The 121,896-nt window shown below is 43.0% G+C and overlaps 5 protein-coding genes and 1 pseudogene across 7 annotated transcripts; 2 read left to right on the top strand and 4 right to left on the bottom strand.

Annotated features, from left to right (window-relative positions):
* Nucleotides 1-17,909: 17,909 nt before the first annotated feature.
* ZDHHC19 (zDHHC palmitoyltransferase 19) lies at nucleotides 17,910-27,990 on the bottom strand (the record flags this gene model as incomplete). Its single annotated transcript, XM_082839258.1, has 8 exons — nucleotides 17,910-18,029; nucleotides 18,664-18,868; nucleotides 19,212-19,297; nucleotides 25,225-25,330; nucleotides 25,723-25,895; nucleotides 26,726-26,865; nucleotides 27,395-27,516; nucleotides 27,866-27,990. The coding sequence occupies 8 exons, from the start codon at nucleotides 27,988-27,990 to the stop codon at nucleotides 17,910-17,912; spliced, it is 1,077 nt and encodes a 358-aa protein (XP_082695384.1).
* Nucleotides 27,991-29,524: 1,534 nt separating this feature from the next.
* LOC309962658 (cyclin-dependent kinases regulatory subunit 2-like) lies at nucleotides 29,525-29,755 on the top strand (annotated as a pseudogene). Its single transcript has one exon. The product of its transcript is annotated as a cyclin-dependent kinases regulatory subunit 2-like (transcript).
* A 5,608-nt stretch (nucleotides 29,756-35,363) lies between these two features.
* SLC51A (solute carrier family 51 member A) lies at nucleotides 35,364-53,107 on the top strand. The gene is made up of 9 exons (XM_082839118.1): nucleotides 35,364-35,601; nucleotides 36,225-36,319; nucleotides 47,380-47,534; nucleotides 48,318-48,391; nucleotides 48,802-48,960; nucleotides 49,510-49,621; nucleotides 49,908-50,054; nucleotides 51,567-51,672; nucleotides 52,235-53,107. Exons 1-9 carry the CDS (start codon nucleotides 35,564-35,566, stop codon nucleotides 52,390-52,392), a joined length of 1,044 nt encoding a protein of 347 aa, XP_082695244.1. The 5' UTR covers nucleotides 35,364-35,563; the 3' UTR covers nucleotides 52,393-53,107.
* Nucleotides 53,108-53,184: 77 nt separating this feature from the next.
* On the bottom strand, nucleotides 53,185-97,499 carry PCYT1A (phosphate cytidylyltransferase 1A, choline). Its single transcript, XM_082840145.1, has 9 exons — nucleotides 97,406-97,499; nucleotides 80,352-80,472; nucleotides 69,476-69,575; nucleotides 63,988-64,104; nucleotides 63,099-63,250; nucleotides 60,792-60,870; nucleotides 60,175-60,317; nucleotides 58,536-58,724; nucleotides 53,185-57,640 (listed from the first exon to the last, which is right to left on the bottom strand). Exons 2-9 carry the CDS (start codon nucleotides 80,460-80,462, stop codon nucleotides 57,434-57,436), a joined length of 1,098 nt encoding a protein of 365 aa, XP_082696271.1. The 5' UTR covers nucleotides 80,463-80,472; nucleotides 97,406-97,499; the 3' UTR covers nucleotides 53,185-57,433.
* LOC309961959 (translation machinery-associated protein 7-like) lies at nucleotides 82,191-83,287 on the bottom strand (the record flags this gene model as incomplete). The annotated part of the gene is made up of 1 exon (XM_082839475.1): nucleotides 82,191-83,287. One exon carries the CDS (start codon nucleotides 83,285-83,287, stop codon nucleotides 83,096-83,098), a length of 192 nt encoding a protein of 63 aa, XP_082695601.1. The 3' UTR covers nucleotides 82,191-83,095.
* Nucleotides 97,500-99,689: 2,190 nt separating the features above from the next.
* Nucleotides 99,690-120,894, bottom strand: DYNLT2B (dynein light chain Tctex-type 2B). Of its 2 annotated transcripts, XM_082839442.1 has the most exons (6): nucleotides 120,715-120,894; nucleotides 117,789-117,922; nucleotides 112,055-112,124; nucleotides 106,389-106,446; nucleotides 103,257-103,320; nucleotides 99,690-100,205 (listed from the first exon to the last, which is right to left on the bottom strand). In XM_082839442.1, exons 1-5 carry the CDS (start codon nucleotides 120,837-120,839, stop codon nucleotides 103,291-103,293), a joined length of 417 nt encoding a protein of 138 aa, XP_082695568.1. In that variant the 5' UTR covers nucleotides 120,840-120,894; the 3' UTR covers nucleotides 99,690-100,205; nucleotides 103,257-103,290. The 2 variants fall into 2 exon arrangements, with proteins under 2 accessions (XP_082695568.1, XP_082695567.1); XM_082839441.1 differs by lacking the exon at nucleotides 106,389-106,446.
* Nucleotides 120,895-121,896: the final 1,002 nt, after the last annotated feature.

Genomic DNA, 121,896 nt, shown 5'->3' on the forward strand with positions numbered 1-121,896 from the left:
ATACGTATAAAAAGGGGAAAATTCAGATGCAGAGCCACACACACAGGGAGGACATCATGTGAAGACTGGAGTTATGTTGCCACCAGTCAAAGAACAACCAGATGCTCAGAGAAAGCCCTGGGACAGATCCTTCCCAGCAGCTTCAGAGGGAGCATGACCCTTCCGACAGCTTGATCTTGGACTTCTGGCCTCCAGAACAGTGAAAGAATATACTTGTTGTTTAAGCCACCCAGTCTGTGGTACTTTGTTATGGCAGTCCCAGGAAATGAATACATCATTCAATAATATATTCTTGAAATTCACTTGTTAATGAATGAAGCTGAGGTTTATTCATTTTCTCTGCCATGCTCCGTGACGTGACATAACACCATTTATCCATTTTACTCTGCAAAGCTATATGGCTCACTTACAGATTTTTTGACATGGCAAATGGTGCTGACCTGAACCTCCTGCATGGTGGACGCTATAGGGAACTGTCGTTTGGGTCTAGAAGGCAGATGCAAGCCTTGACTGGGTAGCAACAATCAGAGCACTAACATACTCGGCAAGATAACCCTGATTGCTACCCCTGTGCCAATACGGTGGGTGTAAAATGGTATTTCCTAGTGTCTTCAATTTGCCTTTTCCCGATTCCTAATGAAGTTAGGCATTTTTCCATGTTTACTGACAATGTAGGTTTTCTCTTTTGCAAAACACCTGGTTGTACTTTCCTTGTCTTTTTTCTTATTTATTTCCAGGAGTTCTTTATGTACTCTGGACTCTAATCCTACATTGGCTGTGTGCTGCAAGTATCTTCTTCTGTTTTGCACCTTTTTGCCTTATTTATAGCATCCTTTGAGGAACAGAAATTTTCTTTTCTTTCTTTTTTTTTTTTCTGCGGTACGCGGGCCTCTCACTGTTGCGACCTCTCCCGTTGCGGAGCACAGGCTCCGGACGCGTAGGCTCAGCAGCCATGGCTCACAGGCCCAGCCGCCCCGCGGCATGTGGGATCCTCCTGGACCGGGGCACGAACCCGTGTACCCTGCCTCGGCAGGCGGACTCTCAACCACTGCACCACCAGGGAAGCCCTCTTTTTTTTTCTTTTAAATGGACTTATTGGGGGGGGGCAGTTTTAGGTTCATGGCAAAATTACGAAGCAGAAAGTACAGAGAGTTTCTCATATACTGCCAGCCTCCCACACGGGCACAGCTCCCCCACTGCCAACGTCCTCCACCAAAATGGTATATTTGTTACCATTGATTTACCTACGCTGACACATCATTATCAGCTTTCATTCTAATGTAGTGGAATTTATTCATCTTTTTCTTAACAGTTAGTGCTCTCAAGAAATTCTTTGCACCCCAAGGTCACAGAGATATACTCCTATATACCCTTCTTAAGGGTTTATATTCTGCCTGTTAATGGACCTGGAATCGATTTTTGAGACTGCTGTGTAGCAGGAATCTAAAATGGGCAAGAGAACCTGCCCTGCTATTCTCACAGGGTTATTGTGAAGATCAGAAGAGAAAATGTGTGGGAAAGGGCACTGAGAACTGTCACTGTACAAATGCTGGGCCTATGATGTTAATTTGATGCGGGATGAGAAAGCCATTTGAGAGATGGCTGTCTCAGCTCTTGGTTAGCTAATAAGTTGGTTGCATGTTAGGCTGCCAATAGGCCAGGCAGAAACAAAACTACCTCCCCCCTTCTGAGGCAAAAGGACATGTGTGGCCTTTGCAAGAAAGCAGGTTCCAGTAAAACCACTGGGGTTTTTCTCCCCTCCACCCACACTGCACACTCCATCAGCCATCTGACATGAGCAAATGTGGTTGCCAAGAGAGCCCTGAGTCATAAAGAAAAGATTAAATTACGCTCAGGAAATCTGCTCACCAAAGTGCGTGAGTAACGAGATTCAGAAAGATGTCTGTCAAAAGCAGCAAAAAGCAAGTATGGGTACTTCTCAGAGAACCTGCTGCACCCCCTCAAAGACGGATGAATCCACCCCAGCTCCTACTCCACCTGGAGAGGCAACAAAAGCCAAGGACGCGCCTGTGACATCTGAGACTGGGGACCCCAGCAACCTTCCCGTATGGAAGAGATAACAGCTCTAGGGGGAGGTGGGGCCGACTTCAGGGAACTGGGAGATTCAGATCCAAGGAGGCAGGTCTGCAGGGCTGGTTAGAGGTAGAGGGCTGAGAGCCCAGGGAGGAGGGCAGCAGGTCCATTGGGAGGTCACACTGCTGGAGGAGGCTGACAAAATCAAAAGCACCCTTTGACCTCAGAAGGTGGCATTGTTCGTGCTCCTTGAAGCACACCATGGCTGAGAGCCAGGGCTTAGGCAAGCCCTTGCCAGATGCCTGCTACCAGGCCTGTGACACTGACCTTGTAATTGCAAAGAATAAATCCAACTCCATATTGGATCTTTTACTTTAACATTTGTATGCTATTGCTTTTGCTACAAGTTAATAACTAAAAGAATGTTGCCTACAGCCTGAAAGATATAGAATAGCCCATTCTCAAGGCTCTGATCTTGAAAGGTATAACACTTTTCCATTCATATAGAGATAAAAAGTTGCAGAACAGAGAATATCTTTTGCCTTGTTGGAGGTTTATAGGAACACTGTGGCCAGACCTACCTGGACAACTGCGAGAACAAAGGATACCTTCACCAAGAAGTTTGCAGCAACCAATCACACCCCCTCCCTTTTTAGTATAAAAGAGGCCTGAATTCTAACTCAGGGAAGATGGTTCTTTGAGACACTAGTCCACCATCTTCTCCGTCTGCTGACTCTCCGAATAAGGTTGCTATTCCTTGCCCCAGCAACTCGTCTATTTATTGGCCTGTGGTGAGCTTGCACTCAGTAACAGCCTCACTGGGAGGGGACTGGAGGGAAGGAGGGATATAAAAGAGCCTCAAGGAATTGTTTGGGGATGGCAGGTGTGTTCAGTATCTTGACTGTGGTGGCATTTCACAGATGTACACGTGTCAAAATTCATCAAATTGTACACTTTAAATATGTCCAGTTTAGTCATTTATATCTCCATAAAGCTGTTAAAAATTACCACAGAGTGTGGTGGTAATTTTTACTACATTTGCATGTAGATAGACAGAAGAAAGACTGGAAGGATGTTCCCCCAAATGTTAACAGTGGTTAGTTTGGGGTTGTGGGATTAGAGAGAATTTTCATTTTCCTCTTTGTGTTTTTCTACACATTAAAAAATTTCCAAAATAGATATGTTTTACTTTTGTAGTGAGGGGAAAAAATGTGTTTACTTCAGAATAAGAGCAATCTCTAAGTCACAGGGATCTTGTGAAGATGGGCAACAGTGGAGGCAAGGCGGCAGATGCGCCATGTGTTGGAGCTGCAGTATCGGAGGCAACCAGCTTCGGACAAAACAAGCCAGCCCTGGGTCACATCTCAGCTCTGCCCCTTGCTTGCTGAGTGGCCTTGAGCTAGGTACTTGAATGTTTCGTGCCTCAGTTTCCCCAATTATAACATGGGGGGTGACTGTAGAAGCCTCTGAAGGTGGCTGAGAGGTTCAGTGAGGTCATAGCAGTGTTCCCACAGCATGGTAGGGACTGGGTGACTAGTAGTTGCAATTCCCTTCCTGTCTTAACTTCAAGGTATTAAAAAGAATAGAACTGACTTAAGAAAAGCTTTATTAAAAAAAAAAAAAAAGATAAAACTAAAGAGAGTTGAATGATCTCTGAAAAAGAAAGTCAGTTCTCGAATTGAAAATTTTTGGTTTCTCTTACCCGGTACTGGAAATCTTTCTCTCTCAACCAGCGGTAACCACCATTTGTGCCCCCCTCCCTCCCATCCCTGCCAGCAAGTGTGTCCCCTCCCACTCCCCCTGCATATCCGCCTTCCCGGCCTCCCTCTCCTTCTCTGATACTCTGCTGTGAATTACCTGAGCTTGCCTCTCCTGCAGCTGCTTTTGGGGGGCAGAGACCATACTTTACCCTTCCCTTCTTTTATTTGTCCCTTTTCTGCAGACCCAGGAGTAACCACCTGTGCCCTCCCCATCCCCCATGCCCAGCCCAATCTTTGGCTTGGCCTTGCCTTCAGGGGTCTGGATGCATCCTTTACTGACTTAGTCTGGTGTCTTGGGCAGCTTACCATGCTTCCCTGAGCCTCAGCTTCCTCATCTGTCTACTGGCACCGATAACTCCTGCCTTACCTGGCTCATCAGGGAATGTGTTTTGTGACTTGTGCATTAAGCCTCACATGACACAGGTGAGACCAAACTTTCTTCAGTTGGCACCAGTTCCGGGAAGAGGAAACCCTCTCTGACACTCTACCCTTCACCCAAGGATGGGCTCCAGCCCCTGAGGACGTCATGTACTTCACTGTGACCACCCTTCTATGGTCAGTCATCTTCAAGTTGCTGACAAAAAGTGTTATCTTCCATTTCAGTAAAGAACTAATGTTTTTGGATTGGGTTGTTTGTTTTTTTGATATTGAGCTGCATGAGGTGCTTGTAAACTTTGGAGATTAATTCTTTGTCAGTTGCTTCATTGGCAAATATTTTCTCCCATTCAGAGGGTTGTCTTTTCATCTTGTTTATGGTTTCTTTTGCTGTACAAAAGCTTTTGAGTTTCATTAGGTCCCATTTGTTTATTTTTGTTTTTATTTCCATTTCTCTAGGAGGTGGGTCAAAAAGGATCTTGCTGCGATTTACGTCATAGAGTGTTCTGCCTATGTTTTCCTCTAAGAGTTTTATAGTGTCTGGCCTTACATTTAGACATTTCTCCAAAGAAGATATACAGATTACCAACAAACACATGAAAGAATGTTCAACATCATTAATCATTAGAGAAATGCAAATCAAAACTACAATGAGGCATCACCTCACACCAGTCAGAATGGCCATCATCAAAAAATCTACAAACAATAAATGCTGGAGAGGGTGTGGAGAAAAGGGAACCCTCTTGCACTGTTGGTGGGAATGTAAATTGATACAGCCACCGTGGAGAACAGTATGGACGTTTCTTAAAAAACTAAAAATAGAACTACCATACGACCCAGCAATCCCACTACTGGGCATATACCCTGAGAAAACCATAATTCAAAAAGAGTCATGTACCACAATGTTCATTTACAATAGCCAGGACATGGAAGCAACCTAAGTGTCCATGGACAGATGAATGGATAAAGAAGTTGTGACCCATATATACAATGGAATGTTACTCAGCCGTAAAAGAAACGAAATTGAGTTATCTGAGGTGGATGGACCTAGAGTCTGTCATACAGAGTGAAGTAAGTCAGAAAGAGAAAAACAAATACCATATGCTAATGCGTATATATGGAATTTAAAAAAAAAAAATGGTCATGAAGAACCTAGGGGCAGGAGGGGAATAAAGACGCAGACTTTATACTAGTATTCTCCATACTAGAGAATGGACTTGAGGACACGGGGAGGGGGAAGGGTAAGCTGGGACGAAGTGAGAGAGTGGCATGGACATATAAACACTACCAAACGTAAGGTAGATAGCTAGTGGGAAGCAGCCACGTAGCACAGGGAGATCAGCTTGGTGCTTTGTGACCACCTAGAGGGGTAGGATAGGGAGGGTGGGAGGGAGGGAGACGCAAGAGGGAAGAGATATGGCGATATATGTATATGTACAGCTGATTCACTTTGTTATAAAGCAGAAACTAACACACCATTTTAAAGCAATTATACTCCAATAAAGATGTTGAAAAAAAAAAGAACTAATGTTGCCCACCATCAAGCCATCAGATACTGTAGCCTCCCCAACAGTGTGCCCTGAGGAAAATTCAGGATGAAGAAAAAAGGATACTCTGGCCCTGGACAGATAAGATACATGTCAAAGGAATAATTTCAATGAGCGCAGACTCTTGCATCTTCCCACACATAGAAAAGCACTAAAATCATTAACTTGAGGTGTCTGTTTTTTATGATTAGCAGTAATCTTTTGATGTTTGACTACAATTTTTTTTTCTCGAGGGAAACTCCTATATATCCTGGCACCTCCCTTACCTCTTGGGAGCATTTCCTCAGAGTCATCTGAGAGGCTGTCTCTCAGGCTATAGTCTTTAGTAAGGTCCCTGAATAAAACACAACACGCGACTTTTAGGTTGTGTGTTCTTCTTCAGTTGACAAATCTTACTGAAATCTTCTGCTGGCTGGTCATTTAAGCTTCAAGCAAGCTCCCTTCTCTTCCCCCTCAGGGTGCTCCAAGTCCCTTGAGGCCAAGGCCACCTCATTCATCTTTCTCTCCCTCCCTTTGCTTTTCACCCAGCAAATCCACCCCTTGCAGAGAGCTAGCTCATCCGGTGCCTCCTTACTTGTTTGTTCTATTTGAACCACTCTGGCAAGTCTCAGCCAGGGACTTTTAAACCATTAAACTTTATGGTGACAATAGAACAAAGGCAGAGAGACAGATCAGCAACTAGTCATTCCAAAGGTGAAAGCACACCCTAAGGGTTTTACAAAAGGCACCAGAACAAAAGGTGTTCAAATAGGAAGGGCCCTGACCCCACGTCATTCATGCTGTGTGTGTGTGTGTGTGTGTGTGTGTGTGCGCGCGTGCGTGTGTGTGTACGTGTGTGTGTGTGCGCGTGCGTGTGTGTGTGTGTGTGTGTCAGAGGAGAGGGGCAGCTGTGGCAGGGACAGTGTCTGTGGGTCTGGGCAGGTGGGGGGATCCGTTTGCAAAGTTTACAGCTTTCCTTTGACTTGAATCCTCACCTATCGCCAGATTGTGTGTTACAGGCCTGCTGGAGGCCAATTCTAGGCCAGACCAGTGCTTCAAAGAACCTCAGGGGGTGAGTTACTTAGTTCCCCCTCCAGGTCCTAGATCCCTGTGTGGCCCAGCCTGGCAGGCCTCTGCCTGCCTTTTGTATCTGCCTGCTTCTCCTTCCCACCATCCCCTCCCCCCAGTCCCCAGTCAGTCTCGCTATCTGCCCTGCCACAGGCGTGACATCAGCCAGTCTGATGCAACCGTTTCTGGTCGGAGGACCAGTCCCTGCCTGGCACAGTTCCCCAGTGGAGAGCAGACGTGAGCTCTGAATCGGCCCCACTGCCCCCCCTTTCAGTGGTCCTGCAGGGACCACCCTACCACCCTCCTGAAGATCGGTCGCGGCCACTGTTTAGCTCCTCCACCCCCTCACCGAGTGACCTTGGGCAACTCGCCTCACCTCTCTGCGCCTGTTTCTGCCTCTGGAAAACAAGACAATAACACCTACTCACGGGATTGTTGTGAGCATTAAATGGGAAAACAGTGTTTCCCAAACTTCAGTCATTCAATTTCCCAACACAAATTTTACCATATCTGCACATCACCTGCTCTATTCTTTACTTGGTGTTTGTCACTGAATCAACTTTAAATCATCTCTTTGTAAAAAATACACTTTGCGGGCTCCCCTGGTGGCGCAGTGGTTGAGAGTCCGCCTGCCGATGCAGGGGACGCGGGTTCGTGCCCCAGTCTGGGAGGATCCCACGTGCCGCGGAGCGGCTGGGCCCGTGAGCCATGGCCGCTGAGCCTGTGTGTCCGGAGCCTGTGCTCTGCAACGGGAGAGGCCACAACAGAGAGAGGCCCGCGTACCGCAAAAAAAAAAAAAAAAAATACACTTTGCTAAAGAACACTGAGCCCACGCAATTATTCCTTTCAATTGACCCATTTAAAAAACTCCTGTCCCCAAATCCTTCAATTCTTGGTCAGGACAGGCCTCTTTTGAGACACCTATATTCTTTTCTAATACTCATTGCCATAAATGCTTAACTACTGATATACAAAGTCCCCTGGGGAAGGGACATGCGGGCTGCTGCAACATGCTTTGAGAGACCCCAAGGTAACAGATAGGCAGCCTGGAGCCCGTGCCCAAGGCAGGGTGCAGCGGCTGTGGGTCATGGGAAACCTCTGCCTGGGGGAGTTGCCGGCCACCTGGACCAGCGCCCTCCGCCCCCAAGCAGGGCGACGGGGGGCACAGGGGACAAGGGAGCGCTAGGGCCTGGCTGCAACGAGACGTCAGCTCATCCTGGGAGTCCCACTTCAGGCCACTGTCAGACTGCATTCCTCCTGCCAGTCGGTGCCTGAGGACCAAGTGCCAGGATGGCTGAGACCGGGCAAGGGGGCGAGGGCAGATCTGGCCTTTGTTAAGCTCAGGTCTCTCGAGCTGTGTGGGCCGGCAGGGCCTGACTCCGTGAGCTCAGAGCAGCCTGGCCCAGCGAGGGTTTAAGGGTGTGGAGCTTCATCGCTTCAAAAACAAGTCAATTAAGTGGCGCACAGGGCCTGCATATAACAACCCTGTAACTGTGCTCTGCACGGTCAGTTTAGACAGCACTTTCACACGCTCTGCTTCCCTGTGAGGTAGTCAGGGCAACTCCAGGACTGTTACCCCAGTTCACAGATGAGGAAACTGGGCTTCGGAGAGGCTGAGATGTGTATGGAGGGGGAGGAACGAGGGATACTTGCTGGCCCCTATTAGGAGCAGGCATGTTCCCATGTCTGACCTCATCTAATACTTGGGACAGTGCTGGGAAGTATGGACTATAAGCCAAATAAACAAAGTTAAGAACCTACCCAAGATGTAGCCGATTTGAATTTGTTAATTACTAGCAGCCCCCAACTTCCAACTAGGGCATAACCCAAGATACGGTCAAAAGGTATTTTCCCACTGAAATAGGGTTGTTATGGTATTTAGGTACCCAGGCTGGTCCAAGGAGGGCCAGTTAACCCACAACACTCCAGAATTCTTGAACATGTGTAGTGAACACTAGAAAAACATTGTTGTAACACCAGTAATTGAAACAGAAAAGCAATAGCACTTGATAAGAAATTACTTTTCATCTTCAATGCTTGCCTGAAAATCTGAGGCCAGATAGAAGAGTGGACATAATTTCCCCTGCACTCCTATTTTAGAATTTAAAGAAAAAGAAGAAAAAACGGGTGGGGCGGGGGGCACAGAGCAGCCAGTGGGGAGCAGGCTGGAGAAAAAAGGACAGACAGTTGACCAAGTCGGGATGTTGTGTAAGGAAGAAGCAGGTCCCCGGGAGCCAGCTCCTTGTGAAGGGGCCGGCAGGATGGCCAGGGACCCTAAATTCTCTCCCGCTCAAGAGGCTGCTTCCCATTGGAACAAGAGTTCCGGCCTCCACAGAAAGATGACAGAAGGTACTGGACCTGCCGACTCCTGGGGAGTCAGAGGCCTGAGAACAAGGAGGGAAAGGCATTTTCTCAGGAAGAGAAGTGTGTTTCCAATGGGTAGAACCAGAAGTGGATTTAAACCCCTGCCACCATGTACAAAATTCTGGAAGCGGGGGCAGGTGCAGCATCTGAAAGCAGCTAGAAAACCCCCTCAGTCCTGGAAAGAGCAGCCTAGCGCTCTGGCTGCTTTCAGCTCTGATGCTGAGACAGCCGGTTCCAGTCCTGGAGCCCCACTTACCAGCTGTGCAACCCAGCAGGTGCATCACCTCTCTGAGCCTCATCTGCTACTGAAGAGGCGGTACACTTCCCACCCAGGGCTACTGCGGAGAATAACGTCCACAGAACAACTCAGGCACAGAGTCGGGCACACGGCTGGGGGGACACGACAGGTAATCAACACATGTCACCTCCCGGCCTGGCTGGCTCCCTCACTTCCTTCAGAGCCATCGAGGCTGCTGCCATAGCCCCCTTCGATCCAGGTCATAAGGCTGCAGCTGAAGGGTGGAAGAGGTCTCGCATGATTCAAAGTGGATATAAAGAGGCGAGAGGAGTGATTCTAACTTGAGATCAGAGCCCCACAGCTGGTCAGGCTGCGGGGGGCCATTACCTCCCATTCGTGGAGCCCTGCAGGAGAGGGGCCTGCAGTGAGGGCAGGCAAAGCAGAGCAGCTGGCCGTGCCGATGAAAGTGTCTCTAACCCCCTCGTCCCCATTGTTCTCAGGTAATGTCAGAGCTGGAAAGAGCCACTGATCTTCTGGTTCCACACTCTCACTGCACAGATGAGGCAACAGGCCCAGAGAGGGGAAGGGCTTTTCCCAGTTCCACAGCCTGGCGGAGAAAGCGCTGGGCCTAGAAATCAGGTGTCCAAACACCCAGCCTGGCAGCCAGAGTCCCTTTCATTAGGAAACACTCGCTCATCCACCAAGAGTATCTGATGAATTTGCTTCCAGTCTTTTAAAACTACATAAATATAATTTTAAATTATATTGAAATATAGTATGATTTAAATAATATAGTATAAATTTAAATTAAATTATACATGAGCACATTCTTTTAAAAATTAATTTCATTACCTCCTGGGTATGTTGTGGTTATTCAGTGTTTATTGAATGAATGAATGAATGAATGAATGGATTTGTATTCCCACTATCCCAGTTCAGGTCTCAGTCTTTTTATAAGCTTCTCCATGAGTGACAGGAACAAGTGTTTGATAGGTACCCTCCTCTGGATATCCCTTCACCGAGTGCCCTTCCTCCCCATACCCACCCAGTCCTACCATGGGCCCCACAGAAGGGACCCAGGGGCAAGGAGGGCAAACAGGGCTGCTCAGAGAATCCCTCTAATCCTGCTCCTCTCGAGGTCAAGGCTGGCCTTGGGCCACTCTTTGGACTAGACTTAGGACAGATCTGGGGCATCCAGATGCCATCTCCCCTGGATCCATGCCCCAGCGCCCTGCTCAGAGGCCCCCTCACACTAAGCGCCTCTTTCATTCAACGGCTGGTTTTGCCCTCGCTAGTTCTCTCTCTTCCCCGTGGTGCTGGGGCTTGGAAAGCCCCTGAGCCCCCGGTGGGACTCCAAGGGAATAATTCAATCATACAAAATTGAGGCTAGTCTCACGATGTATACAGATCGCAAATCATCATGTTGTACACTTGAAATACCTTAGGATTTTACTTGTCAGTTATGCCCGATTAAAAAAAGTAAAAGAATATTAAGGCCAGAGCCTGGGAAACGGGCAGGGCTTGAGAGCCTGAAGACGGAGGCTCGGCCAGGCCCAGCACTGCTGAAAGCAAGGGAATGAGTGAGTTCTCCGAGATGGGGCACACCCCAAGGATGGGACCTGGGAGAGATCCCGGCAGGAAGTGAGAGGAAGAGTCATAGACAGAGTATCCTTATCTCGGGGGGAGAGTCAGGAGTGTGTCAGATACCCGAGATCAAGGGTAAAGAGAGAGTTCAGGAAAGAGGGTGTGGCCAGCAGCGGGAATGCAGCTGAGGATGGACGGACAGTGGCCTTCCCTCCTTGAGATGCATGTGCACCAGCGTCCCCTGGGAGCAAGCTTGGGGCCTGGCTGTGACCAGAGGCCCTCAGGCTGGATCTGGTGCTGAGGAACCTCCCGGTGAGGCTGGACCCTCCGTCAACCCCCAGGGATGAGCGCCCAAGACCCCACCGAGCAGAATCAGGGTGGGACAGAAACCAAACAAAGTCCTCCTTTAAAGCCACCTGAAATTCACGTTTCGGGAATGTTTGACTTGGGGCTTCTCTTTCCTGCAGCAGGATCCTTAAAGAAAACAACCCTTTAAAAGCCTCAACTCCAAAGCACAGAGCCCTCTGTGTGCCTACTTCTGGTCTCTGCTTCAGGAACAAACCTCCCTTACTCTTTGGTCTGGAGTAAAAACCAAAGGGTAGATGGAGCCCCTGGGCCAAGGTAGGTGCAGCCCACGTCCCTGCCGAGGGTTCAGAGTCGAGCCATCACAACCAGACCTTGAGGCCTTCCAGAGGCTTCCACCCCAGGGGCTCAGGGTGGCTGGCAGATGGGGGCGTCATCTGGGAGCAGAAAGGGCCATATCCCTGCCCCAAACCAGCCAGCTCTTCCCCTCGGGACAGATACTTGGTGGGGAAGAGAGGGAGCTGAGAAGTCACCCGAGGAAGGTGACCCAGGCCGGGAGTTACAGTGAGGCGGCCCATCCTTGGCCACTTCCAGATGATCCAAATCCAGAGCCTGCCAAACGGCAGGGGAGACGGAGACAGAGACAGAGGGCCAGGGAGCTACTCCTGCCAGGCTCCCCAGGCCCAATCTGGCCCTCCCGCTGCTCCCTTTCCAGAAGCCCCGTGCCCGTGGGGCTGTGGCTGGTGTGAAGAAGTGAAAGTCCAGAGCACCTTCCCATGGTACACTGTGTCACCCCCAAGTGCCAGAGGTAGCCGGGCCTGGGCTCGAGTTTCCCTTCTGCAGATGTGGTAACAGCGGCTCTGAGAGGCTAGGGGCTTTCCCGGGCCACACCACCGGGAAGCACAGACCCTGCTTTCCAACCCAGGTCTCCTGATGCCCCATCTTGGCATCCCACTGCCCGGCCAGGCAAAGGGCAAGAAGGAGAGTGTCTTTCCGTGTTGTGTTTGTCAGGAGCTGAAGAACAGCTACCTCGGAACAACTGGTCAGGGGACTTTCCCAGCCCAGATCGGCACTGCCCAGGGATCGGTACTCTTGCTTGGTGACCTAATGCTCTCCCCACCCCGGCTACTAGGGGACAGATGAAGTTCAGGCACAAGACCCTAATAGGTCCTCGGATAAGCTCCGCCCGGGGCCCCATCCACCTCAGGGCTTGTGCCCAGACCAAGGACCCTCCTCCCTGGCCACTAAGCCATGGACTCCCAGGAGGGCAGGGCAGGAAGAGCCCCAAGGATCCTCCAGAAACCTCTGTCCTTACAGATGGGGAGATGGAGGCCCGAGGACTGTCCAAGGTCATGCCCACAAAAGTCATAGCATCTTCCCCACAAATCATTTTGAGGATTAAATGAGATAATACGAGCCAAACACTTAGCCCACAGTTTGCATCAAAACGATTGTTACGATTGTTGTCACTTTTGTGAGTTTGCCTATGGGAGCCAAGTTACCAGGCCTCCAGGAGAAGAAAGAGTGCCCTTCCTGTTTACAGTCCAGGCCTCTGACCCACAGCGGGTGGTGGAAAGGGCTGAGAAGCAGGAGATGGGGACCCAGCCCCGCCTGGCCTCTACTTAGCTGCGTGACCCCAGGGCAAACCCTGCTGAACCTCTCCCTGAGTGCCGGTGCCTTGGTTTTCTTCTCACTGAGAAATAAGCTAGATGTTCAATGCGGGAATACTCCTTCCAGTGTGGGAAGCTCCAATGTCAGCAGCAAAACGGCCCCGACCAGAAGCAGCTGAGAAAGCGTGTGCCTGGCTTGGAGGAGGCCCCGGCCAGAGACAGACAAAGGCGCCCTGTGCAGGCCCTGCCTCTGGCCTGGCCCAGAGTTCTGGAGGTGTCCATGCCCAGGCCCAAGGGCTTCCAAGAATCACAGTTGAAAGTTATTACTTGAAAATTGTCAGACCGTTTACTTTGTGTTCCTGGAAGCTGTTGTCCAGGAAAGGTGGTGACGGGTCGGGAGAGAGACAGAGTGAACACAGGAAGAGCGTGGAAGACAGTGAAAGGAGGAAGAGGGGGAGGAGAGAGAGGAGATGGAGTGGAAAGGTGAGAAGAGGTGAGGCAAAGACAGACACGGACAGACAGACTGGGAGACTACAGAGAGAGGGCAGAGCTGGCAGAAGCGGCAGCGGTGGCTCTGAGCGAGGCCCGGACACAGGGTTCAGATGACCACAGCTTTGGCTTCCTTCAGCCCGGGCACTGCCCGGCCTCGAAACAGATGCAACAGGGTGCTTTCTTAAGCGGAAACCTCCTCTGCCATGAAGGGGGGCAGAGCCGTTGGGTGGTTATCTTGCTGTTCCCTTGAACACACTCAGCCCACACCTCCATTCCCCGTTGGCCGGGGGGACACGAACATTGCTTGATTTTCTGTAAAACACCACAAACCTCCCCTCCGAAGCAGCCCTTCTCCTTTGCTCCCTGGCCACCAGGAAACCCATACCAAACGGCAGCCACCGTGACTGGCATCGCAAAGGCCCTAGCAGGTCACAGAGTCCCGACCCAGGCATCACCTGGTTCCTAGCGCGGCGACAATCACTACCATCGAGCAAGCACGTACCACGTGCCCACGCTGGGGCCAAGCTCTCCACGTGCGCGGCACACCGAATCCTCATAGAGGCACAGTAGAGGCAATGATTCATCCCATTACACAGCAGGAAAGCAGGCCGTCCGGCCGGCTTCGGAGCCCATGCCTTAGCCACTACTCTAAGTTGAAATAAAATATAACTGCCTGTGAAGCACAGTGTCGTGACAAAGGCTAAAGGAGCTTGGCTCTGCCGCTTAGAAGCAGTGCCACCGCGGAGAAGTGGCTTGTTTGCTCAGTTCGGTTTCCGCAACTCTAAGACAAGAATAACAACTTCGGGGGTTGCTGTGAGGATTAAAGGAGATCATGTGAATCACTGAGCCCAAGCCCTAGCCCGGTGGGGCTCAGTAAAGTTTTGTTATTCAGGACAGGCCTGGCACACCTTCAGCCCAGCCTCTTCCCTCCACCGCGCTCGGCCTGCGGGAACTGGAGGAGGATGTGGGCGTCGCTGGAGCATCACCTGGGTGTCAGGCACGGTGCCCGGGTGCCCAGGAGGGTCAGCCAGCGAGGGGCCTGTACTCTGGGAGGTATTAGGATTCTGGCCCCCCGATCCCGTGCTGCACCCACCTCCTCTGTCCTATCTGTCCCACCCTCAGCCACTGGCAGGGTCCCCTTGGGTGGGGTGGGCAAGGCAGGGCAGGGCAGGGCTGAACACAAGGCAGCAGGGCGTCATTATCGCTCCCAGCAGAGCTGGGGTCAGGGTTAAGCCTGCCTTCTTATCAGGTCCCCAGGCCCTGAGCTAACACGTGCTGCCTGGCTCTCTGGGGGCTGGTAGGGGGGCCTTGAGGACGCTGCTCAAGGCCTTCCTCCTCTGAAATGGTCCCTGGAGCAGGAGTGGGAGAGGCAGCCCGGAAACAGAGAGAGCGCGCCTGGCTTGGACACCGTGTCACCCTAGGCAATCCCTTCCCTCTCTAGTGAAAATCTGTGAAATTGAGGATGGAGGGGCAGCTGGATGACGTGACCCCTAAGTCCCTTCCAGCTCTAAAGAGTTAGGATCCTGTAGCCACCTGTGAGCTAGCCACCATGGTCATCCTGTTTACAGACGAGGGAGCTGAGGCCAAGCAGGGGGAAGAGACTCGCTCCCATAACATACTAGTTGGTAGCAAAGCTGAGTGACACTCAGGCCTCCCAACTCCTGGCCCAACGCTCTTCCCACCCCACATACACTCTGACCTTCTAGAAGGTCATGGAGGAAAGGTATAGAGATGAGAAGGGGGTGGCTGCTTCCAGTAACGATTGTTACTATTGTTGTCACTTTTGTGAGTTTGCCTATGGGAGCCAAGTTACCAGGCCTCCAGGAGAAGAAAGAGTGCCCTTCCTGTTTACAGTCCAGGCCTCTGACCCATCCGACCCTCCTTTCTTCAGGTTCCAGGAGTGGCCTGGGGACCTCTCAGAGGGGCTCCAGACATGTGGGCACCTGGCAGCCCTGCAGGGTTGGGGCCCAAACCACTCCTTGGTTCCTGTCCAAGGGAACGCAGGGACGGCAGGGCTTCCAGGCTGTGTGTGGAGAGCTGGCCCCATTTTCGGGCCCTGATAACACCCCTCCCCGTATCAGTGGGCCAAGGACTGCGAGGGGTGTGTCTGGGCATCAAGGGCAGGTTCGGCAGAAACGTGGAGGTAGAAAGGGAAGGTGGTGCAGCTCAACTGAGGCCTCCAGCCTGGCCGGAAAGAATCTCTGAGGGCGCCCAAGGCTTAGGGGAGACGGTGTGGGGAGTCACAGGAAAGGGTGAGCTAGGTCTGCTTACACCTTCAGGAGCAGAAGAGCCTGATCCAGGGGGCTTTCCTAAAGAAATCCTAGAAATCTCAGGTTGGGAGGGCCCAGAGACCCAGCATCTACACCCCAGAGCAGGAGGGGACATGGCCACCTCTGAGAATCTGAGGAAGGTTACGTCCTTGCCCAGTGAGAAAATGAGGCCCAGGCTGTGGGGGGAGGTGACTCACGTATGACTGAGGACTTGCGAGGCCCTGCCTGAAACAGAATGAGCCCCCTGTAGAGCTGGAGACGGGGACCCGGTAGGTACAGTCCTGATGAAGCAGCCAGGACCACGGAAGGACGGCAGCAGGTCAGGCAGGACTGGGCCACCCCAGACTCTGTGGCCTGGCCTTCTCAGCGCCCTGTGGAGCTGGGGTTCTGGGCAGGCACCATTTGGGCACCCAGCCAGTTCCATGAATATCCCTCCATCCAGGCTTTGGCCCAGGTTCCTGAATCTTCTTCCTCTCTGGCGGAGGCCCAGACCACCCTGAGGACTCCCATTTGGGAGGAGGACTGAGGGCCTCTCCTCACGGCTGAGCAGCCTGGGCTGAGCTGAACACACACACAGAGGCCACTCACGCAGATCTGTGTAGCACATACACCCTGGGGTCTGGGGCTCAGAAAGTCTCATGCCCTCGTCCCCTCACCCTGTGACCATGGACTGTGGGCTTCCCAGACAGGAAAACCTGCTTCAGCTTTAGTTGTAAACGTGGCCCCAAGGATTTTAAATGTGGCCACTGAGGCCATTTACAACAAAGCTGAAACTGGGCTGCCTTTTTCTACGGCAGTGAGTACCTTGCATCCCTCCCCAGAACCCAAGGTTAACCCTGAGAGAGCTGAGAAAAGGCTTGAACCCCAAGGGGGGCTTGGGACTGGGGAGACCCTGGGACCAAGGCAAAGGAGGCAAGAAAGAACTGGAGTCCCTGGGTTGAATGAAGCTGGCCAGGAGCCGGAGAACCAGAGCCACAGGGGTGGGCGAGGCTGGGCCTGGGGCTGCCAAAGACAGGGCGGGAGGAAGAGGGAAGGGCAGCTTTGAAGGCGTCCCAGCATAGAGAGAAACAGAGCCGAATCCTGCATCGTAGGTCACCCACCTCCCCAGACCGGGCCCTCAACACACAAGCACATGTGCACACACAGACACACACCTTCACAGGCCCCCGGGGTGCTCATCTGACCCTTTGGTGGTGTCCTTCCCTCTCACCTTCACCGCACCCCACTTCACCTGGGTACACGGGGGAGAGGAAGCAGTGTGGTCAGTGTCCATCTTCACCTCCTAAGGCAGCAATTCGGTAACTTCAGGGTGGTAGGATCCCATGGAGCGCTTGACGGTAATTCAGGTTCAGATTCCTGTCCTCCCCCCACCCTGAGATTCTGAGCCCGTGGTCTGGGGCCCAGGTAATTCTGAGAAGGTGGTCCTTGGAGGGATGCTGAGTGGCCTGCTCGCTGTGTGGTGGAGAAAATCATCATAATCCTACTGGCTGCATTCATTGCGTGCCTACTGTGTACCTGGTGTTTCTCACGAACCACCTCGTTTCATCCTCTGACAGCCTTCCTGGAAGGTGCCATTATTTCCATTCCCCAAGTCACACTCTGGCCACTAGAGGAGCCACAGTTTGACTTGGTTCCCTCCATTCACCCCAACCTACCCACACACACAGACTCACAGAGCCTGGGATCCACGCCAGGGACAGGACCAGAACCAGCATCTGACTCCCCACAGCAGGAGGAAATGGCTGGGTGAGACCCACCTGCAGGAAAGTTGCAGGGTTGGTCTGTGACGGAGAATACTCCCACCCACCCACCCCACCCGGGATGAGGCAGGGGGACCAGCCCACCCGCGAGGCTCCAGGGGGCACGTCTGGACCGGGCCAGTCTTGGCGAATTCCCAGGTGGCGGGCGCCCCCTGCAGCCAGACAGGGGTGGTGCAGGGCAGAGGCGGGACTTCGGGCTCACACCCCGGCATTGCTGGGTTTTCTCTTCCATAGTCTCCAGCCGTCGCTGTGGCTGTTATGATTGCCCCATTTTAAGGATGAGAGCAAGGTTGAGTGTCTTGCCCGAGGTCGCAGAGGGCCCTGGCTCTTCCCTCCCAGGGGCTTCGTCCCAGCCCTTCAGAGCCCGCCTCATCCACACTCCCTCGCATCGAGGACAGGCAGTGCAGCAGGGCAGTTGTAGGAGGTTGGCAAAGGGTATTTAATGTGCTTTGGGGGGGGGGGTGGTCTCAGCACTCCCGCCAGGCGAGTGGGCAAGGGCAGGGCACAGAGGTCTCCACAAGGGGCTCAGGAGGTGAGGTTCGGCTGCGGGGGCTCCTGGCATCTCCCAGTGCGAAAGGTCAAGAGGTAGGCGGAGCCTCGTCTGGGGGCCTCTCGCAGCAGGGGCAGCACCGGGCTGGCGTGTAGCTAAACACACAGTGGGGGGGATGGGGGCTCTCCCTAAGCCCCGCCCCGCAGGCCACCCATTGGGGAGCAAGAAACTGTCCAGACTGTCACCCACCAACAGGCAGAGCAAAGGGAGTGGGATGGCACCCCAGAATGTCACTGCAGGGGCTCTGGAGGGGCTGTGGGTTACCCACCCCTACATCACTCTTAACGCTCCACTTCCACGTGGTTCATAGACTGGGCTTCAGAGTAGAAGGTGCCTTTAAGTAAAGGAATTCCCCCTCTCCCACCCCCGCCAATTATAAACCACTGGACTAGTCTCAATCCTCATAAATAGCTGAGGAAACTGAGGCCCAGAAAGCGTAAGTGACTGGTCCAAGGCCACCCAGCAAGTGAGTGGTGCGGCCTTTTCCCTTTGTGTCTCCAGGGACCCCTGGTGTGTTCTGGAGGCCTGTGACTCTACTGTCAACACTCTTCAGGCCTGTAATGCCCCTCTCTCGAGCTCTAAGTGCTCCGGCTTCAGGGCCAGCCCAACACTGGGGGGCTTCTCCCAACACCTGTACAATCTGCAGACGCCCCCTCCCAACACACACAGGCACACATGTATGCTGCACACACACACACACACACGCACACACACGCACACACTCCTCACCTCCTGGAGGGCTGCAGCCTCACCACTCCCTGGGGGCCCCTTGCCTGGTTGGTCGAGACCCAGAGGTTGGGACTGGGGGCCAGACCCAGGCCCAGGGAGGTCTGGGGGACTGTGCGCGGAGGGGCACATCGGGAAGTGAGGGTTCTTCCTGGGCACCCAATCAGGCCCCACCACTCTCTGCAGCCAGACGGCTTCGGCCATGTACCTGGGGAGCAACAAGCCAGATGCGAGTGGTTGTGGCCCTCCTGGCCTGGTCCCCCTCAGCCTGGGAGCACACAACCTGGGCATGGCCCTGCAGGGAGCTGTCACCAATCTCATCCAGGCTGCCATGCCCCTCTAACCCCATTTCTTGGAGCAAGAACCCACAGAGGCAAGGAAGGGGAAGCTCCAGAGACTCCCACAATGCCCTGGAGAAAACTCCAAAAGAAGGAGAATAGTGAGCGTAAGGTGCTGGGAGCTATGCTAAGGGGCCAGCGGAGACGCCCCAGCTTCACCCCGCCCCACCCGCGCCAGGGGCCACCGCTCAGGCCTCTGCTTTGCCAACTCACTTGGGTCCCAGCGGTGCACAAATTGTTAAATACCAGTTGCTGGCACAGCCGTGGTCGAAGGGGTTGTGTCCTTCCAGGTATCGGCACTGGGCGGGGGTGTGGGGGGTCGAGGACAGGAAGAAGAGCTCAGATCCAGCAGGACTGGGCAGGCCACCCCCACCGGCCCTCCCTGCACCGGTCAGCTCAGCCCAGGGCTGCAGCAAGACTCCAAGGACAGAGGAGCCAGGAGAGTCAGGCGCGGCGTCCCCAACCCACTTCTGAGCAGCTCTGGCACTGCACCCACCTCTCCTGCCTGCTCAGGGATCCCTCCCCATCACCTTGTATCCCCTTTCGCACTGTCCTCCCCCACTGTCTCATTTGGCCACACACATCCTCCTGCTACCTCCTTCCAGATCCTTTTGGATCTTCCTTTTGCTGATAAACTACTCCAAAGACAGTTCTCCACCCATGTTCCCTCAACTCCTCTACTTTCCCACATCTCATTCTTCCTCAAATTGTGCCTTCACTGAATTTCACTATCTGGAAGGACAGTTTGTGGTGCCTAATCCTATTTCCCTAAGCAAAATCACATGGCCTTGGAAATCTGGGCTGAAGCTCCTGAGCACCCAATGCTTGACCAATGTCAAGCCCAAAGGTCAAGTCCTCCCCTGGAAACTCTTGACCAGGTTTTCTCCTCCTCCCCTCCTTCTGCCCATCAGCCTCGCCCCCTCCTCCTTCCCAGCACGGGCTGAGTCTCACGGGGACCTCAAGAGCCTTAGCTACAAAGTGTTTGTCACGTCCTAAAGTGGCCCAAGAGCACCTCTGCCCACCACCAGCTCGCCTGTGTCCCATGCCCTTAACCATGGTGATTTTTTGAGTTCTCCCTACTTTAAGGTGTTTCAAGAACTTAAGGGAAACTGGCATTCTACTCTCAATTTTAATTAAATGGTTAGAAGAGTTTGATTAAACTTACAATCAGAATTTTAAATCTAGAGAAATAAATTTTGATTTATTAGATGTACACGAAGAATAGAAAAATGTTGATTGCTCAGTGCTTAAAGGGATGGGAATTGTTTAATGAATTCATAAGAACTGACTAATAAAGTAGAGCCCTTCCTCTCCCCATATGGGACCCTCATCCATGAATGGAATCCAACAGCTCGGAAGTTCCCAGACCGTCCTCTCTCACCGGCTTCAGGCCTGGTCTCCTGCTCCAGTTCTGTATCTCCAACGCCCTCATGCTCCACAGACCAAAACCAAAGTGGGCATCTACTCGCCCCATCTCCTGCCCAATTCCCTGCTGCCTCTGCTCTCTCTCCCCTTCTTCCCCAGGGATCGGGGAGTCAGACTTCTCTCTCTTTCTCTCTTTCCTTCTCTCCCAAAGCATTATGGATTCCTTTGTTTGTAGGTTCACTCATTTGTTCATAAATATTTGGGGACCTCAACACTGTTCCAGGCGTTGCTCTGGGGACTGAGGACACACCACAGACAACAAGGCCAGCCTTAACTTTCAGGGTGCTGAGGGCAGTTGGGGAGTGGTCAGGGCAGCACAGAGAGGGGATTGGTGAGAAGAGCAGGCCGCCCGGCCAACACTCCAAGGTGCAGGCAGGGAAGCAGCAGCCCAGGGCAGCAGAGAGAGCTGGACCCTGAGAGGCTGGGGAAGGGCCACAGCAGGTACGTTCTGTTTCAGATGCTGCTCTGTGCAGCCTGGAAAGATCAGTCTGAGGATTGCCCGCTGGCTTTGGCCACTTGGAGAGTGCAGCATCAGTATGACAGTGAGGACGGAGGCTGGGCTGAAGTGGGCTGAGGAAGGTGAAGAACGACGCTAGTGAGCACAGACAATGCTTTCAGGAAATCTGGTTGCGCTGGAGGGGGGAGTACAACAGGGGAGGCCTGCGATGTTAAGGGATGTTTGCTTTGTTTTTAAGATGTGAGAGACAAGAACATGTGTACTGATGATGGGAAGGAATGGCAATAATGATGACGTATGGGGCACTTACTCACACCAGCCACTGTTCCATGTATCTCACACACATTAACCCATGCTGTCCCCTTTTACGGATGGGGAAACTGAGGTACCAGATGGCTAAGTAACACAGCCAAGATCTCCCTGCTGGTGTGTTGTGAAGCTGTGATTTGAATTTATGTGGTCTGGCTCCAGAGCCCTCGTGATCTAAGCAAGTGGCCCAGCAGAAGTTGTGGTCAAGGGATGGAGGTAAGAAGGAAATAAAGTTGAGGTGTGTGAAGAATGCCTGAAATGGGTTCTGGTAATGGGAAAGAGCCCTGCCTGGTGAATCACAGAGTGCAGATCACATTTAGGTTTCTTAAGGCTGGAGATCCTGGATTAGGACAGCCCCATCTGAGCAGGGGAGGGAGGGCAGGCCTATGGCCTGACCTGGGCTAGAAGAACCACAGGATGTGGGAAGGGAGAATGCTGCCCAGGAGAGGCTGAAATGAGGGACTGAGGCTGGAGAGAGAAGACATGCAGACCACAGGGAGCTGATGAGTCAGGGCTGCACAGAGGAGTCACAGGTGGGCTGGGAACCAAATATGGGTGGGGTGGAGTGATTAAGTGGTGACTGGAAGGATGGGAAATGGTGGGCAAAGAGGGTTCCTCTGTCCTTTCAGCTGTCTCAAGGTCTCGGGCCCCTCCCTCATTGATGTGACCTACGACAGTCTTCCTAAAACATCCTTTAGCCAAGCCATTGCCATGTGGAAGGAATCCCATGGCAAGGGTGTTCACTTTTACCACTCCTAATCAACACAGTACTGAAAGTCCAAGACAGTGCAGTAAGAAAAGAAAAGGAAATAAAGCCATACACGTTGGAAAGGAAGAAATGAAACTGTCCTTTTCACAGATGACATGATTTTCTATGTAGAATCAACAAAAAAACTATTAGAACTAATAAGTGAGCCTAGAAAAATTGCAAGATTCAAGACTAATAAACAAAAATCCATTGTATTTTCTTATAATAAATGGAAATGAAATTTTTAAAAATTATAATAGCACACAAAAATGAAATACTTAGAAAAAATCTAACACAATGTAGTCAAGATCTACATGATGAAAACTGTAAGACATTAATGAAAGAAATCAAAGAAGCCCTAAATAAATGGAGAGTTATACTACTTTCATGGGTTCAAAAACTCAATATTGTTAAAATGTCCATTTTCAAAATTGATCTCTAGGTTCAACACAATCCAAATGAAAATCTCAGCAAACATTTTTTGCAGAAATTGACAAGCCGCTTCTAAAATTTATATGGAAAATCAAGGTAACTAGAATAGCCGACAGAACTTTGAAAAAGAACAAAGTTGAAGAACTCACACTGTATGATTTCAAGACAATATAAAGCTACTAAGCGAGGCAGTATGATACTGGTAAAAGGACAGAGAGTCCAGAAATACACCTACACCTCTATATTCAATTGATTTTTGACAAATGTTCAAAGGCAACTCAATGGAAGGATAGTCTTTTCAAAAAATGGTGAACAACCCATAAGCAAAAAAAAAAAAAACAAAAAAAACCCATAAGCAAAAAAAAAATCTTGACCCATACCTTGCATCATATACAAAATTTAACCCCAAATGAATCATAGTCCTAAATATAAAACCTAAAACTATAAAACTTCTAAAAGAAAACGTATGAGAAAAATCTTTGTGACCTTGGGTTAAGGAAAGATTTCTTAATTACACACCAAAAGCACAATCCATAAAAGATAAAACTGATAGAGGGACTTCCCTGGTGGTCCAGTAGCTAAGACTCTGTGCTCCCAATGCAGGGGGCCCAGGTTCAATACCTGGTCAGGGAACTAGATCACACATGCCGCAAATAAGAGTTCGCATGGTGCAACTAAAGATCCCATGTGCCACAAGTAAAAGATCCCATGTGCTGCAACTAAGATCTGGCAAAGCCAAATAAATAAATAAATAAAAATAATAATAAAAGGAAAATGTATTTAAAAAAGAAAAGAAAAAACTGATAACATACTTCAAAATTTAAAACTTCTGATCTTTGGAAGACACTGTTGAGAAAAATGAGATGACAAACCACAGACACGGAGAAAATATTTGCAAACCACATGTCTGAATCCTGAATAAATAAAGATTTCTTAAAACTCAATATTAAGAAAACTACCCAATTTTTCTAATGGGCAGAAGACTGGAACAGATATTTAATCTAAGACATACTACTGATGGTAAATAAGAACATGAAAAGATGTTCAAAATCATTAGTCATTAGGAAAATGCAAATTAAAACCACAATGAAATGTCACTACACATTTATTAGACTGTCTAAATTTTTTTAAAAACTGACAAAGCCAAATGTTAATGATGCAGAGCAACTGGAATTCTCATATATTCCTTACAGGAATGCAAAATGGTGCAGCCATTTTGGAAGACAATTTGGCAGTTTCTTATAAAGTTAAACATACAGTTACCATATGACCCAGCAATGCCAGCCTTAAGTATATACCCCCCCAAAAATGAAAACTTGTGTTCACATGCCTGTACACCAATGTTTATAGTGGCTTCATTTATAATCACCCCAAATTGGAAGCAACCCAAATATCCTTCAATTGGTGAATGGGTAAACAAGCTGTGGCACAGCTATATGATGGAATACCACACAGCAATAAAAAGGAGGAAACTCCTGATGTGGGCAACAACATGGATGAATCGCAAATGCATTATGCTAAGTGAAAGAAACCAGACTCAAAAAGCTATGATTACATTTATGTGAGATTCTGAAAAAGGAAAAACTATTGGGATAGAAAACAAATCAGTGGGGACTTCCCTGATGGCACAGTGGTTAAGAATCCGCCTGCCAATGCGGAGGACACAGGTTCGAGCCCTGGTCCGGGAGGATCCCACATGCCGCGGAACAACTAAGCCCGTGCGCCACAACTACTGAGCTTGCGCTCTAGAGCCCGCGAGCCACAGCTACTGAGCCCGTGTGCCACAACTACTGAAGTCTGCGCGCCCTAGAGCCCCTTCTCCACAAGAGAAGCCACCGCAATGAAAAGCCTGCGCACCGCACCGAAGAGTAGCCCCCGCTCCCCGCAACTAGAGAAAGTCCGCGGTGCAGCAACAAAGACCCAACGCAGCCAAAAATAAATAAATTTTAAAAAAAGAAAAGAAAACAAATCAGTGGTTGCCAGGGGCTGCAGATAGGGAAAGAAACTGACTCAAAAGGCCATGAGGGAATTTGGGGGTGGGGGGGTTGGGGTTGATGGAACTGTTCTAAATCTTGGTTATGGCGGTGGTTACAGGACTTATGAGTTGGTCAAAATTCACACAACTGTGCACGTAAAAGGGTAAGTTTTACTGTATGTAAAGAAAAAACCCTATCAAGGCTCCCGGGTTTCCACTGCACCAAGATTAAATTATCCACCTGACTTCTTTGCCTTTTAAATCTGGCCAATCCCAGGCAGACCACTTGCCCATGCCACAGCTGCTCCAAATAGAACTGTTTCCTCATCATCCTATCAACATTCCACAGGCCTTCAGGCTTCCCAGCTTTTCTAAAAGCTTTGCCCATCACTGCAATGCCCTTCCCTCGATTTATGCCCGTCCGAAACCACTAAGTGGCACGTCCTACCCTACACTGAAGTCCTCACTGAACTCTCAGTGCTCTCTCCGAGTCTGTGCTACACAACGTAGGCAGGCCCCTCTCCCAGAGTGTTCGCGGGTGTCTGGCGAGGGTTACTCTGATTTCCTGTTCCTTGTCAACGCAAGTGCAGGAGGCAGCCTTACTCACCTTCCCGCCCATAGCTCAAAAATGCGCACGCGCCTAGCACACAGTAGCGCACCTTCGACGCAGCGCACCCAGGAAGGAGAGTGACCACCGACCTCCAGGAGGACGTGAGATCTGAGCTGAATTTGGGTCTGGAAGGACTAATGAGGCACCTTCGAGAGAAGTCAGGCCATCAAGGACCAGGGCGTTGCAGAAAGCGGAAAGTGCGGAAGTCCCGAAGGGGCAAGGTGACCACCCACAGCCCGATATAGTGGAGCCCCGCTCGGCCCCACGTACCTTGCCCTCGTAGGAGCGCTCGGCCGCGCTCACCGACATGGCCTGGATCAGCAGCAGCAGGAAGAGTGGCACCAGGAAGCCGGCGGCGGGTACAGCCACCACGATGCTGCGCACCGGCTAAGGAACAGCGCCTCCGGCCAGTCCTCCTTGGCCCCGCCCTTCACCCACCCCGACCCCAAACTGCCCCGCCCACCCTCTCTCTGAGCTCTATCCCAGTGTAAACCTCACCTCACCCTGCTGTCCAGGCCCCTGTGCCACCTCTAGCACTTCCCCTCCTTGACCCTGCTAGATGCTCACCCCTTCGCAGTTCCTCCTATCCCCACCCACCTGCCCGACTCTACCCACCGTCACCTAGTCCCACACTGGTCCTCCCGAGCGGCTTCGCGGAAAACCCCGCCCACCACTACCTTTGCACCGCCCCCTCCCCGTGACCCCCCTCCTCCGCTGTCTCCGCCCTCCCCACAGCTCCCCTCGTGGGTACCGCAGCCCCTCAGATACGCAATAGCCTTGTCCATGGAGAAGGGCAGGTGGGTCGTGCGCACCAGGAAGATCAGACAGGTGACCAGCATGGCACCTGAGTAGAGGCATAGTGACAGGACGAGCAGCATAAAGAAGCGAAAGTTGCGGTGACCGATGCAGTTATTGACCCACTTGCAGTGGTGATCAAAGTCCTAGGTGAGAGGGAGAGGGGGACCTCGAGGACCCAACCTCTGACTCAGGCTCCATCGCCCCCAAATCTGAGGCCTTACCCCCACCCTCTAAGCCCTTGGCCTCATGCACTGGCTCCCATTCCTAGGGAGACACTGAGCCACAAAGTCCCTAACACTGCTGGCATTTCTGTGGTTAGAGCACCATACGGCTCTGTGGCTCACATAGTTTCATGTCAAGAGGCCTTTAGAGCCGGGGCCTGCTAGTCTTCTCTGGGACACATCCTGGTGTAACTTCAGGCAGGACATAGAATATCTCTGGGCCTCTGTTTTCTTATCCACCGGATGAGCCTAATAATAACATCCTTGCCCAGCCAGTCTCCCAGGGTTGTAAGGACCAGTTAAGACAGCACATTGGTAAACTGTTGCAGGCTGTGCACTTAGAGCCCAGGACACCAGGAGACCCTCTGGCCTGGACAGCCAGAAGAGGACAGGCAAAGTTCCCCTGGCCAGGCCTGCAACCTGCCTGAGGGCCTCAGGCATCTAGTGTCAGTGAGCCCTCGATAAGTCAGGGGTATCTTTCCTTCCCCTGGCCTGACCAGGCCCAGCATAGATGTGGATGCCCCTCTGCATGTCAGCACCAGTGCAAGAAAGGGCCAGCCTCCGAGGAAAGGTGCAGGCACAGTGGCAGTGACTTGTATGAGTGACCAAGAGTGACTGGGAATTACTGCCACCCTTGGTCTTAAGCAGTCCTGGAAGTAGTTTCACACTGACCACAGGCCCCCGTGTGAGTGGGCCTCCTGGTCCCCGGCAGGTGCTGGGAGGGTAGGTGGGCAGGTGAGAGGGGCACTTACCTCCACACAGATGTTGCACCAGGGGCAGTGGTAGGTCCGGGGCGGACGGTGGAAGCAGCACTTAGGGCACCACTGCAGGCGGAAGGCCCTGTGGTTCACCCATACCACATGCACCATCGTGGGGCCCTGTTCATTGGAGCCTGGCATGGGAAAGGGATTGAGCAGCAGCAAGAGGCCCTTCCGTCAGTCTGCTGCAGCAGAAGGGTGTGGGCACGCAGCCCCACAGCATCACTGGGCTCCAAGAAGGGTGGGGACCAGGTGGGCAGGGGAGTCCTTAGTCCCCACTGAGCAAGCTGGCCAAGCTTAGAGAGGCTGGCAGTCAAAGGGAAGGTGGGTTTCCAGCCCGAGGAGTTCTTTGAGAACTCAGGCCTTTGCCACTGTGAGCGATGCTTTAAGGAATCTGTGTGGTAGGAAGGAGGAAGAGAAAACTGAGTGGTTGTGAAGAGCTGGCTTCTCTACCCAGCCGACCCTAGCCCTCCCCTCCAAGGCTACTGGAAAACCTCCAAAGTTCTGTTTTTCCACACCTCCGTGGCTTGAGCACACGAGGACATGGGGTGAAGGGGTCCTGAGGCCCCAGGCGGGGAGATGGAAGGAGCACTTTAGGAGTCATCCCAGCAGGCAGGAGCCCTTCAGGTGCTGCCTCCTTCTCCCAGGGGGCCAATGTCTCACCTTGATGCAAGATGCCAGGGTCTGAGAAGTTGAGTGAAACGAGACTGAAGAAGGTGAGGATAAAGAGGAGGCCTGTGACGATGGGAAAGGCCCATTCCCCGTTCTGGGCCAGCCACCTGCAACTGAGACCAGAGCAGGAGTCAGCCCTGATCTGGGGTGGCCTGAAGCTCCCCCAGGACCCAGTCCACCGGGTCAGGACCCCCAGACCATAAATCCTGGTCTAAATATCCAGGCTAGTGACAGATCCATAGAAACTCCACCAAAGGTCATCGAGTATTACCAGCCACCCGCAGCTCCCAGGTGCACCAAGCACTCTGTACCTCTGTGCCTTCGCACGTTCAGTTCCCTCTGCCTAGAACCTCTTCCTTTCCCTGACCCCTCTTCTATACTCTCCCTGCCTCCATACTATCGTTATGTGTTTTCCTTTCTGTTGCTCTGTAAGAAACCTGTCAGCTTGTGTGGGAGACTTACGGGAATGCGAAGAAGAGGCCACTGAAAACGACCAGCAGCACCACGTTGAAGGCGGCAAATAGGCTCGGGAGGATCCAGGGCGGTGGGGCCTGAGGCGGGCTATGGGGCTCCTTCAAGAGCGGCATGGCTGGACCTCCCATGGCCCCAGGGGAGACTAGGGCCCCCAGGCTCCCTCCCCACTGCTGGCTCCAGGGGCCCCATGGCCACAGCAGCCTCAGAAGCCACAGCCCAGGGTGGAGGGAAAGAAGTCGCAGTGTGACATCACAGAGGCTGAGGAGAGTGGGGGCTAGGGGCCCTTCAGCAGCCCTGTCTGCCATCTGTGACCGTCACTTCCAACAGCAAACCATACCCCTACTTGTGCTGGGGACAGAGAGGTCCTGCCCCTGCGAGGTTCGAGACTATATGAGATTAGAGCAACACGTGGGGAGAAGCTGGGTGATACTACTCACCGTTTCAGGCTCAGTGCTAATCAAAGCAAACGGTGTTCATTGTTCTATCTCCATTTTTTCCTTGTTGTTGTTACAAAATTGCACTTTGGGGGAGGAGGCAGCTAACTCTTCCCTTGTTTCCAGGTTTGGCTTCACAACACAATTCTGGTCAATGAGACATAAGTGGATGTCTGAGCGTTTCTAGAAAGGCTTTTGCTTTCCTGATAAAAGGGGGAAAAGGCACAGTTGGTGCAGCTTTGCCCCTTTCTTCCTGTTTTGAACCTGGACGTGCTGGGCTTGGTCCACCTCGACCCATTAGGCAATAAGTCAACATGGGATACGAACAGAATGACAATAATGACACTGAGTCACTGCCCCAGCCTTGAACCGCCTCCCTCTGAGCTGTTTATTATGTGAGAAAATAACTGGGTTTTCTGTTACATACAACTGATATTTGTCATTTATTTTAGTCACTGAGCATCTGAACCCCTCTGTGTTTGGAGGATCCCTGAACTATAAGTCTTGATGAAGGGCAAAGACTTTCTCCATCCCAACTGAACCTGAAAATGCCAGATACTTGCATTCGAAGCCTCTCTTGCAGCTAACACACAGACCTGTGACTTGGGTGCCACCAATTAGCCTCAGATCTGCTACCACCAACCAACTGAGGAGTCCACTGAGATGCAGCAACTGTCCTTTTAAAACTTAGATCATGGCCTCCGATTAGAACCTTCCAACTGCTTCCCTGCCAACTCAGAGTAAAGTTCAAAGTCCTTACCATGGCCTTCAAGGCCCTCCCTGATCTGGCCCCACTAACTTTCTGACCTCATTTCCCAACATTCAGCCTCATACTCACTCCACACTCGCCAGGCACACTGGCCTCCATGCTGTTCCTCAAACACACGTGGTATAGTCCAGTCCTGGGTTCTTCACACTTGCTCTTCTCTTTCCCTGGAATTCTCTGCCACATATATTCACAGAACTTGTTCCCTCACTTCATTGTATTCTTTGTTCCAGCGGTGCCTTCTGCCGTTATCCACATGCCTGCATCTCCAACTGTTTCCCTACAATAGATTCCTAACAGTTGGATTTAGGGCCAATGAATACGAATATTGAAAACATATTTCAGAGTCGAGTCGTTGCCTTACCTGACTTGGACGTGTCTCTCGCCTGCGTCCACTCTTCGCGTCCTGTCATTCCAGTCTTGTGCTGCCCAGTGCCCGCCTGCAGGATGGCCCATGAGCAGATCTGCTACTCGGACAAATACTTCGATGAGCACCACGAGTGCTGGCGTGTCATGTTACCCGGAGAACTTTCCAAACATGTACCCTAAACCCATCTGATGTCTGAAGAGGAGTGGAGGAGACTTGGGAGTCTAGGCTGGGTTCATTACACGATTCATGAGCCAGAAGCACACTTTCTTCGCTTCATACGACCTCTTCCAAAAGGTCAACAAAAATGAAGTATATCTGGGGATCATCAATTAAATCTTTTTCAAATTTAATGTATATGTGTATATAAGGTAGTATTCAGTGAATACTTGGAAAATGTACAAATGTACAGATCGTTCATCCATGTCTCTGCATGAGCTCTATTCTTCACAGCAACAGAGCTCAGTTAAATGCAACTGCAGGTAGGTTAACTATAAGGTGGTTAAGATGAAATTTCTTCTAGCCAGTTTTTCTCTTAATATAAATGCCTGTTTGACTTTACCTGTTACTTTTGTTAAATTAAGTTTGTATGTCACATTTTAAGAAAATTTAAAATAAAACATATTTTACATAATTTACAAATGCTTTCTAGAGAGTTTGTGCACGTTTATACTATTATGACCATACCCATATCATAATACTAACACTATAATTAGGTATTAATGTAAAATAATTTCTCCAATTTTATAGATGACAAATGATAACTTGATCTTTTAATTTATATCTCCTTAAATTACTTATGAAATTTAATATTTATATATATCTATAGGTCATTTTATTGTAGTTTTGTGAATTGCCTGAACTCTTTTTCTTACTGTGGTAAATATACATAACATAAAACTTATGTTATGTATAAACCATCACTTCTATCCATTCCAGAACTTTTTCATCATCCCAAGTGGAAGCTCTGTACCATTAAACAGTAACTCCTCATTCCCTCTCTCCCCAGTTCCTGGTAACCACTGTTTTACTTCCTATCTCTATGAATTTGACTATTCTAGGCACCTCACGAAAGTGGAATCATACATCTGTCCTTTTGTATCTGCCTTATTCCACTTAGCATAATGTCCTCAAGGTTCATCCTTGAGCTTCAGCAGTCTTGGAAGTTGGTATGTTGTAGCATGTATCAGAATTTCCTGACTTTTTAAGACTGAACAATATTTAATTGTATGTATATGGCACATTTTGTTTATTCATTCATCCTAAATGTTGATGGACGTTTAGGCTGTTTCCACCTTTTGGCCATTGTGAATAATGTTGCTATGAACATGTGTGCACAAATGTTTATTCAGGTTCCTGCTTTCAATCTTTTGGGTCATATGGTAATTCTATGTTTAGTTTTTTGAGGAATTGCCATAGTATTTTCCATAGCAGCTGCATTATTTTACATTCCTGCTAACAATGGACAAGGGCTCCAATTTCTTCTCATTCTTGCTAACACTTTTTGTTTTCTTCTGTTTTTGTTTTTGTTTGTTTTTTTACAATATCTATCCTAATGGGTATGAAATGGTATCTCATTGTGCTTTTGATGGGAGTGTTGGGTTTTTCTTTCTGATTTGCAGGAGCTCTCTTATATTAAAAATTTTGGTTGTGTTTATTGCAAATATGTTCCCAATTATTGTTTGCCTTTTAATTTTGCATGCAATATTTAGTGTATAAAGTTTTTGTTGTTTTTATATAATCAAATCTATGGATCATTTCCTTAGCATCATCTTACCTTATTTCTATGTCTTTCCCCTCCTTCTATCTGATAAATATTTAACTATATTTAACTCCTTCTATCTGATAAATATTTAACTATATTTCTTGTTTTCTTTTTCATTTAACTCTTTAACCTACCTGAAATTAATGTAAGGGTAAGATACAAGGTAAAGGTCTATCTAATCGTGTATTTTCCCCATGTCTTTATAATCAGTTGTTCCAGCATCATTTATCAAATAAGCTTTCCTTTCCCTCTTACGACAGATACTAAGTTCTTCATGTGCACTAAGATCTGCGGGTAGCACTATGAGGTGCCTCCCAGAACCCCCTTCAGGAATGAAGATCTTATCCCCCCAGTGGCTAGAAAACAGCCTCAGCTTTGGGGATTGCCTCCCCTAAAGAAAATTGCCTCACCCAGGGTCCCACCTCCTTCCAGAGGCAGGTTGCATCCAAGGAGTGGTCCAACACGAGGTTATAAAGGCCCAGACACTTTGCCCCAGTGCAGGACAAATCCGAAGGGCCGTCCTAGCCTCCATGTGACCTTGCAGTTGGCTGAGGCTTTTATTAGGCCCTTACCACAAATTGACTTCTCCCTTTGCTCAGCCCTGCTTCCTTCCGTTTCCTTTCTTTCCCTTGCCTTCCACAGGTGTTGGTCCCAAAATCATCCCCTAATAAACACCCTATGTGCTAATCTCTAGAGTTTGTTTGTGGACTTTTTCTTTCATTGATTTATTGAATTTAGCACCCTGTATTTCAATGTTTGTAGTTTTAGAATTCAGGAGCCTTTTTGCGTTCTTAGTTGTCATCCCTAAACTTATGATGTTGTGTAGTAAACAAAAACATCAGAACACAAAAATATTCACTAATGAATGAGAAATGAGGCCCCACTCAAATATCACCTTTCCTTTAATACTAGCATCTTCCTTTTACATCTCAACCGCAATGCAAAATAATGCCAAGTACAGGTACGATGACAACTTATTGCAAAGTGACATTTTAAATCTTGCAAAAGAAGCAGCATCTTATGATGTTGATAGGCATTATATTAGAATGCAATTTAAATTTTTTTAATTTTAAAAAACTGTATTTTTATTGAGTTAACACTGGTTTTAACATTATATACTTTTCATGTGTAGGACGTTATATTTCCAATTCTGTATACACTTACAGCATGTTCACCACTAAAAGTTTCCATCCATCAACATGCAGTTGATCCCCTTTATGCATTTCATCCTCCCTCCCGCCCCTTACCCTCTGGTAACCTCTTGGTTACCAAACCAAAACTGTTTGGTTTTGGTTTGATTTGGTTCGTTTATTTATTCTGGGTTTTTTTTTAAAGAGATAATATTATTTAAATGACCCCAAAAGTAATCAACCAATAAGGGGCTAGTCTAAAACAGCTTAGAATTGAAGAATGGGATATCAATAAGGTTGATAACATGGTAGACTCTTCAAAAAAGAATGCCTAAGGCTTCACTGGTAAATTATACCAAACGTTAAAGAATAATGAACACCAGCCCTTCTCAAGCTCTTCCAAGACATAGAAGAGGAAAGAAGAAAGAACACTTCCTAATTCATTATATGAAGTTAATATTACCATGATACCCAAGCCATATGAAGACATTACACACACACACACTCACAAGATCCCACATGCCACAGGGCAAATAAGCCCACGCGCCACAACTACTGAGCTTGCACACCTCAACGAGAGAGCCCTAGTGCCACAAACTACGGAGCCCATGCTCTCTGGAGCCCGTACGCCACAACTAAGAGAGAAGCCCACACGCCTCAGAGAAGATCCCGTGTGCTGCAACTAAGACCGACACAGCCAAAGAAATAAAGAAAATAAATAAATTTTTTTAAAAAGAAGAAATACGGTATTTAAAAAAATAATAAATAAATATCAAATGATTGAGGAGTACTAGGGAAAACTGATGAAATTTATGGTTGGTTGGTCTTTTTTTTTTCAAAAATTACCCTTACACTGAGAAAGTCAAAACTGAAGTGATAGATGTCTTATCATGTTACCATATGGTTTTGTGGAGAAAATTAAACCCAAAAAAAGAAAAATGAAGTGGAGAATTCGTTCTTTTTCTTTAATAGGTTATCACTTTTTAAAATATTTATTTATTTATTTAGCTGTGCCGCGTCTTAGTTGCAGCACGCAGGATTTTTGTTGCTGCATGCGGGATCTAGTTCGAACCTGGGCCCCTGCACTGGGAGCACGGAGTCTTAACCACTGGACCACCAGGGAAGTCCAAAGAATTTGTTTCTCTTGATTCTAAAAATCAGTGTTTGACAGCTAGCAGTCCTAAATTAGCAAGAGAAGAACCTGATTGGCTGGTCCAGCTCATCTTCCTGATACGCCTTAGCTATGGATGGCTCGGCCTTAACTAACCCATGGGTCCCACTGTATAGAAGATAGGGACTTTGGTTCAGACAGAAGTACCACATCAGCACTAAAGCCCTCCCTCTCACCAACACCCTGCCATTCTTCCTTCCATCATCATCCATCCTGAGGATTAGCCAGTCTCCCCTGGGCCTCCCAGCGCCTGCTGCCCGGCTGCGGAAACATGAGTGTCAGCCCAGCAGCCTTCCCTTTCCAACTCCCTCCTGCTCTTCAAACCTCCTCTCCTGCCTCCACCACCCCCGACCCCCCATTTCTGTCCCAAAGAAGTTTCAGAGAACATCCTCAGCACACTGTGTTCTCCTATAGGGAAGTCTAAAGTTCAGGGCTCTGGGCGGTTAAGCTCAAGGCCTCTCACAGGGCTAGAGATGAATGACCCAGGGAGGATGGAACACTCCTGTGGAAATGGTTGAGGAAGTTGAGTCAGCCTGCGCCTTGCTAGGGTGGGGCCCAGGCGACGGACCCTCCGGAGGTTAGTGCCCTTGTCTTATGTGTTGTGCCCTTCCCTCTACCTTAGGAGGTAACTGGTCCCTGAGACTCCTGGATCACTACATTGTCCTGTCCAGAGAACTGTACTTTAGGAGAAGGGTAAAAGAGGGAGAGGGCTCTTCTTGAAACTCAGGAGATATTTTGAGGTGCTGTGGGACAGGAGGAGGGAGTCTTCTTGGTCCACATCAGTAACTTCTTCCTCTGATTGTATTTACTTACCAGCCCAGAGCGGGGGGATTTCTCTACCTTCCCAGAACTGATTCTCTTGACCCTCTCATGGGCCTTTTTTCTTCTCTCTTCCATTTTTTTACTATCGAAAACTTCATCTGAGCCTCAACACAGCCCCTGATCCAGGTCCCTTCTGCCTCTCTCCACACCTCCATGTCTTTCTATCCAACCTGGTGTCATAACGCCTCTGAGCCTCAGTTTCATTATCTGTAATGTGGGAATAAAGATAGCATTTACCTCGTAAGAGTAATTGTAAGGTTTAAATGAGATAAGGAACATGCAGCAATTCCTACAGCACCTCGTGCATGAATGCTCAATATACATTAGCTACTGTTGCTATGATTTTATTATTTTATCATTCATGCAACCAATTCTTAGTATGTGTGAGGTCCTGTGCTGGGAACTTAGGGGTGCTATGCTTGGCCTTAAACAGGTTTAAATCTACTTGGAGAGAGAAGAGAAATCACCAATCAATAAAATAGTTCAGAAGCATACAATTTGGCGGTTTTTCAGAATCTGTCAAAATGCCCAGAAATCTCACTCAGTAACTCTGCCTCTCAAATACACCCTCCCCCATTCCCCATTTGCTGCATCTTCGGGGGTTGTGGGGGGGCTGCTGTTTGACTGGATGAGCCTGTCATCAGGATGCTGTGGGCTGGGCTTTGGGAAGCCCACATGAGCCTTGTCTGGACTTCCCGGCTAGCCCTCCCTTCCACACTCCAAGCAAACAGCACCAACACAGTCAAGGCCTCAGCCCTGACTTCCATCTTCAGGGGGACAGAGCCAGCGTTCCAGCCAGATTCTGAGGGAGAGGGGGTTGCTGACCAGGGGGTTTTGCCGGGAGGACCAAGGATTTTGTCTCTAAAAGGCTCCTTAGGAGGGATGGAGGGTGAGGGCGGGCTGGGGGCAAGGGGCGGCCAGAGGCATTTGTGGGAGGGAGGAAGGAGGGGCCACACCTACCGACAGGGAGGAGTAGGAACCAGGGAACTCAACCAGCCAGCCGAGGGGATCAAATTCCTCTGCGGTGAACTCTGAGATAGGAGCTTGTGGGCACGGAGGCCTGAGAAGGGAGAGAGCCAGAGGGGAAGACCCAGCCACTCCACCTACCCACAGCCCAGTCCCGCAGGCAGCAGAGCCGGCAGGAGCCACCTTCCCCGGGGCCCACGCCTGCCTGTCCCTCCTGGGTCCTCAGTGCCTGCCGGGAAGGAAAGCCGGAGAGAAAAAGGAGACAATGGAGCCAGACAGGACTCAGATAAAGCTTGATCCCAGGTGAGTGAGGGAGTCAAGCCCCAAGCCAGGAGCCGGTTGCTAAGCAGCAGGGGCCCCTCTCACTCTGACCTGTCCCTACCTCCCTCTCAGGGCCCTTTGGTTCCCAGCACACAGAATGACCCAGGACTAATAATGGTCTGGCCATCCCACAAGGTCCTCAGGGACACTGTGGGGTAGGGCGAGTGTGTGACCCTTCAGAGCCTTGGCTTTGGCCACCAACCAGGGAGAGAAAGATCCCAGAGGTGGGGGCAATGGGGGGCATGCACAGAGCTCTGACCAGCTGGAGATCCATTCCTGGTACTAAGGGTCCACTCTTTCTCTGGGACCCTGCTGTTTCTCCTTAGCTAACCTCTGGGCTTCTGCCCCAACGGAAGTGGAGAAAATGGACTATGGGCTTTTTGAGCACTGCAGCCAGACCTACCCATGGCCTAGGTAGCAGCCTGCCCTACACAGTGACCCAGGCCAATTCTTCATTCCCTCTAAGAGTCAGGGCCTTGAGGGGAGATGGACAAGCTCCCTGAACCCAGGAGTATTTGAGGGAATGTCAGGTTGCTGGTGTTCCTTCTGCTACCCTCCCCGTCCCCAGGTCCCCATATTCTGAACACACGCTGGTGTCTCTCCAGGTACACGGCAGATCTTCTGGAGGTACTGAAAACCAATTACAGCATTCCCTCTGCCTGCTTCTCTCACCCTCCCACAGCAGCCCAACTTCTGAGAGGTGAGTCAGGGACCCTCTGTAGAGGGAACTGAAAGGAGGGAAAAACTGAACATCCCGGGGGAAGTCAGAAAAGCTGAGAGGAGCTGAGGAAAGGTGGTCCTGAGCTAGCCAGCCTGGAGGGCCTGGGAGGATGACTGGCCCAGTGTCTGTCTGTCATGGTAAAAACCTGGGAGAAGAACAACTCCTAGAGGAGACAAAAGACCAAAAGAGAGGCGCGACAACATGGCCCACAGACAAAGCTGCATATTGGGCCTCCCCAGCTCAAATTGGGGACAGTGGTCTGGGGCATTTTTCAGACCCCAGGGCCACCCAGGGACTCAAGCTGGTGCCCAAAGCCCCATAGAATGCCCTTGAGGTGTGCGCAACATCCTCCTCAGGAGAGGGTCTGTACGATTCTAGTGGGATGGTTATTATGAATAATGTTCTGAAAATTTAGGTGAACCTGTAAAAGTATTCTGACAGTGTTGGCCAACTAGATCCTATTACTGAATTGCTTTTGAAAGTGAAAGGCAGATGATGGGACTCTGTTTATTCCTTGGACACGTAAAACAGGACAATCAAATGATCCTAGCATCTTGAAAAGCAAATGTGGCTCCCATCCACATTTTATTTGGTTTCCCTACTGCGTGACAACACACCAGTATTGTCAACCAGAGGCAATTTTGTCCCACTGGAGACTTTTGACAATGTCTGGAGGCAGTTTCAGTTGCCACAGCTAGAGGGTGCTACCGGCATCTAGTGGATAGAGGTCAGGGATGTTGCCCTGGAAACAAAGGAAAGTCCCCAGGACAAGGAATTATCTGGGCCAATGTGTCAATAGTGCTGAGATTGGGAAATCCTTCCTTACACAATGAAAATGGATCTCACATTGCTTTGCTACAAAATGTGCAAATAGAAGCACCAGGGATGTTCAAAGCAGGGAGACCATTCTGAGCCTGGTAGTCTGGACAGCTGCCTTGTCCCCAAGTGGAACTGTTGGAGTGGGTAGCAGTTGGAAAGTGGAGAGCCGGTGGTGGGCACGGCTGGGGTTGGGGTGGAGATAGAAGGTGCAGGCAGGTTCTCCAGACACTGAGGAGCTGGATCTGGCAAGAGTCAAGGTTACAGGTGGGGAAGCAGGGGACAATTGAGAGGGCTGGGCAGGTAAGGTGGGGCCTGATGAGTGTCAGGCAGAGGAGTTGTACTTTATCCCGCAGACAGAAGGAGCGGACAAGGGCTCTGAGATTGGGAGGGGCTTGATAGTGTTTCAGGATCATTAATCAGCAATCAAGATAGACTTTGGGGAAGAAGAGCCTTGAGAATCAGGGGTATAAATTGGAGGTTATTGCCCCAGCCCAGCAGGAAGGGCAAAACCTGAGTCAGATCAGTGTCAGGGAAAGGAAAGGAAGATTGGAAAATACAGGCAATCCAAAGAAAGAGCAGGCAATCTGGTAAATATTTAGACAAGGTAAGTGAAGGAAAAAGAAACTCTGAATGATGACTCCAAGAATCTGGACAGTGGTGATGACACTGACAGAAATAGGAGAGTCAGGAAGAGGTGCCCATTGGAGGATGTGGTGAAACCCCTTCCTCCTTCATTTATAAACTCTGTTATTCCTTAAATTAAATGCCATTTAAGAAAGAACTATTCTGGAAGAACTATTGAAACTTTCAATAATCTGTTTTTGAAATGCCTGTGATATGATTGCAGTTATAATCCCTACACAATTATTTTTTTAATGGACTGATCCAAACATTTATTTGTGGGAGTCAAGGACCAAGAAAAGCCAAGACAATTTTGATAAAGAGTAAGGAAGGTATGTGCCCTACCAGATATTAAGGGTTATATATCAAGACTAGAGTAATTAAAGCAATAATGTAATAACTGCAACCACACAACTCAGATTGGGACTTGAATCCACTGTCTTTTTTTTTTTTTTTCCTTTAAAAAAAAAATTTATTTATTTTTGGCCGCACTGAGCGGCATGTCACATCTTAGTTTCCTGACCAGAGGTCAAACCCATGCACCCTGCAGTGGAAGAGAGGACTCTTAACCACTGGACCTCCAGGGAAGTTCCCCACTGTCTTTTCATTGAAATCACATGCCTGGTCTCAGGACTTACTGAAGCCCAGGTTCTTTATGCTTCTGCACAGAAGAAATTCAGTGAAAGGCAAAGTGATAGGTAAGAAGTAGATTTATTTACAGAGCTACACACTCCATAGACAGAGTGTGACACATCTCAGAAAGCGAGAGGCCCTGAAATATGGGGTGATTAGTTTTTGTGAGCTGGGTAATTTCATAGGCTAACTAGTGGGAGGATTATTCCAACTATTTTGGGGAAGGGGCAGAGATTTCCAGGAATTGGGGCACCGCTCATTTTTTGTCCTTTTATGGTTGGCCTCCAAACTGTCATAGCACCTGTGGATGTGCCATTTAGCATATGCTAATATATTACAATCTGTGTATAATGAGGCTCAAGGTCCACTGGAAGTTGAATCTTCCACTATCCTGGACCTGGTTGTTTCTAACCAGTTTATGTCACATCCTCAAGAGCTATGGTTTTTAGAGGTTGTGTCCTTCCCCCTTCCCTCCTGTTTCACAAGGGGCCTGACAAGCAGAAAAATGAAATAAAAAAGAGGGTCTAGAAATAGACCCATGGCCACTTGGGGACTTGCTATATAAAAGGATGGTATACACATCAGTGGGACAGGATGGACTCTTTGAGGAGTGATGCTGGACAATTGCCTGTCCCTATGGCAAGTAAATAAACATGAAAATAACTCCAATATAGCTTTAATCCAGATAGATTAAGTACCTAAATGTAAATGCAAACATTTTTACAAAAGAAAATATGGCAAGATATCCTTATAGTTGGAAGCAGAGAATAATTTCTAAAATAAAACACAAGAAAGCACAAATGATCTTGAAGATTGACTACATAAAGCAAACAAAATTCTGTACAACTAAAAACACTATAAACAATGTTAAAAGCCAAACCAAAGACTGGGAGAAGATATTTTCAAGCCTTATAACCAACAAAGGATGATTAGTCAGTATAAGAAAAATTACCCAATAAAAATTAGATAGAATAGATGATCATACAATTCATACTAGAAGAGGAAACCCAAATGGTCAATAAAGGTACAAAAAGATTATCTGTTTTGTTAGGAATTAGGGAACCTCAAGTTAAACAATGAAATAAAATTTCACTACTCTCTCAAAGATGAAAATTGAAAGTCTGATAATCCCAAGTGATGGTGAATTTAAGGTGAACTGTGAACTCTCATAGACTGCTGGTGGGAGTACAAATTGGTATAACCACTTTGAAGAGTAATTAGATACCTTTAACACTGAAGATTCTCATCTCCTACAACCCAGCAATTCTAATTCTAAGTGTTTGAATAGAGGAACTCTCCTATACATGCCAAGGAGACACATTTAAGAATGCTTATGGTAGCATTTGTTTGTCACAATGAAAATAATAACAACCATGAAAGCAATGTTGAGTGGAAAAGCATTTCACAGGATAATACCATTTATATAGATTTTTTTAGTGCAAAGCAATATAATATGTTGAGTATGTACATATATTGTAAAAAATTAAAACATACAGGAAAAGATACACCTCAACTTCAGAATAGTAGTTAGCCCTGGGAGATGAGGTAGGGAAGTGAGAAGGATCCAGGAGGTATATAGAGGGGCCTTCAAGTACATCTGTAATGTTTTATTTTTCTAAGAATAACTTTTGAAGCAAAGTTGGCAATATCATAACACTCTTTAAAATGGATTATGGATATATTAATATTTGCTCTATTACTATATTTTTTAAATCTTTATAATTTTAAAAATAATTATAAAAATAATTTTTGACAGGCTGTGATGAAATGTTACATGAAAAAAACAGAATGCAAAATTTTACAGTATGATTGCAGTAATACAATATGTATGAACTTTAACCAGGATGCTTTTTTTTTTTTAACATCTTTATTGGAGTATAATTGCTTTACAATGGTGTGTTAGTTTCTGCTTTATAACAAAGTGAATCAGTTATACATATAACAGGATGCTTTTTTAAACCTAGTTTTTACTGAGCAAATACTACATTCCATGCTAAGAGGTTTAATTGGAGGATAAACAACCTGCCCAAGATTATAGAGCAAGGAGTAAATGGAATATTACTTTGAATTCAGAGCCTATGCTCTTAACTTCCATGGAAATACATTATGCAAAAATGAAAATAATTTTTGGTTAGGAACTAGCTAGGATTATGGTGATACTCTTTTTTCAAAGTTTTAGTGTTCTTATATTGTTTTCATTATTTAAAAAAGTAATCTTCACTGTTACAGATACAGTGGGAAATTTGCTAGTTGCTAAAGGTATAATTGTATTCGAACAGGTGAGTTAGACAAGCATTTCCCAAAACGTGTTCTTTGGAATACTAATGCCAAGGAGTGCTCCATGAAAACAGAGCCTGTAGAAAAATAAGTTTTGCAAAATGTATATTCTGTAACCTCCTTTTGGAAATTAACAATATAAATCAGATTTAAAACTTGGTATACTCCACAGGAAAGAAACATGTTTAACCTTGTTTAAAGTGTTTCCAAAGATCCTTGTGCCACTGGATACTTTTGTTCCATAATATCTGTTAAGATGCAGAAAAAAAAAAAGATAGAGGACAATCTTCCAAGAAGATAGATGAATTTGAAGTAGAGTAGTGGTGTCGGGCTATGTATGCTAAGGAAGTTCTCTCTCTCATACTTTTGTGTTATGGAAGTGGATACAAGAGTCAGTAGATGCTGCAAGTATGAACACCAAAGCCAGCAGATACAAGAAACTGCACAAGCACTTCCATATTGAACAGTTGGAATATGGCTCACCTCCACCTTCATCAACTTAAGCAACCTTAGGGCTGCATTTGATCGTTTATATCACTCCACATTTCCTTCCATAGCTATGTGAACACACACCAAGAGTCAGCATGTGTAATGGTGAAGAATGGACTTAGGGTCAGGAACCCCTGGGTTTAAATCCCAGCTCCATCACTTCCAGGCTGTGTGACCATGGGTGAGGTGCTCAACTCCCTAAGCCTAGTTTCCTGAGTAAAACCTATAAAATGGAGATGACAATAAGAATTCTCATGGGGTCATTTCTTTCATTCAACAAATAGTTACAGTTACTGTTCCATGCACTTGGAGATAGAACAGAAAACAAGCCTGACAAAATCCCTGCCTTCACAGAGTTTATACTACCATCACTCCGATGGGGATAGACAACAAACAAGTAAATAAATATGTAAATAACCTAACTGTTGGGGGCAGCTTTGGGGAGAGGAGGTAACACCACACTGGATGCTCAAGGGAGGCTGGCTGAGGAGGGGGGTTTGAGCAGAGAGCTCAGTGATAGGAAGGAGCCCGCCACAGGGAGCTCAGGGAGGAAAGACGAACAGACAGAAGCCAAGTACCATAAGGTTCTGGAGGTGTAAACAGCTCAGGTGGTTGTTGGGAGGCTGAGGAGTGGTAGGGAAATCCTAAACCTCAATAAACAGAAGAGGCGAGAGGGAGCGATTGAGTTTGGAGAACACAGGGTACGGGAGAGGATGAGGAATCAGTAGAGGAGACCTAGGGTCAGAGACCAGGAGAGGAATCAGGAGAACTGTGGTTCTGGGGGTCAAGGGGAGGGAGATTTTCAAGGAGGGGGAACAGTCAAGGACAGTGAACACTTGTTGGCTTCTGGAAGGGCTGTTTCCACTCTCAGCTCTCAGTGAGCTGATGAGGACAAGAGTCAAGTAGGGGGTGGGGGAATCCCACAAGGAGAAGCCTGCAGCGGTATGCCCCTTCCCAACAATGGATGTTGGTTTTTAGAAATCTACTGAATTAATTTTGGTTTCTGCCTATCTGGACTTTATATTTTATCTGTATTTTTTTTAACTAAACATTTCTATTGTAAAAATAATTCAATGAAGTCAGTACGAAAATAGAGAAAAGTGAAAAGAGGAACAGTCATGTATGGTCCCACCACTCAAGACCAGCACTGCAAATATCGTAGCATAAGTTCTGTTTTCTATGCTTTTATTTAACATTAGTGGAAATCATACTATACTACAATTTTATGTCCTGTTTTTATAAGCATGATATCATATGAATTTTTTCACGTCATTCTATGTTTGGCAAAGTATGTGTTTAAAAAAAACTTTTTGTTATAATATACGTATTCACTATAGAATAATTGGAAAAGAAAGAGGACAAAAGCCACCCACAGTATCATCACTCAAAGACAGCATTGTTAATTAATTTCTAGGCTTTTTTCTAGGCAATGATTTTTTAACGTTTTTATTTTATCAAAGTAACACATGAACATGTGTTAAAAATTTAAATAGTACAAAAAGGCTACTAAAGAAAATCAACTATCCCCTGCCCTATTTATTCTCATTTCTTTTTTCTTTAAAAAAATTTTTTTTTGGCCATGCCACACGGCATGCAGGATCTTAGTTCCCTGACCAGGGATCAAACCCGCACCCTCTGCAGTGGAAGAACAGAGTCTTAACCACTGGACCGCCAGGGAAGTCCTCCTTTTTTAGCTGATGATTCATCCTCCTTTTTTAGATCATGATTATTCTGATAGTTACCTTCAAATTACCATTATTTCCTGTGGTATCAATTTTGGACATTATCTGTAGCTGCCTCTATAATACATGAAAGTTTAATTCACTTAGCACCAAACTTCTTCCACTCTTTCCACATAGTTATGTCAATATTTTTAGTTGGTTATCTGTATAGCTGTATATACTATACCTATATTTTATTTCTTATTCTGCCAACTATGGACAGTACTTCTTCACTTTCCATTTTATATGATAAAGATATTAGGGCCCCACTCTTTCCATCAACTCTTTTCTACCTTTCTCTCCCCAAATCCTTTAAACATGGTTATAATTTTACCATGCTACTTATTTTTATTTTTATTTATTTATTGGCCACACCACGCAGCTTGCAGGATCTTAGTTCCCCTACCAGGGACTGAACCCAGGCCACTGGCAGTGAAAGTACCAGGTCCTAACCTCTGGACTGCCAGGGAAATTCCCTTTGCTAATTTTGCATTCTGCTTTGTTCACATAAAGATTTGTTTGTTTTCGTCATAAATTACATACAGTAAAGGGCAATGATTTTTATTTTTATTATTTATGGCTGCACTGGGTCTTCGTTGCTGCGCGCAGGCTTTCTCTAGTTGCGGTGAGCGGGGGCTACTCTTCGTTGTGGTGTGCAGGCTTCTCATTGCGGTGGCTTGTCTTGTTGCGGAGCACAGGCTCTAGGCGTGCGGGCTTCAGTAGTTGTGGCTTGCGGGCTCTACAGCGCAGGCTCAGTAGTTGTGGCGCACGGGCTTAGTTGCTCCGCGGCAATGTGGGATCTTCCTGGACCAGGGATCAAACCCGTGTCCCCTGATTTGGCAGGCGGATTCTTAACCACTGCACCACCAGGGAAGCTCATATCTGTATTCTTGTTGAAGAACATGTGGACTGTTTCCAGTTTTGGCCATTATGAACAATGCTGCTCTGAACATTCTTTTGGTGATTAAGGCACTCATTTCTATTAAATATGTTTCCGTGAGTGGAATTCTTGTGTCGCAGGGTAGGTGTAGGTTAAGCTTTAATAGATACTACCAAACTGTTTTCTAAAGTGGTGGCACCACTCCCAATAGCAATGTGTGAGAGTTCCAATTGTTTCTCATCCTCACCAGCACTTAGAATCATCGGTCAAAGGATGATTAAAATTAAAAGCAATTCTAGCCCTTTTGGTGGGTATATAATGGCACCTCACATTTGTATTTCCCCAGTGACTATTAATATTTAGCACCTTTTTATGCTTCTTGAACATTTGGATATCTTCTTTAGAAAAGTTACTGTTTAGGTCTTTTTCACTTTTAAAAATTGTGTTCTTTTTCTTTCTGATAGGAATTCTTTATATATTATGGATACGAGTCTTTTGTTGGGTACTTGTATTGCAAATATCTTCTCTCGGTCTGAGCATGCCCTTTCATTGTCTTAATGGTTTTCTTTGTCAAATGGAAATTCTTAATTTTAAGGAAGTCCAGTTTATCAATTTTTTTTCTTTATGATTAGTGCTTTTGTGTCCTATTTTAAAAGGATCTTTGCCTATCTCAAAGTCATTAAGGTATACTTCTCTGTTTTCTTCTAAAAACTTTATCGTTGGGCTTCCCTGGTGGCGCAGTGGTTGAGAGTCCGCCTGCCGAGGCAGGGTACACGGGTTCGTACCCCGGTCCAGGAAGATCCCACATGCTGCGGAGCGGCTGGGCCTGTGAGCCATGGCCGCTGAGCCTGCGCGTCCGGAGCCTGTGCTCTGCAACGGGAGAGGCCACAGCAGTGAGAGGCCCGTGTACCACAAAAAAAACAAAAAACAAAAAAAACTTTATTGTTTTAACTTTCACATTTAGGTATTTTTGTATGATGTGAGGGAGGGGTCAGTGTTCTTTTTTATCACTTTGCATATTAAACGAGATGCAATTAACCCAGCACTTTCTCAAAAAGAATCCTTTCCCCCTGAATTGTAGTGAAGCCTTTGTCATAAATCTGATGACCATAAATGTGTGGATCTGTTAATAAGTTTTTCTGTTTTTTAAAACAGTGTTAACACATTTTTTTAAATATTAGTACATAGTCTTTGCAAAGATTTTTTTATGGTATGCACAAATTTTTCACACCTGCATAATATTCTATTGAGTAGTTTACATAATAATTTCAGTATTGTTGGACATTTACATTTTTTAAAATGTAGGGCTATTACTAATATTAGAAACATTATCTTTAAATAAAACAAAAAATAATATATTACTGTTATTTTGCTCTTCTCTGGCTGCTAGGCAGGTTGACTATTTTCCCACTTCCTGAACTGTGTTAGTATCATTTTCCCATTTGCAAGAGCCTTCTGTTTTTGTTATTTTCTTCATGTAATAAAAATTTTAAACTTGTGTACACATTTATTAAACATGCTTTCCCCCAGTCTGTTTGCTGCCTATATATTTTTTTAACATTCAGAAGTTTAAACTCTTTATGTCAAATTTGACCATCGTTTCACTGTGATTTCTTGGATTACACCTAAGCTTAGGTAGGTCTTCCCTCTCCAAAGTCTTGATGAAGATACAATTCTCTCTTTTCTTTTCCTTCTCTCAATTTTCCCTGTTTGATTTTTAAAGGTTTATCTCTTTAATCTATCTGGAATTATTTTGATATATGGAAGGCTTTATGTGTATCTCATGATAAAACAATCATAATTGTTTTAAATCCACATTTTTATTGTATAAGGGTAAAATTGTGTCAGCCCCCACCCCATGATGTTTATATTTTTAAAGTTTCAAGGAAGGAAGGTAAAGTCTCTTTTTAATAAAGGACTGCAACCAGGTGTTTTTTGGCTTTTGTTTGTTTGTTTTGTTTTGTTTTCTTAATGTTTAAAATTTGCAGAGCCTACTGGAGCAATATCTGTAGAGGTAATTGAGAAAGAGGCAACAGAGTTAAACAGCAACAGCAATGCCAAGCCAGTAATTTGGTCACCCAGAGGGCTGTATCCTAATTAAGTGGAGGCGGGGTGGAGGCAGGAATGGGGAGGAGGGAAGAAAAATAGCACAGTCCTGTCTTTTGAGGCCTGTAATAGAATGGAAAAGCTTACTACTGACTTCAGAAGTACAACTTGGGACCTGGAATCCAAGGGCCACCTTCCCCATGCCAGGTCCTCTGGATTGATCACAGACCTAACTGTGGTCAGAGGTAAAGGGCCTCTTGGCTAAAGTAAACAGAAACAGAGAGAAAAATGTGTGCCCTGAAATAAGAACCACCAGGATCAACATATTTTTTGACAAATTCACCTTTGTCCTGGTTGCTCCTTGTGGTGCCACCTTGTGGTGCCACCAGGTATGACTGACCCAGATGACAACTCAAGTCTTTACTGTGGTATGGTCTCCTTCCTCCCTGTTTTGGTGTCAGCATTAATATCTCGGCCTGAGCTGCCCCCAGTCACCAAAACATAGGGCAGACCAGCCAATGCCTTCCTCATACTTTACTCCCAATGTAATAAGACAGTGGCTTGGACTCTGGCAGTCTTCCCTCACTTCATCTGTCATCTAGCCAGTTAAGTGGCTTAAAGGAAGGAGTCTGCCAACTAGGGAAGAGACTTGGATAAATGAGGGTCCAGGCTTAGTCACTGAGGACACAGAACCCTTTGTTTAAAACTAATTGTTGCATTGGTTAGAAAATGTTCAGAAACAAATATTGTGACTCTATTAATGTTTTCCTGTTAGCAATGGTGAGGCCAGAGGAGCTTCACTGGTGTTTGTTGAAAAATTGTTTGTTATCCTCTGACCATTATCAGGCGAGCTTGTTTAAAATGTGGATTACTGGGTCCATCCCAGATCTGTTCCAGATCTGTTGAAACAGCATCTATGCAGATAGGGCCTGGACAGCTACTTTTTAACAACTCCTCAAATGACTTCAATAAACACTAAAGAGAGCTACTGGGCCACATTTAATGTAAGACTAAGTGTGAGGCCAACGTGGGTCATATGTCCTTGGAGTCTTTACTCATACCCATTTCTTTTGTTAAAGTCCCTTCCTATGTCCCAGTTTTGTGACATAATTTTTGAAATCAAATTTAAACAGTTCTAAAGTAAACCAAGAGTTATATTCTGCTTTAATTATAATGTTAATTGGTCCCTGTTCTGCTAGCAAAACACCTGACACTGAAATAGAAAACTGAATAAACCCTGTTGACCTCCTAATTTAGAATTTTTGCTAATTATGTACAAACTTGTTTGGTGTCTATATCCTGGTTCAGAGAAGCCTTACCATACCTAGAATTATCTGGTCTAGTCTCTCATGAATGCAGAAGAATGACTATTTCTTAGTCACATGTTGGATACTCTAGATCTAAGAAATAGCCCATCTTCTGCCTGAGGGGGCCTAGACCAGGTCATTCTAGATATGGTAAAGCAATTTAGATCCACATGAGGAAGCCCACATCTTCTGCTCCTCAGTCCTGATCTTCAGCTCACTGGAGTCTGCCCTCTCTTTCAACTCTAGCATCGGGCCCTGTGGAAATTTCTCTCACGGTCATCATGACCTTGCTTGCCCTGGGCTCAGTTGCCATTTACCTGGAGGATGCTGTCTACCTATACAAGAACACTTACTGCCCCATCAAGAGGAAGACTCTGCTCTGGAGCAGCTCTGCGCCCACGGTGAGGGCCCCGTAGCTGCCTTTTGAGAGGGACTGGAGGGGAGGCAGGGTCCATCTTGAGGATTCCTTTAAACTCAACAATTCAAGTTGCCTTCCTCTACCACCTTAGGGTGAGGGTTTTAGTCTGATATCTGCAGTCAGGACCCCATGCCTGGAAGGTCAACAGGCAGTGGGATGGAGCGTTTGAAATATCTTAGAGCCACAGAAACAGCTGAAGAACCCTCTCAGCCCACCGGCAGCCTCACTCGCTACTCCCCTGCTACAACATTGCAAGCCTCCTTCTTGGACACACCAACTCCCTGTTCCTCAGAGGGTAGGAGGAAAAGAATCTTCTCCCATGGGGTCATGCTCACTCTACGCTTATGTCATAGGTCTTTTTAACTCGCTCCCACAGCTATCAGATAGGTCTTTGGCATGTTCCCAGGTCATAAAATGGGACTTCTCTTTCCATGTGGTGAGCTCTGTCTGTTTGGGGGGAAGAACAAAGCCCCTGAAGTCCTTTCCTGCCAGATGACATCTGCCTGGGCCATCTCAAGACATCAGATGCTCTAATAACATCTTAAAGATGAACTGACCTACTCTTACCCCAGTGATATAAGTTGAGATAGTCTTCAAAAGAGCCCCCTGACTCAAGGTCACTTTAACTAGTTATTTTTCCAGCTGGTCACTTTGAAGTAATGGTGCCTCGAATGTTTAGGTTTTGCTTCCTTGAGCCCTTGTTGTAAAAGGTGAGCACGAAGCCTCCTTCCTTGCCCTAACCAGCTCCTTGCTCTTCTCCAAGCAGATAGTGTCTGTGTTCTGCTGCTTTGGTCTCTGGATCCCTCGTGCCCTCATGCTCGTGGAAATGGCCATAACCTCGTGAGTGTCCTGCCCTGCCCCCAGCTGAACTGGATATCCTTCTGCGGTCCCCCACTCTGCTCCCCTCAACCCCAGGACTCCAGAGTCCATGTCTTCTTTTATCCCCTATCCCTTCCATAAATCCGTGCAAACCAACTGATCATAAATAGAGCCCTTGAACTTCCAGTTCATCCTCAGGCACCATTTCATTCCCACAGCCTGAAATTGCCCTCTTCCCACCCTGTCCTCTCTCTCACTTCCTCTTGGGTCACACACTCAAAACGCCTAGCCCCTACCTGATCCCCTCAGGAAGCCCCACCTCTCCCTGGCCCCTTTGCAGTCTGTTTTTCTTTGGCAGGAAGGGCTGTCCTATCAGCTGCTGCCACCTCCCCTTCTGTGTACTCTCAGGCCCACCTCTCCCCCAACTCCAGGTTTTATGCGATGTGCTTTTACCTGCTGATGCAGGTCATGGTGGAAGGCTTTGGTGGGAAGGAGGCAGTAGTAAGGACACTGAAGGACACCCCAGTGATGATCCACACAGGCCCCTGCTGCTGCTGCTGCCCCTGCTGCCCACAACTCATGCTCACCAGGTAAGGTGGGAGGGAGAGGCCGCCTGGAAGAACAGGTTAGCCTCTTCCTGCACTCTCCCAAGAGCCTCTGCTGGCTCTCTCAGCCCTGCTTCAAGCCTCATGGAATTAGGCTTTTATGGAACAAACCCAGTGATGAAAGGGTGGGCATCCCGCAGCCAGGGTCCACACATTGGGCACCCACGCAGGGGTAAGGGGAGCAGAGGAAGGAGAACTCCAAAGTTCCCATCACTTAAGCTCACTGTCCCCTACAAACTTTACCACACAGAGCAAACTGGATTTTGGACTATTTACTTTCCCCTTCCGTCTATTTCAGTTAATGAGGTTGGGGTCAACACTCAGTTCTTACTCAAAGGCAGCATTCTGGTCTGAGGGTGAGTGGGAGGCAAGAAGGAGGGTTCCCAACTCTCTCAACATTCTGGCTTCTTCCGAAGTCCCCATCCATTTGACCATGTTGATGTCTATGATGGCGGAGCCTGGTGAGGGAGCTGGAAGGTCTTCTTGGGGTGGGTGGTTTGTGGGTCCATGGTCCTAACCCTCTTCCCACTTCAGGAAAAAGCTTCAGCTGCTGATGTTGGGCCCCTTCCAGTATGCCTTCTTCAAGATAACACTGAGCCTGGTGGGCCTGTTTCTCCTCCCTGATGGCATCTATGACCCAGCAGATGTAAGTCAGGAGTAAGGGGCAGCAGAGGCCAAGATTCATTAAATACCTGTGACTCTAGAAGGAATAGCTGGAGCCAATAGCCCCTAATTCAGAGCCCCAGGAATGGGGTAGCCCCAGGGACAGGGTGGCTGTGGAAAAGTAGAGGCTCAGGGACTCTGATGGGGAGAGAAGAAATGGGAAGGGGCCAAGGCTTTGGGGCTTTTTTACCTTTCCCACCATGGGAGAGGGGAAATAAAAGGAGAAAAGGGCTTGCTTCCTCATTGACTACTTTCTGGCCTGCCACCAGATTTCAGAGAAGAGCACAGCTCTATGGATCAACGTTTTCCTTGGTGTGTCCACCCTGTTAGCTCTGTGGACCCTGGGCATCCTTTTTCGTCAAGCCAAGCTGCACCTGGGCGAGCAGAACATAGGAGCCAAATTTGTTCTGTTCCAGGTAACTATACCCTGGGAGAGAAAAGATGGTTAATAATGAGCCACAAATAATAGGGGTTAGGAGCTGAGACTAATAAAGGATAAAAGTGGGTCCGGGAATCTTCTTAAGCCTTAGGTTTCCTATGAGATTTGGAAAAGAATCCCTGCCCTTTCCCAGTTTTTGCTTTCCTGTGTTTTAATAGCTTCCAAGCATTGCTGTAGCAAAATATCACAAACTGGGTGGTTTAAAGCAACAGAAATGTGTTGTCTCACAGTTCTGGAGGCCAGATGTCAGCGGCCCGTGTTCCCTCTGAAAACTGTGGGAGAACCCTTCCTTGACTATTCCTGGCTTCCAATGGTTTGCAGCAATCCTTGTCATCCCTGGCATTCTACCCTCATGTGTCTGTGTCTTGTGTCTCTTTTCTTATAAGGACATCAGTCATATTGGAATAAGGAAGGACCCACCCTACTCCAGTATGACCGCATCTTAACTAATTATGTCTAATTAGTTAGCAAAATAATGATGCTTTTTCCAAATAAGGTCACATTCTGAGGTACTAAGGGTTAGGACTTCAATGTATCTTTTTGCAGGACACAATGCAACCCATAACACATGTATTATCAAACCTTAATTTCTTATACCTTTGCTTTTCTCTTTTCTTTACTACCCATTACTTCTAAAAACCTGCAATTCATCACCACCAGAAACATCAGCATTATCACAGCTACAACTATGAAGTGTCTATACCACATACTAGGCACTTTTCATACATTAATTACATTTAAATTCACTATAATCCTCAGAGTCATTATTATTTCTGTTTTACAAATGAGGAAACTGAGATGTTATGGGGCTTGTTCAAAGGCTCATAAGGGATGGGACTGGAATTTAAACCTAGATCTGTCGACTCCCAGACCCACATCTCTTCTCATCACACTGCCTCTTCATCTTCACATCTTTTCTGACAATTCTCTAAAACTCACGTTTGTTTACTTTTTACACTTTCCATTCTCTAAGCCCAGAGATAACCTTTCCACCAAATGCAGTGACTTCTAGCCCAATATTGTTTCCCTTCTCACTTCATTCTTTCTGTCTCCTTGCTGGGCCCTTCTCCTATTACCAAGGCACAATGACTCCTTTACAGTTAACAGAGTGATTTCACAGAAATTCTCGTTTGATCTAAGCAGGTGCCGCTTACAGGCACATAGTAGGTAGAACTGGAGGGTCCAGAGGAAGACAGAGGACAGAAGAGCCTAAAATAGAGTAAGGGACTGAAGGGGCACAGAAAGGATCTGGGCCCCAGAAGCACTCAGGGTCAGGCTAGCGGGTAAAAGCCCTGTGATTGCCGAGCCTGCCCATGATTATTGTGGGGAAGCCTAGAAAAGCCAAGTCTGCCCTGAAGAGGCTGTGCTTCACAAAAGTGTACTCAGAGAGGGCAAGTACAAGACACATCTCAAACACAGCAGTGGGCCAGCTGGCCTCAGTGCCGGGGATGCTGAGCCCCTACCCTCACTTCTCTTTTCTCTTCTGCAGGTTCTCCTTATTCTGACTGCCCTGCAGCCATCCATCTTCTCAGTCTTGGCCAACGGTGGGCAGATTGCTTGTTCGCCTCCCTTTTCTTCTAAAATCAGGTCTCAAGGTGAGCACGTAGGAGCTCCTATTCTATTCCAGGATGGACAAAAGGGGGAGGTCAGGGAGGAGAGGAACTTAGAACGGAAGTTGGGCCAGCCAATCTCAGAATACTCAGAATGTTCTGCTCAGAATACTGAGAAAGGAACCTGCAAGAAATCTAGCAGAAGCTCTAAGCAGACTATGACCTCTCTGATCACACAGAGGAGAGCTGCAATCCCACAGCTTGAGGCCAGCCCTGATGGCCAACCCAGGAAGCCATGGGTTCAACCCTCAGCTCCAGGGAGAGCAATGGGTGTGGTTAGGAAGCAGAAGTCATGATGAAACATGCTGATGAAACATGCAAAAGAAATGTTTAGTGCTAGCCTCAAATTGCAGGAGGTAGAGGGCCAAGTTCTGGCTCTGGCTCTACTATTAACCTGCTATGTTACCTGTGACAACTTAATATCTCTAGGTCCTGGTTTGAGGACAAATTGGAGAAAGTGTTGTTCAACTCATATGCCAAGGCTGCTAGTGGTATACCACCTCTGTAAGTTAGTATAACCTACATTATATTTTGCCCCATGCTGCAGTGATGAACTGCCACCTCCTCATCCTGGAGACTTTTCTGATAACCGTGCTCACACGAATATACTACCGAAGGAAAGACGACAAGGTTGGATATGAACCTTTCTCTTCTCCAAACCTGGATTTGAACCTCAAAGCTGGAGGTGGATTGCGTGGACAATGAAAGAGACACTGCACTCATTAGATGGGCACAAGATTTCTTTACTGTTCCTCAGCTTTGACCAAATGGGGATGGATTCCATTGTCAGAGCAAGCTGGCTAATGGTATACACTTGACTGTAGACACGAATGTGAACTATGCAATAGGATGAAATTGTTTTGGATCTTGCCTGAGGAAGGTATTTTAAGTTTTATAATAAACAAACAGGATGGAGTTTGATGTTCTACAACTGGGCACACTGCCTCTGTGTGTGCCACTACTAGCCCATAAAGCTTGTATATTAAAAGGTTACTCTGAGGTTTCCCAAAGCAAATGAAAGGGGGAAGAGTATGTGATAGTTTTACTGGTATAATAACAGGAATAGAACTCAGCCAGGCAAAATAGTATCAGCCCAAACTCTCGAAGAAATCAGGCTTCTGAAGAACAGATGAAAGGTGTTCTTTCCCTTACAGATGTGTCAGTAGGGCACTGATGACATTAAACCTGGGAGATCTGGATCAGCCTCCCTTTGTGAGACAATGGCTTTTTTAGTCTTCTGTACCAAGCAGCAAAAGGAATCCCGATAATATGGTCATGGAGTTATTATGGAGAGACAAATTAAGATGCAAAAGCAAAGGAAATGATCATACAGGTAAAACCCCCAAATTAGGATGCAAAAGCAAAGGAATTGATAGTACAGGTAAAAGCCCCAAATACATAAAACACATCATACACATGTATACAAGGTCAAAAACACAGAAAATGGAACATTACATAAAATCACTTTTCCTTTATTTGGCTAATGACAAAAGCCAAAATAACTGAACAATTTAATAACACTCAGACAGGAGAGCAATATACTGAACACCAATTGAGGAAAACGTCCTTGTGGACACCAGCACTGGTGATGGGGCCAACATTCATGCCAAGGCCAGAATTTTTTTCCAAGACTCGTTCTGTTCAGGATCCTCAATATAAAACAACTCAACCAATCAAGTCTCTGTGTTCAAAGCAGTCAGTGCCTCCCTAAGAAGGGTGGGAAAGCCCACTTGGAAGCTAAAAAAACCACAACTGGAGTCATCCTAATGTTAAACCAAGTACTTTTGTTCTCTACCCCAATCTGAATACTAACATTAAACTTTGGCAGAGTATCTTTCTCCTTTGTTTTAAAGAAAATTAACATTTAATAGTATAATCCCAAGAACATGTTCTACTTACTTGGAAAAATTATAGCTAGGGACCACTCTTTATCCCATGACAATCTATTCTGTGAGAGAAAACAAGAACAATCACTGCATGACCTTGAAAAATATAACTTTAAAAATACTTATATTGGTAAGGTTAAAAAAAAATACCATTAGTTAAAAACATTGTTAAGGGAGCTCTTTTCCTACCTGTACTGATTCAACTTCTGGTGATAGTTTGTGCTGACAGAAAATGTAAAAGCTATGGCTTTTAGGGAATTAAACAAAAGCAGTGAAATATACTTGATTTGGAAAGATTTTAGATATAGGGTCTGGAACAGGATTAAAAAGGCAATGAGCTCCAGAAAAACAAAAGCTACCCATACATCAAGAAACAGAATAAAAATCACTGTGAAGAACCATTGTGGAGGGAATATTCAAAGACTGCCTGGACAGCTGTGTGGTCAAAAGTAAGAAAAATGTAACTCAGGTGCTGCCTAGGAAGTTATCAGTGATCAGAAAAGGTCAAAAGCTCTCTTGACCTCCCTCAAATTTTTTCTCTCATTCAAGGTTTTCAACCTCCTTGCATCCCCAACCTTCTTACCCAAGCCTCAGCAAGATAATGGTCTTTGGCTCTAGCTATCAGAAGCAGCTGCAGCAGTACAAATGATCCATTTTTATTCCTCTACAATTTCAACCTCCATCCTTCAGTGCTACTGAGTGTAGTGTATGAAAAAAGCAAACTTTTTGCCCAGCTCATCTCAAGGTAACTGCTGAAATGGCACCTCCTCAGCACCGGCTACAGGGCTTCTGTCTCCATTCCCCTTCTATCTTACAGCGAGAGGCTCTGAGGCCAACCAACTTTTTTTTTTGGCTGCATTGGGCCTTTGCTGCTGTGCGTGGGCTTTCAATAGTTGCGGCAAGCAGGGGCTACTCTTCGTTGTGGTGCGTGGGTTTCTCATTGAGGTGGCTTCTCTTGTTGCAGAGCACAGGCTCTAGGCGTGCGGGCTTCAGTAGCTGTGGCACGTGGGCTCAGTAGTTGCGGCACGCGGGCCCTAGAGCCTGTGGGTTTCAGTAGTTGTGGTGCGTGGGCTCAGTAGTTGTGGTTCGCAGGCTCTAGAGCACAGGCTCAGTAGCTGTGGTGCATGGGCTTAGTTGCTCTGCAGCATGTGTGATCTTCCTGGACCAGGGTTTGAACCTGTGTCCCCTGCATTGGCAGGTGGATTCTTAACCACTGGAAGCCAAGCAACTTTTAAGGCTCTCCCATTTCTGCCACATTTGATCTATTCAGGCTGACAGCTTTGTGTGTGGGATTCAGGGAAACAGTTAATTAAAATTAATGTTAGAAGTTAATATTAACAATAATATTTAAAGATTTACAGATCACATGCATGGTTGTGGAATGCGAACCTCTAACCTCATTTAATTAGGCACAGATGATCAAACAATGCATCATCCCAATAGCTTCTTCCACCCACCCACCCTTGTCTGGCATGTAGGATCACATTTATCCCAAAGTATCTAGCATGCCACGCCATAAAATTTTTTGCTTTTAGTCAAAATTATTTGAAGATATACTAGTGTTAGGAGACTGAGGCCACAGAGGTTCACCAAAAGGGGTGAGAGTTTTCCAAGAACATGTGCACATGCTGGTGCTAGCAGTCTCATGGAGCTTGTCAGCCTAGAGGTCATATTCCAAGGACAGGATATGCCCAAAGCAGCCCATTTACAGAGCGGAGGAGGAGGACCAAAAACTTAAGATCCAGACAATACACGTGAGAAGAGTGACTGCAGGGAGGAAAATCATACTCTGGGCACCTCATTTTCCAAATACACTTGGATAACATGTGTACTTTGAGAGAACACGTAAGTGGGCTTCAGTGGTGATTTCACTGCTTTCCTATTGACAGAAACGGGCAGAATTCCCAAAGAGGCAAGACTGAAGCAGCAAGTTAAAATATGTGATCATATCAGCTTGATCATATCAAGCTGAGTAATATAGGAAAACATTAACTTCAACTGTTCCAAAAAAAGGATTCCAAGCCAAAGCTTGTGTAAACCAGATTTGATAGTAAAAATAGCACTTCATGAGAACAGTTAGAAATGTAATTTTCATAGGCCATCAGGACAAGAGGTTTCCCCCTCTTTGTCCCTCTACTCTGCTGTGCTCTGCCTCTCTGGATGATCTGAAGACCTAGGTAGTCCTGCTGTGCAGGTAGGCAGTGATTCTAGTCACCGACCCTCAGGCAGAAGAGCAAGTTTTAACAGAAGGTGTTTGGGGGGGGACTATGAGATGCTCACAGCCCTAGCACAGGGGCAAGGAAAGATAAGATGTGGTTTTCTTAGCTGAAAACACTAAAACGCCACCCCCACAAGGGGTATTTATGAGTGATGGGATGGTGCCTGGACATAAGCAATTTTTCACCCTGAACCCAGCTACAGGATTATGATAGATGATGATCTGCTAGGTCATGTACTGTAGGATGCTAGAGGTTTAAAAGGAGCTTATGCTCAACAGCAAGTGTTAAGCTTCAGCATTCTCTGACGTGAAATTTAAGCAGTGAATCCCCTGGGCAACACACCAGGGGAGGTGGAACCAGGTAGAGTGAGAGGGAGGGAACCTACCACACTCTTGTAAAGTGAGCCCTTGCTCGGTGACTTGCTGGAAGGGCAGCAGACGGGAGTCCCTGCCAGCTGCCAACTCTCAGGGGAAAATAAACACCTCATGGAGCACTGGTTCCAGTGAAGGACACTCTTAAGAGGGGAAGAGGTCAAGAAAAGGCTTTAGAAAGGGGTGTGTTTCCTTATGCTTTTGTGCCTATGTTCTGTGCAAATCTGAATATTCGATATGGCTATGAGCAACATGGATTAACAGATCATGTTCAAACTGCAGACATTTACAAAGTATCCTCTGTAAAAAGCTAGGTAATAAATATTAAAATAGGAGTCACAGGGCCAGGGACTTACTCTCAGGAAGAAAATTAATCAAAACTGACTTTGCATAAGATTGAGTATTGTCCCACTCCCCTCCTTAATCAGACTAAACCTGGAAGTGTTCCTCCCTTTAAAGGTAGATTACAGGAAAGAGATTGACAAGAGCTCCCAAATAACTGGGCAACAGAGTTTTCTGAGAAGATGAACACAGCAGAAAAACCGTAGCAGATGCCATGTGGTCTGGTTCCATCCCCATCAGTGTCTTCATGGACCCCATTGGGTCCAATAAGAAACTCCTCAGGGAGCAAGAAAAGTTAAACTCAGATCTCCTTCTTCCCATAGCCACATTGACACATGTGCCAGCAGTACACTTAGGGGATTTGTGACTGTTACTCAGCTTTTTACTTTTTTTAAAGGAAACCAAAATTATGATATTTCCCCTCCAAATCACCCATCAGCATGGCTCATTGCCTGAAGGACTTGGCAAAACAGTTTGCCTCTTTGCCTCAGAACGGAAGGCAAATACTATAGTGTATCAGGAAGAAAAGTCCTCTGGGTATTACACCGCTTCCTTCTGCCCACTCCTTGGGGGCAAAAAATTAGTTCTATTTACTACATTTGAAAGACTAATTTTTTAAAAATTAATAAAAATGACAATTTCCCTGTCAAGATCACATGAACATAAACAGTAGAGCAAAGTCCATGGGGAAGGTATATGGATGCCAAACAGGCTTCTAAGATGTAGTTAGCCTCTTTCTTGGTGGGGGTGGGTGATGTCTCTCAGAGGATAGGCTGTCTGGTCCCCCCATCCTAAGTACTCTTGCCCCAATTGTCTTTCCTTTGTAGCTGTCCTTAGGTTTAGTGTTGGGATCACAATTCAGAATTCAACAGAGAGCTTCTGAAGGTGATGGGACAGAGGGAGGGGAGAGGAAAGGAGAGATGAAAAATTAGTCTTCTTCATCCTCACTGATATCATAGGCTGCAGACTTGTGTCTGGAGAGGTTTGCTGGGGAGGAAGGCGGGGAAGTCTTGCCAGAGAAGGGCCACCGGAAAGAGGGAGAGGGGGAGCGTTCACGAGTGGGACTGCTGCTGGGACTCTGCCTTGGACTGATGGCCTGCAGCATCCGGCCTTTCCCCTCTTTCAGCATATGTTTCTGGGGAGACCAAAAGAAAGAGTTAGAAGAAACCTATGGATCCTACTGAAGCACCACTGGAGGATATGAGACTTCAAATTATCACGAGTGCCCTCTGTAATGTCAAAAGTGATCAAGTAAGCCAGAGGAGGAACATAGCTATAATCCTAAGCAATTTCCTCTCCAAAGTGCTCTATGCTATACTATGTATCTAAGGGTTCCCACCTGCTATCCACTGTCACCCAATCCTTGACCTCTACGTCAAAGGAATTCTTAAAAGGCTACTTGGGTCTGTAGTCTAGGCTGTAGGCAAAAACAAAGGAATTAACTCAGACAAAAGGGTACCTATCCTAGTTTTGGAGTTCTCTGAAGAGAAAATTCCATACACTCCCAGAATAATCTATTCTGGCATCCAAACACCCTCACAGTCAGATCGTTCCTGATATCCTAGGGCTCATCTGCTCATAGCTACACAGGCACCTTTTATTTGGCTCGAAAAGACCCTGCTACTCCTCAAGGACAGAATTCCCACCGTACCCAACGGTCCTGCAGCAGCTGTGTGTAGTGCAGGCAGCTTTCTTTTTACTGCTCTTTGCTCTTTCCTTCCCTTCCACCTAAAACTATAATGTAGAAGCAAGCTGGGCAAGGCTACTCACTTATCTTGTCACCATATTTGGAGGTTGATAGAGAGCTGGCAAAATTATTTAGGAGAATGTATAACCTCTTTCTGTAAAGATTTTTAAAAACTTTCTGGGGATAGTGGAAATATAGTTCTGCCGAACAAGGGGAACAGATTAGATAACTTCTTAACGTCAATGTCCCTTTCTGCTCAAGGATTCTATAATTCCTTCCACAGCATGAGAATTCCCCAGATTTTCATGAATTTCCCTAAATTATCCAGCAAGAAAGAACATACCAGCGCTCCTTCTGGACCAAACATTTCCAGGAAACTTCCAATGAATTCTCGGGATTTCTCCTCCCATTTCTGAATGAGGTCAATGCTTTTTTCTTCTACCTTCTGAACAAATTCTTTTGACTTTTCCTCCACATCTTTCACTTTCTTCTTTACTTTGTCAACTCGCTCCTGCAAGTGGTATTTCTTCTCCTGGATAAAGAAATAACTGCTCTGAGAAATAATACTCATTCTGACCTTCCATACTAAGGGGAAGGAAAAGACTTGGTTTGGCACTCTACTGACACTCCTTTCAGTCTTGAGAATTTCACTTTAATCTATCCCATACTTCTCCAGCATAATAACAGATAAGATATGCTCTGGATGGTCATCTTATACAAAAGTGTAATAATTCTAAGATTGTAGAGCCCAGGACTAAACTAAATGTATAGTGTAAGACCAGTAACAGATAGGCACATACCAAACGAAGTCAGATTTTTTTAAGATGAAACATAAACTTGGAAGATAAACATGCCTAACAAAACCCAAACCCCATTCTAGATGGAGATGTATAGGGAGAGAGCAACAAGATCACTGCACAATATTGCCAACAATAAGCCAACTGTAACAGGTTGAAAAAGGAAATAGTGGGCCTTTTACTTAAGTAATTCATCTATTGTACTGAATTTTTTTCCTCCATCAGTGGCTTATTCTATGATTACAGAGGAGTTGTTTTTTTAATTTTTTAATATTTAGAGGTCTGTTTGCTCATTCGCAAAATAAGGATGATACTCTTTGGTCCTACAGGCTTCCCTAAAGATAAGGGAAAATGGTATGAATCCTCCCAAAGGGAGGGGAGGGGAGGAGTCTTTAGCCAAATGAAAACTATTCTCATTTCCAGATCATAAAGGGGAAGGGGAAGGCGAATATGTTTAGGATTTTTAAACATCTAAAGATAGATTCTGCAGTATAACAACAGTTAGATTGTTAACAACAGCTAGGGTTTACCTGAATAGATAAATCATATTTAAATGAAACCATTTCACCTATTCATAATTCACAGAGCTGGGAGCAAGTGAGGGAGCATGGTAAACTACTTATGTAGAAGATACAGTTAGCAGCTTTCTTCTTCTTTTTAAATCAACTTTATTGAGGTATAATTTATATACAAAATGTATAGCAGTTTGTTTATTAAGCTAAAATAAACGTGCTTTCATAAATCAAATTTTAAAAGTTAGGTTCATGTGCCTTGAGAAATTGCATGCAAAATGTTGTGTGTTACTATGCACCAGGGAGAGGATCCACAGCTTTCATCAGATTTGCAAAGACCATCCAGTCAAAAAGAACAAAGGTTAAGAACCACTGTTTTAAATATATTTGATATAAGTACTGTACTTTGTAAGTTCCACGTTCTTATTTATTTAATTGGCTGTATGTCCTTATATCGACGTGTTGATACTAGCTCATAAAGGCAGAAAATGCCTCTAGATACATCCATATGCTCTTTGTAAAGAGCCTGGCATAGCGTTATGTGCAAAGAGGTATCCACTGAGCTTTTGGAGGTGATAATAACAGCAGACTGAAAAGCAAGTTTAACTTAGATGAAGTGAGAGGCAACATGTCCTATAGGGCCAGGGAACTCTAGGATGAGGTTGGAACTCACATTGATAAAGCTGACATTGAGTTCCTTTGCCGTGTAGCCCCTCTGTAGGTTCCGTCTGGCATACACATCATAGTCGCGGACAATTCGGGTGATGATGTCTGATGTGGAGATACCTTCTGTCCTCTGTGTTGGAGCAAACATGCCTAACACAAGAACACATACAAACACTGTGACATTCTGATTAGCTCAGGCAGTAGGACTAGATGGAAACTGGGAGCCACATTCCTTTTCTTTCCTCATAAAGCAGAGTCTGTTATTACTAAGTAAAGTCTGGAAGGAACACTGAATCAAAAGTTAGTAGTAAGGAACATACAGAAGGAACACTGAAGGAACACTGAATCAAAAGTTAGTAGTAAGGAAAGGCCCTAATATTAAGAAAAATATGGGGCTGGAGAAGGGTTTCCTGAAATTAAGAGATATCAAAAGTAAATGTTTAGACTGAGAATTGATGGATATGATGCTATGCTCACCTTAACCTCTTAAGCAAAGTGCGACCTGAAACTGGATGTTAAAGTTTTCACTGTATAAATTTTCCTCTGTAAAGTAGTGATGTGGTTGAATCTCTTGTCACTGCCCCTAAGACTCCATAAAATGAGGATGCACATCAACTTACTCACCTGCTTCCTTGATGTGCTTATAAACATCATCACTCCCAGCAGAAGAGTAAGGGATGTCATCATGGGCTACAAAATCAATCTGAAAGTAAGGAAACATCATTTAAAACCCAGCATAACTGCCATTCAGAAAGAACCAGTAAACACTCTCAGGACCAGAAAAAGGACAAGGAGAGGCGAGGCCTCAAATGAACTTCTGTCTTTATCTCTCTTTGCTTTGCTCATAAATTCCATGATTCATTCACAAGCCACCCAACCTAATTATTCGTGGATCAAAATCATGAAGCTAGCCAGTTTCTTTTTTAGCTATTCCTCCTGGTCTACTGGAAGTGCTACCCTCACACTGTATACCAGTCACCATGCTGTGGTAAACAGGCCTAGAGGATTTTCTGGTATGCTAGTTAGTGGGTGGAATCCAGGAAAGAAGAAAGGAAATCTCCCCACCCTCCTGGGTCTACAAGGATGGGTCAAATAGGGTTTCTAAAAATATAAGAAAGAGGTCACTTCTTTGTTAACTGGTTTCTCAGTCCATGAGATGAGTGGGAATATAAAAATAGCAACCAAGAGCACTTTTACTAGAATAGATACATCTGTACTCCTGAGAAATGCAAAGCCCAAGGCCATAAAAGACCTTTAAGTCTCAGATCTATTACTTTACTACTGTCAATACCTCTCACACTGGGATCAATTATCTTTCTAAACCTCACTCATTTACTCCTTCCTGAATAGGCCATATGCCCTTTGCTAATATAATTGCTAACACCACCACACCCAGCTCCCAGAAGCCACTGTAATGTGAAGTACGCTCATCAGGACTATGTCAGGGACTCTCGGCTAACATCTCAATTACCCATGAACAACTTGTCAGGGATCCATAGGCAGCAAATTGAAAATAAGAATGGTGAGCAAGCAAGACTCATGGTTGAGGATACACTGCTAACACGGAGGAAAGGGAATATGGAAGTTCCTCTAACCTCTTCTGCCTGGGCTTGCCTGGCTATGTTGCTGAGAATAATCTTGCTCATCACCCTTGGTACCACTGGCTGCTAAATGTTGAAGCAGTAAAGCTAGAGAATTATAAAAGTTCTGTCCTAATCCTAAACAGTTATAACAAATATCCCTTAGCTTCAGGCCTACCCAAATACTGCTTTTGAAGCACTTTGGCTACTTTTGTTCTTTCCTGCCTCGTTGAACAATTCACCTTCAACATTCTCCACACCACTGTAAGAGAACTGACAATATGCTTGCTGGTTCCTCAAGCTCAAGGGCCTCCAACATGACCTGATAAATTCTTCTCAGCTATCAGCTATAAACCCCTCTTTTGTAGGAAACGTGTTGCTTTATTGTGGGAAAATAAAAAGGAGATAAGGGTTTTTTATAATACCAACTCACCGAGAAAAAGTGAGAAACCTCCCTGGTTTCTGATCCCACATAATTTCTAGCCTGAAATCAAAAGTCTTGAAACTAAATTTAAGTCAATACAAGAGAAGTCTATGTTTATATATCTTATTTCCTGGAATGTGAACTCCTTGAGAGCATGTCTGGGGCTGTGTATACTCTAAAAAGACCGGTATGCTGTGAGGATGGATACGCCTATAATGGGGGGGAGGAGGTGCGACAGACTCACATAACTGAAGAGTTCAATTTCTTTTTTTTTATAAGATTTTTTTTAATCATTTATTTTTGGCTGCGTCTTCGTTGCTGCGTGCAGGCTTTCTCTAGTTGTGGCGAGTGGGGACTACTCTTCGTTGCGGTGCGCAGGCTTCTCATTGCGGTGGCTCTGCAGTTGCAGAGCACGGGCTCTAGTCGCGCGGGCTTCAGTAGTTATGGTGTGCAGGCTCAGTAGTTGTGGCGCACAGGTCCAGCTGCTCCGCAGCATGTGGGACGTTCCCGGACCAGGACCCGAACCCATGTCCCCTGCATTGGCAGGCGGATTCCCAACCACTGCGCCACCGGGGAAGCCCTGAAGAGTTCAATTTCTAGCCCTGCTAGAGTGTGACCTGGTTATTTGGCCTCTCTGGCCCTGTTCTCATATGTAAAGTGGAAATAACTAATAACTACCCAATAGGATTTTTGTGGGGAACAAATGAAATATAATGGATGCAAAAGTGCTTGTAAACCATCAAACCCAAGAAAAATGTCAGGGATGACTATTATTAGAAGTAATAACACTGTTACCTCTTCTATGTGAAATTTACATAGAAGATAGAAGTAAAATAAGGCTAGTGGAAAACTAGCCATAGTACCAGAAGTCTTGAAAGTTGAAGAAATTCCAGAACAGGGAATGGAAACATGTGTTCAGTTTCTTACCCGGTGTTCTGCCAGGAACTCTGGTGTCAGGGTCCAGGGGGCATTCCTCACCACCTCATCCACATAGCGGCAGTGCTGCACTGCATCATAGCGCTCATTTTCATTCATCACGGTGAAGCCTTTGAAGTTGTGTGTTAGCTCATCACTGCAAACTGAGTTCACCACAACATAAGGTTGTAAGTCAAAGTCCCCTCTGCTTAAGCACTCCTCAATCATCAACCTCTCATTTCCCAACCTCTCATAACCAATCTCCCCAGCCTGTATAAGAGTCTTCTGGATTTGGCTCAGTCTGGATAACAATGCTTTTCCTAATCCAAGATACACCTTCAGGAGCAACATTCACTAAATATTTTCACACTTTGGAGAGGAGAGGATACAATGGAGGACTAAGATCTTTGGCTTTGAAATGAAACTACTGTGCATCCTGTATCAATTAACAGTTTTAAAAAATGTTTTCCTATTATACTTTTATTAGACTGGACTGGACAACATAACATTAGCTTAGCAGACTTTTGTACTTCAGTTGACTCAGAATGATAAACTGAAATCTAAAGCAAATGCTCTTCTTAAGTAGCATTTATTCTTAATGCTATTCTGACCACCCCCGCCCGCACTGGGGGTCAGACTGCAGAAACCCGGCCAAAACCAGCGAGATAAATCCTGGACGTCTCAAGTCAATGAGCTTAGAGCTTCTCTCTCCAGGTTTATACAGTTCAGGTTTTATATACTTCATGTTCTTCATATATTTCACATTTTAAAGAGGCTGCACTATATCTCTCATTTGAAAACCAACATAAGAGGCAATGTACTTGGGTTATAAAGATAGGAGAAAAGAGGCTACCATAATTTTTTTCTGGACAGCACCTAAAGTCATCAGATGTTTTCTTACCTCCCACAATGAGATATGTATTAGGGAAAAGGTTCTTTGCTTGCATCAGGGCCCGGGCATGACCAGAATGAAATAAGTCAAATATTCCATCTGCATAAACTCTCACAGGCCGTTCACCTAAATCCAAAGGAAAGAATTTATCACAGAAATACATTGATTCAATACCTCACATTTAACAAATGGAAATGGCACTGTGTGACTGTTCCACCCCTGCAGAGCCCCCTTTTAAGGTGTTCTCTGGATATTCACCTTTATTGGGGGTACTTTGGGGTTCTGAGGAATAACATCACAGGCTTCCTTGACTACAAAAACACTCTTGGCATCATATCCACTAACTCTCTTTGTTAGCCTGGTTGTACCAAACTGCTTAGGTAATTGGATTTCATGACTGCTTTTTCTTAAAGTTATTTTAGAAGTGAAGGGAAGAGTTATACAAGAGCTATATCTGAAACTTCAAAATCTTCGCCTTCAGTTTATGTTTAAACTGCAGTTATGTTTAAACAGAGTATAATTAAACTACGCTCTGGCTGCCTGCTCTCTGTTTTTCAAGCTGCCTTGATTACTAATAACTAATACTTTGCTTTGAAAATAAAATACTTTGCTTTGAAGGTAAAGAGTGATGCAGAGGGGTGAGATTGCTTCACAGTCCCAGATTCACCCTTAATAACTGCTCTGTGATAACAGATGGAGTTCCTTCAAGCATTTCTCCTTGATAGTGAGCATGTTACACTTTCTCAGTAGAGGGTGATATATCAGGTATTTGAAAATCAAATATAAATATTTTAGGACTTTATATTAGAGCCTTTCCTCTTCCCCTGTCCATTAGTGAGAATAACAGAGAACTGATTGTCAATTTATTTTTAGTGGTAGTAGACTATGAAAGAAAAGGAGGAAATGATTTCTTGGGGTACAAGCCTAATTCCAAAGCCAAATAAACACACTGAGAATGGAATTGATATAATGGTTCAGCATGCTTCAAATGATAAACCTAATGGGTCCTAGTAACATATTTCCACTACTTGAATAAAGGAAGAGCTGTCTCACTGTAGCAGGAGAAAATAATAGTAGGAGCATCTACATCATTCTTCGAAAGAAGGGCCAGAGCCTCATCAAATACACCATACTGAAGGTAAGGATAAGATACATCTCCTTCCTGCCTTGAGGACGGTGAATCAAGGGGGAGGAAACTGGTTCTCAGGAGGTTTATGGACTTTTCTTTATAGATAGCTTTATCCATACAAAAGTCGCTTTTAAACTGAGAAATTATACACTGCTGATAGAAGTATAAATTGGTACAACTCTTAAGGATGGCAATTAGGCAATATCTGTGAAAAGACAAATGACAAATGTTTATACCCTTTGGCCCAGTTATTCCAATTCTAGGAATTTACCTCACAGATATGTTTGTAAATACGTATGCAGATTGCATTATTGAATGCAGCACTGTTGGTAATAGCAAAAGTTTGGAAACAACCTAAATTTCAGTGGAAGACAGAATATGACATGATCCACCCATTAAAAGTGTGGGAAGATTTATATATTATTTGCTTAGATATCCACAAGAAATTGGTAATACTGGGCTTCCCTGGTGGGGCAGTGGTTAGGAATCTGCCTGCCAATGCAGGGGACATGGGTTCGAGCCCTGGTCAGGGAGGATCCCGCATACCGTGGAGCAACTAGGTCTGTGCGCCACAACTACTGAGCCTGCAATCTAGAGCTCGCGAGCCACAACTACTGAAGCCCGCGCATCTAGAGCCCATGATCCGCAACAAGAGAAGTCACCACACTGAGAAGCCTGTGCACCGCAATGAAGAGTAGCCCTCGCTCGCCGCAACTAGAGAAAGCCTGCACACAGCAACAAAGACCCATTGCAGGCAAAAATAAATTAAATAAATAAATAAATAAGAAATTGGTAATTCTGGTTACCTGTAAAAGGGATACTAGGTGGCTGTGAGACAGTAGTGAGAGGAAGTCATTTCACTCTGTGTCTTTTTTGTACTTTATGAATGTTAGGTCACAGGAATGTACTAATTTTATAATACAGGAAATAAAAATTTTAAATAAAATAAATACACTAATACAATGAAAAACTGAGAAATAATATGATGGATTTAAAGAGTCAGAAAAATTATAGCCCAAGCTTGCCAACCAGCCTCACTCCTTTGTAATCTTAATCTCTTTAAGCCTCAGTTTCCTCATCTATAAAACAAAGCAAAACAAAACAAAACCTGAGTAATATAATCTCTCTTCTACATCCTAGAAATCATGACCATGAAGTAACTAATATACTTCTATCTTTCCTAAACAAGTCCAGAGTGGCTATGATCTCACTTTATTTGATCCTAAAAGACAAACGATAGAATATAAAATGAGAATACTGTACTGTTGTTTCTACACCAAGGGCAAAGTGAGATGAGGGAGATTTAGCCAGTAAACACATTTCCTGTATAGTGGCAATAGCATAGACACTGTTGATTAAGTGGCTATTTGCCAGCAGTTAAACATCCCATATTAGGCCAAGCCACCTCTGAACCCTTTCTTGGAGCAATCCCTGATGTGCCTCTTGCCCTCTTAGCATTTCCCCAGCTTCCCAACCTCTCAATTCCCCATGACTTAACCGCAAGTCTTTGGCAAACCCAGGCCTGTATATTAACCAAATGACCAGAAGGGGCCACTATTGAACTAAAAATCTGGGGAGAAAGCATGCGTTATCCATTCTTTTACCAAGTGGCTATTGGTCAGGATGACTATACCCTCTGATTTATATCTGTTGTTCCAGTTCACTGTCAAGAGCAACTGCTTTCATTCTCAAAAATAGTCTTGATTTGGGTTACAAATTATAGTCTTTTCACTACTGCTAGACTAAGTAACTAGATGTTCTCCTTTAAGCAGAAGAGACCTGGGTTTCAATTTATTATCTCTTTTGATATATTCTCTCAAATAGCTACCACTGAAACATTCATCTTTAACAGATTTCCACTGCCCTTCAGACTTTGCCTTTTTCTTCCTTTCTCCAAGAGAACATACTGCTGGGTTTTTTTCTTGGATTACTCCAAGATTACACAAACTTCCCTCTTGTACTCCCTTAACCTCCCTAAGTGAAAACCTGGGGGCAGGGGGAGGGATGCCCCTTGAACCAGTTATTGGTTTAAAATTCACTAACTATATGGCATGTGTAGATTCTTTATTTGTTTATTCCTTGTCTGGCACTGGCATGAAGACAGTCACTTACTTGATTATTTAACATAAAACTGAACAGACAGAATAAGATAAAGGAAAAACCAGAGGTCAAGTTAGACTGGCAAATTTTACAGGCCAATTTGTGACTATCTGTTCCACCCAAACTTCAATCAGCTTGCTGATAAGCCTTCTATTATTTATAACTAATGTCTATATAAAGAATAGCACCACTCCAGGATGAAAAGAACACAAAGATGGAAAAACTTAGGTTTTTAGCTTCAATTCTATCACTAATTATTTGTTTTACTGTTTCACTTCTTAGTTTCTATGGACCTATATTCATGTATATAATGAAGAGAGTATAAAGTATATAATCTCATAAATGACTTACTTATAAAATTCTACTATTCTAAAATTTAGAAAGTAATTTATTAGTGTTTGTTAATTATAAGTTGCAAAACTTGGAAACAGTATACATACATACATTTTTCCTATCACAGATGGTATGTGGCTAGATTAGCAACAAGGTGGCTAATATAACTAATGTGATCAGATCTGAGTGAGGTACTGCATTCTGAATGTGTGTCATTAGAGAGTATATGAAAAGTTCTTGCCCTCAACAGGCTCTACTATCACATCTGAATGTGATCCTTGAACTGTCTAGTGGCATTCTGAAGTCTGACCTGCCACCACTACACTGTTACATACAGCCTGTCTTTCCTTGTTGTCATTTTACTCTGCCCCATTAGCCTGCCTATTACTGAAGTAAGAGGAGCCAACCCCAAAAAATCACATCATAAACCAGAAGGGTTGTGATCAACATAAGCTATATCTAAACACTTTTGCAAAAGGAAAGCATTCTCTTTTTGAGGACCCCAAAACCATACTCCATACAGCCAAGATATAACCAAGGGGTATTGGGACCCCTAGCCTAACACTGTCCAGCATTCATTTCTATTCATATTTCAGTACTCCTAAGTTACAGCAGAGAGTAAACATACTAACACAATTAAGAAGTAACTACAAATATCTTCTATATACTGAAAATGTATAGATTTGTGGCTATAACTACCTCTTATTCCCTAGTGCTTGCCTGGGTTGAGTCCAGCCCTACATTTACAGAGTAAACACTCACCACAGTAATCAAAAGAAATGAAAAAGGATTGGGAAAAAAAGGAGAAATGGAGAATTTACAGAGAAGTAAGAACAGATGCCTATAGGACTTTGTAATCATAACAAATGCTTGTGGAAGTTTCTATTTATGATAATCCCTAAAACCAACTGCCCAAAACTATCTGGAATACATATTAATAATTTATGAGGCCAGAAATTGCTACTTAATAATGTAAACTAAGTATACAAATAAAGAGTATGGGCTTTGAAAATAATAAAGCAAGTCTTTTTTAAAAAAACCTGGGGGCTTCCCTGGTGGCACAGTGGTTAAGAATCCACCTGCCAATGCAGGGGACATGGGTTCGAGCCCTGGTCTGGGAAGATCCCACATGCCATGGAGCAACTAAGCCCATGTGCCACAACTACTGAGCCTGCACTCTAGAGCCCACGAGCCACAACTACTGAGCCCGTTCACCTAGAGCGGTGCTCTGCAACAAGAGAAGCCACCGCAATGAGAAGCCCACTCAACACAATGAAGAGTAGCCCCCACTCGCCGCAACTAGAGAAAGCCCACACTCAGCAACAAAGACCCTATGCAGCCAAATAAATAAATTAATTAATTAAAAAAATAAAAATTAAAAAAATTAAAAATTAAAAAACCTGGAAAACTATAATATCAATAAAGATAAAATTAAGTGATAAGCATCTCCCAACTTAGGATAGCTTTGTCTGTCCTCTATCAGTCAGCAGCATCATACTAGTGTACTGACTGACAGAAAGGAAAACTTAGTGGGAAATTCTGAAGGCTATTAAAAATGTGACAGTCTGACATATTATTTGGACCTTTATAAAAACAGACAAGATTATAAACCCGCTCAGGCTAATATCTTATTGTCTCTGCTCCTCTATATCTCACCTCACAGCTGTGATGATAACAGCCCCCCCAAAAAGTGTGTACCACTGTATCTCATAGCTGTGACAAAATACTGGGAAATTAGTATACAATATAAATGAAATTTTATGGAGTACAGTTATCCTCCCAAATAGAACAGCAAGTGAGATGGGAGAAACCCCTCTCAAGCAGCTTTTACAGGTAAACTGAGGGAAGAATATAGTGAGTAGGTATACATTTGATAAGTACAATTGAATGCTAAAAACAATAGTAAAACAACAAAATAATTCGTCATTTACTTACAAGGAGTTCCTCTGCTGGCTTCTTCCATGGTTACCCTGACATAGGGCTTACTAAAGTCTACTTCAATTTCATCAGAAAAAGGTGCTGGCTGCCGTAAGCCCTTAAGAAGAGGAAAGTGAAGGAAAAGAAAAATTCAATGGTATAAACTAAAATACTCAAAAAATGGCAGCTTTAAAGAATAATCAGTTATTCAACATGCTGTGATTAAAATTTTTCCTAAAAGTTCATAACCTTAAAAAGAAAAAAGATAAAAGCATTCCAAAATGACAAGTGAAAGTTGCAACCTTTTACCAAATGGGCAAATCATGGCATGAAAGATAAATGTCTTGATGGTGATTTCAGAATAGAACTGAGGAAGGTGGCTGAGAACCTAAGCACAGTCCCAACTAACTGGGTCCAGAATGACAGCTCCTCTGCCAGACGGCAGAACAGCCAACCCTGATCTATGTGATGAAATTGCCAAGGTTCACAAGTGCCTTTTCATACCACTTCAACTATGGGACTGGGAAGGCAAACAGCTGCCATGTGCTTTAAGTACGATCATCACTGTATAATGCTTTACACTGTAAATATGTTCTAATTCTCATTAACAGCCCTGTGAGGCAAGTAGTACAATAGTTAGTATCCTCAATTTAAAGATGAGGAAAATGAGATTCAGAGAAGTTATATGAATTGCATGCAATTACTCAGAGGCAATGCTGAAATAAAAATGTAGGTATGCTCTTTCCTCCTTAGAGGAAAGCCTTACTTAAGAGCTTTTGTTAAATCTATTCCTAAGTATTTTATTCTATTTGATGCTTTTGTAACTGTTTACTTAATTTTATTTTTGGATTGGTCCTTGCCAGTATATAGAAATGCAATTGATTTGTATGTGTGTATGTGTATCAGTGTGAGTAATTTCAGTTGACTCATCTCCTGTGGCTTTGTTAAACTCAATTATCAGTTCTAGCAGTTTGTTTGGTAGATTCCTTAGGACTGTCTACATATGAGATCATGTTGCCTATGAATAAAGACAGTTTACTCCTTTCCAATCTGGATGGCTTTAACTTCCTTTTATTACCCATTATTGCACTAGTAAACCTCTAGTACAATGCTGAATAGAGGCGGCAAAGACAAATATCCTTGCCTTGTTCCCAGTCTTAGGGGAGAAGCATGCAATCTTTCAACACTAAATTATTATCTTAGCTGTAGGTTTTTCTTAGATGCCCTTTATCAGGTTGAGAAATCTCTCTTCATTTTGTAGTTCGCTGAGAGTTGTTTTTTTTTTTTGGCTGTGCCATGAGGCTTATGAGATCTTAGTTCCCCGACCAGGGATCGAACCCAGGCCATGGCAGTGAAAGTGCCTGGGTTCGATCCCTGGTCGGGGAACTAAGGACCGCCAGGGAATTCCCTGTTGAGTTTTTTAATGAACGAACATTGGATTTTGTCACATGTCTTTTCTACATTATTGAAACAATCATATTTTGGTTTTGTCTTTTATTTTATTAATTATGGTGTATTAGATTAATTGATTTTAGAATGTTAAGCCAACCTTGCATTCCTGAGTGAAATTCTTCTTGGACACATTGTATAAATCTTTTTATATGTTCTTGGATTCAACTTGTTAATATATTGTTAAGGACTTTTGCATCTAAGTTTGTGAGGGATTTTGAACTATAATGTTCTTTTCTTGTGCTGTTTTTGCCTGTCTTTGCTATCTGGCCTCATAAAATTGGTTAGGAAATGTTCTCTCCTCTATTCTCTGAAAGTGGATAGGATTGATATTATTTCTTCCTTAAATGTCTGATAGAATTCACCAGTGAAGTCATTTGTGTCTGACTTTGTCTTTGTAGGAAGATTTTTTTAAAGACAATTCAATACTTTACTTGGCATAGGTCTATTCAGATTTTCTATCTTTTTCTTGGATCAGTTTTGGTAATTTGTCTCTTTCTAGGAATATGTCTATTTCATCTAAATTGTCACATTTTTTTGGCATGAAATTGTTCATAACATTCCCTTACAATTCTTTTAATTTCTGTTGGGCTATAGTGATGTTTACTTAGATTTTTAAATTACACATAGATCACATTGTGACTGGGCTAAATTCAGAAACTGGGAAGACATTGTTTTGTTTTGATTTCAGATAAGGATAGATTCTTAAAATAAGGCTTTAAAATTAAAATATATTTCTTTTAAAGAGCACTTATATAAGCTTAGTTTAAAATATGCTAAAGCTATAAGAAAAACATTTTAAGGAAATGTGTGTGTGTTATCCTTTTTTAGAACGTTTTTTAAAAAAGGTTAAGAATAGACCAAGGACACAAATGTGTGATTTTCTGAAGTTATTAGAAATTTACCTACAGATAAAATTAGAAAAAAACAATTTATCCTCTAGAAGTTAGTATGCAAAGAGTTGCCTAACAGTAATTTGTGTTTCTAAAAGTATATGCTAGTCACAAAATAATAGACATTCTATGATTCTATCTATACGAAGGTCAAAAACAGGCAAAGCTAATCTATGGTTAATAGAAGTCAGAGAACAAAGAAAACAAATCTGGGGAAAGAGGATACTGACTAGCAGGAGCGTGAGGGAGTCTTCCAGGTGTACCAGTGATTACATGGATGTATACATATATAAACATTTATTGAGCTGTACACTTAAGGTTTGTGCACTCTACTGTATGTAAGTTATACCTCAAGAAACAAATGCCATTCAGCCATAAAAAAGAATGCAGTACTGATACCTGCTACAACATGGATGAACCTTGAAAAAATTATGCTAAGTGAAAGAAGCCAGCCACAAAAGGCCACTTATTGTATGACTCCATTTATATGCAATGTCTAAGAATAGGAAAATTTACAGACAGAAAGTAGATTAGTGGTTACACTGGGATGGAAGGGTTGGGGAGAGATGGGGAGTGACTGCTGATGGGTACAGGGTTTCTCTCTGGAGCGATGAAAATGCTCTAAAATGTATCATGATGATGGTTGCACAAGTCTGTGAATATTCTGAAAACCACTGAATTGAACACTCTATGTGTGTATGTGAATTACAATGGTATATGAACTATATCTCAATGAAGTTGTTTATATATAAATATATTTATACATAATATAAAATGTATGAAACAAATAGAAAAAATTGCACTTATAGTACATGTAGATAAAAGACAGCCTTACTGTGTTCTCTGAAATTTATTATCAATGGTGTGCTGGAGTCAGTTTTTAAATATTTACATATTTTGAGGGCTGGTAGTTTGAAATCAGCCACAGAAATCAGTAAATGCTATATATCAGAGGTTTGTTCCCCCCAGTTTATCAGGACACCACTGGTTATTCTGCATACTTAGAAAGAGATCAGTTCAGAGGTTATTACAGGGAGGAAGAAATGGATTTGTGGATTTTTCCGTTAATATTGAATAGAGAGAGTGACAGTTAAAAGATTCTGTGAAGGAAGAATAGGTAGGACATGGTAAAGAGAAAATATACTGTCACTTGAGAGAGGAGTTTATAATAACCGAGCTTTTGAACTGAAGAAAATAAGACTGTGGTACCATCAGCAGGAATAGAGAAGTTTTTTAAAAAGGAGTGGAGATCAAAGAAAATGAGAACTGACAGTCTTTGAATCTGGAGATTCAAATGACTATTGGAGACCTCCTAGAATATATTAGTGAAAGTCAGAACACCAGTGCCTTTAAGAAAATAGGAAGACAAGGAAACAGATTAGTAATAATCTCTCATTAGAGATGTATAGCCATAAAGGGAATGAGAAAAACAGAAAGGTACCTAGAGGGGACAGAAGGATCAAGTAGCAGGTTTTCTTAAAAGTTGAGGATATCTGTACATGTCTAAGACAAAGGAAAAGGAGCCGAAGAGATTGAAAATATCAAGAGAAGGAAAAAAACAGACAATTAAGGAAGGAAGAGTCTAGAAGAATGACAGGGAATGGCCTCAAAGGAGAGTAGGTTGGTCCTATAAGTAATTAGGATCACATTTTTCTGAAAGCAGAAGAAAGGAAAGGTGATAAAAGGATAATACTGGATGTAAAGGAGGAAGGATGTATATAAACTTACATTCTGATGCCATCAATTTTCTCAGTAGAGCAAAGAAGAAAGTGAAGTTCCCTATAAAGAACAGGGACTTTGGAATGAGACTGAAAACTTGAGGAGAAGTACAAAATATTTAGAATAGCTGTTGTGGGAAATGTATATATTTGAGCATCAGCAAATGATTAATGGAACTCCTGAGCACTATATTCAGCCCAGATCAAGCTAGAAACTTTAATCTTTAGAAGGCCAAGTTAATAGGTCCAGGAAGAAAAACAAAGAATTAACAGAAATTTAAAGATCTAGGGTTAGGTCCTGGTGAATGGAAGGTAGGCAGAAGAGGGAAGAGAAGAGTTAAGGAAAAAGAGGTATCCAGACATTTCTCCAAAAAAGATATACTAATGCCAAAAAACACATGAAAAGGTGCTCAGCAATATTAGGCATTATGGAAATGCAAATCAAAACCACAATGAGACCCTGTTTCACATCCACTAGGATGGCTAAAAGCAAAAAGACAGGCAACAGTGATGGCAAGGATGTGGAGAAATTGGAACCTCTGTACACTGCTGTGAATGTAAACTAGCACACAGCTTTGGAAAACAGTTCTTCAAAATGTTAAACAAAGGATATATATGACCTAGAAATTACACTCCTAGGTATATAAGCAAGAGAACTGAAAACATATCTTTAAAAAAAACCTTGTACATGAATAATAGAACATTATTCACAATAGCCAAAAAGCAGAAATAATCCAAATGTCCAACAACTGATGAATGGACAAACAAAGTAGTATGTCTATATGGATTCACCTATAAAAAGGAATGAAGTATTACTAAACACTACCACCTGGGTGGACCTTGAAAACATTGTGCTAAATAAAAGAAGCCAGAGACTTCCATGGTGGTCCAGTGGGTAAGACTCTGCGCTCCCAATGCAGGGGGCCCGGGTTCGATCCCTGTTCAGGAAACTATATCCCACATGCATGCAGCACCTAAGAGCCCACACGGCGCACCTAAGAGCCAGCAACTAAAACATCCCGCGTTGTGCGACTAAAAGATCCCACGTGCCACAAATAAGACCTTGCACAGCCAAAATAAATAAATACATATTTAAATAAGTAAATAAATAAAAGCCAGACATAAAAGGCCACGCATTGTGTGATTATATGAAATGTCCAGAATAGGCAAATCCCTAGAGAGAGAAAGTAGATTAGCAGTTGCCAGGGAGTAGAGGGAAGGGGGGAATGACGGAATGACTGCTAATAGGTACAGGGTTTCTTTTTGTGGTGATAAAAATGTTCTGGAATTAGTGGTGATGGTTGTACAACACTGTGAATTTTCAGTATTAAAACCACTGAATTGTACACTTTAAAATGATTAAAACGGTAAACTTTATGTATGTGAATTTTATCTAAATTTTAAGAGATACATTATGTATCCTATCTTTCATAACTCTGTTTCTTCAATCTTCCTTGTATACTGTGTACATTCCAAGGCAGAAGGCAAATGCAACTGTCCCTCCTGGCTAGAATTTGTGCTGAATCGATTCCTCCTAAGTATAGAGAATGAAACCTAAGGTTCTTCAGCTAAAACAGATCAGCAAAATCTTTAACTCTCTAGAGCTGCCTCCAGTTAGAATGAGTAGTATTTTTTAAAACACCCTATTATTCTCTTCTCAGTTAGAGAACATTGTCTCTAAAAGCTGATGTTTATATAAAAGTAGGACTAAGTATGTCTACCTGTGTTCTCCTAAAACAAACCTCCTTCATTTTAACCTCCAAGGAATCCTATGGAATAATACTGCTTTCAAGTCTTTTGACTCTCTGGTAGCAAGGTATAAGTGAAAGGGCAAGGGTTTAGGACTTGTAAAAAACTTAGATCTAAATCCCAGCTCTATCACTTCATAGCTGTGAAATCACAGCAAGCTTCTACAGCTTTCATTTCACCTGCTATAAAATGGAAGATGAGACTTCCCTAGTGGCACAGTGGTTAAGAATCCTCCTGCCAATGCAAGGGACACAGGCTCGAGCCCTGGTCCGGGAAGATACCACATGCTGCAGAGCAACTAGGCCTGTGCACCACAACTACTGAGCCTGAGCTCTAGAGCCCGTGAGCCACAACTACTGATCCCGAGTGCCACAACTAGTGAAGCTCGTGCGCCTAGAGCCCGTGTGCCACAACTACTGAAGCCCGCATACCTAGATCCCGTGCTCCGCAACAAGAGAAGCTACCGCAATGAGAAGCCTGCACACCATAACCAGAGAAAGCTGGCGCGCATCAACGAAGACCCAATGCAGCCAAAAATAAATTAAGTAATTTCTTAAAAAATGGAAGATAGTAATACCTGCTTCATAAGGTTGCTATGAGGATTAAGTAAAATAGCATATGCAAAGTAACTAGCATAATGTTACACATACGAGTAGGCACTCAACAAATCTACATTAGCTCATTTTCTCTTCCATTCTATGGAACACAGGTTTCATTATACCAACAAAATTAACTAAATTGTATTAATCTAAAAGGTTAGCTTCTAAATGCTATATAAAGTTTCTAAGTCTATGCAAATTATAACTAATTCTATTATAACTAAAACTTAAAACTTATAATGATCATCACCTCCCAAATTATGAATGAACTTCTGAATGCAATATTGCTTCCATAAAAACTTTCTCCTGGGCTTCCCTGGTGGCGCAGTGGTTGAGAGGCTGCCTGCCGATACAGGGCACACGGGTTCGTGCCCCGGTCCGGGAAGATCCCACATGCCGCGGAGCTGCTGGGCCCGTGAGCCATGGCCAATGAGCCTGCGTGTCCAGAGCCTGTGCTCCGCAACAGGAGAGGCCACAACAGTGAGAGGCCTGCGTACCGCCAAAAAAAAAAACCAAAGAAAAAAAACTTTCTCCTGATTATGTTCACATATATTAACTCACTACTCCTCAAAATTCTAGTGAAAGAGAAGAAGAGATTCTGGTGTCCTTACTAATAGGAAAGAGGAGGTAACTAAAATAATATAATACTAGAACTTGATATTGGCTTCCCTGTATGTATTCTATTTCCAAGGATTCGTAAGCATTTTTCAGCAAAAAGTTTCATAATGGCACAGAGAAACATTTCCCATTTACCCAAACATTCTGCACAAATGGTAACATGCCCTCCTGATTTCCAAATTATTTCAATAATGCCAGGAAAAAGGCTCTAGATTCAAGAGGAATACGAGGTGGTGTGAGAAAGAAGGGATAAGGAACAGAGCAGAAAGAAAAAGAAAGACAATCATTCTCCCTGATTCCTGTTGCCATTTCAATGGATGTAAACAGTGAGCTCACCTATTTAACTATTTGGATGCCTCATAGACCTTCTAAGTTGAACCTGTACTAAACTCATCACCTTCCTCCTAAAACAGCTCTTCTTCCTCTATTTTTCATCTGAATGAGAAGCACCCCATCTACACAAACTACCTAAGGCTGAAACCTAGCAGTCATCCTTAACACCTCTCATCCTCTGCATCCTGATAATTTCCAAGAATTGTCTATTTCACTTCTTAAAAACTTAAAATTTGTCTTGTCCTCTCTGATCTACTGCCTTAGTTTAATCCTTCATCATTTCTAACCTGGATCATTACAATACTCTCACAACTAGTCCTGTGGCTTCTGTCTATCGCTGTTTCAACCGTTCCTTTCCAAAGCAATCAGGATGATCTTCTAAATTGTATATCTGATCATATTACCTATAGGACAAAGTTCAAATTCCTTAGCACAGCATACAAGATCCTTCATGAGCAGGCCCTTGCTTTACCTTATCTATTGCAGATTCTTATTCTGAAGTTTAAGCTCCAGTAATGTTACTTGTAGTTTGCTAAACATACTATTATTTCACACTTCTGAAGTTGTACTCTATCTCTTGTCCATTTCTTGAATTCCTATTTAGCCTTCAAAGTTCAACTCTGAAATAATCTCCTCAATGAAGCTTTTCCAAAACCACTGTTCCCACCCCTCGGTCAAAGTTAATCTGTTGCTCCTCTAGAGGGTCACTGTACCTCTAACTTACTTCTATTTGGCCCTTTTCATACTGTATCTTAATTATTTGTCTCTTTCCCCATTTGTCTATGAGCTTCTTAAGGGCAAGGCCACCTTTCCATCTTTGCAACTCAATGCATAGCAAATGACACACAGAGGTTCTCAATATATGTAGTTTGAAATGAGATTGTAAGATCTATCTCCATAAGCAGAACTTCGGCCAATTAACCTCAGAGTTTTAAGTACTCTGTGACTTATTCATACATATGACAAATATTAAGATAGTCTAAATGTCTATTCTTTATAAATATTTCTGTGATCCTTTTGATTTTACCTTTAGAAACATCTGTTTCAGTAAATTCTTTATACTTATAGACAAACTAGCCATAAAGTTATCCCTTAATTTTTCCTCCTTAACTCTTTTCTCTCCCTTCATGCATTTTATCCTGACCTACCAACCCAGCTACCAAATACTTGGGGAGGTTGGGAGGAAATGGGGAGTGACTGCTAATGGGTATGGCTTCTTTTGGGGACGATAAAAATATTCTAAAACTGGTTGTGGTGATGGTAGCACAACTCTGTGAATATATTAAAAACCATTGAATTGTACAGTTTAGATGGGTGGATTTATGATCTCAGTAAAGCTATCATAAAAAAAAGAAAAAACCTTGTTCATTTTTGCTACAGAGTTGAAAGGGATTCAGAGATAGAAAGCACATGTGTACAGTGGAGATGACACACAAGTTTATTTAGCAGACACTCTTCATTAGAGTCAGTCCAGCCTGTTGGGTGAGTGACTCTTTGACCATTAGCCCATGTTAAATAGCCGGTGTGTACCAAAGAGGAATGTGAAATAGGTAGCAAGCCACTTAACTGATCTGTGACATGAATATATGAAGCAGAGTAACTTAAATCATTGAAATTCCTCAGATTCTAAGAACCAAGAAATTTAAGTCTTCTCAGAGCCCATTCCACTAAGATTGGCCTTCTTTGGTCTATTCGTGGCTTTGGTGATTGGCTCAGAGTATTACCTACTTGGTTATAACTTGTCCCTACTCCAAATAAGAGTGGTGAATTGGTGCCCACCACCATCCCCTGAACCTGAATTCTCTAAGAAACATTCAGAAATTAAAAATGCCCTGTTAGGGACTTCCCTGGTGGCACACTGGTTAAGAATCCGCCTGCCAATGCAGGGGACATGGGTTCAATCCCTGGTCCAGGAAGATCCCACATGCCGCGGAGCAACTAAGCCCGTACGCCACAACTACAGCCTGCGCTCTAGAGCCCGTGAGCCACAGCTACTGAAGCCCGCGTGCCTAGAGCCCGTGCTCCGAAACAAGAAAAGCCACCACAATGAGAAGCCCGTGCACCGCAACCAGAGAAAGCCCACACGCAGCAATAAAGACCCAAAGCAGCCAAAAAAAAAAAAAAAAAAAAAAAAAGCCCTGTTTTGTTGACTGCTGAGTCATTTTCTGAGTTTACTTGCTGTAAAGAATAATGGCCCCCTAAGGATGTCTACATCTTATTTTCTAGAACCTGTGACTATGTTACATGGCAAAAGGGGCTTTGCAAATGGGATTAAAGGATTTTGAGATAGACAGATTATCCTGGATTAGCCAAGTATGTCCAATGTAATTACAAGGGTCTTTACAAGTGAATGAAGGAGGCAGGAGATTCAGAATCAGAAGGAGATGTGATGACAGAAGCAGTGGTCAGAATGTTGTGATTGCTGGCTGGCCCCTGAGCAAAGCAATACGGGCAACTTCTAGAAGCTGGAAAAGGCAAGGAAACAGTTTTTCCCCTAGAACCTCCAGCCCTAACAACACTTGATTTTAGCCTTTTAAGACCCATTTCAGCCTTGTGACCCCTAGAACTGTAAGATAATATATCTGTATTGTTTTAGGCCATTAAATTTGTGGTAATTTGTTACAACAGCAATAGAAAACTAATACACTTGCCCCCAACATAATCATCAATATCAGGCCTGAAGCTTATACCTACTATTTGTGGAGTCCAGTTGCTTTTATTGCTCAAGATAGAATATTGTTTTATAACAACTAGTAATTGTGTCCGAGTAGAAATGTTTTTCCTTTTGGGTTATGAAGCTCCAAAAGTAACCAGTGGGAACTGCAGTTGGATCAATGGCTAATGGTCAATATAGGTACAAAACATACAGAAACATATAATTCTGTCACTGGGATTTTAAAACATGGATTTCATAACAACACTGTATATCAATAATAACTCCAACTGTGTATAAATATTCTTTGACATATTTTTTTTAGGGGAAGCTTCAGGAAGGGTACCAACCTGAGACAGGATGAGCCATTTGGAATGGGGTCTTTCATCAAAGGCTTGGAAGTGGTTAGGAAATACAAAGATATCATCCCAGAGATAAAGGAACATAAGGTAGGCAGTAACAGAAAAAGGTTCTCATCTAAGATATAACCAGTAATAGAGTGGAGGAGTGATATGAGAGAAAAGACAGTAAGACACAGAAAACTAAACACCATGAGATGATGCTAAGATCAGATCACTGCCTGGAGCTACAATTTCTCTGTTTCATCAGTTTGAATTTGATATTTTGCCTAATATATGTACAACCTCCAAATTTTCCTAACATTCTTTTTTCAACTCCAGTGTAAAGCTCTTACAACTGAGCTGTGAATTAGAATCTGCATAAGAGTTCCAACAACTGGTGGAAAGTTACTATTCACACTTACTATTCATTCTTTCCATTATTTAAGAAGACTTGTAATGTTGATATTGTCAGTGTTATATCAGTTTCTACCCTCCTCCTGCCAGGTTAAGTGTTCAACAAAGAAATCTCTTCCTTACTTACAATTGCACAGCGTGGCATTTTTGAAGGAATTCCATCATCCTCTGCTGCCCCATTGGGTCCAGGTATCCTCCTCTTCCTCATGTTGACTTTGGCTGAATTCTGTGCATCCATCTTCTTCTAACTGGTGATAGAAAGTGAAAAAGAATTTTTGTCTCATTGGGGTGGGAAAAGCCTGTCACCAGATATATGGAGGCACTTAGTATCAATTCCATAGCACACATTTCACAAAGATGAACCAATTGCAACCGGCAAAAACAGCAAAGCTTCACAAAACCCAGGCTCTAGTAGAAACACTGAAATGCCTCTCTGTGGAACAATGGCACAATTAATCACCTGGACCTTGTAAATTATTTCCCAACCAATACAGCCTGTATACCAACTGCTAATTTCATATCCTGACTGCATGCAAAAACCTGGAAGAACTTGGCTGAGAAAGTTAGTTATACAGACTTTCCACTACTCTTACATCATATCTCTAGGACACAGAAGTATGACAGGTGCAAGGAAATGTGAAAGGTATGTCTTTGGTACAGACGGAGAAAAGAGCCTTTTTTTTTTTAAAGGATGGCCACCAGCGATTCCTGGTTTAACAAAGCATGGATTTCTTAACTCTAAATGCTCTGTATATTTCAGAGACCACTCCTCCAGGATGAGAGCTATGAAAATTGTAGAGTAAGTGTACTTGTATCTTTTAAATGTCTTTCCTCTTCCTTTTTCAATTCATTTCCCCTCCCTCTTTCAGAGTCTTAGCACCTTAAGCTTGCTCAGAGTCCCCAACTACTAAAACCCCACCCAGGCTTCTCCTTCCCCCAAGGAAAAACTTATTATTGTCTCATTTAGCAAAAAGTGTCTAGCAACTAACTATTACAGAAAAGTTCTGAATATTTGATGTTTCATGTTTAGATGTTGGCTTGTGCTACACCTCCAATCGCCTACAAGGATATCTGCATTTTTCTTAGGTAACATAATTTGCACGAATAAATTAATTTCTTGATAATGATGAAATTTTAGATATCAGCCAGAAATTGGAGATAGAGGAACTTCAATGATCAACTGCCATCTCTGCCCAAGACGTGGTACAGTGAAAGGTGGAAAAAAGATCCTTAGAGCAGAAGCAGAAAACAAAACAAAATACTAGACAGAATGAGGACTTTCTACTCTGCCTCACTGCCTCTAATAAGCCCTCCAGAATACATGTTTATCTAAACAATCGCAATTGTGCCTTTCTTTCTTTCCTCTGGTTAAATTAAATTCCAAGTGGCATGTGATAAGATCGACAAGAAACCTAACCTAATTCTTAGAGACTGAAAGAAACACCCCATGAGTCATGGCTAAGTATTAGGCTGGTATGAAAAAATGTCAGAATCTAAAGTGAAAGATGACCACCACCCAGAAACTTCCTTTCATCACATATTTAATTAAAATTAAAATGTCTCTTCATCACAAATTAAAATAAAATGAAAGGAGGGTACTGTATATTTAACAAGCTTTTCCAGTAATGATGATCAGAGATTTTCTTCATTATTTTTATTAATTATTCTTTTGAAATATCCAGAGGTCAGATTTACTACTCCCATCTCAATGGTCTGAGAGGCCTGCTAAGAATGCCTAATCAGTTCAGTTAATGACTGTTTCTAATTTGCATACAACAGGACTTGGCTGCAAATATCTGTTAAATTCTCAGAGTAGGTAGACAAAATCCATTATGAGAAATATAATCAGCAATCTGGTGTCAGGTAGCTCAAGGTCAGGCAGTCAATAATATTGAGTATTTATTGTACACAAGGTATTATAACATAATTTTAAAAGTAAAAGTTATTTTCTCAAGAAGCCTTCAATCAAGGTGAGGAAACCACATGTTTATGATAAAAAATGCTCCTTAGGATTGCAAAACCATTGGGGGAAAGTTTGTTTAGGAACAGTTTCAAAGTAAATATCTCCCTATCAATGACTTATTAATTACAAAGTAAAAAGAGTTACCTTCAAAGTGAAAAAAATCTGAATTGGGATTGACATATATACACCAATATGTATAAAATGGATAACTAATAAGAACCTGCTGTATAAAATAAATAAATAAAATTTTTAAATGTACACTATTAATAATGTAAAAAAAAAAGTGAAAAAAATCTCTCAGCTAAGTAATTGAAGCTAATTAACATCACCAATAATGCCTCCTGATGTGAGGCACTGAGGATACATCATCTGCCAAAAATGCATAACCTGTATGGCTTTATGAGGAACAATCAGACAAACCTCAACTAAAGGACATTCTACAAAACAACAAGGCTGTATTCTTCAAAAAAATGTCTATCATGAGAAACAATGAAAGGCTGAGGGACTGTTCCAGGTTAAAAGAGACCAAAGAAATGACAACTAAATGTAATGCATAATTCTAGATTGGGGGAGAAACTGTTATAAAGGATAGTTATTAGGACAATCAGTAAAATTAAAATATGGATTCTGTATCAGATAATAATATATATCAATGTTAAAATAAACTTCCTTAAGTTGATCATTATACTGTTATGTAAAAGACTGTCATTGTTTTTTTTTTGTTTTTTTTTTTTTGTTTTTTTGTTTTACAAAAGTTTATTCTTAAATGTACAATAGGTTCCAAGACAACACTTCATTCTAGCTATAGGTGGCAACAGATGTTATGGCAGGGAATCCAGATGTTTAAGCCAGATGTTTAAACAGGAATGGAACTAAGGATCATCATTGCCTCAGGCACAAGGAACAGCTTACTTTTTGCCAGATTTCTTAATTCCACCTGTGGCCAGGGGGCCTTTCCCCGAGGCCTTCGCTTTTAGCTCCTCAAATTTCTTTTGCTCCTCCTTCTGTTTCTGCTTGAATGCCTTATCTTCCTCGTCCATCTCCTTGGCTTGCTTCTTGGACTGCTTCAGGGGCTTCTTGCCACCTTCGCAGCCCAACATGGCACCTGCCACCCCTTCCCCAGACCCTGCCACCGGATGCCTGTCATTGTTTTTTTACGCTGAAGTATCTAGGGATGAAGGGTTATGATCTCTGCAACTTAACCTCAGCAAAAAAAAAAAAAAAAGAAAGAAAAATGTGTATATTATATTACATATAAAAAGGTAAAACAATATGGCAAAATGTTATCAATGTATGAAGCTAAGTCAGGAACAAAGGAGTTCATTTTAATATTCTTGCAACTTTTCTAAAGGCTTTACATTTTTTTTTTAAGTAAAAAGTTTACTTTTAAAAATGTTCAAGGGCTTCCCTGGTGGCGCAGTGGTTGAGAGTACGCCTGCTGATGCAAGGGACACGGGTTCGTGCCCCGGTCCGGGAAGATCCCACATGCCGCGGAGCGGCTGGGCCCGTGAGCCATGGCCGCTGAGCCTGCGTGTCTGGAGCCTGTGCTCCGCAACGGGAGAGGCCACAACAGTGAGAGGCCCACGTATCACAAAAGAAAAAAAAATAGTTCAATAAACATTTTCTACACAGATAGGCCCTCATCTAAGGTTGTCTTTTGGGGTCTCCAGAAACAGATTTCCTCTCCTTCCTAAATCTTTGAATCAGTGTAGATGATACATATATTCCAAGAAGTATGTTTGAGGAATCTAAATGTGTTGGAAGAAAGTAAGATAATAACAGCAAATTCATAATAATGACTTTTTTTTTCAATATTACCAGTGCCAGGCACTGTGCTAGGTACTTTATATACATTATTCTCATTTAACCCATATAACCTGAGAAGCAGGTATTTTTAGTCCCAATTTACAAGTGAGAAAACTAAGGTTCAGGGAGGTTAAGCAACCTATCCAGAGATCACACAGCTAGTAAATGAGAAAGCCAGAATACTGTCTCCCAGAAATTCACAGATTTTTTAAAGAAGCTGTCTCATCATTACTGCTGCTTCCCTCAATCAAGAACATTTTTTCCACGGCATGGGTTCCTGAAGTTTTTGTAAACTTAAGTCAGACCAGCCTACCTGAACAGTGGAATAAAAGGTCACAGTCACTTAAAGGTAAACAAGGTCCCAGCACCAATCAAATAGAACTGACATGGCTATTGGCCTGATTCCAAAGCTGCCTGATTTGTCAGCTGTACAGATCTTTCCTACTGGAAAAGTTTTGCTAGGATTTCCTGATAAGCTTTCAACGTAAGCAAAAAAGAATTAATTCTCTGCTCATCTCTCTTCTGACATTACAAATAGGTGGTGCTTAAGTCACCTGTACTTTTCATTCATGATACAAAATAGAGTTTTAAGGATGCCAAAATAAAAAGGGAATAAATGTCATGTCATATTCTCACCAGTTACTTTCCATGACTTCAAGTTAAAATTCCTTAAAGTTTAATAGAAAAATACTTAACACATCCAAAGACATGTTTATAGGAACTTCTCAGAAGTCTTTGCTCTGTATGTGTGTCGGTGTGTGGGGGGGATTATGTGCTATAATATTTTTACAGCTCTACTGAATGAACTATAATTAACATACAATAAACCATATATTTAAAAGTGTATAATTTAATGAGTGTTAACATTATATACCTGTGAAATCATCAAAATTAAAAAACATATCCCTCACTCTCAAGTTTCCTCATACCACTTTATAATCCATCTCTCCCTCCCTACTCTGACTTTGCTTTGCTTTTTTGTTTTGTTTACATTGTGGTAAAATATACATAACATAAATTCTACTTTGCTTTTTAACTGTTTAATTCTTGAAGTACTGAACCATCTTGCATAATTCAACTTAACCAGCCAAATACATGGTAGATATCATCATACTAGAAAGAAGCAAAGGTGCTAAATACTGCCCTTGTGGTTTTAAAGATATTTTAAAGTCAAATTGATATCTGGAGTCACTAGATATTGTGACACTGGATCTAGATTAAAAAAATTCATACAAAAAATATAAAATATCACAATGAGAACTCAAGGGAGGAGAAAGGAGGTATCTGACTACCTATTTAAAGCTAATGTAAAATTCATGAACAAAGAATCAAGTCAACCATTAGTATTAGTACTGACACATTGCAAAGCCCATTGGTAAATAATAGTAATACTAACATATTTTACCTGAATTTCAGTTGAGTACATACATTCTTCAACAAAATCTCTCCTTCTGTCTTATATAAATACCTCTAACCAAATGTCTAAGGCAGTGTTTCTCAATATTTTTTATCCATGCTCCATTTTGAGAAAAGTAAAAATCTTTAACCTCACTCCGTTAGCATACTGTAGTGATTAAATAGAGGTCAGCCCCTAAATCATATTACCTAAATATGAATCCCATTTCTACCACTAAGTAGCCATGAAATTTTGGACAAATTCCTTTATCTCTCCAAGTCTTAGTTTCATCATCTAACAAATGTGGTTTAAATGGAATAATCCATGTAAAGCCTTACTTAGCTCAGAGTCTGGCACACAGTATGTGCTTGTAAACATTAGCTACTATTATTATTTCATAGTAGTAGTAGTTGCCATCATCTGCCTTAAAGTCTATCTTCCGTGTATCCCCTATAGCCAAGAAGATTTTGTCAAGTTTTCACCCATGATTACTACTATAAAAAATGTACTTTTAATGTAAAAGTATGATAAAACATGAAGTATGCTCCATCTCCCCATCTTATCCTTACCCCATTTGAGAATCACTGCTGTGGAACTTCCCTGCTGGTCCAGTGGTGAAGAATCCGCCTTCCAATACAGCGCGTCACAACGAGCTCCTGTGCCTCAACTAGAGAGCCTGTGTGCTGCAAAGTACAGAGCCCACTCGCTCTGGAGCCTGCGCGCCACAACCAGAGAAGAGAAAACCCGCACGCCACAACTAGAGTGAAGCCGGCGCACCGCAGATCCCGCCTGCCTCAACGAAGATTCCGCAAGCCGCAACTAAGACCCGACGCAGCCAAAAGTAAAATAAATAAATAATAAACAAATCTTTTTAAAAATAATTTAACAATTGAACATCCTTGCCCAACAGACACTAATTCAAAAAAAAATTACGATTGTAGCAAGAACTCTTCTAAAGTCTGATGTTCAGCTATGATGAAGAAACACCACTATTACTACTACTACTACTACTACTACTACTACTACTACTACTACTACTACTACTACTACTACTACTACTACTACTGTCAGCATTTATATAACACCTGTATGTCTAAAAACTTTAAAAATATTAAAACTCTTGGGGCTTCCCTGGTGGTGCAGTGGTTAAGAATCTGCCTGCCAATGCAGGGGACATGGGTTCGAGCCCTGGTTCGGCAAGATCCCACATGCCACGGAGCAACTAAGCCCGTGCGCCACAACTACTGAGCCTGCGCTCTAGAGCCCGGAAGCCACAACTACTGAGCCCGCATGCCACAACTACTGAAGCCCGTGCACCTAGAGCCTGTGCTCCGCAACAAGAGAAGCCGCTGCAATGAGAAGCCCGCGCACCGCAACGAAGAGTAGCCCCCGCTCACCGTAACTAGAGAAAGCCCGCGCATGGCAATGAAGACCCAATGAAGCCAAAAATAAATAAATTAAATAAATTTTAAAAACACAAAAAACTCTCTTAACATTCACAACCCTTTGACATAGACGTATTATTTTTATCACTATTGAAACTGAGGCACAGAAAATAAGATCACACAGCTAGTAAGTGGCGAAGCTAGGAATCAAATTCAGTCAGCCTGGCTGCAGACTACACACCCTTAACTACTGTGGTATACAACAAAATGCGACACTGTACTATACAAGAAGGTACCTAATAACTATCTCTAAATATTTGAATGCCTGTTATGTTGGATGGGGCAGACACTTATTCTGTGAAAGTCCAGATAATAGAAAATGAATCACTTGTTGGAAGATGCAGAGACACAAACTTTAACATAATAAAAACCTTCTTAGGAACGAAGAGTTATCTGAAAAGGGGCTGAGTTACCTCGGGGGCATTTCATTTTGGCATACCAGGACATTCAAGGAGAGGCTGTGTAGAAATACCTTCATTCATTTTATTAGTCATAATCCTGTAAAGTCCATCATGGTTGATCTTTTTGTTTGTTCTAATCTTAAAATAATTTCAAATCATGACTGCCATCTATCACACTAGCATTCACAATGTTATGTAACCTATAAACTTGAAAAGCATGTTTTTTATGTTTCCATCCATGTTAGTGCTGAAAGTATTGATCAGGATAGATATATGTCACCATACACCAATGTGACATACCACTGGACCCCTCTCTCCTCATTGAGATCCACTCTTAATACTCTAGGTTAGTACAATATAAAACACAGGAGAGTTTATCTTTAGAAAACAGGATAGAAAAATATATTTAGAATTCTTAATGATTAGGGTATTCAATCAGATGTAAATCCATTTCATTGTACTATCACATAATCCACATTTCTCTATCACAGTCCCAAAGATTATGATAATAGTGATGATAAAAATTATAGCTAACACTTACAGAGTACTTCCTTTGTGCCAGAAAGTTATAAACCTTTTGCATATATTAAATAACTTAATTCTCACAACAGTCTTATGCGGTAGATAATATTATTTGCTCTATTTTGCAGATGAGGAAACTGAGGCACAGCTGGGTTAAATGACTTGACTGAGGTCACACACCTAGGACAGGGCAAAACCAGGATTTGAACCAAGGCATTCTGGCTCTAGGATCTGTGTACTTAACAACAACACTGCCTAGTATTTATTTACTTATTATGTGCTGCCTAGTATATAAAATGGTCATACATGAATTTAAACAAAACCACTTACTGCTCTCTGGTCATGCACTACACTGTGCCAAACAGGAATTTAATTTCATCTTTCACAAAGACTGGGCTCTTTCTCACTGGGCATATCGCTGACAGACTACTTAGGAATTCCAAGGGGCTTATTTTGGTTTGGGCCAGAGTAGAAGAGTAGAGGGTGCAATAGACCAGGAATCATATCATATAAACGGGGACTTCATTCTAGCTCCTCCCAGGGAATTCCCTGGCAGTCCAGTGGTTAGGACTCACGCTTCCACTGCAGGGGGCATGGGTTCAATCCCTGGTCGGGGAACTAAGATCCCACAAGCCTCTCAGCCTGGACAAAAAAAAAAAAAAAAAAAAAATCTAGCTCCACCTAGTACCTTAACTCTAAGTTATAGTGAGTGCAAATGAGAGATTAGAAAACAAACTCCCTGATGTTGCTTCTTTCCACCGTTCAATTCTCCTGCTCTGAGTAGAGCCCATTTTCATTCGGAGACTCAGTATCATTCGGTCTGTGTGATCTTCACCCTTAGCCATACCGTCAGATGCCACGTGCCTAACCTGAACCAATCAGCACATCACTCTCTCAGGCCACAGACTGGGGGAGGAGGGAGGTGGGAAGGGCAGTGATTGGTGACCTAAGATAGTCCAATCAGAGTGAATCTCAGGACTCACCAGATAGGAATTCTTGGACAAAGATTATCACTTCTTTCTTTGTGAGTTCAAGCCTGGAGACCTGACTCTAGGAACCATCCTATAACAATCTAGTGGTCATCCTATAACCAGGAAGAGAGTCTTTCTCAAAATAGTCACACAGAGAAAGCAATGCTGATGATGGAGAGAAGCCAGATCCTGAACTGCCTAATTGTGTCAACCAATACATCCCCCTTTTTGCTTAAGCTCAGTTAAGCTTGGTTTTTATCACTTAGAACCACAAAATCATAATTAATGCATTCAATACTTGGCAATGAGCCCTAGCACAAAGTAGGTGCTCAATAACTATTTGAATAAATGTAATAAGTGGAAAAACTCCTTTGAAATTTTGAAAAGCACTACTTACGTTAGTATTTTGTTTTGATGGAAAGAGGTCAAGTACTTGTCAATTTATAAGTGTATCAAAGATGGCAAAACAAAGCTCTCATCCTGTCAAAAGTATTTTTTCTTATCTGCTTACAGTTCTTCTATTTTCCAAAGATGACTTTTGTGTCATATATTGTATTTTATACTATACTCTTTTTTAAATTTTATTTATTTATTTATTGGCTGTGTTGGGTCTTCGTTGCTGTGCGTGGGCTTTCTCTTTGATGCGGTGCGCGGGCTTCTCTTTGCGGTGGCTTCTCTTTGTTGCGGAGCACAGGCTCTAGGCGTGTGGGCTTCAGTAGCTGTGGCATGCAGGCTCAGTAGTTGTGGTGCTCGGGCTTAGCTGCTCCATGACATGTTGGGTCTTCCCGGACCAGGGCTCGAACCCGTATCCCCTGCATCAGCAGGCGGATTCTTAACCACTGTGCCACCAGGGAAGCCCCTTATACTATATTTTAAACTGAACATTACACATCAGACTCAAACTGAAGTTTTAAGATCCTCTGGATTTAGAACAAACACATCTAATACTTTTTGTTTTATAATGCAAAACACTTCTATATCTTCTCCACTTTCTTAGGAGATGGAAAACACCAAGATCACAGTCATTCCATAATAGTGACCCTAAAAGAATTCAGAAATTATAAAGAGATTAACCCTCACACCTTTCCTCTAGAACTATTACTAATTTTTAAACTTTGACTTTATAGGTCTCTCAAGTTTTTCATTTTTCACTGGCTCTCTTAGACCACCCCCATGTTCCTCACATCTACTACCTTATACACTATGAAAGTATATATAAAAATTTAATAATTAGTGCCTAAACTGATGAAAAAAATTACCCCCAGCTTCCCTAAAGTTCCAATAGATGTCTGCTAGGACACATCAAATTTGCTACTGAGAAAAGGTATGTGGGAGGATGAGGGCATACTGAGGGTTGCAAATATATGTTGGCTTTTTAGTTCATTACACTGAGACTTAGCTTGATCTAAAATCACACCACCTTTACAATACTCACAATTGCCCAGTAACCACTGAATACCTCCAACAATGAGGAACAATACTTCCCAACTCTCCATTTATGATAACTGCCCATTTGCAACCAACCAATACTAGTCAAGTAAAAGTGAGTGATGACGCTGGAAAAGGAGACTTTAAATATCTACATTCCAGAGGGAACACACACACACACACACACCAACACAGGCTGCCTTAATATCTGTTTGTCCAGTGGGTAATAGGGTTGGGAAAAGATGACACCTCCTCAGAGCCAATACAGTACAAGATCAAAATGGGGCTGGGGAGCAGGAGATTGCCCAATGATTTGCAGGTGGAGCCTGGCTTCCAGCCACAGCACCCACATTAATTAAGCTGGGATGAGTCAAAATGAAAGCAGTTGGAGATAGAATACACAGCCTCACTTATGAGCCCATTAGGGTGGGCCAAAACTTCCTATTTCCTTAGCAGTTTATCCTCCCCAAGTTTCTGTCAAAAGAAGCTATAACAAAAGAGAAGAAGGGAGCTGGCAGCCAGAATGCAGCACTTGTAAGGCCTGATCTTTCCAACACTGCTACATATTCAGTCCCGAGATAAGTCACCTTATCTTAGTCAAATTCTCCATTCAAGCACAGATTCTAAATATGGACATAAATACCCACACCACCACCATCACTACCATAACCCAACCCTGCCTATTAAGTGCCTTAATGTCTCCAAATTGCTTTCAAGATACAGAATGTGGTATCTGTTCCTGTGATTTTTACCCAGATTCACAAAATCTGGCTCCATTTCTGCTGACTAACCTCCCAGCATACACTGCTTGCCTTGTTCTTTAATGTTCCAATAGATACCTGCTTGGATGGATTAACTTTGCTATTAAGGAAGTACACAGAAGTAGAAATGTGTGTCAGCAGGGAGGGGTGGCAGGGAGGAGATACTGAGGATAAAACTAATCAAGTTTCTTTCCAACGTGAATATCTTGAAGGAGACAAAATCTGGGCGCTGGTATGCATATGCTTCTGTTTTAAAGATGAAGGTCTCCAACAAGTGCAGTTTTAGAAACTCCCACCCAATCCTCTCTATTCTACTTCCTTATTGTCAGTAGATTTAGTAAGCACCCCAGGGTGAAAGAGGAGGTAGACTCTGCTTCCTAAGCTATGCAACAACCTAAATAGTAGAAGTTGCAATAATGTATACTCTTAAAACTAATTCAAATTTGACTGATTACTACAGGGAACTATCTGTGAAAAGAGGAAACATGAATTTTTCCTTTGCATTCTATTCCTGCTTCCCCTGTCTCTGGGCCTACAATTATCTTCCTCAGTAAAACCCTACGCTCAGTAATTTTCTACTGGCATACCAATGTCCAGTTCCAAAGCTGAGTAAGCAAGCATACTTTGTACTTGGGATCTTTATCGGCTTCTACCTTTGTGGAGCTTAATAAAGTAGTGCTCTAAGAGGCAAGCTCTGTGAACTCCTAGGTTAAAGTGAATCAAATACTGTTGGCATTAATCATGTCATCTGCTGTACAATCAGGCCTTCCCACAGATAACAGTGCAGTCACATCACCCCTTGTGTAAAGACCTTTGAAGCTTGAGGGAGGATATGTCTAACCCATAGTGGGGAGGAGGGACTGGATTCAAGAACCAGCAGAACTCCTAGAGCAGCTCACAAGCCAAATATGGCCCACTGCCTGTTTTTGTAATTAAGGTTTTACTGGAACACAGCCACGCTCATTCAGTGATGAATGAATGAAAAGTGGTCTATGGACACTTTTGTGCTACAACTGCAGAGTTGAGTAGTTGCAACAGAGACTGTATGACCTGCAAAGCTGAATATTTACTATCTGGCCCTTTACCTAAAAAGTTTGCCAACTCTATTCTAGATGAAAACAGGATCAGTTTTATCAATAATTTGGTAGTGAATTCTGCCTAGATTATGCAAACAGTTCCAAAGTGGAGGACAGCGCTAGGAATAGAATTATTTCAAGAAACTGTACCATAACTTTCTGATACAGGATTTCTACAGTTTATGTCACTAACCTGTATATATCACCACACTGTATAGAATAAGTCAAAAGAATGCCTGATTTGGGAAGTTCTAAATGTAAAAGTGTTTTCACAACATGATCTGCACAGATGATTAGTTTTAAATCAGAGCTCAATGTTATTCCTCAATATTTGGGACCTGTAAATTGCCACATCTAAGATCTTAGCTCTGAACTTGATCTCTTCCCTCTAATATCTCCAGAGAAACCCTTATTCAACAAACACTGAGTGGGCACTTACTCTGTGCCAGACCCTGGGTTAGTCCTGGACCAAAATAAAGTTTCTTCTTGGGCCTGACCACACAGTAGGATATTTCAGGAAAGAGATTATCCTAAAAACCACAAGGGACACTTGTAATATCTCTTACAGTTGAATGATTTTGCTCTGCCACTATTCTACTAGAAGAATCAGTGAGTAAACCCTGTGTTTAGATTTTGCTCTTCCTAGAGTGGGTTATGGAACTTATATCTCTAAGGCAGGGTCTACGACAGATTCAGGGAGTCTTGGATTTGGACCAAAAAAATTATATCTTTATTTTCACTAGCCTCTGGCAAATTCAGCATTCCTTCAATTATGAACATAAGCCACAATAGTAATAGTACACTTAGTAGAACAGACTTTGTCACCAATAGAAATCATAGATATTTTCATATAATATCACACTCATTACAAATATCTTGAAATACTGTTTAAACACACGATCATTTAAAAATTATCATAGCTATTAGACCCACTGATAGACAGTAAACTTTATTTACTATGTTAATAAAAACTACATGTGCTATATCACACATTTTAAAAATATTTTTATAACTATATTTCAACACAATTTGTTTCCTTTATAATTCTATGTATTTTTTTGCAATAAAAACATTATCCCAAAAAAGGAGTCAACAAGGTTTCACCATACTGACAAAGAGGTCCACGGCACAAAAAAGATTAAGACCTAGGGGCCAAAAAATAAACAAATAAACGTAAATCACATCTGAGGTAATTCTACGTAGATAAAAAAACTACCGTTTTCTGTTAAGTGCCATACACTCATTTTGTTCTCTAATATAAAGCAAAGACTATAATTTTTTTTTTTTTTTTTTTTTTTTTTAGCGGTACGCAGGCCTCTCACTGTTGCGGCCTCTCCTGCTGCGGAGCACAGGCTCCGGACGCGCAGGCTCATGGGCCCAGCTGCTCTGCGGCATGTGGGATCTTCCCGGAACGGGGCACGAACCCGTGTCCCCTGCATCGGCAGGCGGACTCCCAACCACTGTGCCACCAAGGAAGCCCTATAAGTCATCATTTTTAGCAGCCCTCACTTCAAACTGGTTTGCAAATAGTTGTGAATGTGATATATAACAGCCTAGCAGATCCATGGGTTCCGCTGCCAATCATTCTAGTCCAAACATAGAAAACTTCAAACTAACGTAACTTTCAACAAGAGAGTTACCAAAACAAAGGGAGAAAAAAGACAACAAACAAACAAAAAACCAAAACACAACCCTGCTATATATCTATCTACTTATCTGGTTTGCAAACAGTAAAACACAGTCAATACAATTATTTATATTAATGAGATAATGTATGTAAACGAACCAAACACAGTGCCAAATATATACTAGAGACTCACTCTTTTTTTTTTCTTCTGGAATGGTGCCCTGGCATATACTGCAAAATAACGTATGTAAAAATGTATATTCCCTAAATTTACTGACTGAATTATAGAGGAAGGGAGTTAGAATTTAAATTTTGCCACAAATCATTCATAAACAATTGACAAAACAAATCATACTTCATACACGTGTCCAGGTACCCATTTGACAGGAATATTGTGAAAAGGGAACTTCAGGACTAGAAACAGAAAGGTTTATGCTTAGGAAAGAGAAAGTGCTAGAAGTTACCCTCTGGGTATATAAGCAGGAGGGCTGAGCCCTGCTCTTACACTCTCCTTCCTATTGTTTTCTTTTCTTTCTTTTTTTGTCTTTTAATTGGGGTATAGCTGTTTTACAATGCTGTGTTAGTTTCTACTGTACAGAGAAGTGAAGTAGAGCTCCCTGTGCTATACAGTAGGTTCTCATTAGTTATCTATTTTATACATATTAGTGTATATATATGTCAATCCCAATCTCCCAATTCATCCCAGCCCCCCCTTTACCCCCCTTGGTGGAAGTCCATACGTTTGTTCTCTACATCTGTGTCTCTATTTCTGCCTATTGTTTTCTAATGTGACTTATGTACTGATAACATAGGTAAAAGATGTAGAAGCAGCCACAATGTTGAGTAAAAAGGAACTCTCACAGTTCAGTGATGATTGGGAAGTACTCTGATTTCAGGGTTTCTCTAACAGAAAAAATTCCCCCCAAATCATGACTTTTAGAAAAATTTATTCTTTCCAATCTATTTTAGGGTAACACAAACGTTAGTGTAAGACAGACCTATTTCTGTTTGATTCAGTAGGAGGAATTACCTCTATTAGTAGAAAAGCCAGAAGATCTGGTTTCAGATGAGAGTTACACAAATACTTGGAAAGAAAAGCATAAGAAAATTACAATTATAACTAGATATTCTGTCCTTAACCATCATTAAAAATAATAGCAAATTATTATGCTTGCTTTTTCTATGAATATTTCATAAATTAATCCTCATGAGAGTTTATAACATGAAGAGGTTATTCAGCTCCCACAGGACAGTCATGAATGAGGTCAGGTGGTTTACAAACTCCATGAGATTGTACACTAAATTTGGTGAGTATGCATATATTTCAGATTCTTAAAGGGCCATTTAACCAGAAGAACAGTTATCTCTGCCATAGAAAATCTAAAGCAAGAGAAAGCAATAATTCTTCCCAGAGACACAGAGTAAGTCAGTGTTAACATCAGATAAAGTAACCAGGGACTTCTGAATCCAAGGCTCTATCTGACTAGATCATTCTCCTTAAGGGATCACATATCCAAAGAGGAGATTCCCCAAGAAAAATAAAACCTCACCTGTTTATGGGAGAAGAAATCATAAGCTGAGGAAGGAATAAAAGTTCCTTCTTTATCAATCAGGCCATTATACTGGTTTTCAAAGGAAGTTTGCAAAGCAGGGTAAGTCAGAAAGAATCATCTCATTCAGCAGACACAAATGACCCCAGAGGCAGTGCTGCAGTCCCCAAGTGTAAATGTCTTCCCTTCTGGGGTGAGTTACCTTTAAGCATTATATTCTGTTCTAGGAACAAATTCTTGAGTAGTTCCTTTTAGTTATGTTGAATGTAAGCCAAGTAAACATCTAATGTTCTAGAAAAAGCAATTTTTTAGCTAAACAAAGGCTATCCCTCACTATTTCCAACTCATTCCCATTCAAGAATCTTTCTGAACTCTCTTCCCCTATCACAAAATGTATGTGTGCGTAGAGGGTGGGGTGACTATTAGGTTATCAGATAAATACAGTGTCTGGTAAGTTGAAATTGCCTCAAGCTTCTTCTATTAGATATATTTTTTAAAACACTGGGTGACACAGTAAGTAGCACCTTCTACAAAGGGCTGTAAAAGAGGAGGAAGTAGTGAAACTCACTTTAGTTCATTTCATCTGCATCACTAACAGCCCTCATGAAAGGGAATCGGTAGGAAATAAAACCAGAGCTAAAACATCATTTGAATTATCCACAGCATGGTAACATTCCCAGTATGCCAACCTTGGCCTCCAGTGCACAAATCATTGAACTGGATAGCTAAAAACAGTAAAGCTTCTCCACTGTGGCATTCTAGTCAAAATTGTTGACCTTCCCAGATCATCCTGTCTTCTCCAAGATAATCATCTGTTCACCACTGATTCCTGCACCAAATTCCATTCTCAACTAGTTTCTTTTTACTAGCAATTCTCTGTACTTGCAGAATCACTAAATATCAGGATTGAAAAGGACCCTGAAGGTTGTATCTCCCTACTCCCACTTTATTTCTTGGCAGAATCTTTTCTGTCTCTATCTTCAGTTCCCTTTCTAAGCTTTGTTCCTACCCTCCTCAAAGCTTCCACGCTTCCTCAATGCCTATTCCTAGTAGTTTTTCCCATCACAAACCCCTATATCCTCACTGCCTTTATAAATACCACTGTCCCTATTTCAATATATACCTGTTGGTTCTCCCAACTGAGAACCTGAGTTTCAGTCCCCAGTCACAACTGGTCACTTCGATTCTATTTGGGAAGCCTTCTCCAGTTAAGTCAATCTGATAAAGCCTGTGCCCCCGCCCCGGATTCAGTCTTCCTAATTGCATCTTTGTACTTCCAAACAGTCCCCTAATCGTAGAATCAATGCATTTTAGCCAGAAAGAAAACTCAGAAATAATCTGGTCCAATGTTTTTCCAACTTTTTTTTACTACATTTTAAGACACACGAAATCCATTTTACATAATAATCTCACACACACATAACTGAAACACGTTTCATGAAATAATATTCTTACTCTGCGAACACACTGAAAATTTCTAGTCTTTTTTTTTTAATTTCAGGTTCCATCCACTAAATAGACTTCACAACCCAATCATAGGATGGAAGCCACAGTTTAGGAAACATTAATCTAGCCCAAACTTCCCATTCACGGAGGAAGAAACTGTAGCTCAGTGGTGAGGTGAGCCTCCCAGCCACAAGAAGGTTGTCCATAAAATTACACTCGGGTCTGTCTGATAAGTCCCAAACCAGTGTTTCCCACTAAGACCTTCTCCACCCAGTCACCACACCCCGTACCCAAACACCATGCTACAGTACCCTGTCCAGTCACTGATCACACACTCTTCTCCAACTCAGCCCCTCAAAGTTACTGCTCGTTGGTAGGAATCCCCCTGCAGCCGCCGCTTCATGTTCCCTTAGGTCAGAGTCCCGTCACAGTTACTATCCATCGATCGGTCTCCTCCGATTCGTTGGTCCTTGGTCACAGTTCCCTGCTGTCACTGCTTCATACTTCCTCGGTCATAGTCCCCTCGCAGCCTCTGCCTCGTGTTCTCCGAGGTCAGAGTCCCTCAGCATTCACTGCTGCGGGTCGCAGACCCCTCGCGAGCAGCTGCGTCTCAGTCACAGTCCCCTCGTTGTCAGTGCCCCTGGGTCACAGTAGCCTTGCAGCCCCAGCCTCACACTCCCTTCGCTGTCACTGACCCACTCTTCTTTCAGTCAGTCTCCCCGCGGTCCCAGCGCCACAGTTTCTCCTCTCAAATAGAGCCGCAAGGATAGGCACACACCGAGTCCTCACCTGCGGCTCACGCTCCCCCGGTCCCTGTCCCGTCGAATTTCTCCTGGGCGCCGCGTCACGGACAAGGGAAGTTGAGGGGGTTGCGGGGAGACGCCCGGGAAAAGCAGCTGACGGAACCGTGGGCCGGAAGTCCCGCCTACTGCCCGCCCTCTTGTCACTCCGACCACGACTTCTCCCTGAAAACCACGACCCCTGACACAGTAGTTCCGCCTCCATAGAGGCCCCGGGGACGGAGTGACTGAACCGAAATCCCCAGAGACAGAAGACAACATGGCAAAGGGTCAGTCTCCATGCGGAACTAGAGTATGCGGTGGAGATACGGATGTATCTTGTAATGAGACACGCTGTGACTTGTCACTTGTGCTCACTGTCAGTCCTTCAAGAAGCGTTAACGTGATGGCTCCCCTTTTGCCCAGCTCCGGGCTCGGTCCCTTCCAGGAGGACCTGTCAGTCTTGGTCCTTCCTACTCTACCCCAGCGCCTGGCGTGGTGCCAGGCACTCGTACCAGAACAGTCACAATGCAGATGGCCGCGACGCCTTCCACCCTTGACATCCCCTACCTCCACCCCATGGTCTGCGGCTGCTTCACACAGAGCCACCTTTTCCCTACTTGGTGATGTAAAGAGAATTCCAACCAAGTCCTGTGAAAAGCCCTCTTCCTGTTATTTCTAACCCAGGTTGGCTCAACAAAAGGTGATCCCTAGGCATAAACTGGGGGCTAGCTGAACAGGAACGGATTCAAGGGAGGCCACTGGTAGGAAATCACATGGCAGGGTGTCTGGTGAAGAGAAACTTTTTCCTTTGCTAGAATGAAACTTTGGAGGGGTCCCTTTTGATTCTATAGATGTAAGGCAAGTAAATACCCAATGTTATGGAAGAAGTATGTAAAAGAACTTTTTACATGCTTGACTTGAAAGTGGCTGAGAAGAAATAGGGTGGGTAAAGTTAAGCATCTGCTAAGGAGCCTCCAGGCGAAAAAAAGGATTGTAACCATTCCCTTTCCGGTTTCAAACAGTTATTTGAATAGGGCAGATAGATTAAGGTGCTGCAGATAAGGACAGCTAGCTGGAGAAGACACCAGGGACTCTAAGGGGAAAATTACTACAAAGATAGTGGGAATTGGGATAGTAACCAACATAATCTCCGAGAGTCTTAAGGGAGAGCTAATTTCATATACAGGCTGGAAACTCTCAGACCCTGACACTAGGCAAACCCTGGAGAAAACAAATACATGTTTAAACTAACAAGCTGTGGAAAGTGTAGAGTGGCAAGAGCTGAGCAAAAACACTGGGTGAAAGATAAAAGCAGTAATTCAAAATGTAGGAAAAGCAGTGGGGCTAATGGCAGACTCCGGGAGGGTTCACGCCAACAAGTACTTCCCAGAACTTCTGCTCCCAGTGTCCTTGTCCCCACGGTGAGCCACAGCCACCTCCTGCCTCTGCAGGAGACCCTCCAGCACTAGCAGGTTTCCAAAACTTGACTCCGTGGCTTAGAAAGATCAGTTCCTCTGCGTGGTCAGTGAACGGATGGATGCCAGTTTGCATTTCCAGGAATGATATTCACGTTCAGAGCAAAAAAAAGGAGACTGTTTGGAACTTTGCATGTCAGCACTAAATGGAGTGTAAGTGGTGAGAGAGGACATCCTTCCCTTTTTCTTGATCTTAAAGGAAATGCTTCCAATAATTCACTATGAAAAATGATATACAGAGTTATTCAGATCTGCTTCTTGAAACAAGTTTGATCCTAAACATGGGCTAAGTGCTTGACCCAGACATCCAGGGCTCAGCAGGATCAACGTAGTCTCTGAGCCTCTTGCTCTGATTCCAACAGTATGATCACATCGCCCTCCATACAGGGCCTTTCACGTTGTAGTTGATGGAGCAGTTGGTGTCCTACCTGAACTCCACGTGTATGTGTATGCACTGTACCTGCAAGAGCCTGTCCTACCCAGAACCTCACCAGCTTGATGGCCTACAGACAACTCTGTCCATGATGGCGTCTTGGCAATGATTAGGTTGAAACCATCTGAGAGGATCTTAGGACACTGCATATTGACCTAAGGAGCATCTTGACATGTGGAGAGTAAACTCCAACCTTTTTTGACAAAACTGTCTTTAAGAAACTGGAGTTTTCCAATTTCCTTAAGCTCTTTTCCTATAATTGCTGTAAGGTGATATTAATATTTCCTATATGGGAATTCACTGTAGTTATGTTTGATTAATAATATATTATTTGATATTCCTCATTTCCAAAAAAATGTAGGATAAAAAACTTTATGCACAAATAAACTGATCTCAGTGTTATTTATAATAGTGAAAAATTAGAAATAATCAGTCCCTCAATAAGGACATGGCAAAAATAACCAATGGTGTATAACCTAATGGAATAAGTACAACTATTAAAGTATGCTAGTGAAAACTGCGATCAAATAAAATGGCAAAAAAATTGCATATGACATTATGAGAAGTGAAAAATCAGGTTACAAAATTGTATACATGATATTTTTCACCCTGCAAAAAAAAAAAAACACCACTGGTTATGTTTGAACAATTGAATTATGAATTTTCCCTACTTTTTTCTCTACCTTCCAAATGTAATAACATGTTATAAAGAAATCAAAACATTAAACTATAAGGCCTAAAACTCAACAGACTCCGTTGCCAAACTGCCAACTTTATTTTGTCAAGATATTTAACAATATAAAAAACTTCATATTTCTTCATGGTCATATCTTTTTCCAGCTTTCAAAGATTCAATAGTAGAAACAGCCAAATGCCGCTACAACACAGAATAAACTGTCCTAAAAAAACAAACAAAACAGAAAACAAACACACAAATCCAGAATGTTAGTACTAATGAAGGACTAAAGGCAGCAGGGACGTGAAATTAACATCTCAGATCTTTGCCAATTTTCAATCATGAAGACTCTTTCCCTTCTTTAAGAAACAGGTTTTCCAGAGTAAAATTATAAATTTGCTTGCCTCGGGGTAGCTACAAAATTGCTTGCTAAAAGGGTAGGATGAGTAAAGAATTATATTTTTTGAATGAAGAAATAAAATGCAAACTAATGTACTTTATGTAATGTTTATTCATAAAACAAGTATTCCTGTTTTTCCTGATTTATCAAAGAAATAATATAATTAAAATGCTTTGAGTTTCTTGGAGTAAATGCATTACCCAACCCAAGGATATTATAGTTTCATAAATAACGAAAATACAGCACTTTGTCATAAATTCTGGATAAGGACAAATGATATCTGGTTGTTTGTTCTTAATTGATAAAATTCATTTGTCCATCTTTTTTTTTTTTTTTGCAGTACGCGGGCCTCTCACTGTTGTGGCCTCTCCCATTGCAGAGCACGGGCTCTGGACGCGCAGGCTCAGCAGCCATGGCTCATGGGCCCAGCCGCTCTGTGGCATGTATGATCTTCCCAGACCAGGGCATGAACCTGTGTCCCCTGCATCGGCAGGCGGACTCTCAACCACTGCACCACCAGGGAAGCCCCCATTTGTCCATCTTTTATCTCAGAATCTCAAAATGTGCTCCAGATCCTAGTTAAATTTGTTAAAACACTTTTTAGGTACTTATTACAGGAGTTCCACCTGCCTCAGCAACTCCTAACTCACCAGCCTCACCTCCAGCCTGGCAATGATGGGAGAAAATATGAGTTCAAGTGCCCGATTATTAACCAAAAGCAAATTCCGTGGTTAGCCCAGTTCCCTGGCTTCTTGGAAGGGATTACTGTAAGCTGTGTTCTCAAACAGTGCTATCTGTGGTGAGGGACCTATTTTTTTGTTTGTTTTAATTGCCAATCCCTTATGAACTGATACTTTCATAAAGTACAATCGAAATTAATAACTACGAAAATGAAATGAAAAAAGAAACATACAAATATAACCAAAACTTATTAGATTCAATGAACATAAAATTACTTTGTCAAATTCCATGAGCGTTTCTAAACCCTTACACATAATTTATGTACTTATCTTATTGAAGACCTATAACAAACAGTTCATTGACTGGCACTGGTCTGTGGACCCCACTTTGACTGGCACTGTTCTTACAATGCCACCCAGAGTTCTCCATCAGGACTGAGCCCTGGTTATCCACAGCAATTATCAGCTCAATAGTATATGCTTTTCTCTCCCCTCTCCCATTTTCTCATATTCTATTGGGCCTTCCTGGGATCTTCTCCCAAATAAAGTACTTTAAGTTCTAAAAAATTAAGCCTAAATAAAAACTCAACAAACTGAACTAAAGATACAGTAGACTAAGTCAGCAACCTAGACCAGGTTTTCAAAAATTATTTTTAGACAGCGCCCCAACTAATCCTGTATTCTAAAACCTGATCCTGATAATCTTTAAAGCAGCCACAACTACTGAAGTCCGCATGCCTAGAGCCCGTGCTCTGCCAAGAGAAGCCACCGCAATGAGAGGCCCACGCACTGCAACGAAGAGTAGCCCCCTCTCACCGCAACTAGAGAAAGCCCGTGCACAGCAATGGAGACCCAATGCAGCCAAAAATACAATAAATAAATAAAAATATAAATAAATTTATTTAAAAATATATATATATAGGCCACTACAGAAGCTGGCACATAATAGGAGCTCAGAATTATTTGTTGAATGAATGAACTGTATTATATAAGGACTCAGAAATATGCAGTTTTAACTCCAAAAAGCAGGAAAAACCACTACCTGAGCTTTATTTACCCTTCCCCTAGAAAGCTGATAAATGAAGATTTACATAGTACTTCCCACTGTTCAGCCTTTGATCCCTAGGGCAGTTGAGCATAAAATAAAACTTTGGTAGGACCATAGAATTTTAGAGCCAAAAGGTACCTTAAGATCATCTACACAAGAAGCTTCCATACCTGGCAGTAAGTATAATCATGTGGAGAAGTTTTTTAAAAATTCAGAGTCACTGATCCAACCCCTGGCTTGTTTGATCAGAATCTATTGAGCAGAGCCTTGGCATCTGTATTTTAAACAAGTTCCTCAAATTATTCTTAGGCAGCCACAGCCAGTCTTTAGGAAAATCTAGTACAGCTTCCTAGTGTTACTGATACAACCACAGAAAAGTTCAATGACTTACCTAAAGTCATTTAATTAGAAAGTTACAGAGCTAGAAATGGAACCTCTCTCCTAATTCACCCAATCTAGTTCTTTCCCACTCTACTGTACTTTAATTCTGACTCTACTAATTCACAACCTGGGAGCATTTGGATAGAAGGTGGGAATATTTCTGGAAGCAAGTATAAAATAACAACATATGATTAAAATACATGACATTCATGTCAATAACATACCAATGTTTAAATGAAACCTCTTTTTAAAAATTCCTCTTTTGTTTAGTTTTGAGAAATAGCTTTAAGATAAAGTAATTAATTTTATTACTGAAAGAAAAATCACCTTTGCTCATGGAATCCCTGCCACCCAAATTTCTTTGCAGCTTAGCAAACGGCTATATGTCTATTAGCACCAAATAAATAATATACGATTTTCACATCCAAACTTGTGAAGAGTTACATCATAAAGTATCCTTGCCTATAAGCAGCACTCTATGTTTCTGCTTTAATAACACAAACGAACAGTAAAATCATCTTATCCAGAAGAAGTCTCAGACAAATGTCTAAAACTAAAGTGTCCTCAGGGACTTCCCTGGCAGTCCACTGCAGGAGGCACGGGTTCAATCCCTGGTTGGGGAACTAAGATCCCACATGCCGTGTAGCACGGCCAAAAAAAATAAATAAATAAAGTGTCCTCACATCTTAACAAATAGTAAGTGATTTGATTTGGAATGCCCACGTGACCTTGAGAAAGGAAAAAAAGGGTTCCAAATAGGCTTACATTCATGAAAACATCATGAGTACAGTTGTCAGCGTCAGCATCCCAGAAACAGCGAGCAGCCATGCTAAAAAGTCAAAGAATAGAGTATTATCAACAATATAACAAGGATCTGAACTATATATCTCTGCCACAAGCAAAAGTTTTCCTTGATACATTCTTATATATCAGTGCTTCCAAACCTTTTCACAGAATGAGATGACATACAGAAAATCATATTTGTACAGCAGAGTACACTGGGTAAACTAGAAGGGACTAGAGTCATAGATGAGGCTGCTTGCAGCTGGAGGTGACCAGCCCAGGGGTCTAGCAGCCTCAGACTCTGATGGCTGCCTGATGGCCTAAGTCACTGGTAGTCTGGGTGGGAAGCTCTGTTATAGATTATTTCAGGTAAGATATCTATGTATGACTTTTAGAGGAAATAATACCTAAGATTTATGGCTAAAATGGGCTCAATTCCTGCACAATAATATGAGAAGGTAGGTCTAGAAAGGACCCAACAAGTTATTTAGCCCAACCTGATCATTTTAGAGAGTCACAGAAAACAAACATTTAGAGAGGCAAACTCTGAACTAGAATTCAATCTTCTAACTAATTCTAAATCCAGTATTATCTCTAGAGGATGCTATACGACCTCTAAGTTGTAAAATTAGCCATTCTCCTCTCCCCAGTTCTTGGATAAGAAAAAATGTCAGTAAAAATAAAAGCCTATTTAAAAGTGAAAACAACTTAAATACCCAGAAGTATTGGATTGGTAAACAAAATTAAGGTATTTCTTAGCAATGAAATTCTATGCAGCCATTAAAGGTATTTTTTACAAAAAAAAAAACTAAGAACATGAAAAGATGTTCACAATAAAATGTTAAGTTTAAAAAGTAATTTTAAATTTTTTTAAATTAAATGTATGTATATGATTCATCATTAACATTTATTGAGCACTTACTTTGTGCCCCACTGGTCTAAGAGCTTTACATGTATTAACTCAATCCTATGAGAAAGGCATTATTATTATATCCATTTAATAATCATGGAAACTGAGAGTCAGAGAAATTAAGTAAACTTGTCCAAGGTCATTTATGTAGTAAGTGACAAAGCTTGGCTTTGAATCTAGGTGGTTCAGCCTCAAGTCTGTAGAGAAAGTTATATATACACCATGCTATATTGGTTTAATTTTAAAAGACTTTTTTTTCAGTTTTACATAGAAGAGCTCCCCCCAGCCTAATATTTCACACATTTTTAAATCAAAAAAGTTCCACCTATTTTCAAACTGTAACAGTATGAAATAAAATTAATCTACTTAACTGATCAGTCAACAAGTATTTATTTAGCAAGTACCGTTTGTCCAGAAAGAATAAAATCCGCTTTGTCCTCAAATAATTCTCAGCTTAAATAGGTGAAAAAAAATTAATACACACCAAAAGAATAAGATAATGTATTGCTGGTGCTGATTTATAGGCTATTAGGATTAAAAGGGATTATAATGTCTATCTAGATCAAGCCTTCAAGTCCAAGATGCACAATAGTTGAATTAAATCTGTAGAAGTGCTAAAGAATTTTAGAGAATTTAGAGAGGAGAAAAAGCCAAAGAAGATTTCATGAAGGAAGTAGTGCTTAAGCTGAGCAGAACCAAGTGAAAGCATGAATACAAAAATGTGTTTAATAAGTATTTGTTGAGTATTATATACGAGCAAAGTGCTAGGTGTAAATGATACAAAGATGCATAAAATACAGTCTTTGCTTTCAAATTGTGGTCTCTTTACACAATTTCCCAATAAAAGGAACCAGAGCTCCTTGGAGAAATGGCCAATTCTAGGGCCACGGCTGTAAATGTACAAGATAAACCTGGGACACTTGGGTCATATCAAAACCCTGGGCTATATCAAAAAGAATTTTAACCACTGCACCACCAAAACCCCTGGTGGTGCAGTGGTTAAGACTCTGCACTCCCAATGCAGGGGGCCTGGGTTCGATCCCTGGTCAGGGAACTAGATCCCACATGCATGCTGCAACTAAGAGTTCGCATGCCACAACTAAGGAGGCCACCTGCCACGAATGAGACCCAGCGAACCAAATAAATATTTTTTAGAAAAGAATGTTATATTTAAAAATATACATACACACATTTATGTATATATATATTTTTTTAACACATATGTGTATATATATTTATATTGATAAAGTTATGTCAAAAGACTTAGAAGAAATATGATGGAACACTTTGTAGCAGGCCAATGCTCCCACCAAGTCAATTAGAAAAAAAGAATAAAATGAATCAGAGAGCTGCTGAAGCAAATAGGACTAGGGGAGCCAAAATTCCAGAGAAAGGTGAACCACATGAGGTAAGTTGATATTCTGCAGCAAAGTTCTCCCTGGGGCATTTGCCAGCTCTGGGCACAGAGCTAGAGGCTGAGAGCCTGGGCTTCCCCCAGGTACAAGACCAATTACTTAGGGAAAAAGAAACCAGCAGGACTGCTGGCAGTCTTGCAGGGCTGGGTGGGATAAAATTGGAGGCTTGAGGGACCAAGATCCATGTTTAAAAGGAGAGAGTAGAACTGAGCCGGTCACATAGTAGGTTTCCTCTCAAGACATGTGCTGAATTCTGAAACTGCATAAGCAGGAACCTAAAAAGCTATATGTGGTAGGCAAAATAATGGCCCCCCCACCAAATATGTCTATGTCCTAAACCCCAGAACCTGTGAATATATTACATGGCAAAAATGGTTTTACAGATGTGTAACTAAGGATCTTCAGATGGGGAGATTATCCAGGTGGGCTCAATGTAATCACAAGGGTCCTTATAAAAGAAAGAGGGAGGCAGGAAGGTCAGAATCAAGAGATATCTGAAGATGCAATGTTGTTGGCTTTGAAGATGGAGGAAGGGTTTATGAGCTGAGGAATGCAGGTAGCCTCTAGAAGATGTAACAGGCAAGGGAATGGACTCTCCCCCAGAGCCTCCAGAAGGAATACAGTCCTGCCAACACCTTGATTTTTAGCTCCACAAAACCCATTCTGAATTTATGATCTCCAGAACTGTAAAATAATATATTTTTGCTTTTTAAGGAAACTATTCATTAAAAAATAAGCCTCTGAAATGAAGAATAGTTTAATCCTGAGGAAAGGACTAAAAGTCAGTACCTGCTGAGGCTGGGGTTCCAATGAACACTCCAGGTTCTTCGTTGAAAGATCTGAAGGGCTATGTTCAAGATAGAAGGGTGAGCTAAAGATAGAGACTTATCAAATCAGCAACCCAACCTCAACTCAGCTCAGTATCTGATTGTATTACAGTAAGTAGCCCATATTCTACCTGAATTACAAAGGAAAGGGTTAAACTTCTCTGGAGGAAAATAATATTATCTGGAAGTTTTACAGGTTTTTTTTTTTTTTTTGCGGTACGCGGGCCTCTCACCCCTGTGACCTCTCCCGTTGCGGAGCACAGGCTCCAGACGCGCAGGCTCAGCGGCCATGGCTCACGGGCGCAGCCGCTCCACGGCATGTGGGATCTTCCCGGACCGGGGCACGAACCCGTGTCCCCTGCATCGGCAGGCGGACTCTCAACCACTGTGCCACCAGGGAAGCCCTACAGGTTTTTTTTAACACAATGTCCAGGACTCAAACTAGGCATGCCAAGAGACAGAGCCATATGAAAGATTAACAAGACAAAAAAATAATCAAAGGAAACAGACTCACATGTGATCCAGTTACTAGGGTAAGCACTGTTATGACCAAAATGCAAAAAAGGGGGAGAGAGGGAGGATGGAGAACATAAATAAAAAATAAAGAATTTCATTATACAATTAGAATATACAAAAAACAATTTTTATGAAAAAAGAATTAAATGGGAATTCTAGACCTGAAAAATATAATAACAAATTAGGAATTCAGTTGGTGGGTTTAATAGCAGATTAGACACAATGGAAAAGAGGATTAGTGAACTGAAGGACAGGTCAATAGAAAAATATCCAAACTGAAGCACAGAGAGAAAAAACAAAAATTCAGAAAAGAGCATCATAAATTACAGTAAAAAGATCTAAATACTTGTTATTGGAGTCCATAAAGGATAGCAGAGAGCAAATGAAGCACAGGTAATATTTTAAAAGATAATAGCCACATATATAGCACCCAGATCTTAGTTTCTAATGCCATTCTGCCATACAATGAACCAAGGCTCCTTAGAGAAATGGCTGATTCTAGGGCTGGGGCAGGGAATGGATAAGGTGGGGCATCTTATAGTGCCAGTAAATAAGGTTGTGCTCAAAAAACCCACAATAGTAGGGTATGTGAAAGGGACCCAGTAGTCAGCTGAAAGAGCTCTCAATGGCCAAAGCTGGAACAATTTGAGCAACAAAATAAATAAAGTAGTACTGGATTATAATCCAAATTATAAAAATCCATAGTCCATACTGAAATAAATAAATGACTGAATAAATAAATAAATGAGAGAGAACAGACAAATCTCTTATGCTGAAAAATTCCAAGTAATTTATGTAGACACTCTGCCCTCAAGGAGGTGGAGCATAACTCCTTGCTCCTTAAGTGTGGGCTGCACATAGTGATTTCTTTGTAAAAAGTACAGTATGGAAAGGGGAAGAAAGAGTAACTTTATAGTGAAAAACCTGACAAATACTACTCAGGCAGGGATCAAGGTTAACATCAACAGTAATATGTAATGTTGACAGTATGTACCCTGAAATGAATGATATAATGAGAACAGCACTTTACCTCTGTGATCTTCCTCCCGAAAACCTATAATCCCAAACTAATCATGAGCAGACAAATCCCATTTGAGGCATATTCTACAAAATACCTAACCAGTACTTCTCAAAACTGTCAAGGTCATCAAAACCAAGGAATGTCTGAGAAACTGTCATAGCCAAGAGAAGACTAAAGAGACATGTAATGTGGTATCCTAGATAGGATCCTAGAACAGAAAAGGGACATTAGGTGAAAACTAAAGAAATCCCAATAAAGTATGAACTTTAGTTAATAATAATGCATCAATATTGGTTCATTAATTGTGACAAATGTACCATACTAATAGAAGATGTTAATAATAGAAGAAAATGGATGTGAAGTAGTTAAGAACTCTCTGTACTATCTCTGCAACTTTTCTGTAAATCTAAATTATTCTAAAAGATTTATTTAAAAAAAAGAAACAAAGATAATGGTTAAGACTTTTCCCAATCTGATATAAAACAGATTCAAGAGCCCACAAATTCAAAATGCCCTGAGAACCCCAAGTAGAATAAGTACAAAGAAAACCATATATCATCATAGTCAAAAGGCAATGAGAAAAACATTTTAAAGTGGCTAGGAAAAAAGACACATCACCTCCAAAGGAACAATAATAAGACTTAGAGCTGATTTCTCAACAGAACCAACTGAAATCAGAAGACAATGTAATCACTTCTTTAAAGTACTGAAAATGGAAAGGCATATATGCTTTCCTTCTATCTCTTTCCCTTAAGGAATGTAAATAAATGTAGTATTGAGCCATCTTCGACCATGCAGATGAGGACACAGCAGAGCAAGACAGGAGGGCCTATATCCTGGTGAGGGAAGCACCTCACCAGGCTGGGACTCCTATCTGGTGTGTTTTGAGAAGAGAAATAAAGCGTCTGTGTTTTTTCAAAAACAAAACAAAACAAGGAATGAAGGAAGGGAAGGAAGGAAAGGGAAGGGAGGGGAGGGGAGGGGAAGAAGAAGCTACCAATGGCCAAAGATGGGACAATTTGAGCTTCAGTGAAGATACTAACTGCAATTGATTTAAACACATCACATATATTTAAAACCACGGGTTCATGGATAGAAAAAAAACTCATTGGTAACCTTGGGAGGATGCTAGGGAACCAATTCATTACTCTGAAAATAGGTAAATTTATCCCTCCTTTCCTATACAAACTGTATCTCATTGTAATGAAACAAATGAAAAAAAAAAAAGTCATTCTTTTTCTTTTTTTTGCGGTACGCGGGCCTCTCACTGCTGTGGCCTCTCCCGTTGCGGAGCACAGGCTCCGGACGCGCAGGCTCAGCGGCCATGGCTCACGGGCCCAGCCACTCCACCCATGTGGGATCTTCCTGGACCAGGGCACGAACCCGCGTCCCCTGCATCGTCAAGCGGACTCTCAACCACTGTGCCACCACGAAAGCGCAAAAAAGTCATTCTTAATAGAAGAATTCCAGCTTATAAATAAAGAACAATGATAGAAGATCACTATCTTGTAACCTGTGATGAATAATGGATCTAGGACAGATGTTAAAATCATTAATGGTAAAGCTGATAGGGAACTTTATAATAGATGGATCTATCCAACAACATCTGAACTCCATGATCAATCTTAACAATAAATATAGGAACAGCCAGACATTTTTGTGCCTCCTGATAAGATGCAATAGAATGTATACTAAACACCTATGTACTATTCTTGCCCAAAACTCAAATCTATCACTGATTAAGACTAGATCTGGGCTTCCCTGGTGGCGCAGTGGTTGAGAGTCTGCCTGCCGATGCAGGGAACACGGGTTCGTGCCCCGGTCTGGGAAGATTCCACATGCCGCGGAGCGGCTAGGCCCGTGAGCCATGGCCGCTGAGCCTGCGCGTCTGGAGCCTGTGCTCCGCAACGGGAGAGGCCACAACAGTGAGAGGTCCGCGTACCACATTAAAAAAAAAAAAAAAAAAGGCTAGATCTAACTACTTATTTACAAGAAATACAGGAGCTAGAAGACGTACTAAACAGTACCATGGGGATACAATCCTCAAATACCAGAATGTAGGAAACTCTACAAGACAAACAACCTAATTTCCTCAACAAATAAATGGCAAGGTTAAAAAAAAGGGGGGTGAGGGAGAAGAAGTAAAATGACAGACTAAAAGAAACTTAAGAGACATATTAACCAAATGCAATGCATGGACTTTGTCTGTATCCTGACCTGAACAAACTGTAAAAAAAAATACACATACACACGCACAAAAACACACATATACATACATGCACATGTATATATGAGACAACTGGGAATAATTAAAAGCTAACTGAATGTTTTATAATATTAAGGATTTTCAATATTTACATGTGATATTTTATTATGTTGAAAAGGGCCCTTATATTTTAGAGATATATACTGTTGTATTTACAGATTAAATGATATGATGACTAGAACTTGCTTCAAGATAAACTGGTGGGGTCAGGGAGATTAGATGGAGGTATAAATTGAAACAACATGGGTGTGTGTTAATAACCTTAAAGATAAGTAATAGACATATGGGAGTTCCTTAGTCCATGTACTTTTTCATATGCCTAAAATTTTAGATGATAAAAGTTTTAAAAGGAAGTGGGGAAGGCCTTATATGCCATGCTTTAGAGTTTAACCTGATCACATTGAACAAAGTCAGTCAGGACAAGTTTGAGGAGTTCATACTATACACGATTTGAAATAAACTCTATAGAGTTTATGAAAAGGAGGTGAGGGTGTACTTCTGGGAGACTGGTCTGCTGTGTAAATTGCAGAGGAGAGAGATCAGAGTCTGAAAGTGCTGATAAGGGGCTGCTAAGCAACCCTGGCATCCAGGTTACAGTGCGTGCAATGAGAGAGAGTAATGGCTACATAAGATAAAAGAGAGTTCCACACTTTGAAGCCTGAGTCAATGGAATCTTGGTAATAAGGCAGGAGACAGAGAAATGAAAATGAGAGGCTTATTTGAGCAGAGGAAGGGGAAAGAAATATGCAACTCTATTTGAACATATTGACTCTGAGATGACAGAATAGTAAAGTATTTCTTAGTTTCTCTGTGGTGAAGAACTCTACTGAAGCCTTTTGACCGAATGGTAGAGGGCACCATGGTGAAGAGTACTGTGCGAGGAGTCAGAAGCCTGGGCTCTATTAGTGAGCCTGACGCCAGCCAGATCTAGAATTTTGGGCAAATCATGCTGAACCTCATAAGTGTCATCATAAAATAAGGGGACTGGACACCAGAAAGAATCTGCATTCTCTTCCCAAGCTAACATTCTATAGTGAAAATTCTCAGTGATAGTATCTACAAGGTATTTTTTTAATTCATCCAGCAAATATTTTCATACTTTCTTATAAAATACTGGACTAGGCACTGTTTACAAAGGGAAACAGGAGATTAACACTTGGGCACAGGAAAAGACAGGAAATACAGATTTTGAACTTGCCAATACAGGAATGATGGTTTGAGGTAATGAGAATGAATGAGCTCATTGAAAAAGCACACAGAAGAGCAGAAGAATAAGAACTGAGCCTTGAAGAAAGCTCACAGCTGGGGATGTAGGGGAGAAAGAGGAACCAGTTTAGGAGAGAATAATCTGTTAGAAAAACAGAAGAGAAACAAGTTACACAAGTGACATCAGGGCCAAAAAAACCAGAGTGAATTTTAAAAAACAGAAGCCCAGGCCAATAACAATAGCTATGAAAATTGTCACTCAGACAACTTGAAAGATATTAATTTAGGAGAATGGTAGGACCAAAAACCAGGCAACAAGGAATATGGGAGGAAACATATTTACATAATCCTACACTCTCTTTGGGAGCATATATACATAAACCCTGAAAGACGTACTAGCCTACAGATACTATGAGAAGTGAATTACCCCATGGAGTCCACCCAGACTGTCAACCTCGCTGCTCAGTACCAGGATCTCTTCAGTTCACAGCTGCATTTTATTATACCGTCCATTCCTCTCACTCTTGCAAAGACACTGTCTTACTGGATTGTCGAGAAGATGAACACCCAATAAGAAATATATAAAAATAAAAACAAGAAGGAAAAACCAACTACTCACAATACACCTTCCCCTCTTTGTTCTCCAATCACTACTTGCACCACCATTTTATATCGGTCAAATCCCATTTCTGGAAAGAAAAAATAAGAAAGTTATCTATAAGCAAATATATGGTAAAATTACTTAATGAAGGCAAATTTGCCTAGAAATGAACATAAGCATTCAGTCTACAAGCACTTACTGAGTATGATTATAAGCTTAGGAGTCAGACTTAAGGACAAATTCTAACCATAAGCTTAGTAAGTGTGTAACTTTAGACAAGTTATTTAACGTTTTAGTTTAAATCTCCCTCAACTGTTAAATGGGAATATCACTACCTTCCTCCTGGGCGTGTTGTGAGGAAGTGGGTAGAGACAAGCTGCCTCCTGTCTCTACCCATTTCTCTTCCATAGTAGACTCTCAGTAGGTCTTAGCTTCCTTCCTTTCTCCCCTACTCTAAGTCAGGAAATGAGCTAGGCCCTCAAGATACAGAGATAAATAAGATGCTCTTCTTGCCTTAAAGAACTCATAGTAGTTGGGAAGGCAAACATGGAAAATAAAATGAAAATGCAATGTAGTAATAATTCAAAGAGAGGCATGTATAAGGTACATTAGGAGCACAGAGCTGGATGGCTCCTCCCTTTGACTGGGCAACAGGGAAGGGATGACCAGAAAAGACTTCTTGGAGGATACGATAAGTGAGCTGAGTTCTGAAAGACGAGTGAGAATTTACCAGATGGACAATGTTTCTCCATTCTATGGAGGGGGATAGCATATGCAAAGACATAGAGCATGGGATCTTTAGAAAACTGCAAGCTGTTCAGTAAGATAGAAAATAAACCATAAGATTCTGGAGAACACTGGTATGGCCTAGGACAACTCAGCTGCTTCCCCCAAAACTATACTGCTGAAACAGCAAAATCGTGAAAATTCTCCCCAACAACAAACCTGGGGGTCAGAAAACTGAACGGGCATCTTTATCTTCCCTCCTTTCTGACCAAGGAATAGGGGAAACAGTGAAGAAGAAAAAAGTGAAACAGGCAAAGTTGAGACAGAGCCAACCCCTTTTTTTAAAAAAATAATCTTTCTCTTAATTTAGTCTTACTTCGTTTTTTTATATATATAAATATATTTATTTTATTTATTTATTTTTGGCTGTGTTGGGTCTTCATTGCTGTGCACGGCATTTCTCTAGTTGTGGTGAGTGGGGGCTACTCTTTGTTGTGGTGTGCGGGTTTCTCATTGCAGTGGCTTCTCTTGTTGCAGAGCATGGGCTCTACGCGCGTGGGCTTCAGTAGTTGTGGCTCGCGGGCTCTAGAGCGCAGGATCAGTAGTTGTGGCGCACAGGCTTAGTTGCTCTGTGGCATGTGGGAACTTCCCAGACCAGGGCTCGAACCCGTGTCCCCTGCATTGGCAGGCAGATTCCTAACCACTGTACCACCAGGGAAGTCCCAGAGCCAACTCTTTTTGATGAAAGTAAAAGCTCCAGGATTATACAGTAAATTAGGCAAACAATCTGAACACTTATAGGAACCCTTCCATTGTGGGACATGAACCCTAATGCAGTATACTTAATAAAATCTCAGAAGGAGACAGAGCCCAAGTTATTTTTAAAAAACAGTGCGCACAGCTCAGCTGAGCTTCTTCCTTTCTCTACCCATTCCTCTTCCTCCTTTTCTCATACCCATGCTTTAGAAATGTGGCTAGAATATTAAATGCCCATCACTTAAAACACAGTTCTGAGGGAAAAATAAAATAGTCTTAGATACCATAAAACTCCTAGAAGACAGCATAGGCAAAACATTCTCCAACAAAAATCATACCAATGCTTTCTTAGGTCAGTCTCCCAAGGCAATAGAAATAAAAACAAAAATAAACAAATGGGAGCTAATCAAACTTACATGCTTTTGCATAGCAAAGGAAACCATAAAAAAAACAAAAAGAAACATACGGAATGGGAGAAAATATTTGCAAATGATGTGACAGACTAGGGCTTAATCTCCAAAATATACAAACAGCTCATACAGCTCAACAACAAAAAACCAAATAACCCAATTGAAAAATGGGCAGAACACCTTAATACAGACAGACATACAGATGGCCAGTAGGCACATGAAAAGATGTTCAACGTCACTAATTATTAGAGAAATGCAAGTCAAAGCTACAATGGGGTACCACCTCACACCCGTCAGAATGGCCATCATTAAAAAGTCTACAAATAACAAATGCTGGAGAGGGTGTGGAGAAAGGAGAACCCTCCTGCTCTGTTGGTGGGAATGTAAGTTGGTGCAGCTACTATGGAAAACAGTATGGAGGTTCCTCAGAAAACTAAAAATAGAATTATCATATGATCCAGCAACCCCACTCCTGGGAATATATCTGGACAAAACTATAATTCAAAAGGATACATGCACCCCATGTTCATAGCAGCACTGTTCACAATAGCCAAAACATGGAAACAACCTAAATGTCCATCAACAGATGAATGTATAAAGAAGATGTGGTACATATATACAATGGAATACTACTCAGCCATAAAAAAGAATGAAATAATGCCATTTACAGCAACATGGATGCAACTAGAATTTATCATACTAAGTGAAGTAAGTCAGAAAGAGAAAGGGAAATACCATATAATATCACTTATATGTGGAATCTAAAATATGGCACAAATGAACCTATCTACAAAACAGAAAGAGACTCATAGACATAGAGGACAGACTTGTGGTTGCCAAGGGGGAGGGAGGGAGGGAGAGGGATGGACTGGGAATTTGGGGCTGGTAGATGCAAACTATTATATATAGAATGGGTAAACAACAAGGTCCTACTGTATAGCACAGGGAACTATATTCAATATCCTGTGATAAACCATAATGGAAAATAATACTAAAAAAAGTATGTCTCTATGTGTATAACTGAGTCACTTTGCTGTACTGCAGAGATTGCCACAACATTGTAAATCAATTACACTTCAATTAAAAAAATTAATAAAATAAAATAGTCTTAGATACAGTGGGAGGAGAGTAAAAAAAAAAAAATTCACCCACACCACATCAGAACAAAATTAAAAGAAGCTGAATGGCAATATGCAAAGGTACAACAGCAAAAACAAACCAAAGAATAACAAGAAAAGAAACGTACTGCTTAAAAGACCAAAAAACTCAACCTAGGAGATAATATAAATCAAGGAACAAAGAGAATTCCTCACAACTGATTCATAATATAGAAAAACATAAGCCCACAAATTCAGTAAAATAAGAACTCAATCAGATTACAAAACAACAGAAAGATGAAAGGGGAGATTATAGGCCTAGGAAACAAACTGAATACTCATATGATATTAGTGCAGAGCTAATCAATTAAAAATGGCAAGAGAGGGGCTTCCCTGGTGGCGCAGTGGTTAAGAATCTGCCTGCCAAAGCAGGGGACATGGGTTCGAGACCTAGTCCCGGAAGTTCCCACGTGCCACGGAGCAACTAAGCCCGTGCGCCACAATTACTGAGCCTGTGCTCTAGACCTCGCGAGCCACAACTACTGAAGCCCACACGCCTAGAGCCCGTGCTCCGCAACAAGAGAAGCCACCACAATGAGAGGCCCACGCACCACAACGAAGAGTAGCCCCCTCTCACTGCAACTAGAGAAAAACCCACGCACAGCAACGAAGACCCAATGCAGCCAAAAAATAAATAAATAATTTTTTTAAAAAATGGCAAGAGACAAGACAGACACAAGTGAAAACAAATACTGACAAGGTGATCACAAGTATATGTCAAAGAAAAAGGAAGAGATTACAGCAAAGATAATAGATGTGGAAGACAGAGATGATTCAACGCATCAATATTTGGTGTCCTAAGGTAGATAATCTAACAAATGGAACCGGAAATGTACTCAGAGATACAAGAAAATTTCCTTGATATGGAAAAAATAAAATCTGCAGATTAACAGACATAAAATGCTCAATACCAAGCCATACCCTAGAAAAACTACTGAGCATCAAGGTTAGGGACAGGATTCTTTCTGCAGAGAACGTCAGACTGGCCTCAGATTTCTCCACAGTAACATTCAATGCAAGAAGACAGTGAAGCAACATCCACAAAATTCTCAAAAAATAATTAACTCAAAATATTATATTCATCCAAAATATATTCTCGTTTAAAGGCATTCTCAAACATGAAAGAATCCAGGGAATACAGCATTTCTGAGCCCTCCCTGAAAAAAATTTACAATAAAATCTCATCAGGTAAGAATTGAACCAGAAAAAAGAACTCAGCAATGGAAATAGCATGGTGAAAGGACTAAATAGTGGGCAATCATTCCATTTAAATATAGAATGAATGCTGTAACACTATGGGAAACAGTCTATAGTATACCATTGTTTTTAAAGTATTTATCTGTATATATACATAGAAAAGAGGACTGGTATGATGGTCACGTAATATTAATGATTCTTCTTGGGTGGGGGCATTAGGAGTGATTTTTCTAATTTTAATTATTTTTCTACACTTTATTTTTTTATAACAAGCATGTATTTTTTTACAATAATTTAATAGTGAATTTCATTAAAAATCTGAAAACAAAAATGCTAATATACTAAAGTTAATTTGGATGATGGAAAGAGAATTGCTATTTTATTCTTAGTATTTTTCTATATTTTTTATTTCTAAAAATTAAAACATATTAATAAAAATACATCAAAGTATTAAATAGTAACTACCATGGACAACAGACTTTTATATCATTAAAAAAAAACACTTTATGGGCTTCCCTGGTGGCGCAGTGGTTGAGAGTCTGCCTGCCGATGCAGGGGACACAGGGACACGGGTTCGTGCCCAGGTCCGGGAAGATCCCACATGCCGCGGAGCAGCTAGGCCCGTGAGCCACGGCCACTGAGCCTGCGCATCCGGAGCCTGTGCTCCACAACGGGAGAGGCCACAACAGGGAGAGGCCCGCGTACCGCAAAAAAAAAAAAAAAAAAAAACAGAAAAACACTTTATGTGTATTGTCCAGGTTTATTACAACGAAAATGTATTATGATTACAAAGACATTTCTTCCCTCCAAAAAAAATCTTGAAAAAAGAGTAAATAGGGAGTTCCCTGGTGGCCTAGTGGTTAGGATTCCGGCTTTCACTGAAGTGGCCCAGGTTCAATCCCTGGTTGGGGAACTGAGCTCCCGCAAGCCGCGTGGTGCAGCCAAAAAAATTAAATTAAATTAAAATTTTAAAGGGTAGATAGAAAGGACTTTTCAGATTGTATAACACTATTAACGAAAGAGACTGAGGGAGGTAGAAAGACAAAGAACAGGGAGGAAAAGCACAAGATCTGCTCTGCAGATGTAGAGTGAAGCAGGAGTGGAGTGCTGAGTAGGGCAAGTAGTTAAGGATTTGGCAGGAGAAATGCACTGAGGTCAGACTGTGAGGGTACTGATAGGAGGCTGAGGACTTGATATCTTGGTAGAAAAAACAACCAAAAATTATGGGGGAAAGGAGCCCCTGTGTTTTCTGGTCTTTCTGCATACTGGGAATTCTTGGATAGTAGTTCGGTACAACTAGGTATTTCACACCTTTGCTCTTTCCCACCATCTACAAAAACCTACATGAGTAAAAGTTACCAAATAATTGAGATGACTAGACAGTGAAGAAAAATGTGTGCTTAATAGAATCCACAGTTATGTCCCTTATTTAAAAATAAAGAAGGAGGCAAATGAGTAAAATTGGATGTTTGAAGGGAACAAGTCATTTCCAATTACCACCATTACCTTTTAATTTATCTTTAATATTTTCTGATAAACGTTTTGTGAGCTGAGGCATTTCTTCTGGAGAGTATTCAGCATTTGCCAGTTCCTCCTTGAGCACAGCATGGATACAGTCTCTAACCACAGAGGGTCTGAACCTAAATGAAACAGTTTGAAACATCCAGTTGGTAATTCCAAAACCCTAATTTGCCTTCGCAGCTTAACTTCCCCCAGTTTTTTGTCATGACAACCATTTATTCCTTCTTTTTCATATTTTTATTATAAAAGTAATAAAAACAAATTAAGAAATCAAGTCATAGTGCAAACCTGTATCTCCAGCCTCTCCCTTGAACTTCAGACCACATATTCCCACCCATATTCCATCCAGATGTCTAGTAGGCAACTTAAATTTAATACATCCAACACTGAGCTTCTGATCATCTCCTCTCCCCAAAACAAGGTCCTCATCTCAGTCAATGGTAACTCCATTCTTCCAACTGCTCAAGCCAAAAACCCTGGTGTCAGTTTGGTTGCCTTTCTCTCTCACAGCCCTCATCCCATTCATGAGCAAATCTTAACAGTTCTACCTTCAAAATAATCTAAAATTCAATCACACTCACCACCCCACTACCACCACCTTGCTCCAAGCTACCACTACTTCTTTCCTGGATTACAATGGCCTCCTAACAAGTCTCTCTGCCTCTGCCTTTGCCCCTAAATCCTGTTCTCAACATAGCAACTAGACTGGTGCTATTAAATACATGTCAGATCATGACACTCCTCCATTCAAAATACCCCAAATATTTCCCACCTCACTCAGAGTAAAAGCAACATTCTGTTATTGCAAGGTCCCATATGATCTACCCTACCAAACTCGTTGACTTTGTTTTCTACTACTTTGCCCCTAGTTCTCTCCACTCAGGCCACACTGGCCTTCCCTATGTTGTTTGACCACACCAGGCATGGAAACCTCAGTGCTTCTGCAGTTGCTGTTAACCTCTGCCTGAAATTCAATTCCTCTCTTTATATGCATAGCTCCTTCCTTTCTTTCAAGTCTTTATTCAAAAGTCACTTTCCCTAGCCACCCTCTCTAAAACTTCAAACCACCCTCCTACCACTTTATATCTCCCTTCCCGGTACTTATTACTATCTGATACACTATATGGTTCACTTAGGCATTTATCTTGTTTGTTGTCCTTCTACCCAGCTAGAACACAAGCTCCAAAGAGCAGAGATTTTTATCTGTTTTGTTCACTGTTATATCCCCATTCCTAGAACACTATCCAGCACATAGTAGACAATATTTTTTGAAGAAATTAATTACTGAATAAATGAAGACAGAGAAAAAATTCTCCCCTCATTTCACCACCCTAACAATACTATTAGCATTTTAGTTGTATTTATTACATATTACAACACTAGGTTCCTTTATCTGGGCTATATATATATATATATATATATATATATATATATTTAATATTTATTTATTTAATTTGGCTGTGCGGGGTCTCAGTTGTGGCACATGGGATCTTTGTTGCTGCATACGGGATCTTTAGTTGTGGCATGCGGGATCTAGTTCCCTGACCAGGGATGGAACCCAGGCGCCCTGAATTTGGAGCGCAGAGTCTTAACTGCTGGATCACCAGGGAAGCCCCTGGGCTGTATATTCTATCAGTTGATTTGTCTATCATGTGCCAAGTTACCAGAATGTTTTAAGTTTTGAGTTTATAATGTGGTTTGGTAGTACTAGCGGCCCCTTATTTCTTTTTAACTGTATTCTCTTTAGTCTCTTGCTTGCTTATTCTCACAGGTGAACTTTAGAATCATGGACAAATTTCTAGGATTTGATCTGTTCAAAATGTGGTCTTCCTATTAACAAACATATTATATCTGGCTCTTCCCTTAAGCCTTTTCCACTCTCAGTAAAATGCTAAAAGTTTTCTTCAAACGAGTCACAAATAATCTCATAGAGCTATTCCTACATAACATATATTTGTTGTTAATCTTGTTCTGTTTTACAACAGAAATACAGGTGAATGGCATTCTATGTATTTAGAATCTTTTACCAAGATAACTGAACATATTTTTTAATGTCCCTTCTACCCACCATAAAACTGCTACATGAAATTTTTTATCACATTATAACTAAAGTTCCTGGGTTCTAGTATTTGCCAAGCATTTGATTCAGGAATCTAGTTTCAAAAAACAGAGGAAGGAAAAAAAAAAAAAAAACAGAGGAAGGGCTTAGGAAAGTCATTCTTTTAATTATTTTTTTTAATCTTGTGAAAATGAAGTTAGTGATGGATCCTACAGCCCTAACTGACTGTCCTCTGCAGGAGACGTTGTGCCTTAATTCTGGGAAGGTATTAGGGTGGCAGGCCAAAAGCCTCCAGATACTACTTGGGTAAGACTGTACACATACAGGTCTCGCGCCCTGAAGAAGAGTAAGCGCTTTCTGGCACACGTATGCACACAGTAACCCTCGAAACAGGGCTGAATGGCATTCGATGCAAGCCGCTTGTTTTCTGCCATGCAACTATCTCAATTCCTCTGTGCCCACATTCTGGATCTCCTAGAGTCAACCATCCATACTGTGCTTGTCTAAGGGACTACCTCCCGGCGCGTTAACCCTGCAACCGCAGGTCTGGTCCTCTGCTGCCTCCTGCAGCTGGGAGCCCAAGGAGAACAGCGCCCCACCCTCTCCCGCCCAGTCCCTCCTTCCCCGGTCCTGTCCCTTCCTCCATCGCTTGTTCCCCCGCAAAACCCGGCCTCCTCTCCGGCCCGCCCCTCTGTCTCTAGCCCCGCCCCTCTCTCCCGCCCCGCCCCACCCCGCCCCACCCCGCCCGTCACCCGCGGGTTCCTTCGGGACGCCCCGGCTATCAGGCAAGCTCTGCCTGCAGGAAGCATCAATCACGCAGGTCGGCCACGCCGCAATGCGTCTGCTACCCGCCTTTGCTGGAAAATGGGCCGCAGAATATAGGTATTCTCGGACTCTCCAGCGTTCTTCTCAGTCTCAGGTAACCCTTCGACCGCAGAGAAGGACGTGCGCTTTGAGAAGGGTGCGGCGACCGACATGGCCTAAGCTCCTTGGCCCCGTATTTCTCCCGAAGAAGGCTTAGCTCTCGGCGCCACGGAGCTGGGAAATGGTCGCCAGGGCGACAGCGCCACCTTTGACCCTATGTGCGGCGGCTGCGCGCTCTGCGCTGTGCGACCCGCCCTTCTTGTAGTGCTCGCACTGCCCTACCCGCGCCTGCGCGCCGGATGCTGGACCAGAACCGGCGGAGCTGCAGTGACCATAACTTCGGCAAAGACTGGTTTGTTTCTGTTCCGTTTACAAAGCACTTAAACACGCGTCAGCTCTTATTAACCGCGCTGCAATCTTAGAAAGTGACACAGAACCTGAGGCCCATAGAGGCCCAAGGATACACAGCTAGTAAGCAGCCGGTGAAACTGAGCTGGACTCTGGGGTGAGGGGTGGGGGGCGGTCCAGTGACAGATCCTGTGAACTTGGCTTCTTGCTTGTGAAAAAAGCTTTAGTCTCCTAGGCCTTTCCGAGTTCTAAAGAAAAGACTCTAGCAGTTAATGTTTCGAAAAATGGAAAATCAGTCAAGCAAGAAAAGTAATAATAAACAATAGGTCAGCCATAAAAAGAGTTACAGGATTCCTATCTTCTCCTTGAGGGATATAGGTAACCTTCTGATGCACACTCTTTTTTTTTTTGATGGTTGTACAACATTATGATTGTATTTATACCCTTGAACTGTACACTTAAAAGTGGTTAAGATGAAAATTTTTGTTACGTGTATTTTACCACAAATAAAATTGGGGGGAAAAGTACCTAAGGTGATTGATAACCTTTGACTCCAGCTAACAAAACATCGCCCTCATCCACTGCTGATGCACATTCTTAAATTGTTTTCCCAGAAACCAGGACCCCCACCAGATGGAAACTGCTGACTGCAAATGCTAGACCATAGACTGGCTAGAGCCAGAGATTCGATGATTGAGATTCCTGAAACTTCACCCAGTTACCTCACCACTAACCAATCAGAAGAATGTCCAGGAGCTAATCACACACCCTGGGACCCTCACCCTTAATGTTGCACTGAAAGCCATTGGGGAATATGAGTCT

This window comes from Leucopleurus acutus (genome assembly GCF_964270905.1).
Source record: "Leucopleurus acutus genome assembly, chromosome: 5".
Taxonomy (NCBI): domain Eukaryota; kingdom Metazoa; phylum Chordata; class Mammalia; order Artiodactyla; family Delphinidae; genus Leucopleurus; species Leucopleurus acutus.

Excerpts from the sequence above, each read along its gene's own strand:
- PCYT1A (XM_082840145.1), bottom strand. The coding sequence starts at position 80,462 with ATGGATGCACAGAATTCAGCCAAAGTCAACATGAGGAAGAGGAGGATA. Across the intron at positions 63,251-63,987 it reads TACATATCTCATTGTGGGAG|TTTGCAGTGATGAGCTAACA; the intron begins GTAAGAAAACAT and ends TGGTGAACTCAG. Across the intron at positions 58,725-60,174 it reads TCAATGTCAGCTTTATCAAT|GAGAAGAAATACCACTTGCA; the intron begins GTGAGTTCCAAC and ends TTCTTTATCCAG.
- SLC51A (XM_082839118.1), top strand. The coding sequence starts at position 35,564 with ATGGAGCCAGACAGGACTCAGATAAAGCTTGATCCCAG. Across the intron at positions 35,602-36,224 it reads CAGATAAAGCTTGATCCCAG|GTACACGGCAGATCTTCTGG; the intron begins GTGAGTGAGGGA and ends GTGTCTCTCCAG. Across the intron at positions 36,320-47,379 it reads AGCAGCCCAACTTCTGAGAG|CATCGGGCCCTGTGGAAATT; the intron begins GTGAGTCAGGGA and ends TTTCAACTCTAG.
- DYNLT2B (XM_082839441.1), bottom strand. The coding sequence starts at position 120,839 with ATGTCGGTCGCCGCACCCTTCTCAAAGCGCACGTCCTTCTCTGCGGTC. Across the intron at positions 117,923-120,714 it reads CGGCCCATTTTCCAGCAAAG|GTTCAGACCCTCTGTGGTTA; the intron begins GCGGGTAGCAGA and ends TGTTTCATTTAG. Across the intron at positions 103,321-112,054 it reads CAAAGAGGGGAAGGTGTATT|CATGGCTGCTCGCTGTTTCT; the intron begins GTGAGTAGTTGG and ends TTGACTTTTTAG.